Source organism: Mercurialis annua, linkage group LG8, assembly GCF_937616625.2.
Source record: "Mercurialis annua linkage group LG8, ddMerAnnu1.2, whole genome shotgun sequence".
Classification (NCBI taxonomy): Eukaryota; Viridiplantae; Streptophyta; class Magnoliopsida; order Malpighiales; family Euphorbiaceae; genus Mercurialis; species Mercurialis annua.
This window is the reverse complement of record NC_065577.1, coordinates 4,392,117-4,536,295: the sequence shown is the minus strand read 5'-3', so window position 1 is coordinate 4,536,295 and position 144,179 is coordinate 4,392,117. Positions and strand designations below refer to the sequence as shown.

Sequence of the window (144,179 nt, the reverse complement as noted above, 5' to 3'; positions counted from 1 at the left end):
ATAATTATTTATAATAAAATTAAATATTTTTATTTAATATCATTATCAATAATTCTTATATTATTTAAAATTAAACTATGAACTTTTAATTTTTTAATTTTAATATTTAAAAACTCTCTTAAATAGTATTTGAATCGCAAGATTCAAGTTAATAAGCGATAATTAAAATATTTCTTGCTCTATTTAAAAAAGACAATATTTGTTTGTTTAACGATATAAAAATTATCAAAAGACATTTTTGTCTTTTAATTAAAATTATAGTATTATAATAAAATCAATTTCGTACTTACTGGGAAGTAAAACTCAAAATAAGTAACATTTATCAAACTTACTGAGAACTTAACTTCCCATAAGCTATACTTTCCTGGAATTGCTATTAAACGAACCAAGCGATAATAACAACAAAATATATAAGACTAAATTAGGATATTCATAATTAAATTAGGATATATTATATTACCAAAAAAAGCAATTTAATTAATTTTTTGATATTAATTTTTCCACATTATCATTATTTTAAATTTTTAAATAGGAAATACATTTTATTTAAAAATTATTATGTACTGTTACATCCTCAAACTCTGATCAAGAGTATTCGTGTCTCTAAACTCTAACACTATAAAAAATTATCAATTTGTGACAATTAAATCAGTCACAAATACGGCGAAACTTACACTTTAAAAATATTAAATTGGTGCAAATAACTCATCATGTATATATTCCGGCTAGGAAAATGATTGATTTTTAAATTTAAGGGTCAAGCTGCAACAAATTAGGGTTTAAGGATATAAGTATTCTTTGTTTAGAAGTTGAAGGATATATTTGTATCTTTACTTGAAGTATAATATCATCTCAGAAATTTTGAGCAATTGAAAATTATATTAAGTTACATATATAAAGGTCTTTTTATAGATTATAACTATAGAGTTAACTGGACTAATATGCAAAAGAAATGAAAACCGATTTTTAATTCTCCAATATTTTTTCACTAATAACTCTGGATTTTTTCATTTCCATGTGAAAAACATCTCCTTCACATCTACATTCGCACTCCAAATGTTATTTTAGTACTAATCTGTGAAAGCAAATTGTTTTAATATAATTGCTCTAAATCTATTGCATTACTACCTAACCTTAAACTCTAGGGGAAAACAATGTACAGAAAACAAAAGAAAGATTTGTCCATATTAATTTATATAATTAGTCAATAACCAAACAAAGTCTTCACCCTGATAGGAGTAAACCTGTGATCTAATTGGATCATCAATTTAAGATAATTAAATTAATAATTACATTATTTTAAATGAATGTATTTAATTCAATCATTGTTTCTTCAGCAAGTGTAATTTTTAATATAAATAAAAAATGTATGAACTGATCACAATTATCTACTTGGTTGTTGGCATGTTTAAGCTTAATTAGAAATTTGATATGGTCAAAAGAAAATTTGAAATTTATTTCTTTTTCCATAGTCAATTATGCCTGCCTCACATCTTCTAATTAAAAATATTTTGCTGAAATGCAAATTGTGAAATTTAGTGCTAGACTTGTTAGTTTAGTAGGTGCATGTTTTAATATAATAATTAAATACCATTGGGTAATTTTTTTTGCTTCTTGAGTTCTTGGTTAAGTAAAGTTTATTTTAAAAGAATTCATTTGGTATGTTGGCATTTAAATGTCATCCTATAAGTCATTGAAGATTGAATTAATGTCTTACTCTCTTGGAAGGGACTAGGAGTTTTCTCACCAGCTCATATTAACAAGTTGATTGGAGTTTAATTAGTGGCCTAATATATATTTAATTTTACTTACTTTACACTAATTTTTTCTCTTTTGACTATATTTATATGACTATATACAGAGATTTTATTTGTTTCTTGGGAGTGAAGAAAGGAGATGATAGTTAGGTATGAATGCAGCCTTAATTCCAGAGATATTGTAATTAATAAATTCTTTATATCTTGAGTACTTCCATAATTCCATATCATTCAGTTATAGTACTAAAGCAATAAATTTGCATTTTGCATAAATCTCTATATTATTGAATTAAAAATATAGTTTTTTTTTTTTTATAATTGGAAAGGGGAGTGTTTGTGGAAAGATTTGAATCCACAACCTAGCAGTTTGTTGTCCAGCGCTTATACCATTTGAATTATATCTCATTGGTTAAAAATTATAATTTTTAACAAAGGGAATACTAAAAATAACCCTAAGTAAAATTTATTTATTGTTATTATTTAGTTTACTCAAAGTAGTATATTTAGTCATTTTTTACAATTTTATCGATTAACTTTATTTTTATTCTCATAAACAATGTAAACTTTTTTTTTTTGATAATTGAAGAAGAGGAACATTTGTGGAAATCGAACTCACGATCTAGCAAATTTTGTTAAAAATGTATACACCATTTGAGCTAGGTTAAACAATGCATATAAAATATTAACTTACATTATTGAGTACAGGTTTTTTTTAAAAAATAAAAAGTCAAAAAGTAAGATGTTCAATAAGTTTAAAAATATAAAAAAAATTACTAATTAATTTTTTAATTTTGATAAATTTAGTTTAATTTTAAAGATGACCAATAATTTTAAAAATTATTTAGTTAGCATGCAGCGTGATATATTAAAATAATTTGTAAAATAATATTATATAAATTACAAACATACGGTGAAGCTTCAAAACATGTCCATATAAATCTCTTAACTTAATATTAATTAAAGCATATATGTCAAATTGAATAATGAGTAATTTGTTTAAAATTATTGATAAATTTTGAAGGATTACATATAAAATAGACATAGTTTAATATTAGAAATATATTTTTAAAATTTAGGATCCAATTTAGTTTTGTTATAAAAATAATTTGTTTTTAAGTCATCCAGTACAAAAAAGTAGATAACATAGATTAAAACTAGAAATTACTTAGTTAAAATAAATAAAAGATACTAATAATAAAATAAAAACAATATGATGACGGTTCTTACGTGGCGTACGTGCTGGTCCAATACTTAGGTTGACTTCTGCTTTCCAAGCAAGCTGACGATAAAATGCGTGTTTGTACAAATGAATCAGATTGGACCATTTTTCAAACGTAGGATGCAAACTTCAAACTTATAGGGCATGTTTGCCTGTTGTATTTTCTATTTATTCTAAAATTTAACCTGAACGTCCAAACGTGTCCTACTCTATTTTAAATTTTAGATAAATAATAATCTAAATAATTTGATAAAATTAAATCTGATATGAATTGTTAAAAAATAAAATAAAAAGATGATTTTTCTTTTTAATACATAAAATTTCTTGAATGCAGCCACTCGCAGACGGGCTCGTGAGGGCATTTTATCGAAATTGATTAGGGACGCATCTTTTAAAATAAACTTTCCGATTCTGAACTCAAGCCTGGTAGGTATAAAGAAATTGTCAACTTGATCGTGCACCCGCCTTGATCGAAATTGATTAGAAGCGTTATGCAGCAAACTGCTAGGTCTTAAATTTAAATTTTGCCACAAGCGATTCCTCCTTCTTAATCTTCAGGAAAAAAAAATTTGAGTATGAGCTTCTTTTCAATTGATATGAAGAAAGCGTCGATTAAAATTAATTCTCTTATATATCGCTTTCTATATCAATATTTTCTGATTATTACCACTTTATGAATGTCTTCCAACTATAAAACAATAATTCTTGTTTGAGTCTCAAAATCTAAAAAAATTGAATATATTACTTTACCAACAAACTATATGGTCAAATAGCTCATATTTTCCAGTAAAATAAATTAATCAAACACTCACAAAATTCTAAATATCATATGCTTGTTATTAAAAATATGATAACATATGCATGCCTGTTCAATTTTTAGATTTTACGTTGGAGTATCCATGTGACGTCTAGTTGCTGTTTTACATTCGATACCTGCCAATGGCATCTACAATATATTTTATTTACAATTATAGTGCTTTAAAGATATGTTTATATATTTTATGTCTGACTTGCAACAGTTTAAACCTATAAATAAATCTCTAAAAGAATATGTTTCTAATAACTAAATACTTAAATTAATTACTAATAAGCTATTATTCTAATTTAATCAAATCATCAAAAAACAATACTAATTAATCAGAAGTCTAAGAGTTTGAATGTCAAATATACGGCAGTAATATGTGGTAGGCAGAGTTTGAATGTTGAATGTACAGTTGCTGTAAAATATACAGCTGGAGTATGACATTTTACAGCTGCTGTAAAATTTAATTGTAATTATAAAGGTTCAAAAATATTAATTATCAAGTAAATAAATTAATGTGTGATAATTTGTTTACATGATTATACTTTATAAATAAAATTTTGATAAATGTAAATATTCTCATGAATTTATTTATATATCTCTTTCCGTTTTTATTTTTTATATTTAAAAAATCGGTATCTACTTTTATTTCAGTGTGGATAATTTTTTTATATCTTTTTATATAATAGTAATTAATTATGTTATTATTGAGTTTTGTTTAGAATAATTCTTGAACTTGTAAACAGATGAAGACATGATGGCAGCTATTTATCAATAAGGCACCAACTTGGAATAATATTGTTAGGTTAGTGTACATTGGAATCAGAAATTCAAACAAATGTAGTTGGTGAGGCCAATTATGACATTATTAAATTATCATAATATCAACTATGAATAGTATAATCACATGCTGGATATTAAACTTCCTGGGTTACTCAAGCCTCAGGAAATCTCAAAAAGGTCACTAAAGTCAATTTTCTTACAAAATGGTCACTTAACTATATCTTTCATTACAAAAGGATTCACCCATATAAAACAACGTAAAAATCTAGCATTTTTGCTTACGTGACAAGCCAAAATTACAAAAAGGAAAATAGTTCAGTGATCTTTTTGTAATAAAAGAAATAATTCAATTATTTTTTTATAGTTCACAAAAAGTTTAGTATTCTTTTCGTAATAATAGAAATATTTTTGTAATAAAAGGTATAATTCAGTGACCACTTTATAAGAAAATTGACTTTAGTGACCTTTTTGAAATTTCCAGAGACTTGAGTGACCCAGGGAGTTTAATATCCTCACATGCTTCTTTTGTCTAATTCAACTTTTTTATTCACTATAAATACCACCTTACACCTCTCCATTCTCTTCAACCCTAAACACATTTTATATATATTCCTTAATTAACTCTCTCAATCTCTAATTATCATTAATAATGGCTCCAACTCTTGCTGTAGAATCAACCGTTGATTCTTCATTTGATCTTAATGATTTTGTGATTAACAAAGGAAATGGAGTTAAGGGTCTGTCTGATTTAGGGCTAAAAAGCCTTCCTAGACAATACATTCAACCTCAAGAAGCTCTCATTAACATCATTCCCCAGGATTCTATTCCTGTTATTGATATGACTCATTTTCTTGACGACCCGAAAGTTGCGGAGTCAATCTGTGATGCTGCTGAGCAATTTGGATTCTTCCAGCTCGTTAATCACGGCGTTCCGGTGGAGGTTCTTGACGGAGTTAAGGATGCAACTCATCGGTTTTTTGAGCTGCCCGCTGAGGAGAAGAGGCAGTTTTCGAAGGAGGTTTCGTGTAGTCATAATGTTCGGTTCGGTACGAGTTTCAGTCCGGACGCTGAGAAAGCGCTTGAATGGAAGGATTATTTGAGTCTTTTTTATGTTTCTGAGGATGAAGCCTCTGCATTATGGCCTTCTGCTTGCAGGTAATAATGTCACTCCAACTTTTAAACTAAAATTTATCTTATATAATTATGTTTTTGGTATAATATATGTCTATCAAGAACTATTTTATATATAAACGGTTTGTCATATATATTTTGAAATGTTATTTTTATCAGCATGGTCCAATATTTATGTGAACCACGTCGAATATATGCACATGTCATTCAAAAGATCTAACTAAAAAATAAAATCTAGCTTAAATATTTTTTATCTAAAGTATTGCTATTTTATTTCATTTTCAACAAAAAAAATAAAAAATTTAATTGAAATAAAAATCACTAAAATCTTTGTAAGTTAATATTGTCAATTATATATAAAGTATTAATTATATTTTTATTTAATAAAATTATTAAATAAAATGAATTTAAACTATTGATAGATTTAGGTAAACTTTCAATATGTTAAAATAAAAATGTTATATTTTAAATTTACAATTTTGTAAGTTTTTTAATCATTTTAATAAAGTTTAATAATAGTTCTCCATTTCCCTGTAATAAATGTTTAAATAAGATAAGTATTGGGAAAAAAATCACATAGATTGTAATTTATTTTTATCAAGTAAATTCTTTGACTGGCGTGTGAATATAATATATTCAGCATGATTTGCATGACTACAAAAACTTTAGTGGAAAATACACAAATATCACTATGGTTTTGTCTAGAAAAATATATTTTACCGAGTTTTTTTTTGCGTTATCTAATTATATGTTTTTCTTACAGGGACGAATGCTTGGAATACATGAAAAAATCTGAAATTCTTTGCAAGAAGCTAATGGGTGCATTAATGGAGAGATTGAATGTGAAAGAAATAGATGAAGCAAAAGAATCTTTGTTAATGGGATCAAAGAGGATCAACCTTAACTACTACCCCAAATGCCCAAACCCTAATCTTACCGTCGGAGTCGGCCGCCACTCCGATGTCTCATCGCTAACGTTCCTTCTCCAAGACGGAATCGGAGGACTTTACGTGCGAATCAACGAAGGAAAAGGCGAAGAAGACGGATGGGTTCATGTGCCTCCAATCGAAGGATCACTCGTGATAAACGTAGGAGATGCATTGCAAATAGTGAGTAATGGAAGGTATAGAAGTGTTGAGCATTGTGTGATTGCAAGTGGAAGAAACAACAGAATCTCAATTCCTATTTTCGTTAATCCGAAGCCAAGTGACGTGATCGGTCCGTTGCCTGAGATTCTTGCCACCGGAGAGAAACCGAAGTACAAGAACTTTGTTTATTCTGATTATGTGAAACATTTCTTCAGGAAGGCTCATGATGGCAAGAAGACAGTTGCATTTGCTGAGATATAATGAATTTCTATAATATATATTAATGTTTTATTTTGATAATGCTATGCAAATGATGTATAATAAAAATCTTTATTTAACTGTATGAAAAATATTCCTAAGATTAATTATCTATTCGATCAAAATCTTTATTGGTGAAATTACTTTTTAGCAAAAAATGTATAATTAGGTTAGTAAAATAAGTTGGAAGACCTAATTGATATAAATGAGATATTCGATCTTTAGTAGTTCAACTTATTTTTAATCCAATTTTAGTCCAAATAAAAATGAAATACCCAAAAATGCATGAATAAATTATAATTTATTTAGAGTCAATAAATTTTTATTAACTGAACTATTAAACATATTATATCAGTTTTTTAAATTTTTATTTGTTTTGTACTAATTTAGACTAAAAATAAATTAAACTATTAGATTGTAGTCTATTTTTTTTAATTAAGTTATCAACTGATTTTATTAACACTTCTATATCTCTATGGATTTGATTTTTTAAGAACTCGCAAATGATTATTTTTTAATTTTATGGATTTTTTTGAAGGAAAAGCAAGTTATAGATCAAATTAGGTATTATTTTTATCATACTTTTTGATTAAATTAATTATTAGAATTAATTTATAAAAGCGGGTAGTAGTTAATTTAATCAACCGTCGGAAATAATTATGGGAGAACTTATAATTAGGTTCTAATGTTTGGGACATTCTCCCTACTTAACCAGCAAATAGATACTATACTTTTGAGTTTGGTGATAATTTAGAAGTGTCAAATCCATACATTATGTCAACCCTTGCAGCCGACCTGACATGATCATGCCGGCTTTTTAATTAAGGATTTAAATTAAGGATCCACTATGATTAGAAACTATCCAACTCATAAGCCTAAACTATACTCAATTCACAAGGTTTTTCAGTTAGCCACCGGATTGTCAATTTTTAGTTTTAAATAATTTGTTCGAATATCATTTTTGAAGAAAAGTACAGGTAAAGTTAAAATTATAAGAAAACAAAAAAAAAACTCAAATTAATCTTTGTTTAATTTTCGGAATGACTTATAGAAAATAGTTTGAGGGAAAAAAAAAAGAGGTATGGTTTTTTCAAAAAAAATAAATAAATATTTTTGTGATTTTCATTTTTTTCGATGGTTTCAATATTTCTTAACAATGAGTTTTTAAAATATTGTATATATTTGTTTTATAAATGTTTTTGAAAATAATTTTGAACTATTTTTACACAAACCATTATCTGTAACTGTTAGAACTGTGTTTTCAAATCGTTGAAAACTATTTTTTGAAAGCAATTTTTTACAAAATGTTGCAATATATTTTTAATGATCATTGAAAAATATTTTTAGAAAGCATTTGGAACCATTTAAAATCGTATTTTAAAAAACTGTTTGAAATTTTATTAGAAACTATTTTTAGAAACAAATACAAAATGTATTTTTTAGAAACTATTTGAAACTATTTAACACCAGTTGCAAACTGCATTTTTAAAAACCATTTGAAATTCTTATAGAAATTATTTTTGAAAAACGGTTGCAAAATATATTTTTAGAATTAGTTTAAAACTATTTTATAAAGGTCAAGTGTTGTAAAAAAGACAAACCTTTCATAAAAGTTTCACAAAAATTATGACCTTTTAATTTTATTAATTTTGGGCAAAAACAAATTATTTGATTTCAATTGTGGCCAACTCTCAATTTGATTTTAATTTTGCCTATGTGGCGCCTACGTGGCATGCACATATATTGAAAGGTCAGGATTTTTGTGAAACCAAATAATCCATTTTTTGCCAAAATCGATAAAATTGAAAGGTCGGGACTTTTATGAAACCAAATATTTGGCCAAAATCGATAAAATTGAAAGGTCATGACTTTTGTGAAACTTTTGTGAAAGGTTTTGCCTTTTTACGACATTTGGCCTTTTATAAAAAAACACACTGGACAATATATAGAGTTTATGAAACAAAAATGCATAAATCAAAATATAAATCTAACACACGTGTTATGAACATCGCTAAAAAAACCTCTTAAGTTTAGATTTTTACAACAATTTAATTAATTTCAGCTCTTAAGTGAAATAAAAAATACTTATGAATAAAAATAAAATATGGTAAATTCCAATCTCAATATTTTCAATTATTCCTTTCTTTAATTCAAGTTCTCATGAAAATTTCAAATCAGTACGAATGATACCACTGTATACTAAAAATCAATCTAGTCTGATTCTTGTTTAAAAACAAAAAATTTATTCAATCACATTGAACCCAAAAAAATAGGATCATTTTAAATTTTTTTTCTATCAAAATTCACTTTGAAAAAAAATCACCATAAAAAACGGAGAATGTGTCTCACTCTCTTAGATGATAGTGGGGAGAGATTTTTATTACTAATTTTGCCAAATTCAGGATAAAAGTGATATTTTTTCTATTTTAAATTCTTTTTAATAATTTGTGCCAAGTTGAGGGGGTAAAATGGTCCTTTATTCATGATTATTTAGTTACTTCCCCTATTTCAAAAACCAAATGCGGTATTATTTTATTTTTATTTTTTTTTGTAAGCCCATCCGGTTTCTAAGGCTTTGCCTTGACTAATCCGGATCCGACCTGCGTCGCGCACCTGGCATGGTAGGTGAGTCTGCCAGTGGAATTTTTTTGCATTCACAAGGACTCGAACCCGAGACCTTGTTTAAGCGATATCAAGCCGTTTACCACTTGGACCAACCCCCATTTGTGGTATTATTTTATTTTTAAATGTCTTTAAAATATATATAATTTTTTTGTCAAAGGCTAAAACTTTCATCGATGATAATAAAAAGGCTTAATTGCTTAAAAACTCCCACCTTTTAACATTATTTCGTTTATACCCCCAATTTAGGACAAAAATTATTTGTACCATTTTTTTGATTTTTTATTTTCGTCTCTACCCTAAAGCATTAAATTGAACTTTTTTCATTTAGAATAAAATTTAAAATAGTCCTTCATTTTTTAACTTATATTCTAATTATCCTATGATATTTTTAATAGTACAAAAATACCTTCTTCTTTACAAAATTAAACATATAATAATTATTTAATTTATATTAATTATCAATAATTTTTAAATATAAAATCGTAAATATAAATAATTTATAATAAAAATTCCGATCTCCGTCCGAAGGAGGAGCAGTTGTTCTTCCTTTCATGAAGGAGGAGCTCGGAAAAAAAATTTAAAAAAATTGTTTTTTATAGAAAATGTTTATCGGATTTTGATAGCGGATTTGTAAATCGATGGAGTTATAGTTTGTCGGAATTTTTTGAATAAAAAATTTAAAACGATTAATTTTTAGGATTTATTTGAATAGTTTTAAAGTTAAAGGATTTGTTTGTATTTTTACAAATAGAAAAAGGTTTAATATAACCCTTCTATTTAATTGTTTTTAATATTTGCATCCTTTAATTAATTAAATTGTCAAAAAAATAAACGAAATAATGTTACAAGGTGAGAGTTTTTTAAGTAATTAGGTCTAATCAAAATTACAGAGATGAATGGTTCTTCAACGAATTGAAAGAAATATTCTAAGATAATGATGGGAGTTGTTAATATAGTTAACAAGTAGGACTTGTTCAACTATTAAAAGATTACCCAAATAAACACAAGGTTAAAATATTGAAAATACGATTTGAAACGCTTGATTCTTGAAGTTTCAAATTTTTCAAGTTTTATCTTCAATATAAATCCAAAAATTATCTAATAAGATAAGAACAACTACTATACAAATATCCTAAAAAAAATCCAAAACTAATAAATTTAAAATCTTTTTTTTTAAGTTTAAGATCTTAATTCAATTAATAATTTTTAAAATTTTCTTTACCGATTGAAGATCTTTCAAACTAAAATAATAAAAAAGAAATAAAAATTCTCTTCATATATCTTAAGACAAATCGCTAGAAAAAATAGATATGGTTTTTCGATGCCTAAAACCACTACCTCTATTAATCACTAAAATAATAGGATTTTTCCTGTTTAGAATTTGAGTAGTGCTATATAACCCTCCTTTTTAACCCACCTTCTTTAATCCACCTGACGTGGCAGCAAATTAGTAGATGCATTAAAAGTTGTTTTTTGAGATATACACTTTTAGAGGGTAATTGGACGAATTAAATGTTGCCATATAAGGAGGGACAATGAAGGAAGTACAAAATGGTGGGTTAAATAACATTTTCCTTAGAATTTTATAGAAAAAAAAAAAAGATGAAGATTGAGAGGATTGAAGGAGACGATTTTTCGGCCAAATGTCCAAAACAACCTCCTCTTCAAAACTATGTGTTTAGTTTTTGTTGTTAAAGAGAATGAGCAAGAAAAGAGAGAGTCCGCCACCACTGATCAACACCAACATACACTTTGATTAAAATATAGTTCACGTCTATAAATTTATAAGTTTTGATTTTTATTTATTTTTATTTTTTTATCAAGTTTTTTTTTAATGAATATTCTCTCCGTTCTAATAGAATTTTTCACTTCGAGGAATTTTTTTGTCCTAAAACTTTTGTCCGCTTTTCAAAAGTTACAATTTTTACACTCATTTTTTTTATATTCCCTATTTAAAATTTATAAATAAGTAAATTAAAAGTAAATTGTAAGTGAACCTTATATTAAATAAAGGTATGATAAAAAAAGTAAGAAAAAAATTATCCCCTGCATTCCAATAGAGTTGTCCACTTTGAGAAATTTTTTTGTCCCAAAACACTTGTCCACTTTCAAAAAGTAACCAACTTTTACACTTAATTTTTTTATATTATCCCTATATAAAATTCACTAATGAGTAAATTGAAAGTAAATTATAAATAGATCTTATATTAAATAGGGGTATGATAAAAAAAGTAAGAAAATTTTACAATATCTATAAACAATAATTGTTTTCTTTAAACTGTGTGACAAATGTAAAGTGGACAATTCTATTAGAACGGAGGGAGTATAAAATTCATAAATAATAATTGGTTTTTTTATATTGTATGATAAAAATAAAGTGGATAATTTTATTGAGACGTAGAAAGTATAATGTAAAGTTAAAAGTGGTATTTTTCCAAATTAATTATAAATGTTGTCAGTACCTGCTTCCACTCATGTTTAGAATGATCATTAGATAGAAGGACCATTGAAATAGTCAATGTATAATAATGTTACTTTTTGAATTAAAGTGTTTTTTCGTCCTTTATTTTGACTATTTCTTCTTCAACATTTTATACATGAAAAACGATGAAATAATCAATGTTAGGTAAGTTTTTCAAAAAGAAGAAAATATACAATTTCAATGTTAGATATTGTTTTATGAAAAATAATTTCCTGCAAACCAAGGTTGCAGGAGGTCCTCCTACTCTGTAACGTGTCGGCCACTAATAGGCTGCTTAAAATGCATCAGCTGTATCACATTTAAGTAAAATTATAATTTTAGTCCCATAGTTTATTGTAAATTATTTTTTAGTTATTTAGACTATTACTGTATTAAATTTTTCTTAAAATATATCATATTACTATTTCTGTGTTAAACTTAAATTCTATCAAGTTAATATATCAAATTTGAATAAAAAATTATTTTTAATCTTTTTTTATGCTATAAATTACGTTTTATTTTCATTTTTCTATATATTAAATAAATTATTATTTGCTCAAAAGGAAATTTATATATATTTATATTATCATTTCCTACTAGGATAGAAATGTTTTGTATAATAAAAAAATTATTTTTGTTATTTATTTAAGACCTTGCATATTTTTTTTCCTAATTGATAAATTCATTTAGCTATCTTTTGCCTAACTAATTAAATTAAAGAAATTTAATTCATAAATGTTGAAGATGTCAGTCAAATGAAATATAATTAAAACAATTAATTAATTTTAAAAATAATTTTTATTTTATTCATAAAAATTTCATAAAAATACTTTATTTCAAATAAATTTATATTTCATGTATTTTTTATTTTATATAATGATGATTTGAGTATTTATAATCATGAGTTCTTTTGTGTAATTATGAGAACAATAACTTTTAAATTATTAAAGTATAATGCATCTAAATCGTGTTATTTATATCTATATTAATTGTTGAAATAATGATTTTTTATAATAATTTTTAAATTATTTAGAATAATAACTTTTAAATGATGATTTAAGTTAAGTTACTAATTTAATTTTTTATTTATGATAAAGTGTTACTTTAAAAATATACCATTTAAAAACTATAAAATTAAAAAGTAGTTAAATGTTTTAAATAAAATCTATAAAATGTAAGGACTAAAGTTGTATCTTTCTATGAAATTGTGTGTTGAAATGGTTCAGTCTATGAATGGTTGACACGATAAGAGTACTAGTAGGACCTCCTACAGCCTTGGTTTGGAGGAAAAATTTATTCTTGTTTTATTAGAAATTTATTTGAAATTATGGTTCCTTCCACTAACAAAATTTCATCAAGGACATTGAAAGACCCCATAATGTAGAAATATAGGAAAATATTTGGATAAGTACTTCAATTTTAGTCAATTTTAAACAAAAATATTTAGTTTTATTCGATTATTATTTTCAAATTTCAAATTTTAACCTTTTTTAATATATTTCAGTTATAATCATTTCAAATAATTTTTTCATATTTCTTTTTAACAAATTATATCTAATTAGTATAGAAAATATTCAAAAACATACATGCGATATTTATTTTTATAAAAAAATTATAAATTGGTTTTTGTGATCGGAGCCAATGATATTTAGACGTCTAAATATCTTAGGCTTCGATCATAAAAGACAATCTGTATCTTTTTAAAAAAAAAATACTCCTGCTGTGAATTACGTCTCACTTAAGCACCTAGAGTCATAAAATGGTATAATTAGAACCTTATTGTTAACTCCGTTAAAAAATTTGTTTGTTAAAGTAAAAATTACATATAAGCCTTTATAGTTAAAGATTAGAAAATTTAACCCCTTATAGTATAAAATAAGAATAATTTTATTTTTAAAAATGAAATAATTAATTTTAATTATTGTAAAATTACCCTAAATAATACTTATTATATTTTCAGTTTAATTAATTAATAGTTGATTTTTAGAGATTTTTAATTTTTATGTCTTATTTAATAATCAAAAAAATTGATCATTTTCATAAATTTTATGTTTATTTTATTATTTAAATTATTTTGTTTATTTTGTTTATAAAGAATTATATAGGGTTACTTAGTATAATATTTTCTGTACACAAAGAAAAAAATTATTACAATTAATTAGCATACTTTTTTATTCAATTAAGCTAAATAAACAATTAATTATAATTACTTATTAAAATTTACTATTTAGTTATACTAAGAAAAAAATAATTTGGATTGGGAAGGCCTGCATCCTCATTATTCTGTTAATCATTTGGAGTTTTTAGGAACAGATAAGCCCATTGTTATGAGCATTAAGAAGGAGCTAGGTTATGAAAGACAAAAAGAAAAGAGTGTCCACATTCCATTTTGAGGAAAATTGGACTGTCAAAGAGGAGTTTATATAGAGATTGTAAGAAAAGCTTGGGATGGTAAAGCTTGGGATGGAAAAGCTTGAGTTTATATAGAGTTTAATTTTATATTCAGTATTACAGAATGACTTCTTTAATTGTTTCTTTAAGTCTTTTTATTATTACTAGTGTCGCTTTACGTGTTTCACACGTGACTCGTAGTGTGACTCGTCAAATTATCAAATAAAATTTAAAATAATAGTTAATTTAGAATAGTTTATATTATTAAATACTTTAAATGACTGTTTTAATTGTTTAAAAAAATTTAACTGGTACTCAAATTTTATAATTATAGAAAATTTTAATAGAAAATAAAAAATTAAAATTAAAATAGCAGTCCAATGAAATAGTTAATCTTATTTAAAATACTACACGATTAATTTATGTGCTACACACGTGGCTCGTAAATTATAATACGTCAATGACTGTTTGAGAGAGGTAGCTCTTTATATGTGAACTTATTTTATCTTAGAATCAGATTTTCAAATTTAAAATTTTCCTATTTTCTTCAAATTACATATGGGCGAATAGTGCATAAAAAATGATATACTAAGTATTCAGTTCCCTTTTTTTTCCCTCATAGCCATATAAGTTTGATTTTGTGATGAAAGTTTGGATGAGAACGTGTTTATAATATAGTGCTATTCCTAATTCAATTGTGAGTTCGGCAAGTATTGATATTCCTATTTCAATTAGTTTAATAATACAAACTAAATAAATAATCATTAAATAGTTAAAGTAATTTATTTTAATTAGTATTTTAGACAATTATTTAAACATAGTAATTTATTTTAATTTGTACTCTAATTTTAATAAATATCTTAATAATAATTAAATTTTATAAGTGAAAATGATATTAACGTAAATGTGTCTGTCACTCCCCATCCGTACTTTTATAAATAGTATAGATAGATAGAATAGATGGTTTTATAATAATATAATTTAATTTTATAAATAATATCTTTAAAAATAATAAGATAGAAATTTAAATAATATTATATTGACCAAATACAGTATTTTAATTTTATAGTTCAATCAAACTAAAACATAGGTATTCCTACTAATTTGGAAACAATTTAGTTATTTTTTACATACTAAAAATTAAATTGGAGATAATTTAGCTACTTATTCTAATTAGGACTTTAATTACAGTAGTGATTAATTAAATAACTAATTAGTTAATGACTATAAAATCTTTATTTAGTAGTAAACTGAAAAGGATTATTCAGTAAATTTGCCTGTCCACCCCCATCCGTGCTTTTATATATAGTATAGATGTATAGCTAAATCCTTCATTGGGGATTATCAATCAAAATTATGTATGTTTAATTTATGGGTTTTTGTTATTGATGGGTTTTAATTATTGTGCTTAACGCTTAACCTGAACTGATCACTTAGTCTATGCCTTATGTTTTAGTTTTAGCTCGAGAGAGTAAAATTGGAATAGAATAATATAATTAAGAACGCAGGAGTCGATTGTGCGAGAGTGAATTAACGAGTGCGGGTTCTTTGAATTTGCTTAACAATCATTAAATCGATTTATACATAGGTTAATCATTGTGCGAGAGTGAATAATTAACCTAGTATTAGTTAGTTTAATGCTTTTGCCTGTAATTGCTCGAGAGAGAATTGTAGGTGCTTTAGATTAGTTCGAACTCCATCAGAACAATACAATCCATAACCCGAATCAAGTTGTAATACCCCGTGTTTTCAAACTTAATTTGTCAGTTTGGTTATCGTTACAAATTGGTTGTTTTCTTGCATTCGTTATTATTTTGCATTTCAACATTTTTCTTGTTATGTTTCGAACTTGATTTTGAATGGTTATATGTTAGAAGTAACACTTGTGATACTTTGGTAATGTCTTTTTGAGTGTCTTATATGTATCCCATGATCTCGTATATGTTTGATGTTGATTCAATTTATTTTCGGGTATTTATCAAAACAGTATTCACATGTTTTCCAGAACTGCCCTGTTTTAGTAAAACGTTGATATCTCCCAATTGAAATGTCGGATCAGGCCCATTTTTGGATATGTTGTTCATAAGAGTATTTTCTAGCATGAGTACAATTTTCACGTCGTTTGGATGCTTCTAACTCTCAAAATAATAATTAAATCGTGGTTTTTATCAAAGCTCATGTAAAGCCCGCATAAGTCTATAAGTAGACCCATATTTTCATGTGAGCAGCCCCCCTTTTCTTTTCCACAAACCCTAAAACGAATATCTTCATAGAAAATACACATTTCTAACAAGTCCGGATGCGATTCATTACGTTAAGAACTTGATTTTTCATCATACTCGCAAGATCTACGCGATTTCTACGTTGTGTTCTTCGTTGGTGGCTTGTAGATCCAATTGATTTCGGTCCAGCCCTTTAAACCTTGGGTTAATACATCAATTATAATCTTGTTCATCATTCTTAGGTAATGTTTTTACTCCTAATTGATTTATGGATTCGTTGTTGCGTAATTTTGCCTATAAATGCATAATACAGGATTTTGATGGATTGAATTGTTGTTATTGATATGCTATGTTTAAGCTACTGATCTTATATGATTAAATGATGAGTTATACATATATGATCTGATGTTATAAGTTTTGGAAAGAGTTTGGCATGATTCAATAATGAATTGGTGTAATTAAACAATGATTAGGCGATTTCTAGACTTGTGCGAATTGGATTAGTTTAATGAATTATTTAAATGATTGAATCCAAATTGATTGATTATTAGGTGTTCTTATATCAATAGATACTGATATAAAAAGTTTTTATTTGTAATGAGAATCGAAATTGGTTTGGTTTGTAAAAATTCTACGATTTGCGAAAATGGCGATTTTAAGGAAATTGAACGTTACGAATACAATATGGTTTTCAAATTCTATACCTAATGATATAATATATTCTAAGTCATGTTTTAAAGGTTTTAAATCAGTAGTAACATACTTTGTTTCATCGATTGTTGGTTTTGAATCGTTTGGCTAGTTTAGGCAATTTTCGGCAAAATTATCATACTTGATTATTTGAGTGCTTTGACTTAATTTTGATTTAAACCAAGCTATTAAAGGCTGGAAAATATGTTTTGAAAATGATTTGAACTTATAAAAGATGTTAGTTTACCTTGGATTGTCTTGATAATCTGATTGTCTTGGCATTTGAGTTGTGGATATTCTTACAGAATTTTAAGGCTATTTTAAATATATACTTCAGATCTGAGTTTAGTTAATTTAAAATGATTGAAATTATGTTTAGTTACACTTAAGGTGTTTTATTTGAGATGTATGAACTCCGGGTGAAAGTGTCCAAGTGTTGGCAATATTATTGTATTTTGTTGTTATGGTTTTGACTTGTGTTGGGTTAAGCTTATAGTGAGTTCTTTGTTTTCAAATACATTGGTTTGGTTTTAAAGGATTCAAATTTGAATTTTACTCTGGCTGGGTCGGGTTAGACTTGTGTCGCCCGACATGTTGTGTTAAGCATATAGTTGATATATGGCTAACACGTTACTCTGGGATTTCTTGGATATCGAAAGGTGTTGTTTGAATTATATTACTCTCTGGATTGTTTTTAAAACGAGAACTCACCTAAACTTAACTAGTTATTGTATTGGTTGGATATGTAATGTACTTTGGCTTTGGGCTTACTGTGTTTTGAATGTTGTTCTTTGGTTGTGTTAAGATACTAGTCCTATGTGGTGTCTAGTTATCTTAGAGTTAGGGGTTGTTCGGATTTTAACTTATATATTGTTTTAGACCCGTCGACTGCTCGTGCTTCGGAGTCTACGGAGGGTTAGCTGTTTGCCAAGATTCACGTGGATAGCAAGCAGTGAGTTTGTAGTGCTATTTACCGCTTTATTATGTACCACAATTTATTTTAATATTATAAATACTTTTGAACTGTTTTAAGCGATTATGGATCTGGATTGAAACGAGCTACTCGATAGGCTTGTATCGAGATTGTGTGCACCGGTAAGTACTCTGGGATCGGCAGACAAATGTCTTGCTTACGCTGTTATATGACGAGGATATGTTCCCGTCCACTCTGGGTTTATCAGTATGCTATGTCATACTTACGATGGGATCATTTCAATACTGCTTTCCATAATCATACTATATTGGTATAAAATGTTTTGATTTAAGGGGTTTAAACTTAATAAATGTAAATAATATTGCGAACTCATCTCAGTATATCTGACCCCGTTGTTTTCCCAAATTTTCCATGTTTATGATTTGAAAGCTGGTCCACTCCGATTTTTTTGATTCCTTGGAGGTTTTATGTTATTTAAACTAGTTACTGTTTTCGAACTCTTAGACCGCAGTAGAACTAGTTTATATATTACTTTGGTTATTGCACATAGGGATTGTCGGTTTGTCCAATTGTTTATTATTGGCATGTTTACTCTGGATATATTTAAGGCATGTTGTTGAGCATTTCAGATATTAAGTTATTTATATTAGAATTGTTGTATAAACTTCTAGACTTAGGTTGGAGTCTCGGTTGCCCCCGAGCAGTGGTTTTCTGTAGGTTTATTTGTATTTAAGGTTATCCACGAGGCTTGCTACGGGTTTTGGTACAACCATACCCATACCCTAGCGCCGGTCGCGATCCATGAAATTGGGTCGTGACACAAGTAAACAGCATAACAAAAATTGATAATCCCCGCTTTTTCCAATATTGTGAAAACACCATTTGATTTACAGCTTTAGTTTATTTTAAGTTACAATCGTTAATTTATGTATTTTAATTACACAACAAACAAAAATTGTCTTTTCGGCTATCCAAATCGAGTCTTTTAACTGGTTGTCTTTAGAGCTTTCCTTGTGGGTACGATATCCGGACTTCACAGTCTGTATTACTTGTCGATTACGTACGCTTGCGTATTTTTACCAACAAAGGTATGGACCTATCCCATTCGCAAAACTGGCTCCCCTTAACTCGACCACAATATATGCCTAGTAACGGAGAAAAATATTCGGCTGCCTTCTGGCGTTGTTCTTCTTCAGTGCGATATTTAGTATATGCGCTGAAACGCTAATTATATATTCCGCGAGGAATAAGCGTTACAACACATATACAATACATCCACCCGGAGAACAAACGCTAGAAAATAACCGAATATTTTTCTACCGCTACTAGACATATATGGTTTTCGTGATCGAATTACGGGAGGACCAGTTTTGCAAACTGTACAAACTGTACAATCCCGTGACGTTCAATCTCTTAAACACACGGGACGGAAACTCTAAGGTTAGGTTTCAGTGGGAATAAAATCGTCAATTTAGGTTGCAATGGCTAATAAATTAAGTAATTTTAAAAGAAAACAAAAATTGAAATAATATCGGTACTTACTTGTTGCAGAGCAGAACCGCAACAGATAAAAATAATCGATGTGGAATATCAAACCGATGCAACCAACAAAAGCTAGCAAACCTATCACGCAATCAGTTTCACTATTTTGTTATTATATATAATTAATAAAAACATTCATTTTCTAAAAAAAATGGGCAGCACTTCTCTTAAAAATGAGCATTATCCATTTTCAGGGAAGTCCTGGAAGCCAATAACAATTCACAAACCACCGAATACAATACATAAACCAACATACTACTAAAATTCAATTTAATAATATAATTCAGTTAAACTAATAACCTAATTATTAATATAACAATTTTTAATTTATGCAATTTTTATTTTAAACTAATAACCTAAAAATAAACCTAAGAATTAAATTAAACATTCATTTAACGTTTTAAACTAACAATAAAACAAAATTTAAATAATTAAAGCAGTTATTACAAATCTAACAATTTAATAACAAACAAATATAAAATAACAAAATAATTAACCTATATATACATTTTATTCTAATAAATCTAATTAGCCCTAACATTTAATTAACAAAATAATCTACAATTAAACTACTATAAGTTAAATTTTAATTTAAAATAACCTAACATTTAACAAAATTGAATTAATAATTTAAATAGATTAAATTAACTAATTATACTCAATTAAACAAATTTATACCTATAATTTCACTAAATAAAAAACTAATTTATCAAATTAAAATTTATTAACCTAATTTAAAAATAAATAACAAAACATAAAATTAATTTTAAATTCCTAATAATTTAACCCTTACCCTAAAATAATCTAATTTAACTAATTCAATCCAACTAATTAAATTAATAAAGTAAGTTAAAATTAAATTAATTTAACTAATAACATAAACTAACCTCAATTTCAACAAATAGGGGCACGGGATGTCGAAGGAGGACGACGGCAGAGGTAGCGGCGGCGGAGGTAGCAGCGGCGGCGAGGGGAGGGGAAACTGTAAAAAAGGAAAAATAAAAAATGAAATCATAAAACTAAAAAGAAAACCCTAATAATTAAATATGAACTAACCAAATGACGGAAATGATGATTTGCGGGGGTAATCGGCGGTGGAGGAAGGATTCACCGGTGGAGAAAATCAGTCGGCGGCGGAATTTTGTTTTTGAGAAAATTAAAAAAAAATATAGTAGTCTTTAACATATGGGAGAAGAGTACATTTGGGAATATATAGAAGAATATTGGCAAACATAAGGTAGTGGTGAAGTCTCTACTAGAGGCTAATGCTAACACTATGAAGAGCTGAGATAGAATTAATGCTACAAAGCAAAGTGGCTAGCCAAGAGTGATAATTAACAACACAAGATTCTTTCAGTAAAGAGTCATAAAGAGGAAAGCTAGGAACATAATTAAAGGTCTTAAAGACTTTGGGAATAACTAGAAAAAAGACCGTGCTGATATTGAAAGAGTTATGCTGTAGTTTTTCTCAAATCTCTTTTAGACAAATGCACCAAGACTTAAGGACATTGTTGGAGTCACTCAAAATGTAGATATGGTGGTGACAGACAGAATGAACAGATCCATGCAGTCTGACTTTTAGGTAAAAGAAGTTTACCAGGCCCTGAGAGGTATGACACCTACTAAAGCCCTTTATAAGGATGGTTTTCCTACTTTTTATCGACTTTACTAAAACATGGTAGGAACAAATATTACTTAGGTTTGTCTTGAAGTTTTAAATGGTAGTAGTGATTTAAAGTGCATTTATGTGACTATAATTGCTATAATACCTAAGGTGAAAAAGTCTAATTGTATGATTGGTTTTAAACCAATTAGTTTATGTAACGTGATATATAAGTTAGTAGCTAAATCTTTGACCAACAGATTGAGGAGAATGCTTGGAATAGTAATTGATGATGCCCAAAGTACTTTTATACTTGGTAGAAGTATTATAGAAAATGCTTTGATAGGATTTGAATGCGTGCATGTGATCAAGAAATTTAAGAGGAAGATTAATATGCCTGTGGCATTGAAACTTGGTATGTTTAAAGCCTGTGATAAAGTTGAGTGTTGTTTTATGGAACCCATGATGATCAAATTGGGTTTTAGAGAGTATGGGTTGATAAAATCTTGAGATGTATTAGTTTTCTTAATTCCTCTCTTCTTATTAATGGAAGTGTGATGGGGAGAATTATTCCTATGAGAGTTTTGAGACAGGGGGACCTTTTATCCCCCTATCTGTTTATCATTTGTGTTCAGGGACTATCTAGTTTGATTTGTAAGGCAATGTTAAAAGGTGAGATCAAAAGGATGAGTTTTGGAGATAATTTCTAGATTTTTCATCTATTTTTTGCAGATATTCTCTTGTTTACTATGAATAATGTCCAGGAATGTATGAAGATTAAAGAACTGTTTTTTTTTTGTATGGTAAGACTTCATGACAGGTCATTAACTTTGAAAAGTATGTTGTCTATTTTAACAAAAGAATAGGATATAAGATAAAATAAAGATTCACCAGATTTTTTAAATCAAAACTATTCAATGCATGAGAAGTACCCAGGGTTGTCATGTATTGTGGGTAGAAAGATAAAAGATAGTTTTATGAAAATCAAAAAGAAAATTTGAAAAAAGTTGCAATCATAAAAAGATAGCCTTTTCTCATATAGAGGTAAAAAATCCTTATTAAGGCTAATCAATCTCTAACTACTATATACACTGTTTTAAACTTCTAAAAGTCTTATTATGGAGATTGAAAATTTATGTAACAAGTCTTTGTGGACAGTAAAGAGGTATATAGGAAGATTCATTAGACAAAATGAGATGTGTTATGCAAAAATAAAATAAATGGGGTCTTAGTTTCAAAAACTTAAATGCTTCAATAGAAACCCGCTAGCCAAGTAGGGTTGGAAGATTACTGATAAATCTTTATTTACGTCAATTTCATGCCATTTGCATAATGTATTTTAGTATCTTGTTGTGTAAAATAGAGATGTTTATAATAATCATTTTTATAGTTTTGTAGTTTTTAATCTAAAGTGTATATATTAAGCATTTTTGGAGTTTAATTAAAGTGAAATCTCAGCCAGATTGATTATATCAAGTCCAAGAAGAAGAAGAATGGACAATCAACCTAAGTGTAAGCAAAGTATCCGCTAAATCAGTCTATAAAAGTTTAAATCGAAAAGTTAAAAATTCAGATATAGGTTTGTATTCGGATCATATCTGGAGCTAGGGGTGTACATGGTTTGATTTGACTTGTTTATCATTGATATTTTAGTCCAAACCAATTATACTGGTTTGGCAAATTTCAAACCAAAATCAAACCTCACACATTATAAATCAACAAAATTGGTTTGATAATTTTTTCTTTGAAACTAGTTTAAGCCATCATAAAAAATTATTTATTTATCATCTAAGATAAAAAAAAATCTAAAAATTTAAAAAAAATTGTTCATCATAAAATTAAATGTTATATTTATATAACAAACTATAATAATGACTAACAAATAAAAAAAATTATAAATTTTTTATATTATAAATTTATAATTTTTTTAATATGATATCTTAATATTATAGAAATATAATATTTATTGATCGATAATAAATATACAAATAGTTATTTTATATTTAAATATATTATTTTGTCAAGTACAGTTTTAAAAAATAGTTAGAAATTTTATTTTTAAGTTATAATATTTCTAATTTTAATAAAAATATGTATGCATGTGTATATATTGATTTGGTGTGATTTATGTGGGTTTATAATTTTTGAAACCGCAAACCAGACCAATAATTACTTTTTTTCTATTTTTCAAACCAACAATTTTTTAAACCGTAATATTTAATTTGGTTTGATTGAATTGATTTGATTTGGTTGGTTTGAATTTTTCTGACAGCACTATCTGGAGCTAGAAATATCCAAATCAAGTTATTAAGCCGTCTCACAACTTGGTAAAATTGAATCAAATCCACCCCTCGGCCACTCTTTCTCACTTTCAACCCTCGTTTGAAACACACTCCATGATAAAAAGTTTAAAATAATCTTTATTTTTTTCAATTCTTCAAATTAATACTTGAAGATTTCTAAATTTTTATTTTTAAATTATTAAAATATAAATAATTAACCACCCACCGAATACCACCAACCTATCGCTACCAATTGACCACCGCCGCAAAAAATTTATGGCGGGACTTTCTTTGTTCTTCTTCATTGAAGAACAGTATGAATTTGTTCTTTGTTTTGAAGAGCAGATCCCAGACGTGGATCTATTCTTCGTTTTGAAGAGCGGATCCCAAAGATGGGATTTGTTCTTCGTTTTGAAGAGAAGACCCTAGAATTGGAATTTGTTTTTCGTTGAATAGATCACACATCGGATCTGTTTAACAAAGAAAGAAAATTATAAATAGGATCTATTTTTCGTTGGGTGGTGGCTGCAGTAAATAATATTTTCGGCGGTGGGTCAGTTGTATCAGGTGGGGAAAAATATGGTGTTGGTGCCATAGTCGACGACGTTTTCCAGTGTGTGCGATGTTTTCGGTGGAAATGAGAGGATAAATTGATCTCGTTTTGCGAAGTTTAGGGGTTTGGGTGGGGGTGGTTGTTGGTATTCCCACTCTCTTAGGAATGTGTTTGATACGATTTGCCAAGTTATGGATCCATTTGATCCACTTTTGCAAATTTGGGTGTATTTAATATTTTATGCCAAGTTCAGGGGTGCAATGATCCTTTCTCCCGAAATCTTATAAACCCGAAAACGATACCAAATTGCCAAACCGACTCTGATACAATACAATTCGGGTTCCTTCATTACCCATTAAACACTCGCACTAAACACAGGAAAACCCCATAATTCTCAATTTTTGTTTGAATCCTCAAAATTTCTGTTTGAGTTATCTCTTCCTTTATCACATCAGGTTAGTTCAATTTTTCAATTCTCAACATTTTCTATTTAACTTTCGATTATTAATTTGCTTTTCCCCTTTACAAAACCCTAATTTTTAATTTTATTCATTTCGTTTTCTTTCTCTAGGGTTTCTTAGCAAAATAACAATGGATCCAGAAATAGCTAAAACTCAAGAAGAACGTAGGAAAATGGAACAAGAATTAGCATCATTAACATCATTAACGTTTGATAAAGATCTTTACGGAGGAACTGAACGTGATGCTTATGTTACATCCATTCCTGTTAATGATGATGAAGAGTATTTAGATGGTGCTGATAATGAAGTTGCCCGTAAGCTCGCTTCGTACACGGCCCCAAAATCTCTTCTTAAAGAGATGCCTCGAGGCGGGGATGATGAGTTTGATAGCGGGTTTAAGAAGCCTTCTCGGATTCTTGATAGGGAAGATAGTTATAGGAGGAGGAGATTGGATAGAGTGCTGTCGCCAGAGAGGCATGATGCTTTTGCTGCTGGGGAGAAAACTCCGGACCCTTCGGTTAGGTCGTATGCGGAGGTTATGAAAGAGGAGGCGTTGAAGAGGGATAAAGAGGAGACTTTGCGGCTTATTTCTAAGAAGAAGAAGGAGGAAGAGGAGGCTGCGAAAGAGGAGAAGGAAGCGAAGGAGACGAATGGTGCTGCGGCGATGAAGAGGAGGAATAGGTGGGATCAGTCTCAAGATGGTGAGGATGATAGTGGAGTTGCTGTGAAAAAGAGTAAGAGTAGCTCTTCGGATTGGGATTTACCTGATGCTACTCCTGGGAGAGTGTCGGATGCAACTCCAAATGTTGGCAGGAGGAATAGATGGGATGAGACACCCACTCCTGGGAGGGTAGCGGATGCTGATGCTACGCCTGCTGGTGGTGTTACACCTGGTGCTACTCCTGCTGGGTATACTTGGGAAGCTACTCCTAAAGGGTTGGTTACTCCAACTCCTAAGAGACAGAGGTCACGTTGGGATGAGACTCCTGCAACTATGGGAAGTGCTACACCTATGGCTGGAGCTACGCCAGCTGCTGCTTATACTCCTGGTGTGACTCCTGTTGGTGGGCTTGATATGGCTACTCCAACCCCGAATTCTATTAATATGCGCGGTGCAATGACCCCTGAGCAATATAATCTGTTAAGATGGGAGAAGGATATTGAGGAAAGGAATAGACCTTTAACTGATGAGGAACTCGATACTATGTTTCCACAGGAAGGGTATAAGGTTTTGGACCCACCAGCTTCTTATGTTCCCATCAGAACACCTGCTAGGAAGTTACTTGCAACCCCAACACCGATGGGTACTCCACTTTATTCCATTCCGGAAGATAATAGAGGACAGCAGTTCGATGTTCCAAAGGAGGCCCCTGGCGGTTTGCCACTTTTGAAGCCTGAGGATTATCAGTACTTTGGAGCTTTGATGAATGAGGACGAAGAGGAAGAACTGTCAGCTGAGGAGCAGAAAGAGAGGAAAATAATGAAGCTGCTGCTGAAGGTTAAGAATGGGACACCTCCTCAGAGGAAGACTGCTTTGAGACAGTTGACTGATAAGGCAAGAGAGTTTGGTGCTGGCCCATTGTTTAACCGAATTCTGCCGTTGCTCATGCAGCCCACTTTGGAAGATCAAGAGAGGCATCTTTTGGTGAAGGTAATTGATAGGGTTTTGTACAAGTTAGATGAGTTGGTCAGGCCATTTGTTCACAAGATTCTTGTTGTGATTGAGCCTTTGTTGATTGATGAGGACTATTATGCTCGTGTCGAAGGGAGGGAGATTATTTCCAATTTGAGTAAAGCAGCTGGGTTGGCTACTATGATTGCGGCTATGCGTCCTGATATTGATAACATTGATGAGTATGTTAGGAACACAACTGCTAGAGCTTTTAGTGTTGTTGCATCTGCTTTGGGAATTCCAGCTCTATTACCTTTCTTAAAAGCTGTCTGTCAGAGTAAGAAGTCATGGCAAGCTCGCCACACAGGAATAAAAATTGTCCAACAGATTGCTATTCTTATCGGTTGTGCTGTTCTGCCTCATTTGAGGTCTCTGGTGGAAATCATTGAACATGGTCTCAATGACGAGAATCAGAAAGTGAGAACAATTACTGCTTTGTCCCTGGCTGCTCTTGCTGAGGCTGCTGCTCCATATGGTATTGAGAGTTTTGACTCTGTTTTGAAGCCGCTGTGGAAGGGTATTAGGTCACACCGTGGAAAGGTTTTAGCTGCTTTCTTGAAGGCAATTGGTTTCATCATTCCTCTCATGGATGCAATATATGCCAGTTACTATACCAAGGAAGTTATGTTTATCTTGATTCGTGAATTTCAATCTCCTGATGAAGAAATGAAGAAAATTGTACTTAAAGTGGTCAAGCAGTGTGTGAGTACTGAGGGTGTGGAATCTGATTATATTCGGAGTGATATTCTTCCTGAGTTCTTTAGGAACTTCTGGGTTAGAAGAATGGCATTGGATAGGAGAAATTATAGGCAACTTGTGGAAACAACTGTTGAAATTGCTAACAAGGTTGGTGTTAAAGATATAGTAGGGAGAATTGTCGAGGATCTTAAAGATGAGAGTGAGCCATACAGGCGTATGGTTATGGAAACCATTGAGAAAGTTGTTGCGAATCTGGGTGCATCTGATATTGATGCCAGGCTGGAAGAGCTTTTGATTGATGGCATTCTTTATGCTTTCCAGGAGCAGACTAGTGATGATGCCAATGTGATGCTTAATGGGTTCGGTGCAGTTGTTAATGCTCTAGGACAGAGGGTGAAACCTTACCTTCCTCAGATTTGTGGTACCATAAAGTGGCGATTGAACAACAAAAGTGCCAAGGTGAGACAGCAAGCAGCAGATCTTATTTCTAGAATTGCTGTTGTCATGAAACAATGTCAAGAGGAACAGCTGATGGGTCATCTCGGTGTTGTTTTATACGAGTATTTGGGAGAAGAATATCCTGAAGTTCTTGGATCAATTTTAGGAGCTCTCAAGGCTATTGTCAATGTTATTGGTATGACAAAAATGACACCTCCTATCAAAGATTTGCTTCCTAGGCTGACACCGATATTGAAGAATAGGCATGAAAAGGTCCAAGAGAATTGTATTGATCTTGTTGGCCGTATCGCTGATCGTGGAGCTGAGTTTGTTCCGGCTAGGGAGTGGATGAGAATTTGTTTTGAGCTCCTTGAGATGCTCAAGGCCCACAAGAAGGGTATCCGACGAGCTACAGTTAACACTTTTGGTTATATTGCTAAAGCTATTGGGCCTCAGGATGTCTTGGCAACCTTGCTAAACAACCTGAAGGTCCAGGAGCGCCAGAATCGTGTTTGCACAACTGTTGCAATCGCTATTGTTGCAGAAACTTGTTCACCCTTTACTGTTTTGCCAGCCCTTATGAATGAGTATCGTGTCCCAGAACTCAATGTGCAGAACGGTGTCTTGAAATCCCTCTCTTTCCTGTTTGAGTACATTGGTGAAATGGGTAAAGATTATATCTATGCTGTGACACCATTGCTAGAGGATGCACTAATGGACAGAGATCTGGTGCACAGGCAGACTGCGGCTTCTGCAGTCAAGCACATGGCTTTAGGGGTTGCGGGATTAGGTTGTGAGGATGCTCTAGTTCATTTGCTTAACTACGTGTGGCCGAATATATTTGAGACGTCCCCTCACGTGATCAATGCTGTCATGGAAGCCATTGAAGGAATGAGGGTGGCCTTGGGTGCTGCTGTTGTGTTGAATTACTGTCTCCAGGGGCTGTTTCATCCTGCTCGAAAGGTCAGGGAAGTTTACTGGAAGATCTACAATTCGCTGTACATTGGAGCTCAAGATGCACTTGTCGCATCCTATCCTGTGCTTGAGGATGAGCAGAATAATGAGCAAGCCAACATATATAGTCGGCCTGAGTTAATGATGTTTGTCTGAAAAAGTATTTTCTTGGCTTATTGGAGAGATGGTAGGCGAACTTTCTTTCCTCGTTGCTGTTAACTGTTTAAACTGAAAGAAACTCGGTGGTTTGGGCAAATATTACTGTTTTTAGGTCATTGTTGTTGCTCTTTTATCTATATTAACAGTAGGCGTGTGAATTGAACTTATTAGCTAGCTTTCTTTGCTGTGCTGTTCATGTGCATATCTATACTTGGTTTATAAGTAGTTTCTCTATGTTTTTGCTAGTTTTTGGAGCGGGCGTGTAATTATGCCGCAGCTATACCTGCAATACCACCAGCAAATCCATCAACCTGACGCTTTTGGTTGGCGATGAATTCATTAAATGGCTCTACTAATATTCACAATCTAGGCCGTTACCCTTTTTTTTTCTCTTTTTGCATGTGTAATTTGATATTATGAGTAGTTCATATTTGTTTTATAATAAGCTGTGATTCTGTTGCACTTTTGGCTTTTTCAGGGGGTGTTCTCTAAACGGATTTATGAAGGATAAGGCGCATGATCAAGTAATGGGAAACTTTTGGGAATAATTCCCAACATCCATCGATTAGCTACCTTTTGTTAATGAAAGTTCTGTTATGATTTCTGTCAAATATATATTATAGCAGGATTATCATTCCGATAACTTGGCAATATGCCGGGTAGAGTTCTCCTAGAAGTCTTCTTTTTTGCCAGATTGACACGAGACTAAGACGGTTATTAACCCTGGGACACATGACAGGAGTCATTAAGCTTGTGCTCTGTTTTTTGTATTTGAAACTGTCTTGTGAATGCGGTTTTTCTGATTGTTCATATTCTGCTATTCAAAATTAACCTATTTAGATCCTAATCCTAACTGTTTACTCAGCTGGCTGCCATTTCTTTTAGTTCTCTGAGCTCTATAATTGCTGCATTTTATCTCTATGAAGTGTATTAGAGATGGTTGAAATAGTGTTTTAAGTTCGAAACTCGACTCTGTTCTGCTCTCTGGAATGGAAACTATCCGGGTCACTCTGCGGATGAATGTGGTTTTCCAGACAGTTCAAATTTTGCTGTGCAAAATCAACATATTTAAGTGTTGCTGCTCGGACACTTAGCTGGATGCCATTCTTTTAGTTCAAATTTTACTTTACTTTACAAATCAAAGGTTGAAACTTGATCGACACTTGGATCAATTTTTATTATCAGTATTATGTTCACTAATATGGAAAAAAGGGTTTTCCCCTTTCTATTAAAAGACTACATTAATTTAAAAATCATTCATTTTTTTGTCTTCTAAGTTTTACTTATTAACTTAACAATTAGTTTTATTTATCATAATTCCATAATTAGGATGGTTATCATCTCGTATTTATTTCTGAATTGTTTTTTGCAATTTAGAGTAGTGGGGAATTAATTTAAAAACCCAAATTATTAATTAAAAATTGCGGTCACCTGTCATTCCAAATAGAGTTATTTAAAATATATCATATCATCATAAAACACTTATACTTAGAAGTAAACTATTATTTATTAGTATAGTAAAATTTAATTGATTTTATTTAAGGATGGTACAAACAAAAATGGAAAAATATTTTAAATTTTTCTTCTTTAAGATAGTACATTACAATGCAGTTTTGAATAAAATAGATTAACATATGCACATTTAGATATTATATTTCGGTTTAATTGCTTTTAAAATCATAAATTTTAGCGCCAATTTTGTAATTTTTGCAATTTTATATTTTTAAAATCAAAAATTGAATAACTTTTCGTTAAAAATTTACCGACTTGAATGTCCAAATAATGTATACTTGGATATTCACATCAGTATTTTTGTAACTTATTTTAAATTATAAAATATAACAGTTCATAATTCATCTATTAAATTGTCAAAATTTAAAATTCTTGTTAAAATTTGCAAAAAAACCTAAAGTTTGTAATATTTAAAGTATTTAACCCTTATATTTATCGTGTAACACTTAATTCCCGCCCAAAACTGTCGTCTTCCTCCTCACACAAACCCGAGAGGCCAGCGATCATCCATGGACGCCGATTGTGATTCCGAAGTACAACTAAAACTCTTCGCAGAATTTCTAATACGTCACTACTCCGATAAGCTCCGTTCTATTGTTCTCTCCGCTGACCCTAAGCTTCACTACCCTCTCTATATCGAGTAATTTAATTTCTTGATTTTCCCCTTTAATTCACTCATATTTTCTTTAACGCTTCTACTTATCATCATCTAATTAGATTAATTATTTTATTACAGTTTTGCAGAGCTGCTGAACGATGATCCCCAGCTTGCGCATCTCGTGTTCTCTCAACCAGCTGGGTATTTGAGGCATTTTGATAAAGCTGCTCTATGGGCTCATGTATGTCATCTTCATTCTTTTGTTTACAAATAAATGTTTTCAATCAAGGTTTGTGTAGCACTGGTTTGTGATAAGGGCTGTGCAAAAACTGAACAAGACCGGACAAACCGAACCGAACTGCACCAGAGTTTGTTGTTTGGTGAATACGGTTTGGTTCGGTTGGTAATGTAGAGAAGTTTGGTGTTCGGTTAACGGTCTGATTTGGGGTATATAAAACCTAAATAACCGAAAAACCGAATGATCCAACTTTTAAAAAATTAGAAGGATTTTTTTGACTTTGTATCTAAATTTCGAGAATTATTTTTGTTATTTTGCCTAAATTTTTAAGGTTTTTATTTGATTTTGGATATAAGTCTAAACCAAATTGAAAAACCGAAACTGAATTGAACCGATTGAAAAGTTCGGTCAATTTTTTTTTGGTGTTTGCTTAAAAAAAATTTGGTTCATTGATCATTTAGTAATTTTCGGCACCGTTGGTTTAATTGATTCGGAACCGAACCGACCGATGCACAACCCTATTTGTGAAAGGAGCTGCTAAAAAGTTCTCATTTGTTAATTGCTACATGGTTGTTATATATGAAATTCACCGGATAATCTGTCTTTATTAAATCTAGCAATTTTAATTTTAATTTTATATTCATTCTTGTTAGCTTTTCATCATTCTATAGATATTGCTCGAGTTTGTTCATTTTTTGTTTTTTTTTTGTTCTGTTTGGTATTTATGTATGCTCACCTTTATTTGGTTACAGAATGCGTTTTTGAATGAAATGCATGTGTCCTTTCCTGTGTGTTGCAATTGTTGCTTAGTAAATGCTGATGTGACCTGGGATTATGGATTGAGTTTAGAGCTGTGTGGATGTGTTGGTAAATGTAGAAAATTGTGCTGAAGAATTTGAAGTGCGGGGAGAAAGGGAGTGAGAAGAAGTTCATTCATGTTCGTATTGATGTTAGTGGATCTCCACTTGAATGCACTGGTTTGCTTTTCTCTCTTTCTCTTTCTCTTCATACTCACGTATCCGTTTCTCTGATATCTTTTATTTGACTTGTGGTTTCGTGTACATATGTTTTGGATGTTCTAGAGACATTTCCAAGCATTGGACGTGTGAGGGTGAAGCATCGTGGAATTCTTCTGACTCTGAAAGGAACTGTAATCAGGTCTGGAGCAATAAAGATGTATGAAGGGGAGAGGATATATCGGTGTAGGAAATGCAAGAACGAGTGGGTCTTATTTCCAATCTTCTACATTTAGCCATGCAAACATGATCATGTAGTCATGCATCCAACAGATTTCTGTTAGTTTAGTTTGCTTGTACAGTGCTAATTTTTTTTGGATTTGAAGTAATGGATGAAACTTTATTGCGAGATTGTACATTTTGGGCTTTTAAGAGGAATAAGACTACGTGTAATTAGTCAACAATGTTCATTTGCAGGTTCCCAGTGTTTCCTGAGCTCGAGACTAGAAACTCCATAATCCTTCCATCATTTTGTCCCTCTTTGGTTTGTTTCTTGCTATACTTACTGTTTTCCATGGATTTTCTTATGTGTTTTCCTCACTCCTTTACAAAGTTTGTTTTTTACAATCTACTTTATCTTTTGTTCTTTCTGTTTGCTGGGTGCCTGGGTCAAATATAAGATTTGTTCATATAGTTTGTTCAAATCTGTATCTTCTGCTTCGAAGTATCTTGCAGTTTGATCACTAATTTCTTGCTTCCAATGACAGAGGTCTAAACCTTGTGAAGGTACAAGATTTGATTGTGTAGATGAAACTATAATTCGTCACGACTATCAGGAAATCAAAATACAAGAGAGCACACAGGTGTTGGGTGTTGGGGTTATTCCTCGTTCAATTCATGTCATCCTAACAGATGATCTTGTCGACATTGTTAAAGCTGGAGGTATCACTTGCTTAAAAAGTTTACTTTTAGTTAATCCCTAGCTGCAGCGTTTAAGTTTGTCAATATTTATCTTTGATGTTTATTCAGCCAATAGATTACATAGCCAGTCATTGATTTATTCATTCAGATTAAATATAAGGTGACATCTTCTTCAATTCTATGTGGCTTTCTAGAGGGATGGTAAAAGATTCAAAATAACTTGATGAAGATTTTGAAAGATCACACTTTTTCTTTTATAGTGTCTAATTCCCCTTCCTATACCATGCCTTTTATATCTGCAGTTAATTTTCGAAAGAGTTTGCGAAGCACTTGTTTTACATTTATATAAAATGCATTGCCACCACTGAATTGCATCTGCTTTGAATGCCGGTGATGTTTGTAAATATGCATTTCGTGTCACAAAGTATAAATTTCAAGATGTGTACTTAGTTCTTAGACATTCTAAGAATAATCATTTTTGGAGCATTGATCTTGCATTTTTTTTTTAAATATTTTACTTAACCTTGTAGTGAAGAAATTTATATAATCATTTGATCTTTTATTATCCTAGCTTATCATGTTCTCAATCTGCAAACTTTTCACAAACTGGTAATTAACGTTCCATAGGTCACATTATTCTAGTCATGATATGTATGCTAATGCTATGCTTAAAATGCAAAGGTCTCTTTTATGGCTGAGACAATGAGGGATCAGGAATCACTTGTCGTGCAGATGATGTCATCATTACGGGAATGTTGACTGCAAAATGGTCTCCTGATGTAAAAGATGTACGATGCAATCTTGATCCTGTTTTAGTTGCTAACCATGTGAGGTAAATGTCTCTAATCACTGCAATTTTCATTTAAAACGTCTTCTGCTGAAGCAGGAACTGGGTCCCCCGATACATGCTAGATGTGGCTTCTAAAGCCGCACTTTGATCATAGAGCTATAGCCAGCACTAACACCAACACTCTTCAGGTTCTGAAACAACCATGTCAAACATGGAGGAATTTTAATTTTGTTTGGCCAGCTCTTGCTACAGTGTTGCTGCTGCTAAAGGTCTAATGTCACGACCTAAATCAAGCACGTGACCGCTGACATTAAATTCTTCCTCATGTCTTTAGCCTGTTTCATCCTTTGTTGACTTGGCATCTTGTTGACACTTCTATCTTGGATGTGATAATTTGTACTACATGCACGTTTGCCGGTGTGTTGGAAATGACATCATACCATGAAACCATCTTGATTGTGTTCATTTCAACTTGCTAAAACTCTTTTATTCCTAGGACACATTGAGTTCTTGGTTCTTTCATGAATTACTAAAATGAAGCACTTCAAAGTGAACAAGCACCAAGTCTTGGATATTTTTCTTTTCTCCCTTTAGCATCTTATAAAATTGTCTTTTTATATGTTAATTTTTGAACTACCCTGAAACTTAGAATCTTGAAATCTGTTCCGGATCAAGCTTGCATGGAGCTAGACTGATTTTTGATTCTGAATGACCTTCTAGTTTATGTTTCTCTTCATACTTATCCTTTCTGTTTTAGGAGAACGAATGAACTCAAATCAGATATTAACATCCCAAATGATGTAATCATGAAATTCAAGCAATTTTGGTTAGACTTCAAAGATACTCCCTTGAAAGGTAAAACTACATGCAGATCCTTTCATTTAATCATTTAATATCACTTCCTATGGTATCCTGTACATAAATTTTGTGTAACATCATGTATCAAGTTTGCTGTTTCTTTCCAACTTTAAAGTTCCTTATTAATCTAGGGAGAAACACTATTCTACGAGGTATTTGCCCTCAGATTTTTGGACTTTTCACCGTGAAACTAGCTGGTACGTTGTCATTATATATTATTCAATTTTACTCTATATCCAGAACATTAATAGTTCTGACTTACTCAGTATGGTGTTAATTTTTCTTCCTGGGACTTAGTTGCATTAACTCTCATTGGAGGTGTGCAACATGTAGATGGTTCTGGTACAAAGATTCGAGGAGAGTCTCACTTGCTTCTGGTTGGTGATCCAGGTGATTGTTATTCCCATCCCTATACTGTCTTGAGTTCTTAACTGTTCAGCTGTAACTAGGTGGATTATATTTATGATAGTATGTCACTGATGCATGATTTTGGTAAAAAAAAACTGATGCATGATAACATACTATGTCAAAACATGAACTTTACAGGTACTGGCAAATCTCAGTTCTTAAAATTTTCTGCAAAATTGAGCAACCGATCTGTCATCACTACTGGATTGGGGAGCACTAGTGCAGGATTAACTGTCACTGCTGTCAAAGATGGAGGTAATTCGTATCTTTAGCTAAATCATATGTTATTTTAGTAGCAGGTTGGTCCATTGCTTTGCTCATTCACTGCTGATACATTGTCCTTATGTACATTTAGCTTAGCTTATAGTACAGGGGTTTATTTTATACGAGAAGTGCTAACCGGAAAATAGTACAACTTGTCACAGTTCTTTTTTTCTTTGGTCAATCAACCAAAGAGCAAATTTTTATTGAAAGCTTATATTGGTATCCAAAAGTTCCTAACCTGTCTCTTCTACTGAAAAGCTCTTCTACTCATAAGAATGTGGGTCACAGGAATAGGAAGATAAAAGGATGGGCATGTAAAATATAAAGCAAAAAACCACTTCCATGTCCAGCTTTACTCATTTTAAATTTTTATGTGTCAATCAGAATGCTAATTTTATTTGTATTGTGGATAGGGGAATGGATGTTAGAAGCAGGCGCCCTTGTTCTTGCAGATGGAGGCCTTTGTTGCATTGATGAATTTGATAGGTACATTCCAGTCTCCTCAAATGACTCTGTGATGTCACTCATCAGCTGTTTCTGATATGGAACTTTGGCGTCGTATTTGAGTATTCTCTTATATATAAATCAGTTTCGTCATTGCTACCTCCTACAGTTAGAGAAAATAAAATTTGAGGATTCCACTTTACATTGGTGGCTAACCAACAAAAAAGAAAACCTTTCCTCCATGATGGACAGCTCCCTTCCTCACAGAAAAGAATCCCTTCAAATTGAAAAGATTGTTTTCAGGTGGGAAATTTTTCCTTTTGATAGAGTACTTTCTTTCCAGGTGCAGAAGTTGTGCTGAAATTCTCCTATGAACGAAAAAGTTTCCTGTTGAATGGAAAACCTTCCGATCTTGACGAAAACTATTATCCCTGACTAGGAAGCTTAGGGCTGAAAACTCCTGATAGAAAAGTTCCCATACGGATTAGAGAATCTCACTTTGCATAAAAAACTCTCCCTCTGATGGAAAAGACTATTCCATCGGGGTGAAAATTTCCATTTCAAGCAGAAAGCTTCTCAGCTATGCTAAAGCTTCTCAGCTATGCTAATTCTCAACATCTTATTCACCTCTTTTCTCATTGATGTTAATAATTAAGGTATGCCGTGAAATAATATTAATAGTGAATGTTAATGAAATATTTATGGCAGTATGAGAGAACATGACAGGGCGACAATACATGAGGCAATGGAGCAGCAGACCATTAGTATAGCCAAGGTGTATTGCCTATTTATGAGTTTTTTTCTCTTAAATTTAATAAGATTTTTTTTCCTGCACGTTGTATCTCAAGCTTGAATTGCGATAATCCTTTTGATGCCTGAAGATCGAAATGAGGGAGCTTCCAGTGCCTTGTACATCACATCATAAATACTCTCTAGGAGTTGCAAAAATGACGTACTTGATGAAGAAAAATAGTAAATTGATAAGATATTGTCTGATCATATTGCCTCGTATCGGTTCTGCTTCTGCCATTTTTATTCATTTCATTGGTCTTGTATCATGTCTTATGAAAGTACATGCACTGTTGGGACTAAAGTAATTTTCATCCAGTAATTTCACATTGACAAACATGTTCACACAGCATGCAATACTTTTACTTTCTTGCATGCGTTCTGGATGATTTCATTTAGTCATTCATTGTGGCGTATTGCCTTTTAAATCTATTTCATACTTCAATTCTTGTTAATTGCAGAATCTTCTATCGCATGCTCTGTTGAAGGAAGATTACTGAAAGTATTTGCTTTTTCCATTTTCGTCCAGGCTGGTCTTGTAACAACACTTAGTACTAGGACAACTGTCTTTGGTGCGACAAATCCGAAAGGACAATATGATCCTGATCAAAGTATCCCTGTCATTGAGTAATATATTTTTAATTTTTAAAATCCATGTTATATCTGTCAATTATACAATTTACTGTTTATGTGTAAATGTTTGACTATAATCTTCTTATGGCTTGCTCTTTCCGGCATAGGAGGTCGATATAAAACATAACATCACCACTACATTATTATTTTCTGAGGACCACAATTCATTTTCTTCACATGCATGGAAATGTCCATGACATGCACAGAATTCTATTGTTTTTTCTTAATCAAATCTAGCTCTCTCTGTCAATACGGCTCTCTCGGGTCCCTTACTAAGTAGATTCGACATAGTTCTTGTTCTCTTAGATACAAAGAACCCTGAATGGGATGTGGTTGTATCTTCTCACATTCTTGCAGAGGTAATGTACTGCCCAACTTATTTGTTTAAAAGATATGCCGTTGTGCTATAAAGCAGATGCACAACCGGAATCCTGATTTGGGCGGATAAATTTTCAGGAAGAATCGGGGAAGGGCAAAGACGATGATTTAGCTAACATTTGGACATTGGCCACGCTTCGCAGGTAAATTTCTGTTGGCCTAATTGATTGCTTAATGGCTGATGTCTTAAAGAGGGCATTGAAAGGTTGCTGCAAAAAATAATTTGGACCAAGCTGAGTGGCCTTCTTTCAGTATTATTTTCTTATCATATCAGACCTCTTGTTTCTGCATTTTTTTAGCTGTTTAATTTTCTGTGCTTTATTATATTTTTGACTTTTTGTTAGAATCCTCAAACCACAATATTTCAGAACCAGCATCTCTTTTTTAAGAACTGTGCAAGTATTCAGTAGCTGTGGATTATTGTGCAGGTATATTCAGTTTGTTAAAGGACGCTTCAGGCCAGTACTCACTGCAGAAGCTGAAAAGGTCATCTCAAGTTATTATCAACTTCAAAGAAGATCTGCAACTGATAATGCAGGTTTTTCTACAGTGTCTTGCTCTAGATCACTGTTATTATTTCTGTTAAAACAATATTGGATCAGGATCCTTTCAAGTTGATTGAGCATGACTTATCATGTTCTATCAATCGACATTCTTCATTATAAAATGAATGGTGTAGATTAACTTTATGTAATTTACACTTTTCTAATCTGAATTGTTCATTTTGTTATAAAGAGTGAGATTGATTGAACATGATTGGTCATCTTCAATCAACTTGAGAGGATCCTAATCCAAAAATATCACTGCTATTAATTAAACATTTCAAATTGCAGCAAGGACAACTGTGCGGATGTTGGAAAGTCTGATACGCTTGGCACAAGGTATGTCATAGTCGCTTCACTTTGTTTTTTTTTATTAATTAGTTTATAGGAATTTGACATCATTGGTGTCACAGCACATGCAAGACTTATGTTCAGAAATGAGGTTACTAGACTAGATGCCATTATGGCGATTCTATGCATCGAGTCATCCATGACTACTTCAGCCATCGTTGACAGCATTGGAAATGCTCTGCATTCAAATTTCAGTGAAAACCCAGATGAGGAATGTATCCTTTACTTGTTAAATGCTTGCACAAACAAGGGGCAATTGTCAAAAAAAAAAAAACTTGAACTTGAGCATTTAATACACACTTTGAAATTTGGCAATTTAAAACACGGACTAAACATTTTTTGCAATTTAAAATGCGAATATCTTTCCTTCAAAAAAATACTGATGTAGACGCCGAAACAATGTATATTGCGGTGTTCATATCAAAATTTGTTATTAAAAAATTCCTCGGTATTCCGAATGGAAAAAGAATGATAGTTTGAGTGTAAAATTGTCAAAGTTGAAAGTTTGTACTGAAACTATAAAACACGCTAAAATTCATGATCTATTTTGCAATTAACTCTTTTAGCAACTACATATACTTTTTTAGTGCAGGAAAGAACAGAATATGTCTGATTCAGGTTGGTATACCCTGAATGATTATGCACGATTTAATTTTGTGATTTTCAATAAATTAGCAATTGCCCCTCTGGTTAGTTAATTCCATCTCTTTGTCGAGGTCATTTCATAACTGCAACAGATTTATTAAAGTTCCTCAAAGTAGTATTGCTCATCATGCAGTAGTTTTATTGTTGAAAATTTATTTGGAAAGACAATTTTCTGTCTTGCTAGTCGGATTTCCAGCTTAGCATATTTAATTATGTCATCTTATACTGTATGACTGAACTTAACTAGATGAAACTCCTTAGATACCAAGCAAGAGAGACTCATCCTAGAAAAGTTGAGATCAATTGATGAGTGTTCCGACATAAACACTGCAGGAAGAACTTTTGATTGATGAGGATGACTGAATAACCGCGATATTAGGTTTCTCTCTGCAGGCAGAAGCTGGTAACTACCATTTTGTCACATGGAGCCTTTCAAACCATTCTCCTCGAAGCTCGAACATGAAAGGTAGGCAGTGAATTGACTGTCGGGATATCGACGTAAATTTGATTGTCTGCTACCCTTAATTTGGATAGAAAGCCGAGATTTACTAATGAACTGGGTGTTTGTGCTGGTAACTTATTTTCAGGCAAGTTATTATTATCATTTTATCATCGTTTTAAGTTCAAGGTCACACATCATTTGAAGTGATTAACCAGTGAGAAAAGAATCAAAGTATTTCTCATGATTGCCATTTAAAAACTTTTTCAAAGAAAATAAAAACTTTACATTGTGGTCATGCTTTTATTAAGTTATTAATGTAAAAGATATTAATGTAAATAAAAGTCTATAATCATCATAAATTTTACATTGTTAGTCATTCTATGGTCATGTTAATCAATTATATAATTAATAATCAGATTAATAGATAATTTCTTATGCAATAAACAAATATGCAAGTGTTGAGAGAACATATATTTATCATATATAAATAAGAGAAATATTTGAGATATTGGAGAAAAATTAAAGTTTCTTCTTTCTTTTTCCTAAATTTTATAATTAGCTTAATGCTTTAAAAATACATTTTCAATTTATTTTGTTTATATGTTTAATTTTAAAAATTGTCCATTTTACTTCGTTTATACTTTTCTGTTTCAATATATTTATAAACAGTGTTTTAAGATCTGAATTGGATCGGCCGGTTTGACCGGTTCGACATGGAACCGGAGGCCTGTATGGTCCGATTCTACCTTAATGCCTGGATTTCCAGCTCAATCTTTTTGAACAGGCAAAACCCACTCATAACAAGAAAATTGTAAGAACCGGCTGAACCTTCAAAACTAACCAGTTCCTGCAAGAATCACGGTGAAAAAAGCTGAAAAGGAAAATTTTCTTAAATGGAGAGTCTAAAAGTTATGTCGGCCGTGGTTTCGTATTAGGGTTATCATTTGATTTCCTAATGAAGAATAGAATTGGACTAACTTTTGTTGGGCTCCCTAACTAATTAGTATAGCAACTTATTTGGGTTTCTTACATAGATACTCTATTTACCCACTTGTTTGCACATATACTCTCATAAAGTTTGCTTTTTATTTATACTCCTTTTAAGAATCTAAATTGGCATTTGTACGTTTATCACATCTGAGACATTTCACCTTTCTTTTTCTTTAATTTTTTTTAAGTTAAACTATCAGTATTGTTACTATTACAATAGTTACATTTAATTTTTAAATTAAAAATTTAATAAATTTACTTATATTATCAAGATATTTATCTATTTTTAAAATATTTATTTTTTATATATAAACACTTGACTTATGTATTCCAATTGTCATTTTAAAATTTTAACTTTTTTATTTAATATTTTATCATTATTTTATCAAGTCACTTTGTATTAACACTTTTCATCTAATTTTACACTTGTCAATAATATAATCATTTTTATCTTTTATTCTTTATAAATATCAGCTATTTTTGATAAAATAAGCAATATACATAATATTTTTTAACTTTGTACTATTCAATTACACTTTACACATGTGTAATGAGAATATAAAAATAAAATTACATTATCTTAGATTTTTAAAGAAGATAACTCTTTCTGACATGATTTTTTTTTTGATTTGTTTTTCTTTGATAGCTTTTTCGCTGCTTATGCCATTTTTTCATAAATTATTATAGTCACATGGAAAATTAATGTGTTGAAGACCTAAAAAGATAAAAATAAGAAAATATAAAAATTTATAAAATTAGAAGAGATGCAATAGATGAAGAGTGTTCAAATATAATAGAAAAAATATAGGAATATTTCTAAATAAAGATGATCGTGACGATCATTCTAATCATATCATTACTATTTAATTCTATATTGGTGTTTAAATATATATGTAATCAATTAGTGAATTTATAATAACTAAATATGTTTAAATCTTTTAATTTATATTAATTATGTCATGCATTAATTGCATATATAAATGTAAATTTTACTTTCAACATGTTCAATAGTTTTTAAGTAGTTTGTCAGTAGCTCGTTGGTAACTTTCCAGTAGCTCGTTAATATATTTTAATACTTTTACTTTTTTCTGTTTAATATAATAATATTGAAGTAAATTTCAGATAATCGTTAGTAGATTAATATATCTAGACAACATGTATTTTTTAAAGTAAAGAGTAATTAGAAAGAAACAAGCGAGCAACTGCAAAGAAAACAGCGCGCGCAGCTGTAAAGCAATGAGTAAGCAACAAAATAATTAAAGAGAATTAAATCTAATTGACAAACAATTATCCATCTTTATAAATAAAGATAATACAATTTAATTATATAAATATAATTGTAAAGAATTTTTAAAATTATATAAAAATATTCCTAATTAAAAATATTCATACTTATAATCTCTTTTTGTTTAAGATAGTGATATAGGAGTAAATTTCGAAAAAAAATTGATAGATTATATATCTAAACAACATGTATTATTAAAAAGTATTGTAAAAAACTTAAATGGAAAAATTTCATAAACACTAAAATATAAAAAATAAAGAACCGTAACTAATTATCAACTAAAAAATTTAAAAATTATAAGTTTGTTTTCCTTGTTTGAACATTTGATATAAAAATGATAGCAAATAAATCAACTAAATTCAAATTAAATTGTTGGTTGATATAATAATAAAAAAAGTGGTCCATGCACATATGATGGTAGAATCAACAGCTTGGATTGATAGAAATAAAATTAGTATCAAAATTAATCAAATATTTCTCGATTTCATTTCAAATCAATTAATTAAAGTATATATTTTTTTGCATGTGTCAAAATTTATTAGAAAATGTAATTGGCCAAAGTAGGGTATTTGCCATTGCAATATTGACTAAGTATCACCTAGATCCGCATCAATATTGTTATTGTTTTTTCACTAAAGAAAATATTTTGAAGGTGTACGATGCTGTTATTTATCCCATGTCCAACCAAAATGATTGGAATGTCCCTATTGAAGTTAAAAGGATTGAAGTTCAACCTTCTATTGGGAAAATACAAGCTGGATGCCCCAAAAAGCAAAGAATACAAGCATTTTGGGAGGGAAAAGAAAAAAAATAAATGCAACCGATGTGGACAGCGGGAACATAACAAAAAGACTTGTCTTGGTCTACCGCAATAGTAATAGATTTGTTTTAATTCATTCTTTCATCTGTTTTGTAATATACATTTGGTCAATACTTGGTATACAAATAGACAATTGTTGTAAAATTGGAACTGTTGTTATTTGGCAACTATCTCTCACGATAAATGGTAAATAAAAAAGAATTTTATAACTGATTTTATTTTCTCTTTATAATATCAAGTTTTTTTAAAAAAACTTTTAAAAAAAGTATACCAAAAGTTATGTTAAATTAGTCATCCAGAAGTTAAGCAAATTATGAAGTAAGTATGTTAAAAATATGCATAAGTGTATGCCGATAGTAAAATTAAAAACTACATAATGCTTAGGAGTTAACCAGATATTAACCAATAGTATATTATTAATATTTAAAATTGTGAATTTATCAAATATTAAGCAATAGTATACCAATAATTTGAGAAAAATTCAGACAAACAAAGAACTAAAATTGCAACCATTATTCAGGAATTAAGATATATTCGAAAACACAAAACACCTCAAAGAAGAATTACAACTGAAACCAATATTTTAGAACTAAGATTCTAAAACACAGAACACCTTAACTTATTAGAATTCAATACAAAAACTGAAATATAATTTGATTGTCCCTAAATTTCTTCAAATTTGATTTTATGGTCTCTCTTCGACCTCTTCATCGCTATCAATGTACTCTTGAAGCTTCACATTGCCGTATCGATAACAAAAAATTCTGCTACGCTCCCGATGGTTCTCAATATTAAATTCTTTTGGAATTGTTCTATATCAAATGCTCCGTAAAAGCCAAAATAAAAGCTCCACAGTCACTGTATAAAAAACACAATTAAATAAAGTTACACAAACAAAATATGCACACTTACTTGTCACGCTGACAGAAAAATGATCAACATACTTTATATATACATTTGAAACATAAAAAATCCCCAACCCAAATTAATCTTCACTGGTTAACTTTTGGTATATCTGTAATATCCCGTATTGTTTTAAACTATTTTAAAAAAAAAATTAACTTTAATTTTAATTTTTGCATTCCGACAAGCTGTAAGTAATTTATTATTATTATTATTATTATTATTACTTAATTTTATTTGAGTCGTTCGTTGATTCGTTCGTGGTTCGTTTCGGGCTCGATTTGTATTATTAAATTTTAGCATATGCTTATTAATTAAAAAAGAAAAAAAGAAAAGAAAAGCAAATTTTTAAGCTCATGCATGCACTACCTTATTCTCCCACGTAAACTATGGACATGGAAAGCCCGTGCCTTTAGTAAATTAGAAAGCCCATATTTTGTTACTTAATCTTTTATGCAGAATAATCTTCTTCCTAGTTCCTATATAATCGTCTTTTTCATCTGTTTCCAAACCTATTTTTCTTTCTTTCGCTTATTAAACAAAACTCTAGCCGTCACACACTCCAAACCCTTCTGAGATATCGCTTTCATCTTTCCATTCAATCGTATCAATCCGGTAAGCTTCTCATCACTTTTCTCGCTATTCGTTCGATATCGTATTGTCGGTTCATAACTCATATTCTTTATTATACTAGCTTAAATCTCAGTTTCTTTCGACGGTTCATCATTATTCTTCGATCTCTTTAACCCTAACGCTTCGAAATCGAAATTGGTACATATAAACTCTCCGTCCTTTTGCCGTTCCATTTCGCCGTATACATACTTTGTTTGCTGCCGTTCTATTTGTCACGACCCAAAATCGAGGGCCGCGACCGGCGCTAGGGAATGGGAATTGTGCTTCCGAAACCCGTAGCAAGCCTGAAATTCACTAATTTTTTTTTTCGCAATTATCATATAAGACTTGGCCTTACAAACAGAAGCATTTAAACAAAGACACATTTATATACACTGGTAAAGTTATACAACTTGCTCGGGCTTATCGTTTCCGTATCATATAAGTACTAGCCCGGCATAAACTACTAGTGTCAAAGTTACATCACGGGAATCTACCTCCGTGGTACAAAGCATAACTATCGTAGCCAAACCAAAATATACACAACAGAAAGCAACTATAAACAATGTAAAATTTTACTCTTCTACTAAGCCATGACACTGGTCAGACATTATACTACTGCAGCAGATATGGAAGTCGGGACTGTTCATTGGCACATTTACTTCCGGTCAAAAGGTGGACGTCTAGTCAAGTCCGGATCGAGGTACCTGAAAACACACTATTGGGGGGTCAGCTATTAGGCAGAGTGAGTTAAACTTTACTTACCATATTATCAAAATAAGCATCGCATTTTAAAAATATTTTTAAAATATATATATACAATCATGTTTATAAGCAATTCCAACATATACAAACACAACAACTGCAAACAATTCATTTAATACAAGTATTTGATCCGATCGAAACCTTAATCTTAAACTCCTTAACCTTTCCCAATCCGTATCGTATTCGAATCAAATCGTTTTAATCCAAGTGGTACGGTTCCGAGATAATTCGACCGAGTTACCGCTACCACGTAGCGTAGTCCCGAGATAGTTCAACTGAGTTCCTCATGCCACTGCTTAATCCCAAGTTGTGGGTCCCGAGACAGTTCGACCGAGTTACCCAGCAGATACGGGCCCCGAGATAGTTCCACCGAGTTAAACTCGTAACTGCCAAACATAATCCTCCTTTCCATACCATAATCACAAACATGATCAACATTTAATGAGCTCATATCAAACGTATCTATGTACGAATATCTAGACTTTTATAAACACAGGTGATCACACGGCCTATTGACGCCCAATAGGTAGCTCGTTTCTTCGGATCGTATACAAATTCACATTGGTAAATAATTAACAAGTCATAAACAAAGTAATACAATCCATATATCAACAAATCAATCCATAAACAACAATTCAAATATTATCCAATTCAATAAGAACAACTCAATCAAATAAAATTATATAATTTATGCGATGCATTTAATAATAATAATAATAATATATATAGTATATATAAAATAGTTTTTAATACGATAATAAGAGTGAGTAAAATATACTCACTCCTTGCTATCCATAACCTTCGATAATAACTAAGCGATGTCGTGTTCTGTAAGTTCCGGGTTCCATTGGTAGTCGCCTCGTCAAGTCTACACAAATTCGATAATAACTCGAATTAATTACAATCTAACTATAATTAATTAATCAAAATTAGGTTTCTAGCCAACTTTGGCTATTGAAATCGTTTACTTAAAACAGTCTGACCCCTAAACAAAATTGACATTCTTAAAGTTCAGAACGTCGCCTACAACTTTTGTTTAAATCTCGGACTGAGATTAGTACATGAAGGTGTCAGAATTTGGCTCTGAAGTTAAGACCTTGGGTTGTTCTAAAACTATAAAATTGCTTTGCGCGACTTAATGTTTCTGATTCGACAAAAACTTAAACTTAGACATTCGTAGATAACGTCATTAAGTTTCCGTACCAATAAACGAAACTTAATTTGGACGTATACAACTCGAGATATGACCCGCACACTAATGCTATTTTGCACAACAAATTCTTGCAAAATGTCCAATTATCGTTTATACATTCGGATTGAAACTATTACGTGACGGAAGTAAACATATCGATAGCATATTTTTATATCCATTAAATTCAGTCCTTAAACATGCTATATCAATTCATTTTATTCAATGAAAACCTTAACTCATTATTTATTTTCAAACTATCTTTACGTCCAAATCGAATTAGCTCATAACGCTTAGCGTTTTCGTCAATTATGAGCGTAATTGGACCTCGGGGAAGGGGTGGCTTCGGCCCCTTCCTATTCTCGCTGCCCTCCCCTGTTTTGACAAGGGGAGGGGCTGCTTCAGCTATGGTGCAGCGCACCATAGCCGCTGCAACACAGCTCCACCGTCCTACGGCACGGTAGTAATAACGGGTCCGAAGGCTACATCTTTCTCCGACCACCACCTAACGCATCAAACATATTCACCATCACATAAACACAGCCAACTTTCATCTTATCACCAATCAATCATTAATTTAAGCTCTAATTATCAATTAAATCTAAACATAAACACCATAATCATCAATTCTATCATTAACAATCATCATCGCCATCATAATTAAAAATCACGAAATAATAACAGCTCAAACCCTAACTGAAAATTGTGATCCTGACCTTGATTTTCTAGGCTTGAATGATAGAGGACCTCGTGCTAGTTCTGTGGCCGCAAGAATCGATCAATTCCGAATTAAAACGAGGGAGTTATGGCTATTTAAAATTTATATATGTTTAGGTTTCTAAGGTTGAAGAAGATGAAGGTTGAGAGCTGAATTTCATATCTGAATATCCTAATTTTAAAAGTCAAATAATGGCCTTTTATATTAATAACAAAAGTTCCACGTTTATTTTTTGAATTTGCCACCTTCTCACGATTTGATTCGTAGCTTTTCTTTCGTCCAATTTATTCCGTCGATCGCTTAATCGTTCGAACTCGATAAATATCATATTATTTATATCCAAATAAATTATACTCTTCTTCTATCTTATTATTTTATGTTCTGATAGTTTATTTCACTAAATTTCGGTTACAACGCTCAATTTTTTAAAATTTGAGCGAAAATGACTATTTTCGTCATTTTTCCGTCCTTATTTTGATTTGACAAATATCTATATCCAAGTAATCGATATTATTATCTTAAATATCAATTCTCATCAATAATTTATTTAGATTATATTTTTCGTGTAATAAAATTCTATTTTCCAATTTCTTAGGGACTTTAACTTATTTTAAATTCCATCTTTTCTTACGATTTTCATTAATCCCGTCAAACTATTATAGGCATTATAAATATTGAAAGTTTTTATTTAAATTTCAATATCAACCTATTCTCATCCTTCTTTAAATATTTTCTTATTAAATCCTTCAAATAACTTCTTTTCTAGCCGCATCATTATTTTAAATCAGGCACGTGGCCTACTTTGCCAACGCCAGACGTACGGGGTATCACAAGATGGTTATAAACACATAGTTTGAGGATCTAATTTTTGAATTTATGTTGAAGATGAGACTTGAAAAATTTAAAATTTTAAAAATAGAACGGTTTCAAAATCGTATTTTCAATATTTGAATTATAAATATATTAGGTGACCCATTTGTTAGTTTGAAAAATTTTAACCGATAACTGTATTTATAGTTGTATTTACAGCTCTCATTATTATTTTAGAATAATTCTTTCAATTTAAAGAACCATTCATTTATGTAATTTTTATTGTTAATAATAAAAATTAGTCTTTGACAAAAAAACAGTGTGTGCAACTTAATTACAATGTTTAGGTCAATATGTTGATCTTGTAATGTTGCAATTATTATAAGCAGACGATTTGTACAACTCTATATTTAATATCCTTTTTGCGGTTTAAGAAATTACAATACAGGTAGTGAAATACATAAAATATAAAATAATCTAGGCTGATAAAATTAGCCATTCAATTGATATTTTATTAAATTAAAAAAATATGATTCTATATGTATTAAAATAAATTAAAAAGTTTTAGAAGTAGTATTGAAATGTAATTATTCAACCTCAAGGTGCATGTAAAATGGTAAGATGCTATGTTCTTTTAAATGAAGTTGTAGATTTAAATTGTATTCATATAAGAGTAATGCTATATAACACTCCTTTTTAACCCACTTTTTTTAATCCAACCTGACGTGGCAACAAATTAGTGGATGCATTAAAAGTTGTTTTTTGAGATATACACTTTTGAAGGGCAATTGGACGAATTAAATGCTGCCACGTAAGGAGGGACAATGAAAGAGGTAAAAAATGGTGGGTTAAATAACGGATATTATACACTGTAAGTCACCGAACTTACTTGTTATTACAGAAAGGGTATTAAACTTCATTTTGTTACAAAAAAAGTCACTAAACTATACATTTTGTTACAACGAGATGTCACTCATATAAAACGCACCGTTTTGACACTAAAACGCACCATTTTTGCTTATGTGGCAAGCCGGAATTACAAATAGTAATATAACTCAGTGACCTTTTTGTAATTCACGTTAAGTTTAGTGACCTTTTTGTAATAAAATTTGACCGAATCCGCCGTAGTGACCTCCCATTGTAATAAAAAGTATAACTCAGTGACCTTTTTGTAACAAAATGAAGTTTAGGACCCTTTCTGTAATAACAGATAAGTTCAGTGATATAGGGTGTTTAATATCCGTTAAATAACATTTTTCTTCATATAATATGCAGCCTTTTAAAATTTGAATTTAGAATTTGCTTTCCGCAATTTGAGGTTAATTTGAATGTAAAAGATTTAAAAGTACCATTCTAAAAAATCTTATAGACTGAAAATGATTAATTCCTTTATTGTCTTGAACAGAGATTTCGGAATTGTAAAGGTGAAACTTGACACGTCATCGGTTCGAACACCATGGCACTATTTTCCTATTACTTGGTTGTCGTCTAGAAATAGCTGATTTTGTTGGAAATACGAGATTTAAAACTACATGTACATGAACTGCTGTTTGATGTCAACTGAAGTTTCAACTAGAGAAAAACAACAATATTTCTTTATTGTACTTTAAAGAACATGTTAATTATTTGGTCATAGTTGAACCTAAAAAAAACTAAAATTTCATATTTATTAAAGATTGATTACATATTAAATTAATATATTTATATTCTTTTTCAATTTAATTACATTCTTTAAAAATTGTCATAAATCACCATCTTTTAAGTTTTTCAAATCCATAACCAGTTTAGAATCAAACGAATTTCAGTTGACTCGCTAAACGTAAAGTGACATGGCATAACATATTGGTAAAGATTAACTCTATATTTTTTTTCCACTAATTTTATACTTTTTTCAATTTTATCACGACTTTTTAATTTTTTGTATTTATAACGACTCTTGATATAGAGTCTGATGTGCTCTACAACATCATTTTATGTTCGCCCATTCAGCTCAAAATCGCCAAACGTCGATATATTTGATTTTTGGCTAATCCTCTTAAAAAACCATCACCTTTTAACCCCAATTCAATTACACCCTCACGTTGAAAAAACCACCAATTTTATCCAAATTTCGACCTTTGACTTTCAAATGCACCCTTAAGCATCAAATCGGCCTCTTTTCATTGGAAAAATATTTAAATTAATACTTTACATTTTAACATGTATTCTAAATAATGTTTAATGTTATATTTAGAATAAAAAACACTTCTTTCAAAAATAATAAAATTTAATACGAATTTTTTATTTTAAATAAATAACATTATGCTAACAAATTATTAGTATTTTTTTTATTAATTATAAATCTCAATCTATTAAATCGGTTTTATCCCAAAATAAATAATTTCAAAATTTTCATTTCCACAATCGCCTATTCGTACTCCAACCGTCAACCCGGCGAAAAACTCGGTCACTCGTCTTCTCCGAGACGAACTCAGATCTGAGTTCGTCTCAGAGAAGACAAACTTCTCCATTGGAGAAGATGAACAGTTCATCTTCTCCAATGGAGAAGAATTTAGTCTTCTCCATCTGGAGAAGACCTTTGCCTTCTCCAGATCTGGAGAAGACGACATTCTCCTGGTCGTCTTCTCCAGGTCTTCTTCTCCAGATGGTGAAGACGAACCAGTGTTCGTCTTCTCCATTGGAGAAGACGAGAGAAGCCGAATCCGGTTTTTTTTTTGCGTTGTGGATATTAAATTTAATTTAAATTAGTTTTACGGGAAAAAACGCTGAAGTTTATCGAAGGCGGATTTTTTTTCAACATAATATTAGTACATATTAAATAAACTATTATTAATTTAATTTTTTTTAGGAAAGATGGCATTTTTGTTTTAATAATAACATTAAGGACTATTTATAATATTTGCTAAACTTTGAAGTATCCGGAAAAAAGTTAATTTGATGCTTGAGGGTGTAATTGAAACCAAAAGCTGTGAATTTTTAAATTTGAGGGTGCAATTGAAAGCGAAAAGTCGTAATTTGGGTAAAATTGGTGGTTTTGCAACGTGAGAGTGCAATTGAATTGGGGTTAAAAGGTGGGGATTTTTAAGGGGATTAGCCTTGATTGGGGGTTTTTAAGGGGATTAGCCTTGATATTTTTTTTTCAAAGGTAGTGCTTTTATATGACAACCTTAGAAGAAGTGATTAAATTACAAAATAATATAATTAAAAGTGATGATTTAATATGTAATTATTCCTTTTTTAATCTATTTTCTGATGCTTATCTATTTCAAGTTTCAGACATTTTTTTATTTTGCTTCAAGTTGAAGACATGTAACATCACAAGGAGCAGCAAAGTAGATTGTATTGTTTTAAATTAGTTAAAATGGCTAAGTATGAATTAATTGATTTTGACGGATAAGGTTTTGCTCGATAAAAATAAGAACACGTGAAACAAAAAAAAAATCAAAATTTTAGAATTGAGTAAGCTCAGCTGTTTCCTGAATCAGGCATCATACAATAGGAAATTTAAGAAACTACTTACATGAGAAGTTAAAACTAGTAGAGCCCCAAAAATTTCCACCAGAAAGTTCCAACTACTCCCCAGATTGAAACGTTAATTAGTGCCATTATGAATCCCATCTTGAACACATCAGGAAGGTCTATGTATCCAGCTGTTGCAGAAGAGCAATTTATTTATGATCAGTCCATCACATGTCATAACAGGAAACTTTAAAGTTTTTATTATTTATTGAAACGGCCTGAAATGTTTCGTATGAGTTTCCAAAAGTTTTTTATTTCCAAAACGTTAAAAGGCAGTTTAGTCAAAGTTTTCGTGCTATAGTTATTTATTAGTATTTATAAAAGTAAACTTTTGGGGTAGATATTCATTTGCCCTACGAACAATCGACATGAAGAAACAATCAAATCAACAGATTAAACATATAGCACTTTGTCGGAAATGGGACGTACCTCCATAGTACACAGCAGCCTGTCCACTGCTATAATGTGTAATAGCACCGAAAAGATTTGTATTGTAAGCTAGAGCCAAAGCTGCCAGCACACCTGGTACCCCAGCCGCCAAGTGCATGGCTAAAAATGCGGAGTATAGTGCTCCCACATGACCGGTTTGACTGGCGAATAGGTAGTGAATAAGGAAGTATGACACTTGAAGAACACCGAAGGCAGCTGGCCAACTTAATGAGAGAGATTGAAGGGACTTGGCCACACAACTAGACATCCAGGTTACGATACCAAGATTTGTCAGCTGACCTGCCATGCCTACTAGAACAGCAAACCAGGCCAATGTATCCCAAGCTGATTTTTCGCTTAAGCAGTCATCCCAATCGAGAACTCCCAATAAAAGTAGTATTGATAAGCCAACCATTGCAGTGACAACACTGGGTATGCCAAGAGCATCCCTGCACAAAAAGCAAGCAAAATTACTTATCAGAGTCCACGCAGTCAGAAAATAACCATTGACAAATATACAATCTCTTTCTGTCTCTACACATGCAAATCTCCCTCTAAATATACACATAATAAATTGACGAAGCTGATTATCTTGTTGACTTTAAGAAGCAGCATAAAGGTACAATTCACATCACTAGTCTTTTGATAATTGACATCACTTGTTCTACACAAGTGCTGTTATAAGTTGCACATGTTGCCTTACTACATTTATGTATTAGCAAAACATTATAGAAATACTTTTTTGCACCGCTTGAAATAGCAGATTGAAATTAAGCACAAACAAAAAGTCCTCAAATCCTACAAAGCCTCTTTAACTGTTGTTAAGTGAAGAAAAGTAAAAGGCTAAGTAGCTAAAGTGAGAACACGCTGCTATAATGGTGTGATATAGCAAAGAAAGTTCATGGCTTGCAACACAAGGCACCAAGACGAATTAGCTGGAGAGACAGAAGCTTAGTGCAAAATGATGAGCTGACTAAAACACCACATAGAGATTATTTAATTTCGTCAACTGCATACTTTCTACATCACAATCTAAGCCCGATGTGTCAATCTTCATAATTCACCTCATCTTTTGTAATTTTTCAACAGCCAAAAAATAACCAAACCAATAGGCAGAATTATAAGCAACCAGAAACATAACCAAATCCTCTAAATACAAGACAGTATATATGAATTATTTGGTCAGCACCTGTTAATAATAAATATGTTGATGGCAATGGAATTTAACAATCAGAAAATGATTAAACTATGAACTGAACAAAGTATTTTCCTCTAAATCACATCCCACAATTAGCTTGTTTAACATAGAGTACAACATATAAGTGGAAGTAATAATTCTACTTTCAAATTACTAGACCTGAATGGCTGCCAAAATCGATTACAGAAAATTGTCTCTCTCATAAGAAAATTTGATTCTAGATCAAAAAAAAAATATGCACAGGGTTTAATGAGCCAAATAAAAACATATAGCATAAAATTAGCTCTATAATTTTCAAGGGGGAAGACTACGTGAATGGTTCCTTGAACAACTAATTGTTTAAATGTTCTAAGGTCCAAATTAACATCTAAAAAATTCACATGTTTAAGATAATCGTATCAAAGAAATAATTCTCCGAAGTTCTCCATTAAAATTTCCTTCAGAATAACTTATAATCAGATAGTGGCCAAAACTCTTGAGTGAAGTAATAGATACGAAAGTGACTAAATTCTAGTGACTACAGTATGAAATTCAAATGACTTACCCAAACACCCACAAAGATACTGCAAGAATCATCGTACCGACCATGACCCATTCATTTTTCGTGACAGGACCCATATTTTCCAGTTTCTTCGCAGCCAGTGCAGGGGCTTCTGGAGTATCCTTAGTTTCAGGAGGATAAAGTTTGTATAATACAAGCGGTGTAACTAGAAGACAGACAAATGCTGGCAAACTGGCGGCCTTGAACCAAGAAATCCAAGGACTTGAAATCACCACCCCAAGCTCCTCAGCTAATTTGAGACACAGCAAGTTTTGAGCTGCAGCAGTGAGAAACAATGCACTAGAATTTCCAGCAGACTGTCAAGCGTCATAAAAGGGGAATGCACAAGTCACAGAAGTTATTAAGTACATGAAAATCTAGAAGAATATAAGTAAAACATACAGTGCTGACCAAAAAACTTTTCATGCAAATAGGAGAGATAAATACAACAATGATAATATTAAAAAAAACGAGTCTTCCATGCCAAATTAAACATTAAAATGTACTAGGTGCCTAAATTCCTCGATATAAAATTAACAGAACCTAACAGTGAAAGCAATTGAACATCAACTTATCTACTAGGCACTAGGCACGCGGTAGCAAATAAAGATCATGATGCTAGGATTAAATAATTGGCCTATAACACCCACAAACAAGTGATCATGCTTGGGTCCAGTATACCATCAATATTGTCAATGCCACCTCCTACAACCTATGTAACATGGACATGACACAAAGAAACGGGACACTTAGACATGGCGAAAATGTGTCATTTTAAGGTTTCCTATGTTAAAATTGAAATTTCTATCCGTAATGCCAACTTTCCAACACGTTTTCAAAACGGAAAACGTTGATCGAATGAAGTGTCCGTGCTCCCTAGCTTACAACTAAATAAACAACCAATTAAACATAATGTGATCACACAAACTTCCAAATCATTTCAATTGTGACATTACTAATAGGAACTCAATTCAATACTCAATATCGAAAAAACACAAACCTGAAACTGTGACAGAATGAGATAAGACCCAAGCTTCCGCGAAGAACCATCCCCCGGCTTACTCCCCGCGGACAACGCCAACGACTTAATAATCGGCAAGAAAACCCCACCAGCTCTAGCAGTAGTACTAGGCATAGCAGGAGCAATAATGGCCTCACTAATAGTCAACCCATAAGACAATCCCAAAGTACTCTTCCCCAACCACTTAACAAAATAAGTGGCAACTCTATCCCCCAAACCAGTCTTAACAAACCCTCTAGCAAAAAAGAAAGAAATCACAATCAACCAAATAACCTCACTAGTAAAGGCACTAAAAGCAGTTGAAAAACTCAATGTCCTAGTCACTACAGAGGTGGTTAAACCAAGAAAAGCCCATGCACCAACAGGCAATGGATTCAACACAAGACCAGCAATTGTTGACATAAAAATGGCCAGTAATTGCCAAGCTTGTGGTGTTACTTCCACAGGTTTGGGAATAAAAAACCTGAGGATTACACCAATGGCTATAGAGATTATTAAAGGTGCTATCTTTGCTCCTTTTTGAGGTGATTTAGTGGTGATTTTTTGATCATTTTGTGGGGAAGATAGACAAATTGGGAACTGGGTTTTGGTGGGTTTGTAAATTGGAGTGAAAATCAGCGGTTTTTTTGGGGAATTCAATGAGTTTGAGTTGAAAGATTGGATCTTTGAGATGGGTTTTGCTGATAAAAATGATGGGTGGTGGAACAATGAAGTACGGGCGTTGGAGATTGAAAACGACGTCGTTGTAGTAGTGGAGATTGAGTGAAGTGCTAAGCTCTCCATTTTTGTGAATTGGATTCTCTCTGAACCAAAATTGAATCAGAAATGGAAAAAATGATGAGAAAGTTTTGGTTTTTGTTTGAGCGGAGGGAATTACAGGCGGAAGTTACAAAGAACCGGTTTTGTTTGTGGGGTCGGAGTTGGAAAAGGACCGGTTTGAGCTACGTGTTAAAATGTGAGGATGTGAATTGTTTAAAATATTTTTTTAGGGGATGGAAATTTTCAATAACATGCTTATAAGATTTTTTAGTTACAAGTATTGACATTTTTTTGGTTTTTTAGATCGTCTATGTCCAACTCGAAGGGCCACATTTATGTATGGTTTGAAGGTGTTCAAATGTGAGACTCAAAGGACATTTATAAGATACATTTTGGTGAATATCGACTTAGGATACTAGTATATATTAAAGTGAATGATTTATATTTATAGTCTGAAAATATTCAAAATTAGACATATATATAAAAAAAAAGTTCACTTACACAATGAAAACGGGATTCGAATCTCTGACATTAGATGCACATTGAAAGTCTTTTTCGCTACGTTATCCTCTTATGTATTTCAATTTATAATTTTGAGCTGAGTAATTAATTATTTGTATTACATATATAAATAATAAATTTTAATTTAGTAGTTTAAACTTTAGGTAATTATAAAGTAATTATAATTTTTAAAATGTTTTATAATTTTAATATAAATTTTTGATAACTTAAAATATAAATTACCATTTTTTTTTGCTATTTGAAGTATCAAATAATTTTGACAAAACATATATTGATATAGAGATCATAACTGTGGCCTGGTAGTTTATGGTGTAATCTCAAAGTTCCATATCTGTGAAATAATCATTTTAATAAAACTTTATTTTTCTATTAGACCTATGTATATATTATTTTTATTTTTTACTCTTATTAATTTAAACATTGGAATGAACTAGGTCCATTGTATAAGATTATATATTATTACATTATGAATCATTTATTTAAAATTTAACATGTGAAGTAATTATTTTTAACTATTAATTAATAATATATATATTAATTAATGATTTATTTATTTATTTCATCCAAATATATGAAGCTTTTTTTTGTCAAACTAAAAATCATGGAGCCCAGAAGCCCACATTAATGACTACATGAAGCCAATCCAATTAAAACAGCCACAAAATCACAGCCTACTAACTTTTTTTTTTATTTTTTGGGCCTTGAGAAACTGTGCAGAAAGCCGGCAACAAGGAATACCTCGCACACATTTTACTTTGAAAAAATTACACAATAATTAACTCCACACTTATTTTTTCTAAAATACCAACCTAGTTTAATCTTTTCTCTATTATTAATTGTATTTTGAACAAAGGATCACTTCACCTCCTCAATTTGCGTCAAAATATCAAAAAAGTCCAAAATAGCGAAACTGAATCACTTATACCTTGATCTTGTATAAACTGGAGGCATAACCGCAACGTTCATCACAAGCATGAACAGTATTTCGAACTCTTTTATATTTAGGATCTACCATTCCTTCAACAATAGTGTTGATTACTCCTGCTATGTTTGACTTTTTTGACGGTGGGTCGTTTTCTCTTCTATTACTTGGTTCTAGACTGCTACCCCCGCCGAGTTGAAGGATTTGCCTTGCGCGATAAAACCTTTCAGTCGGCCAACCTACACTAGCCGGTCAATTTTTCTTTTCAAAATTCCACATTCGTGTATTACATGATTATATCCATCGTGGAACTAGCAGTATTTTTTTCTATCCCCTTTGTATTTTATCTTTTCGGGATACTAGACGGACTTGTTGTTATTTTGAATCCACATTAAGATGTGTGATCCGGGTGTGTTAAGGGAAATGTATACTCTTCCGGCCTTAGTGTCTACGGGGTTTTTGTTCTCGATGCCATTTGGGGTCGTTGCTCTCGAAATTTGTACTTATCGATTTGTTGTTTGGAGAAAAGGGTGTCTGAGCTTCGAACACTTGTCCCCCCCCCCCTTCCGAGCTAGCTGCCTTCCTCATCCTATAATCATCCAAGTTTATGTAATTCCACGTTTGGTTCATCAATTGCGGATAGCTCTCCACTAGGTTTGTGATCAAATTATCTCGGAAACTGTTCATTGTGGTGCTGTCTTTCATAGCATCAATGACCGTGTCATTGTTCAGGTCTTCTACAAAGATGGCTTCCTTATTAAAACGGGTAACAAAACTCTTCAAACTTTCCTCAGATTTTTTATAGCAAAGTTCAATCACTAGACTTCTTTTTTCTTTAATGCTCTACGTGAAGTGAGTTCTGAAGGCCTCTGCTAATTTGTCAAAATTGTATATTGACCCTTCTCTCAAGCTTAAGTACAAAGGGGATAGAAAAAAATACAAAGGCCTCTGCTAATTTAAATATTTTTCCAATGAAAAGAGGCCGATTTGATGCTTAAGGGTGCATTTGAAAGTCAAAGGTCGAAATTTGGATAAAATAAAATACAAAGGGGATAGAAAAAAATACAAAGGCCTCTGCTAATTTGTCAAAATTGTATTTTATCTTTGTGATGGGCCTTTCAGGGCAGTTGGAAATTTTTTGCACACTGCCGACTCAGATAAACTTTGTACCATCATAACGACTTGGAAACAGCTTAGATGCGTCATGGGGTCCTCTTTACCGTCGTATGGATCAAGAGTGGCCATTTTGTAGTTGAGGGAAAATTGATCTTCCCGGATGGCTGCCGAGAGTGGTGAACCGATTATAAGATAGCTCTTCCTTTTCACCTATTCTCTTGACTCTGTCCATTTTCTTTCTTACTCTCTGTTAATTTTTGTTCCAAATCTCGTGTCTGACCTGCGTCTGCTCCTAAGCTGTGCACATTTTTTTCTGCTTCTACTCTCTTGGGTGTTTTCTTCTCTCCCTCTTTGAATCTGTCCTTGGCAAGAGGTGGGTTCTTGTTTCTCTTGCTCGGGTGTCCAGTTTGATTTTTTTCCGACCATAGGGTAATTCATTGGAGTTGTGAAGGCGTGTTTGGCCCCTCGGTAGAATTCGAGAGGGTGGGGTGGTGATGTGGGGATGTAGGATGATGGCAGAATGTTTGCACGAAAGATGGTTGGGGCCACATGTTGTGTTAGAGTTTGTTGCATTTGCTAGAAAGTAGCTAATTGTCGAGCATGATATTTTATGTATTCTCGTATTTATGCGACAGTGGGACCGATTTGCTATGTTGGTGCTCCAGTGGTGGTGATTGTTATGCTTGTGGGGAAAACAAGGTTGGTGGGGCCCAATTGAGGACCGAGCAAAAATCTTTGTGTACCTAGGGTGTGGGAGTGAGGAACAAGGATGTGTTCTGCGAGGTTAGGAGCAATGACCCCGAGTAGGGCATCCCCCATGGACAGAGATTCGTGATCCCACTTGTGGAAGTTAGGTGCGTTCCCACCCCGGTGAAAGAGAGAGGGAAAAACATGTTGTGCCAGAGCTTCTCTTGAGGGGTGTTGTTAATACGTCATCGGTTGTCCCCAATGTGTTTCTTGATGAGTTATTGAGTTCTAGTACGGTGAGGTCTTCTCCTTCCATTCCTTGTTGATTTCAAGAACTTAGGTTAGAAAGGGGGGGAACTTTCTTGCTTATCCTTTTCACAGATCGCGCCAAATGATAACTTGTGAATTGCTAGAGCGAGCCTGAGGCCGAATTTGGTCCTGAAAACTCACTTGAGATACAAACAGACAATCGTTAAAAAAAGTGTCGGAAAAAGATCACGGGAGACCTCTTTGATGTCAAGTAAGTATGAGTGATAGAAATATATGAAAAAATAAAGAATATGAGCGTAAAATGCAAAAAAAAAAGTATCAACTTCATCTTATCTTTTTTGGAGTTATCTTGTGTGATGACATGGCCGTAGAAGTGTACTTATATGATTAGATGGCTGAGGTTGGTGGGAGATCGGGTATGCGTGGATATCAGATTTTGTTCTTTCTCTATACAACTAGGATACGACAATGTAGGGTTAGAGAATTTCTTGTTAGAAGTACTCACTGTCTGAAAATGTCGCTTGTCGGGGTGATAGTACATGCTCTTAACTTCTAGATGACTTATATTTAATTTATCGTATTTCGGTGATAACTATTGTTGGTGGTACTACAACTCGGATGATGGTTATACTCGGTTAGTGTCTATTTCAACAATATAGTTTTCTTGGTAAATGTCTGTCTTTGCTAATGGTTATTATTTTCTATTGGGCTTTTGGCCCTGGTTATTCAGTATTGCATTTTCGTCCTAGAGGAGTTTGAGTTTTAGTCATGAGTTTTTACCGTTGTTCTGTCTATTTCTGTAATATCCCGTAAAATTTTGTTAAATTTCTTGATGAGTTCCGGTAAAATTTAGAGGATCGTTTTAAGATTTGGGTAGTTTTCGTTTTGGTTAGTGTTGTTTTGCTTGGTTAGGCCTTGGATCTTCTTTTTTTTCGGTCAAGTCTTTGGTTGGCCAAACCAGCCTTCGAAGTGTTGAGGCTCAGGTCTCGTACGAGACCTGAGAAATTCGTGTGGTCTCGTACGAGACACAAGGGTCTCGTACGAGACCCTTTGAAATTTCAGGGTTTTCTCGTACGAGACACAAGGGTCTCGTACGAGACCCTTTACAATTTTGCTGAGACACGTTTGTGCCTCAGTCTTCCGCAGCCATTCCTCCCTTATTGAACGTAATCTGTTACGTTACTTGTTCCCTTAACCTAATATTTTCCTCATCTATAACAAAGCTCAGCCGCCATTTTTTTCTCAATCTCAGAAATCACAATCTTCATCATCCAAACTCATTTGAATTCAAGTTACAGTAAGTACCTTTCAATTGTTCTTGATTTCAGTTTTAGTATTAAACGACACTTCCGTAAATTGGATCGTTCTTGTTCGTTTGTAGATAGAAATCAATTTCGTTTCGTCGATAAGATTGTAGACACACGCCTCTTCAATCCTCACCTTTGTTTCCTCCAAAACGGTACGTAATTCTATGCGATATAGTCGCCGCCGTTTCATCGTAGTTATACGTGTTTAATTCTGTTTTGTTCATAAGTTACTGCCGTTTATTTTTAATTTTGATTCAATTGCCTTTATCGATTTCTTGTAACCTATGATAAGTAGATTGATCATTCAATTAATAAGTGTGATTGTTCGTCGAGTTCCTACCGTTTCGATTCTCCGTTTATCAAATGCTTGATTTCCTCCGTGAATGGTTTTTGTGATAGATCCTTGTTCTTGAGTATGCTTTGGCCGAATATACAAATCTTGGTAGCTTGGTTGATTCCTCTTTGATTAGGAACAAGTAGTTTGGTTTGTAATAAGCTTTGAATTATGGGTTGAAAGTGTTCTTTTTTTGTTAATGAGTTCATGAGATTTTGGGCGGGAACGAATGATTCAGAAGCTTGAATCATTATGAAAGGAAGGAGATGGCTTATGGCCACTTTAATCATTAAAGTATTTTGTTAAAATCAAATAGATACCCCAAGTTAGTTTTGTGTTAATTAGCTTGATAAATAACTTTTAAATGGTTTCGATTTAAATTGGTAATGAGGAGACGTTATTGATCTTGTAATTAATTTAATTACTTGGGTAATTCAATTTTATTTAATTGAAATGTTAAATTGGCTAAATTACAAATTAGCCCTAAAAGTTTCTAAAGCTATTCTTTTAGCAAAGTAATAATTCTTGGACTTCTAATTTGATTTTCTAATTAATAAATTAAGAGTGGGAAATTAATTTAATTTTATAATTGACTAAAGTACCATTTAGTCCTTAGTTGGCTAAAGTACAGTTTAGTCCCTATTTGGCTAAAGTGCAGTTTAGTCCCTAAACTTTTATAGACTTAAAATATTTAAGTTTTGGTTGTAACTTGGGTTACTTGAATTTATAAGATATTAAATTCTATTTTATATAGATAATGCTTTATCAAGTATTTTAATTTATAAACTCGGGTTTATAATTTAATAAAGTTTTGGTTTGGGTTAGACTGTGGTCGCCCAATAAGTGGGAAGAAGCTTGGTAGTTTTAATAACTCGGCTGACTCACTAATATGAATTTTAACTCGAATTTATTTAATTATTTTATGTACCATTATAAATGTGTTTATATGATCTGTATTTTATAACTTGGGTTATATTTTGGAATGCATTTAATATAAGTGTTTATTAAATGTGACTTGGTTTTGCGTTGTGCTAGTCCTATGTGGTGTCTAGTACTCTTTAGAGTTAGGGTCTGATTTTAATTATGATTTTAATATTTTATTTAGACCCGTCGACTGTTCGTACTTCAGAGGCGAACCAGAGTTAGATTGCTTGTCAGGATCACGTGGATTTAGCAAGCAGTGAGTTTATATCTCTATTTACCTCTTTATTAAGCAAATGTATTATTTTGTGTGTATATATATATATATATATATGTATAAGCAGCTTTTGAACTGTTTTCGGCATTGTGGATTTGATTTGGAAAATGCTACTCGATGGGCATCATCGGGACTGCGTGCGCACCGGTAATGATTATGGTATTGAGGTAGGTTTGAGATACGTCTCACCTTAGTGAGGGCACCGGTGGAAGATACGTCTCCTGGGCTCACTATTTATTAAGTGATAGTCGGGGATCGGTTATTGAGATACGTCTCACCGACACGACGATGGATTTAGAATTGTGGTTTAGGGTTTCATTGATAATCCATAATGAAAATGTTTATTAAACGTTTTAAAGGTTTTTAACTTAATAAATGTAAATGGTTATATAAACTCTACTCAGTAAATCTGACCCCGTTGTTTTCCCAAATTTTCCAGGTTTATGATTTGAGCTTTGGTCGATCTCCATTTCTTTTCGTAGGTTTTTATTTTATTTTCAGAAATAAAGAGTCGAACTGTTTTAAACTCTTAGACTGCAGTAGTAGTATAGATTAATTATGATTAGTCTTTTATTATATTTTCAGACTATTGATTGTTAGTGATTACTTTATCGTTTTTGGCATGATTACAGTATTTATGGTATTTATATTATATTGCCATACTGTTGGAGTTATAATTTCAGATAAGTATGCTTTGAATATATATTGCTTATTGTACTGCTAGACTAGGCTGAAGTCTCGGTTGCCCCCGAGCATGTGGTTTTATGCAGGTATATTGTTGTGTATGACATTTATCTGTTTTCCGCGAGGCTTGCTACGGGTTTTGGTACGACTATACCCATACCCTAGCGCCGGTCACAATTCATGAAAATGGATCGTGACAATTTCGTTATCAGATATAAAATCCTCCAAATGATGTCTAAATTTATATAAAAGTTTCAAATTCGATTGCAACGGGCTCAAATCTATTTAGATGCTAGATCGGGGACATACAATGAGGTATACGTATGGTGGAAGGAATGGTGCAGAAGTGGAAAATGAATAAAGAATCAAATAATAAAGAGTGGAGAATGTAGTTGCACGTTGTGGTTGGCCACCTTATAATAATTGAGTGGATGGGGATCCAAATCCAAACTCCCATATCCTCTAATTTCATGTGTTCTTTTTTCATAAGAGCCCACCATTAATATTCTAATAATATGATTGAATCACCTGCTGTGGACACTCTTAGATCACAGTTTCATTTTGTTAGTTTCTTAATATTTTAATGAGTAAAAGGTCAACGTGCCCCCTAAACTTGTGTCACGGGATCATCTAATCAAATTTATACATTTTTGAGCAACTAATCCCAAAACTTTTCATTTTGGGGCTAAATAACCCGATAATTGTATTTTTAAGATGCGTAAAATACAAATCGGAGGTGAGGGATGCAAAAAATAATTAGATACTTCACTAATTGTTGCGATATAATTATCCTAAATCTGTTTTTTAAAATAAAAATATAAATTATTGGCTATTTGACCCAAAAATGAAGAGTTTTTGAATTAATTGTTCAAAAAAGTTTAAATTGGGCTAGATAATCATGTCACACATTCAGGGCGCGCGTTGACTCTTTGTTCATATTTTCATTATAAATTATAACGTTTTTTTGGCAAAAGAAAGAAAAACAAAAATAACAGTCATCTTCAAACCAAAAACTTGAATGAATAAGCCTTCGATATTTATATTTTATTTGATTTTTTTTGTCAAAATAATAATAATGTTGTTACATTAACAGATTACATCTTACAGTCGAAGTACATCGTAGATTAAAATACAAAAAAAAATAAAAAACAACTGAAACCCTATATAGATCTAGAAAAAAAACAAAATAAAAATACAAATTTAAAAATACAAATTTAATTGGTGATCAATAACAAGATGAATTTCAGTATAAAGAATTTCCTGACACCAACTATATTCCAAAATTTCTATTTGATTCAGTTGTAATTTGGTAGCTGATAATTAATAATTAATGACTTATTATACTTTATTCGTTCTATAAATATATATGAAAATTTATTTTTTGCTATACTTTGAAATCTTTTTATTTAAACTTTGAGAATGATATTTTTAATTATTTTGTGGATTTTAATAATTATGAACCAATATTAATAATTTAATAAAAAAATTTATTTTAACTAATTAGAATAAGTTTATGGTTATAAAAATATTATAAAAAATATATTTAGCATTAATGATATTTTTTAATTCATGTACAAGCCAAAAAGTGTCAAAAGTTGTATATTTACGAAGCAGAGGAAATAATATATATTTCGTAAAATTTGATTGGTGGTTGTTATTATGTAATTTTTTTGAATTAGAGTTAGAATCTAATTACGTTAGCCGGTAGTGCTTCTTAGTTAGATTTTCAAATTAAACAACTGGCCTTACTAAGACTCAAAACTGAAATCTCAAAAATGCATTGGAGAGCTTCAGCCATTTGGATTAGACTTCACTGGCGTATGTAAAATTAGTATATTTATTTTTTTAATATTTAATACTTCTCACATTACTAATAAAATATATATATATATATATATTAATTTTTTTTATTAGAAAACATCTTAATTTTATAGTTAGTTTATATAAAAACTTATATTAAATTTTTAATTTGTAATACCCCGTAGAATTATTAGTGTTTATTTTCGCTAGTGTCCAATTTTTAATTAATTAGGACCTCGAAAATAGTGAATAAATTCACGTGATGAATTTATAAGGGTGAAAATGTGATTTGGTATGTGTTTTGCCTTAAGTTGATTTTTGGCAATTTTACGTGTTAAAAGTGAATTTTGTGATTTTTCACTAAAAACCGTAAAAATAATTATTTTAAATATTTTTAAAGGCCCAAAAATATTTTAACTCAGCCCATATGATATGATTTAATGTTTTTAAGTGTTTGAGAAAGTTAAATTATTTTGCCCCTAGAGTTCGAATTATTTACAAGAATGCCATAATGGCAAACTTGTAAATAATTGAAACTTCAAATAATATCTAGATATTTTCTTAAGCTAAACTTGGTGCCCAAGTTAATCCATCATCTTCTTCATTTTGTGGGTGCCGAATACACCATAGCTCCCAATACAAAACTTTACTCTTACATTTTCTCTCAAAACTTTCTTCACGAAAATTGTCGGGAATATTGCGTAGATCGTGTAGGTGTATTTGCATGTTGAATCAAGGTATAAATTCAAGCTCAAAACCTTACTTTTAGTTGCTGATGTTGGTTAAGTGTTAGAAACATGCATAGGATGGTTTAAATGTGATGTTTGATGGTTGATTAACTAATTTTAGTAATTGTTTATATGGGTTACGGTTTTAAAATATTTTTTCCGTGAAAATTAAATTATTTATTTAAATTTTCTGGGCTGATCTAAATGATGATATTTATATATGCTTTAAAGTGAAATTTTTGTGGATTAAAAATGTTAATTAATTCGGGTGTTAATTTAATTAGTTGGGTTTCGATTTTTAATTGTTTTAAAGCTTAAAAATAGCTTAAAAATGGTAAATAAAGGGATTTTTAATTTCTGGAAATAATTTTATTTATGGATGAGTTATATTTGTGGTTGATGTTAATTAAATGGTTAATGGTTAATTTTTAGCGGTTTAATAATCGGGTTTAATTTTTAATAACTCTATTCGGCTAAAATTTGATGAAAAAGGGTAAAACTGTCATTTTAAATTCTGGGCAGAAAATATTTATGAAAAAAATTTATGAAATGTGTTTGATAATTATTTGTGGAGTTTAAATGATTTTTGTGTAGTGTTTTGAAGGATTAATAATCGGTTTTGATTATTAATTGATATTTCGGTTTTAATGGTTAAAATAATGGAAAATAAATATTTTAAAAATATTGGGCTGCTGTTTTTACAAGATGAAAATTAAAAATGTATATGAAATTATTTTTGGTGAATTTCGGTATAAAAATGGCTTAAAATGGATTTTTAAGCGTTTTTAGCGTTTTTGAGTTTTCCGGCCAAAACCACCGGAATACGGTGACCGGAGTTTGAGTGAAGGGGATAGAGCATGTTGGCTCAGTCCTAAACTCAGTTGGCAGCAGTTAGTGCCGAAATGTTTTTGGCAGAAAATAAGAGGGGGGCGAGCCCCGGGTCAAAAATATTTTACGGAAAAATATTTTTGGATATTTTTGAATTGTGATATGATTGTTGAGATTTTCTAAAAGTGTATTTTTAGAAAATGATATGAATTGAATGTGTGTTAGAATTATATGGAATTATAATTCTATGTTTATTTATTGAAATAAATAAACTATGTGGTGTATCGTATTGAAATACGATGACGCGGAAATAGATAGTCGGAATCAAATTTGGTTTGTGATTATGTGGTTATATGGTTGAGTCGGTATAGAGTATATCCTAGAATTTAGAGTTATTACATTTATTAATGTTTAATCTCTAAATTAGATCCAGCGAGTTTTGTTGCGGAAACCGGCGAGCAAAGGTTTTGATATTTCAACGGGTGGTATTTTTATATTTGGAATAAGCGAGTACTGTGAGTGTGTTTACAACTTATACTGCTAAATATTAGTATTAAAAATATTGCGAACTGCTTTACATGATTTGCAAATGCTTTATTTTATTTTGAATTTAAATCGCATGAACTATTCATAGTGTTGAAACCGATTTAGATTCATTGAAACATGCTTACTATTGGGCGGCAATAGTGCTGTGTGATCACCGGTATTTCATTTAGAATGGGTTGCATGTGAATATACTGTGTGAATCCTGGCGACGGCCTGGAAAGTCAGGCGACGGCCTAGACTCTGTGTGAACAGATCTTCAGAGGCAACGGAATATAGACGACCAAAGGCAGTCAGCAAACTGCCGAGATCTGAGAGGTTGAACCTTTTATTAAAAAAAGTGAAATTGGCGACAGTATTTATGTACTGCCGAAATCCGTTGTATTGTAAGAAGAGTCTGGGACTTTCAAATACGTAAAATAAAAATAATCGGATTTGACTGGCTAAAAGTACAAAAAGAGAAAATAAATACGGCCAAAGAAAAATAAAAGGTTAACCCGAATGGAATGGAAAAAAAATGGAATATTTATGTTTCCTGTGTTGAAAGCATATAGGAACATGAATCATGGTTTAGGGTTTCATATGAATCGGTAATCTGGAATGCATTGCTTCATATTAATGTTTATTAGTACATGTTGTACGCATTCACCAGTTTTTATAACTGACCCCGTTGAATTTATAATTTTTACAGGCGAGTAGTTTGACGTGTGGATTTCCAATTTCTTGTTCCGGAAATCCCTGGCTTGTATAAAGTGAGAATGACTTTCCTTTATGTGTCTAGAGTTGCAGTAGCTAGAATAATGAACGATTATACCCTAGTAGTCGTTGGACTTATTTATGCTTTATATTTTATTATAACGCTTAAACTCTGATAATATGTAATATGGGAATGCTGTGCGTAAGTCCGAGCGACTGCACTTGAATAAAATGCGATGAACACATCTGCATAGTGAAATGCAGTTAAGTCCATAGAGAAATGGCCTGCATAGTGAAATGCAGTAATTACCGTAATAAGATGGTATGCATAATGAGATGCATGATAAACCATAATGAAATGGTTTTGAAAACTAAAATGCAATAATTAAAGAGAAAATTATGTGCATGTTTTTAAATGGTAATTTTCATCAGAACGTTTTAAACTGCAATTTTAAAATGTTCGAAAATGATTTGAATTCCGCGAAATTTTTTAAGTGATTTTTAATGTATTTTAAGGCTTGCTACGGGTTTCGGAGCAACCACTCCCATTCCCTAGCGCCGGTCTCGATGCCGAGAATCGGGTCGTGACATAATTATTAAGTATCGCTACTAATTTAATGACCTAAATTTTATAATTAATAAATAAATGCATCATTTAAAATATTTTAAAATGAAAAAACTTAATTAAATAATCAATAAAGTTAAAACGGTTATTGTGTAAAAAAAAGCTTCAAAATAAAAAAAAAATCACATTATAAGATGTTTGGGTTTTAAAAAAATAAAATTAAATATTATTGACACTTTTTCGAATAGATATATGGAGCTTTCTGTAAAATAATAGCTACCATATATATGCATAGAAAAATTGACTGAACACCCATTAGTACTGTTTTTTCAAAGACCCGTTGTTAATGTATCAATTAGCCGCGAGTCCACATAAAATTGAGAGAAAAGTATTTTTTTTTCCTATTAAAATTAAAAATTACTATTTTTCTTTAGAAATCGCAACCTTACTATTTCACAAATTTTACTTATATTTAATAGAAATTCATTAAATTGATATATGAAAGAAAATTGTATATTATATCTGATTTAAATAATTGTAGTAATTTTCTATAAAATCTAAAATCTAATATAACAACTATTTAAAATATATCAGTTTATGATGATTACTTGTAGAAATTTATTTCTTCAACAAAAAGTATCAAATTGAAGTTGCCATAATTTGTAGGAACGTATATTTACTTTTAGAGAAATTTTTAAGTAGATTCGGTCTACCACGTCATCCGTAGACCAAACCTATCATATTATGACACATCATTAAAATGATGGCAATTTTGTAATATTACTATTCAAAGGTGTAAATAATTAAAAAACGAATTTACAAGATTGCCATCATTTTAATAACGTGTCATAATGTGATAGGTTAGTTTACGGATGACGTGGTAGACCGAATCTACATAAGAATTTCTCTTACTTTTAATTTGAACGGTTTAACACTAATGTACCCACCCAAACAATAATTCAAATTTCTTACCTACTATTTTCTATAAAACACGTTGAGAAAAAGTTGATGAAACATTTTGTATAAACAAATATAAATAAATAGTAATAATATTTTAGCGACAAGAAAACAAGAAAATGTGACGAAGTCATTGTAGCGACAAAAAGACAAGAAAACGTGACAGAGACTTCCACAAATTCTTATTTAATTGAGTGCACAAGCAATAGTAACAGATCAAAAGATCATCACTACGGATTTAAGTATTTATAATAATAAAAAAAAAATTATATAGGAAATTGGTTTGTTTACTCTAAACGAGAATTGAAATAAACAAACCTCAAATTCCCACAGTTTTGTAAATTTTCTATAGCAATATAATTAAACAGAATATAAAAATTTATGATTTGAACACTACTTTAATTTACTTTATAAGTATAAATATATAAAGCAAATCTCAAATTCAACTTTTATTTTAGTACTATTTGAAATGCTTTACATATTTTAAATATGGTTGACTGCAAATTAATACACGAACTTTACCTTAATTTGCAATTACAACACAAACTTTGAAACTTGGCAATTTAATACACCAACTTTTATTTTTCTGGCAAATTAGTACACCGACCAATCATACAATAACACGTGGCTGTATATGACAATATCCACGTTAGTATTTTTCCAGTTCGGTGTATCAATTCGCCAAAAAATGAAAATCGGTGTACCAACTTGCCAAATTTTAAAGTTCGTGTTGTAATTGCAAATTGGGTAAAGTTTGTGTATTAATTTGCAATTAACCCTTTTAAATATAGCTTGTATCATGACTCGTCATTTTATATTTTTATTAACTTTTTGTTTATCATAATAGTAAAGAATAATTTAAAAATAAATAGCTATTTTCTTTTATTTAAACAATTTATGCATTATATACGGGGTAGATGCATGTTTCGTGTTGTCTATCCATTCAGCTAGAAGCTTTGAATCTCAACCTTCTAGATATGAATGAAAAAATAAAAGTATAACATTTTCAAAATAAAAATAAAAATATAAGAGTGAACTTTTAAGCAATTAAATTTGTAAAACAAAAAATATATAATCACAAAAATCCCTAAATTAACGGAATTAACAAAAATTATAATATGATTATTTTTTTTAAAGATTATTTTTATTTTAAATTAGACCAAATATTTTGTCGTTTAACTAAAAAAAGTAAAAGTAATATTTAAACAACATACTGTATTACCTAGAAATAAAGCGGACGCCAAATTATTTAGTCAAAAAGAAAAAAACCGACCCTCTCAATTTTTGGCTCCACCAGTGCACCTATTTTTTTTGTTGCCCATCCGGTTTCAGAGTTTCGCCCTGACTAATCCGGACCAGACTTGCGTTGCGCATCTGGATGGTGGGTGAGTCTGCCAGTGAGAATTTTCTACATTCACAAAACTCAAATCCGAGACCTTACTTAAGCGATATTAAGCCGTTTAGCACTTGAACCAACCTCTGTTGGTAAATGATGAATTTAATTAATTTTATTTGTGTTTTCCAACTAAACATCTACATGTAATTTTCTTGCCAATTTATAATTTTATAGACGTTGTCACTCAATTCATTGTTTTAAATATAATACCACTTATTATGAGACTTGACTATATACTTTTTGATAATTTAAGAAGGAGGGAGCGTTTGTGAGAGGAATCGAACCCACGATTTAAGCAGTTTTCTGTTTAGCATTTGTATAATTGAGTTTTTGACATTTTTGTGCCTCCCTACAAAAGAAATTCCAGATTTGTGCCTCTTGCAAAGAAATTTCTCGTTTTGTGTCTGGACCCACGCAGCCTACTATATGAAATAGTGGGCTGAATCACCCAGATTAAAGACCAGCATTCTATCTCATATAGCGGGTTGGTCCCTCCTCCCCAATCATTGGGGATCTGCCCTAATGATTGGAGAGAGAGTGATTTACTCTCTCCCTAATTATTGGGGCAGATAATGATTGGATAATAATTATCAAAACCGGTTTTTTATTGCCCAATCATCAAACCAAGAATACAATTGCGGAATATTAACACGTTTCTTGAATACTATACTAACATTGTCGTTGCAATACTAACACATTTCATTTTCTTTTTCTTTTTTATGTTATTTTTTTAGCCAATGTGCGAGGAATTTATAATCTGAATCTTGAAAATCAATCCCAAAAAATCAGAGGCGGATGCAGGTTAATGAGAGTGGGGTCCATGGACCCCATCTTTTTCTTGGGAAATAAAAATTACCCATATATATGTTAATATATTTATTAAAACCTATTAATATATCATGTTTATATAATTTAATCAAAACCATTTACATAATAGTTTATCAAGTTAGATCATAATGATAAAATATTAACTTTTTTATTATGTAAACCATTTATCTTTTGAATAATATAATATATTTTTTCGTTAATTAAAACAAATAAAATTAAAAATTAAATAAAATTATTTTAAAATCTTATGTTGCCACATATGTCAAATTAAAATTATAAATCGCTCTTTAAATTGATATACACATTACAAATAATTGAAAACCAACTACAATTCTTAAAAATTAAGTATAAAATTTATTAAATTACATCTAAATTATTTATTAGGTCATTTTTATATCTTAATTTTTATATAATATAAAGTATAAACATATTGTACAATTATATATATTTGTTCTATTTATTTATTAATTACTATTAAATATTCAAAGTGTAGATTTTTTTTAATTTATGTAGTTAATTATGTTAGGATATTGTATAAACAAAGTTTATATACAATTGAATAGAATAATTTTAATATTTTAATTATCATACTTCACACGGAAATTAATTCCTATCTGAAATAAAAATGATTAATGCTTCACTAAAGTATAAATTTAATAGTTTGAGTAACCGTATAATTATTGAGCATTTTAATGAAATAAAAATTAATTGAAAATAATTATTGAAAAATAAAATTTATTATTTTCAATTTTGTTAATTCAACATTTATAATTTTTAATATATATATATATATATATATATATATATATATATATATATATATATATATATATATATATATATATATATATATATATATATATATATATATATATATATATATATGTGTGTGTGTGTGTGTGTGTGTGTGTGTGTGTGGGTGTGGACCCCACCATCTTAAGTTTCTGGATCCGCCACTGCAAAAAATGAAACAAATCTAATTATCTATTTTCTTCTTATCACAGAAAATTAATTGCACGACTATACCGCCGTACAATAGTATGCGTTTAAGAGACTGTTTGGTTCATGAAAAAAAAGGGTTAGAAATAAAAATAAATGATTCCCTTTTTTTATATAAATAAATGATTATTAAAAAAATATTTCAAATTTTTATCTTACAATAAAAAGTATATTTTTAGAAAATAATTTTTTTTTAAAAATAAAAAATAAAAAATTCTTTTTAGAAAAAAAACTTGTTATATGTTTATTCATGAAAGCGTATTTTAATCCAAACCGAACTGAATAAAAAAAATCATATTTTTAAAATCGAGCCAAAATTTTAAGAATTTCAAATTTTCAAATTGGTCAAAGTTTTGATTCATTTTGATGGTCGATGATGAAACTTTAATAAAAAAATGCGTCCAAACCTAAACTAAACTGAAAAATTAATTTTTTTAATAATTCAAATTAAACCAAAATTAATATGTTTAATTTTTTTAAATCGAGCCAAACCAAAATTTTGGAGGATGTAAATTTTTTAAATTAAACTAACCCGTCAATTTTGGTTGGATTATCGGTTGATCGATTATTTTAGTTCAATTTATTTTACAGTTTTAAAAAAATAAAGTCCAAAACCAAACTAACTCAAAATTCATTTTTTTTTAAAAATATCAAGCCGAACCAAATTTGGTTTGGTTTTTAGGTTGGTTGATATTATAATTTAACCAAGAAAAAATCATGTCTAAAATAAAAAAACCGGTTTTGATAATTATTGCCCAATCATTATCTGTCATAATAATTGGGGAAAAAATAAAACACTCTCTCTCCAATTATTGGGGCAGATCCCCAATGATTGGGGAGGAGGGACCAGCCCGCTATATGAGATAGCGGGCTGGTCCTTAATCTGGGTAATTAATCACCCAAATTAAGGACCAGCCCGCTATTTTATATAGCGGGCTGTGTGGGGCCAGGCGCAAAACGGGAATTTTTTTTTACAAGAGGCATAAATTCAGATTTTTTTTTTGTAGAGAGGCAAAAAAATGTCAAAAACCCTATATAATTTGAGTCAGAAGGTTATTGGTTAAAAATACCTGAACATGAGTGCTTTGTCATGCAATATTATTTGCAAGATAATTTTTTTATAATCTATATGATAAATAAAATAATTATTCATATGATGGTTTGTTAAGATTAAAAAGAAAAAAATCTAACTCAAATAAATACAATTTATTTTGTTATCTATGTAATTTAATTTCAGTTTGAAAAATTATTTTATTGATGTTTTCCAATATTTTTGATGTTTATACTTACTAATGACACTGTATATAATATTTTATTATGCATAAATAATTATTTGATTTTCTTTAAACATGGCTAAATTTGGTAGCATTTAGGTTCTCCAACAAAATCTCATTTTTAAAAAAAAATCTCGTTTCCAATTAAGTAAAAAAAAAAGTTCATCTAAATAGTCACCAATAATAAATCAACAATTTAATGAAAAGAAATAAAAAAAGTCTTACGCCAATATTATTGGCCGGTGACAGAAAACCGACATCACCCGCAGGAATAAGTAATACAGAAAATTCTTTACAATGAAAATTCGTCGTTGTTTCTGTTAATTTCATCTTCTTCAATTTTGCCTCTTCTTCTTTGTTATTTCCCTCTCAAAAATATAAAGCTCTATAAGTAACAATCAAGCAAAACCCATTTGGTTTCAAGATCCTAAACCATTAAATTTTGGAGCTTTTTTATATTTTAGAGAAGGGTTTTAATCAAACAAAGAAGAAGAACAATGGCTTCCATTAACCCTTCAACAACAATTAGAACAGCTCTACCGTGTTCCTTGTAAGTTATTTCTCCTGTACCCATCTCAAATTTTCTGTCTTTTTTTTAAGGATTTGATATTTTTAGTGGTGAATTGGTCTTTGTTTTGTTGTAATTTGGTCTTGAAATTTGGTATTTTTATGTTGTTTGACCAATTTTTGTCTTTTTTCTTTTCATAATATAGATCAAACAATTTAACAACTTCATAGTGTGTTAAAGCAATGATACTTCTTGTTTCTGATTGTAATTAGCTTAAAAGGTATCCAATTTGTGTTCATCACTTGTATTTTAATTGAATCCATTAAGTTGATTAGCTTCTGTTTATGTAAAATTACGAGAATTTTAGCTATTGACTAGGTAGCACGGACACGGACATGGCGAAATAGTGTTATTTTAAAGTCTTCTATGAAAAAAAAAAGTTTTGTGTCCGAAACGTGAAGTGTCCGAAATATTTCGAAACAAGACACGTTGATTGAATGAAGTGTCCGTGTTACCTAGGCTATTTGTGTCTAGATCAATACTACTCATGAGCAATTTACGAAGAACTTTAGCTGTACTGATATGTTTGTTGATTCCTTTAACTTTATATACAGTGGAAGGAGGAACTTTAAATTATTCAATGGGTTACATGGAGTTACTTGGCTTTCAGCAAATGGGAGCACGTCGGGTTCCAAATCTTCTTTAAGTATTAAGAGTGTCCCCAATACTCAAGCTGCTTTAGTATCGGAAGAAGGTGATCTACTGTCGTATTCCGGTAGAAATAATGGTGCAGCAAATGGGGCTTTGATTGATAATGATTCAGTTGGAATTAAGTTGCAGCCTGATGCGGTAGCATTTGCAACTTTGGCAGCGGATACTGCTCCTATGCCCAATGGTTTTCCTGTTGATGATGAAGAGTATGATTTGGATCGTCCTACACAAGGTTTTTCCTCCATTCCTCAGGCCATTGAAGATATTCGTCAAGGAAAGGTAGTTGTTTTACTCTATCTTGGTAGCATTTTTATGAACTATGTACTTTCGGTTGTTGTTATCCCATTTTTTCGTGTGCTGATTGCATTTTTGATTGCAGATGGTAGTGGTGGTAGATGATGAAGATAGAGAAAATGAAGGGGATCTTATTATGCCAGCACAATTAGCGACACCTGAAGCTATGGCTTTCATTGTCAAGCATGGTACCGGAATAGTATGTGTCAGCATGGCAGGGGAATATCTTGACAGGTTACAACTCCCTTTGATGGTAACCCAAAACGAAAATGATGAAAAACTTCGTACTGCATTCACGGTGACAGTGGTATGTAATCTTTTACTGAAGATTTTATGCTTTTGATTGACTTAAATATATTCAAAATATCAAAATATGAACACATCTCATTCACTTGAAGCAGTTATAAATTTTTGAGCATTGTTTTGGTCGTGTTTCACTTGAAAATGTGGTTCTTGTTTTTATATTAAGTTTATAATATGCGAGATCTATAGTTCAGAGGATATCAATTTCTGTGGAAGCAAATAATCTAATGTTTTCAATTACGAAAAAAGTGAAGTCCTTGTAAATTTAAAGCTAGGATATTATGTAATTGCTTCTTTTTCTCTTATATTCCCTTGTGCTTCAATTCTTATTATCATCATCTAGAAGTAGCTGAATTCATTGCTCTGATTAGCTGTTTTAGTAGTTTTATGTTCTGTCTTAGAGGAAATAGTAAACTCATTTATTGGAAGAAACATACAATTAGTTCATTTTAGTTTCTTTATTTATTTTCCCGGAAAGGACAAAAATACGAAAAAAGCAGAACTGAATGTCTCTCTTTGAAAAGATAAATACTTTGTGCTTAGTGATTGATTATTCCCTCATATCTTGTTGAAGCAGAGGTTTAGAGTTCTATGCCCTTAGTTTTCTAGACAAAATTCAATCAACGTTACTGCAATAATCTAAAACTAAGTGTTTCCTGTGAATATCTTCTTGTAGGACGCTAAACATGGTACAACCACAGGAGTTTCAGCTCAGGACAGGGCAACAACGGTTTTAGCTCTTGCATCTAAAGATTCAAAACCTGAGGACTTCAACCGACCTGGCCACATTTTCCCGCTGAGGTACAGAGAGGGTGGTGTTCTGAAAAGAGCTGGACATACAGAAGCTGCTGTTGATCTTTCTGTTCTAGCTGGATTTGAGCCTGTTGGAGTTCTGTGTGAGATTGTGGATGATGATGGCTCCATGGCTAGGTTGCCAAAGCTTCGTCAATTTGCAGAACAGCAGAATTTGAAAATTATATCTATTGCTGATTTAATCAGGTAAACAGTGTCACGTTCGTTGTGGATTGTCAGTGTATGCACAAGGATTATTCTTTAAGCATCTTCTCTGACCTCTTATTTCCTTATTTCATGATTTGCCAACGAGTTTTGTGAAGCAAACACATTCATACTTTTCAATTATATTACACCTTGACGTTGCTGTACACCATGTCTCTGACAGCTGTTTTGCGTTGTCATTGAATATATTGCTAATTTGAACTTCCCATTTAGCGTGGAAAGACATCGATGCCATTACTTTTTATCTCTAGAACCAATCAGCATTTTATGCAATGGACCATAATTGTGTTCATTATAATTATTAGCTATATAAAAATAAAATAAAGCAAGATAAGTAGATAATAGTGGCGTTGATTATTGTTCTGTCACATACGTATGAAACCCTCAAGCATGTTAGTTATGCATTTTAAAAGGTGCATGTGCTTTGCCACACACTCTGGCTAACAATTTGTCATTTTTAAAAGGGAACTGCAAGCAAAATGCACGTCATGCTGTGATGATGAAAACATGAATTAATGAAGTGTTCTGTAATTGACAGGTATAAGAGGAAGAGAGAAAAGTTAGTAGATTGTTCTTCTGCTGCTAGGATTCCGACAATGTGGGGCCCGTTTACAGCCTACTGTTATAGATCCATCTTGGATGGCATTGAACATATTGCTATGGTTAAGGTGAGCACTAATTATAGACTCATTACTCTTTGTGCTTTAAAACTCTAAAGTCAGTTATTTTTATCAAAATATAATTATAGTTCCCGCTTGATTCTGTTGGGATTTCATTCAGAAGCCAACTAGATTGTTTAAAGAGTTGAATGTGATGGAGATGATAGTTCTGTATGCAATTTTTTTGTTTGTAGTCTTTTGATTTTGCCTTTTCTTTTTCTCATCAAATCAAGAGCATATTAAAAGGGTTGTACTGTGTTGTGCCAAATCATCAGTAACTGTTAATTTGGACAAGTTGATGGTTATGACAAGTCGAAATTAGGATGTGACAGTAGTTTTTATGAGCTTGTCCTTGTATTGATAAATTTCAAGCTCGGAATGCAACTTACCTTAAACATAAACCAGAGAGTTCAATTTTCTCTTTTCAGTATCTTCAAGAGCTAAAATTATGTCAAAATTCAATTTTAATGCTGCCGAAAGATGCACACATGCTTCATTTATTCTGTTCTAAATTGGAGATCTTACTTGCGTTCAACTTTGTTCTCCAAACAGGGTGAGATTGGAGATGGGCAGGATATTCTCGTGAGGGTACATTCGGAATGCCTTACGGGGGATATATTTGGGTCTGCTAGATGTGACTGTGGGAACCAGCTGGCTCTTGCAATGCAGCAGATTGAGGCTGCTGGCCGAGGTGTATTAGTCTATCTTCGTGGGCATGAAGGAAGAGGCATTGGCTTAGGCCACAAGCTTAATGCTTACAACCTACAGGATGCTGGGCGTGATACAGTTGAAGCAAATGAAGATCTCGGTTTGCCTGTTGATTCACGAGAATATGGCATTGGTGCTCAGGTATTTTTTTCCTACTGTTTAAACACTCAGTATCTGATTGCCATATTAGGTGCCGATTAATTCGGTTTCAAGCATGCAGTTTCACATAGGCAGCATAACTCGTCCTACTAAAATTTTAATGCAGCTTATACCCAGAACTCAAAATGCTATTTAAGCTAAAGTAACCACATGCTAATTGATCTAGAATAACCCACCACTGGTTATAAGGTTTCCATCCTCTAGTAATCTAATAATGAACTTGATGTGTTAACATTGCAGATATTACAGTTACTGGGTGTCCGAACAATGAAATTGATGACAAACAACCCCGCCAAGTACATTGGTCTCAAGGGTTACGGTTTGTCGGTTGTAGGTAGGGTTCCACTATTAACAACTATCACAAAGGAAAACAAGAAGTATTTAGAAACTAAACGTGCGAAAATGGGCCATATCTACGGAGTCGAATTCAACGGCCGCTTAAGCAATCTCATCACTAATTCCCTGGTTGATACTACTGCTTCAGATGCTTCTTCTAATAGATAAGAATGTCAATGCGGTGCTCACAAATCAACCGTCAGATCTCGAAGAACTTTAACATGACGATGGTAAAACTTTATCTATTGAATTGACTTACGTTTACGAGTTCAAATTCTTTCATTTCATGATTGAGTAAGCAAAAAAGATCATAATAATGCTTACATGATTGGCTAAAGCTCTGCTGGAAGTTGTCTGTAAGTTGGAGAAAATCCTGTGTAATAGAATCTCTTATTGTGTTTTCTGATTTCTGTCACTGTAAGAGAAGCTTCTATCCACTGTAATTCTTTTTGACAATCTATAAGCATTGGCTTAGATTATATATAGTAATAATTTTGTGCAAATTATCCTCGGCCTTTCTGTTCTGTTAATTGTAGAACAAGTTAATTATTATAAGAATTAGATATGGTAACTTTTTTGATGGCTCTTCATGAAGAAGTATACAATTTTGTGGTTTTTGGAGAGGCTTAATACATAGTTTGACCCCTGAACTTGTACCCTTTTACCCATCTAACCCCCAAACTTAACGTCTCACCTATCGAACCCTTGAACTTGTTAAATAACCCGATTTGACCCCCGAACTTAATAAATACGTAAACATTGAACCCCTCCGTACACAATTTCTTCTAGAATGTTTCAAGTGACAGGTGGACACGAAGGGTTTAATATTTACATATTTATCAAGTTCAGGGGTCAAATCGGATTATTTAACAAGTTCAGAGGTCCGATAGGTGAGACGTTAAGTTTAGAGGTTAGATGGGTAAAAGGGTACAAGTTCAAGGGTCAAACTATGTATTAAGCCTTTTTGGAGATACTTTTAATTATCTGGATATATTTAGCTTCAATAGGCCATCCGTGATTTTATTCCATTAGGAAAATTTAACTACAACTGAAACGAAATTACTTCAAATAATAAAATTAAAAGAAATAATTAAATGGATAAAAGCGGCAAACACCTTTTTTTGGGACATTATGTCTAAATTATACAGATAATGAATATTGTTTATCCGCAATGTTCTATTTAATATTTTGTATTATTTTCTCTATTTTATGATATTTGTTGCATTTGAAAATAAAATGTAATCCATAATGTTTGTCATTTTAGAAAATAAAGCGAGTCTTTATTGTATTTTTCCAAATTTTCCTCATCAATAATAATTTAATAAGATTAAGGCAAAAAGGCTCAAAAACTACTCACCTTTCATTTTTTTTTCGGCTTAATTACTTAAAAACCACCCACCTTGAACTTTTTTTTCGTTTATACCATGACCTAGGAAAAAATTCATTTATACCCTGACGTATGTATTTATGTTTCACCTCTACCCCGAGGCACTAAATTAATCTCTTTTCATTAAGAAAAAAGTTTAAAATAGTTCTTCATTTTTTACCTAAGCTAATTAAAGTTTAATTAAAAATGAATTTTTCTCTAAATGAAGGATCATTTTAAACTTTTTTTTAAATGAAAAGAGGTTAATTTTTATTTTTGTCTTAGTAGTTGCCCACTCATCATAACATCACAATACATTATTGTTTTTATTGCTCTCCCATTATGTGAAACAAATGATAAGCTTATTATTATGTAATATGAGCAAAAGATCATTTGGGTCCTTAAATTTATAAAACAGAGTTATATAATTAAACTTAGTATATTTTAATAATTTAGTCCATAACTCATTAAATAAGTAAAATTATATCCATTTTATATTTTCAGAGTTCGTGAAAAGCAACTGTGAATATATTAAATACAAATATTTTGGATTTTACATAAAATAATAAATAAATAAAAACATGTAGAAATTTGCATAAAATATTAAATAAAAGAAAAACTGATTGCATATACCTATTATTTTGACCATTTTAACATATATATTTAAAAACATTCGTGATGATCCGTTAATTTTATAAATTTTGAAAATAATATCCAAGCGTGTTATATCTCATGAATTTCTTACATGAGCTTATTTGATTAGTCCACTTTTAAAAGATAAACTTCATAATTTTGATTAAATTGGGATTTGGACATTTTTGACTCAACTCCTTAAATTGATGAAGCAAACTGTCTAATTTTTTTTTGCGATATATTTGTCAAAAGAGTCAAAGTTATAAATATATAAAATAATTTTATCGAAATGAAAACATATTTACAATTGCTTTTCATGCATTTTGAAAATATAATAGCGGATAGAATTGGTCTTAATATTTAGAAATGGAATAAATTTGACTTATAAGAGCTTGGTTCATAAATTTAAGGACTCAAATGATCCTTTATTTTATCTAATATTCTAATATTTCTACACCTTATTGTCTACGAAACCTTATTAATTTAAATCCCAACATATGCCCTATAAATACCTTCTTACTCAAGCTACACAAAGACAGCCATCTCTTCATTTCCCAACATTCTTTTTTCCCATTGTGTCTTTAACCTAAATTATTAAGAAGAGAATGGCCCACCTCAACGTCGCCGTTTCGATCGTTCTTGTTGCATTACTCTTCACTTCCACCTTCGCTCAATCTCCTGCACCCTCACCGGCTTCTTCTCCTAAGGTTTCTCCATCTCCGTCTGCATCATCACCGCCACCATCCTCCACCACCGCTCCTATGTCTGCTCCACCACCGGCAGAAACAACCACTCCACCCGCTCAAGCTCCAAAGACCAGTACTACTACTCCAGCACCGACTCCGGCTAAGGTTCAGTCTCCTCCTTCTCCGCCACCTTCAGAGGCTTCTCCTCCTGCTTCCGTTATCTCATCCCCGCCGGCTGACGCTCCAGGTCCTGGAGTAAACGGTGCCGTGTTGAATAGAATTTATGGTGCTGGAACTGTTGCTTTTGGTCTCTTCGCTGCCGTTTTGGTCATGTAGATTGGTCTGAAAAATGTTTGCGTTGTACTTTTTTCTTTTTCTTTTTGTAACTGTTGAAGGTTGACTAAGGTCAGTGAGTATGTTGGTGGTGGTTATTCTGTTATTACGGTTATTGTTATGGATTATGGTAATTTAATTATTTACAATTTCTTTGATCCTATTACTAATTACTAGTAACTTACAATTTTGAATTAATTATTGACTTGATTTTTTTTATTATTTATTATAAGACATATGCACCTTATGATAAAAATGAACAAAATCCAATTCTAGATCATATATGTAATGTCAAAATACTTCATATTTGAGTAAGAATGGATTTAAAACTTTGCAAGAATAATAAGTGTTCCGATGCTCTCCTTTCTTACTTCTGGAAAAATTATTTTTCATGGTAATGTGGACTGTCATATTTGTGGTGATATCAGACTCAAGATCATATTTTCATGTATAAAGAAAATTTGTTATGATATTTTTCAGTTGTCGGGTATAGTTCGAGTGATGCCTTCTTTTTTTGAGGATTTTTGTTCTCAATAAATAGCTATTGTGCCAAATGGTCGATGCACAAACCATTAGACTACTATTTGAATTATTTTTATTTGAAAAATTTGAAAATGTCGTAATAGAAGAAATTTTTCAGCATAAGAATTTCTCTCCAATTGATGTTATTTTTCGGTGCTTCATTGGTGCGGCTTTGTTTTACAAGTGTAAATAACATCCTTCTTTTGTTTATTCGGGTTTAGATTTATTTAGAAATTTGAATAGTACATTTCTCTCTTAACTTGTTTTTTTTTTTCTGGCATAAACTCTTTGAGCAGTGGAGTTTTACTATTTTTTGTGTTTTTTAATAAAGCTTTTATTCATAAAAATAAAATTGCATGCATAGTAACTAAATACTATTTAATTTAATAGTTATCGGGGGCAGTTTCAGTTTTTGATATTTAATATAATTAATTTTTCATAAACCATCAAGAAAATCTTTTAGTTTAATATATAGTTGATTAAAAAAAGATTAATGATTGAAACATGGAATGGAATTATAATCACTTGCTTGATTGAATGTTCGAAAATTTATTATTAAAATAATAGAAATAATTAAAATTTTCGAGTGAATTGTTAGGAATACAAATAAATTGATTTTTTTTGAATTATTAGAGTGAAATCTCATTAGTTTAAACTAATTTTTCTTATCAATTGACTTGAAAATTTGTTACCTTAACTCATTTAACATGACACATTACTTTTGAAGTAACAAAATGATGTTATCTTGTCCTATGTTGGAAAATAATGTACAAACATGTTAATTTATTCGAATTTGTCTACACAAAATGCCACAAGTGTGAACCAATCTTGAAGTATGTCCATTTGTGCCCTTAATTGATTTCTTTTGACAGCTTACCTATTGGCTATGGCTAAAGCAAACCAAGTGTTTATTGGTATAGTGACTAAATATTTCTAGTCGTTTGACGAGGTCTTGAATTTGACTCACTTTCGTTGAGAGTAAAATTCAACAACGTTCATTTTACTCCTAATGGTAAAAAAGAAATCAATTAAACTCAAATTTATGAGTTTAAAAAAATACCATAAATTTAATATCATAACTCGTTTTACTCATTCAATTTAAAATAATTCATCTATTTTATAAAAAAAAACCTAGCCGTCTTCTTTTCTCTTTTCTCTCCAACAAACCCTAGCCGTCTAAAACTTTTTTCTTATTTTTTCTTCGGCAGCCGTCAATGACTTAACTTTTCTATTAACAGTAACCACCCCTTTTATTTATGTTATTTTAATTTCATAGTGTTGAAACAATTGCTGTAAAACTGAATATGATGAGGCTGAGTCGCGGACTAGGTCGCTCTCTTTTAGACGTTTCGCGGCACAGCTCGGTGGTGCAAAGCTGACTATCAACCGCGGCGTCCCTAGGATAAAACAGCCGGAAATACTGATCACACTGCACTGTGAAATCAGCTCTAAAACACTTTCTTTGTATTGCTCTGTCTTTCTGTGTGTTCTCAAATGAAAAGTGAAGCCAGTATTTATAGGCTAAGAAAATATAGCTGCTGTGTAAATAATTAATACAGAAAATGATTTCTGATTAATGAAGAAAAACAGCAACAGTCAAAAAACGTGGAGAGGTAATCAGAGAGTCATAACAGTTACAAAAGAATTGAATAAAAATTATTAATACTTTTGTATGCAAAAAATAAAGTGCTAGCCGAACCGAACCACCCACCCACCCCAAACCAGGCCAGGCCGGCCGGCCGACCGACCGGACGGACGGCGCGCGTGTGTGGTAAATCGGGTAGGATGTAACTCCTAGCCCGTTCACAAAACTGGGTACCCCTTGGGGCTCAAACCCATATGAGAAAGACCAAGTTTATAAACCCAATGTATTGAGTTTTCCTAAGCAATGTGGGAAAACCACAAAACTCTCTATCTTCTCATTTCAAGTTACAAGGCACTTTTTCCTTTTTAATTTTTAAATTCAATAACTTTCCAACAATCCCCCATTTTGAATTTTTAAAAATAGTTTCTCGAGCAATTTCTGTTAAGATTGTGCATAGACAAAGGTATCTTTCAATTTGAACCTTTGCGTAGTGAGTAAGATTCTGATTCAACAAGAGTGACTCGGAGTCTTGAACTCTATCTCGGACATCAAACCACGCACGTTCTTTTCATAAGTGTTTTTCTAAAGCCCGTGCATTTATGGCCCTGCACGTCTATCCCAGTTTAGTGAACGCTCTAGAAATTTTGCCTCAAATTTTATAGGAAGCGGCCCCACTTCCACATTCACAAAGGTGAAGCTATCAAGAGTACTCCTATAGCTAGGTACTCCACTCCATATGGAGTATAGACTTCATTAAGAGATTCTATTAACTCATCCTCTTCTCGCTTTAGGAATCATGCATTAATTTTGCATGTTCTGGCTCATATCATTCATAACTTGTTATTACCCATTGAACCTATTTCTTGGGATCTCCAGTCAGTTAGGTCGGGTTACCATTATGGATGATTCATTCAATAGGCAATAGTCCCATTCCTTTTGAGGTTTTATGGACTTTCTCTCTAGCTAATCCTTTCGTCAAAGGATCTGCTAAGTTATCATCAGTGCGTACATGATCTACTCTAACAGCCCCTGTTGAGATAAACTCTCTAACAGTGCTGTGTTTACGACGTATCTGTCGTTTCTTACCATTATAATAACGGTTCTCAATTTTTGCAATAGTCGCGGTACTATCGCAATGGATCAACACAGCTGGTATCGGTCTTTCCCATAAAGGAATCTCAGCTAGCAGGCTTCTTAGCCATCCTGCTTCTTCACTAGCAGCAGCTAGTGCTATCATTTCTGACTCCATCGTAGATTGAGCCAGAATCGTATGTTTCTTTGATTTCCAAGAAACAGCTCCACCAGTTATACTGAAAATATAGCCGCTCGTGGCTTTGGAATCATCTGACAATGTATTCCAATCTGCATCACTATACCCTTCAAGTACAGCAGGTTGCTTCAGATAATGTAATCCAAGATTCATTGTTCTTTTAAGGTATCTCATAACCCTTTCAATAGCATGCCAATGCTCAATACTAGGTCTACTAGTAAACCTGCACAGTAATCCAACGACATATGCAATGTCGGGTCTAGTACAATCAGTGGCATACCGAAGGCTGCCAATGATGCTCGCATATTCAGACTGTCGTACACTATCACCAGTGTTCTTAAAAAGTTTTACACTTGGATCATAAGGTGTACATGCAGGTTTACAGTCGAAGTAGTTATATTTCTTTAGAATTTTCTCAACATAGTGAGATTGATCTAAAGAAATTCCTTTTTCAGATCTAGTTATCTTTATGCCAAGAATGACATTCGCTTCACCTAGATCTTTCATATCAAAGTTGGCACTCAACATTGATTTCACAGCATTCACAACATGAATATTTGATCCAAAAATCAGCAAGTCATCTACATAAAGACATATGAAAGTGCAAAGTTCCTTTTCAGATTTGTAGTAAATACATTTGTCACTTTCATTCACTTTAAAGCCATTTGAGATGACAAGATTATCAAATTTCTCATGCCATTGCTTAGGTGCTTGTTTTAGACCATACAAAGATTTGTCTAACTTGCACACCTTCTGTTCCTGACCATGTATTACAAAACCTTCAGGTTGATCCATGTAAATTTCTTCCTCCAGTTCACCATTTAAAAAAGCAGTTTTAACATCCATTTGGTGTACGACCAAATCATATAGCGCAGCGATCGAAATCAGCACTCTAATGGATGTTATTCTAGTAACAGGTGAATAGGTATCAAAGAAATCAACGTTTTCACGTTGTCTGTAACCCTTGGCTACAAGTCGAGCTTTGTATTTGTCTACAGTACCATCAGGTTTCAATTTCTTTTTTAAGATCCATTTACAACCTATGGTTTTGCAACCGGGAGGCAGATCAGTCAAATGCCATGTATGATTGGACTCTAATGAATCCATCTCATCATTTATGGCTTCTTGCCACAAATCAGAATCTAATGAAGTTAAAGCTTCCTGGAGGTTCGTAGGATCCTCCTCTAAAAAATAGACATGGAAATCAGTCCAAAGTCTTTCGAAATTCTAGCTCTTTTACTTCTTCTGATTTCTGGTTCTTTATCATTAGTAATCTCATTATTCCTGACCACAGGAACATTACTAGATGATTCGCCCCCACTATTTCCTAATTTAAAAGGAAATTTTTGTTCATAAAAATCAGCATCTACTGATTCAATAATAACTCGTGCAGTCAAGTCATAAAATCTATAAGCCTTGCTATTGACTGCATACCCAATGAAAACACATTTATAGGCTCTGCTTGCTAATTTTATTCGTTTCGGATCAGGAATCCGAACATAGGCTAAACAGCCCCAAGTTCTCAAATAAGATAAATTTGGTTGTCTTTTCTTTAGGATCTCATAAGGTGAAATCTTCCTGTTTGATTTCGGGACTCTGTTGAGTACATAACAAACAGTCAACAGAATTTCACCCCACCAATAAGAAGCAGCTCCAGAATTCAATAAAATAGACACTACTGCTTCTGTAAGTGTTCTATTTTTTCTTTCGGCTTTACCGTTCATTTCAGGAGAATAAGGTGCTGTTCTTTCATGCACAATACCATGTGAGTTATAGAATTCTATAAACAAGCTAGATTCATATTCAGTACCTCTATCACTGCGAAATCTCTTGATTTTCTTATTGAATTGATTTTCAATTTCTGTTACAAATAACTTGAACATGTCAAGTGCATCACTTTTATTTTTCATCAAATACACATGTGTAAAATCAGAACAATCATCAATAAAAGTGATAAAATATCTTTTACCATTTCTGGTCAAGGTACCGTCAAGTTCACATATATCAGAATGTATTAAATCTAAAGGTTCAGATTCTCTAATTACTGATTTATGTGAGTTTTTAGTTATCTTAGCTTGACTACAGAATTCACATTTTTCAAACTCAGTTTGGTTCATTTTAGGAATTAATCCTAGGGTGCTCATGTTGTTAATTATTCTTTTATTTACATGACAGAGTCTTGCATGCCAAGTATTAAAATCACAAACCATGTAAACAGAAGCAACATCTTTATTGATAATTTCAACATTCAACTTAAACATACCCTCACAAGCATAACCCTTTCCCACAAAAATACCATTTCTAGTAATGGTGTACATATCTCCACCAATAGTCTGAAAGAATCCAGCCTTGTTGAGAAGATAGCCAGACACCAAGTTCTTCCTCATCATAGGAGTGTGCATCACATCCTTCAAGATTAGTGTTTTTCCTGAAGTAAATTTCAGTTCAACACTTCCAATTCCAGCGACAGTAGTGGTGTGAGTATCACCCAGTAATACTTTCTTATCGTCCACGGCAGTGTATGTTTTGAACATAGCACGATCGTGGCAAACATGGCGATTAGCGCCTGTGTCTACCCACCAACCACTTGATCCACCAACAAGGTTGATCTCAGCCATCATTTCTGTTATCATAGCCGTAAAAGGCTCTTCCGTCAAGTTAGCCTGTGGAGCAGTACTTGGCTTGTTCCGACACTTGCGTGCCATATGACCCGGTTTTCCACAGTTAAAGCATAGAAATGGTGGCAGGTCATTCTTAACAGGTGGTGCCTGTTTCACAATATGGTTCCTTGAAGGATTACCATTCTGGTTCGCTTTGTTGCGATTCACATTTTGGTTTTGGTTCGAGTTGCGATTCTGATTCTTAAAATTCTTGCCATTAGGCTTCAGACTCATCGAACTAAACTTCCTTGTGTTGTTAGAAACAACCAGCACTTCATCTTTTAGATCTTGTTTTCTCGCCTCTTCCTCAATCCGAAGACGAGTGATTAAGCTTTCCAGCGAGAACTCTTTTGTTTTGTGCCTGAGAGAATTCTTAAAGTCCCTCCACGAAGGAGGTAATTTGTCAATTAAAACAGCAACTTGAAATTGTTCATCAAGAACCATACCTTCGGATATGATCTCATGAGCTATTTTCTGCAATTCATGGGATTGCGCCTCGACAGATTTTTCATCACTCATTTGATATTTAAGGTAGCGGCTGACTGCATACTTTTTAGTCCCCGCCTCCTCGGTATCATATTTCTTTTGCAGCGCCTCCCAAGTTTCCTTTGCAGTCTTTCCATCATTGTAGTAATCATAGAGATCATCACTTAGTGCATTGAGAATAAAATTCTTGCACAAGTAATCATTAGTCATCCACTGTTGAAGTTCACCGTTCTGTTTTTCCTTTTCTTCTTCCTCGGCAGTTTCATCAACGACAGGTATTGCCATTGTCAAAACAGAAACCACATTTTTGATGGTTAGGAAAAATTCAGTCTTCTGTTTCCACCTTTTGAAATGCAAGCCTTCAAACCGGAATGGTTTGTTGGCATCAACAGTAGAAGAACCGTAGGCAGCAACCTCATCGGTATTCATGGCAGCAATTGTAAAGGGACTCGTCTAAAAATTGTTGAAACAATTGCTGTAAAACTGAATATGATGAGGCTGAGTCGCGGACTAGGTCGCTCTCTTTTAGACGTTTCGCGGCACAGCTCGGTGGTGCAAAGCTGACTATCAACCGCGGCGTCCCTAGGATAAAACAGCCGGAAATACTGATCACACTGCACTGTGAAATCAGCTCTAAAACACTTTCTTTGTATTGCTCTGTCTTTCTGTGTGTTCTCAAATGAAAAGTGAAGCCAGTATTTATAGGCTAAGAAAATATAGCTGCTGTGTAAATAATTAATACAGAAAATGATTTCTGATTAATGAAGGAAAACAGCAACAGTCCAAAAACGTGGAGAGGTAATCAGAGAGTCATAACAGTTACAAAAGAATTGAATAAAAATTATTAATACTTTTGTATGCAAAAAATAAAGTGCTAGCCGAACCACCCAACCCGGACCCGGCCGGCCGACCGGACGGACGGCGCGCGCGTGTGTGGTAAATCGAGTAGGATGTAACTCCTAGCCCGTTCACAAAACTGGGTACCCCTTGGGGCCCAAACCCATATGAGAAAGACCAAGTTTATAAACCCAATGTATTGAGTTTTTCTAAGCAATGTGAGAAAACCACAAAACTCTCTATCTTCTCATTTCAAGTTACAAGACACTTTTTCCTTTTTAATTTTTAAATTCAATAACTTTCCAACACATAGAACATACCAATTCTTTTTTATTTTTCTGGCGGATTAAAATTTATCACGAAGCACAATTCAATTATCAAGAAGCGACGATAGATTGAAGATCTTTCAGTAATAAAATGGATTCGTCTATGAGCTATACTAGTTTTATTTATTTTTTATTGTTTGTCTTTTTTATGAATGTTTTACTTTGTCATTTCTTTATGAAAGGTTTGTTATCCTTTCTCTGTGAAAGGTTTGTTGTCTCATTTCTAAAAGGAGTTGTTGTCTCTTTTTTTAGAAGGAGTTATATCAAGTGTTACTTGAATCGGATACTGTGAATTTGCGGGTGTTTGGAGAAGTTTGAACGAAGAGTGATTGAAGACTGCACTTAATTCGCGAAACAGTTAGTAATTTATTTTTATTTTTGTAAGCAAGGTCTGCGAATCAGGCAGCATGTTGTCTGTTTCATGTCAGGTCATCGAATTTAGTTTTTAAGTATTCCGAGTTTTTTACAAATGTAATTGTTTCATATTCAATTTAATGAGATTTGATAAATTAAAAAAAATGTCCAATTTGTAAATGATGCTCTAGTCATATTTTGATATCTCATCAAAAAAAGTAAAGAGCCAATATATCAATTGTTTCCTTTTTCAAAATCATGAACCTATCCTTAATTGACTTTTGTGTCAAGTTCAGAGGCAAAATGAACTTTTTTTTGAATGAATTTTTATAGCTAAATTCTATTTTTGTTAAAAGAAGATTATACAGTTGGATGTCAGCCTACCCGCCATAAATTTTGGACCAAAGTTGAGATGCTATTGTAGGGGTAAATGGGTCAACAATCATTAAGAACAATTCTTACACTTCTTTTACGTGTTAATCAAAAGACAAAAATACATTAAAGAGAGGCTACAAAAAAATATTATATAAAGCATAGTTTTTTTTCATATTATATAAGCTTAACCTTGAATCCGATCTCAAGTGCGCTTAAATTTTCAAATTTGATTTAAATTCAAATGATATTTAAGTTATTCAAAAATCAAGCTTGACTCAGACTTTAAAAATAAAAATAGTCATTTAAATTAATCATATTTATATATTCAAATTTTACAATACAAATTATGAAATAAACTAATTAATATAATATATACAACTAAATTTAAAACTAATTAATATATAGCAAAAGAAATTATTTAAAAAGCTAATTTAGACTCGTAAGTCTCCCTAATTAACATTCTAGCTTGACTTAAATTTTTCTAATCTACCATCAATATTTTTCAAGTCAATCTTGATTAGCCGACGATTAGGCTAACTTGTTTACAACTCTACATACCACAATTGACAATACCTATGATAAGAACAACGAGCAAAGCATTTTCCAAGAACAAGAAAATATTTTTCTAATTATTGTTATTTATTTAAATTGCTTTATTGGTTTAATATTCGTTTATTCTTCTATGTTTTTTATTTATTTTTTCCAAAGCTAAAGATCATTTGCCGTGAAAGTTGGGAGCACGTTTAAAGAGAAGGGTTAGGAGATTTATATATACAGATTGAGGTCTCCCTCTTTGTGCTTTGTGTTCCATCTTTGACAAAAATCTTTATCTAACATTCTGTATTGCATCACCTAAACAATAAGAATATTTGTTTTCCACCAAGAACCTTAGTATAAATAACAATAATAAAAAAATTATGTATCTAAAACTGTAATTTCATTTTTTTGAAAATCTCTAAAAGATAATTTTAATAATTTGATATGTTAATTTTATGAATTGCAATAATTTTATCTAACAAATATATAAAATATAAAGAATCTAATTAATAAAAATAATACAATCATAATTTTATACTATTTTTATGATATCTTAGTTCATAAATTTGTATATAATAAACTTTTTTGACAAAAATTTATATAATGATAAAATTATTTTAATAATGACAAATTTTATAAATTAAAATAGATAATTTATTAAAATTTTAAATTTATATTATTTTTACCAATTGTATTTTTATTTTGTTTTATTTACTACTAGGATATAATTATCAGGATTTACTACTAGGCTCACTTAGGCCCTCACCCTTAAAATGGTCAGGGACATATATGGTCATTTTCTGAAAAACGTTAGTGGCCTAAATGAGCCAATTTAGAAATGAGAGATTCTTAGGTAGACCCAGTTTACCACGTCATCCATAGACTAACCTATCATATTTTGACACGTCATTAAAATAATGGCACTATCGTAATTTTGTTCATTACTTGTTTACATCTTTGGATAGTAATATTATGATAGTGCCATTATTTTAATAACGTGTCAAAATGTGATAGGTTAGTCTACGGATGACGTGGTAGACTGATTCTACCTAAGAATTTATCGATAGAAATGTATATGGTCATTTATGTTATGGAGAAGACCATAAATGTTGTTTATGACAAATTCTTAGGTAAACTTAGTCCATCGCGTCATCCATGGACTAAACCAATCATATCATAACACCTCATTAAAATGAGAGTATTCTTGTAATATCATTATTTAAAAGTGTATGCAAATAACAAACGAAATTACAAGAATACCCTCATTTTAATAAGGTGTTATGATATGATTGGTTTAGTCCACGGATAACGTGATAGACTGGGTCTACATAAGAATTTCTCGTTGTTTATAGACCATATTCTAAAAATAACTCTTCTAGTGGCTATCCATATATGACCGAAGAATATAAAAGGTATTAAGAAACGGTACATCTATTTTAAAATTGTTCTAATTTATAAATTAATGGAAATTAAAAATGGAATTCGTAAAAGCCATTTAAAAAAATTAAAGAGTGATTTATTGAATTTGAATAGCAGAATATATGTTATGGAGTTGATATTAATGGAAAATAATATAAGAATTGGAATTGAGAATCGCGAATTTGAACGACCTCTTATTTTAAATCCTAATTTTGCTCGCAGTCGTGAAGACAAAAAAAAGTAATCCATATAGAAGAGGGTATAAACATAATACTTCTAATCGGAACAATAAGTGTGCAAAAAATGATTTTTAAGGGGCTGGACATTGCAAAGTAATGTTGCAACAAAGAACAAAAATGAGATAATTTTATTTTAATTTTGTTATACTTTTATTCAATTTAATTTTTATTAGTATTAATTTAATAATAAACAATAAAATATTGTATATATTTATATATTGATCGAAAGAATAAAAAATGCAGATGTGCATGTTAGTTTAGCATTTAGTTGTAGCTTTTTCAAATTTTAAAATTGGAATTTATTTTCATATTTTAAAATAAAAAAATGGAATTTTTTCTAATTAAAGATACGACTTTTTCAAAATTAGAGTTATATTTAATGACATTTTCTTTAAAATATTTTAAGTCTTTAATTTAAAAATCGAACAAAAACCATCATATCTAAAATTAAACGAGAATGATAATTCTTATGGATATAGAAAATCTCATGGGAATAAGGATAGATATGGAAATGGGTCCATCACATCAAGTAAACGGATACTGAGATTGAGATTTTTAATAAAATCGGGGATGAGGATGGAGGTGGCTTTTCCACCCATCTCGTTGTCATTTCTAATTTTTTTTTCTTGAAAGGACTAAAATGAGCATGTCTATTTTGATAATTTTTTCTTTTTTATTAGGAATAATCCAATTCCATGTCCTTAAACTACACTTTATTCATCTGGTTCTTCAACTTAGTAAACAATTATTTTTGAGTCCTTAATTGACAAAAACGATGCCGTTTAAGGTAACAAAAGTGCATTTTCAAATATAACAAAACAACGTCATTATTATTCCTTTTTATTATATGCAATGTATTTGAAATGGAGTCAAATTGGATGTGTCAATATTTATTTAGATTTAACTGGTAATTTTAAGCTCGATTAGTTTGCGTTTGAATATAATTTACTCGTTTTTAGTTTAATTCCATAGGTTGGAATTTGATTCAAATTTGACTCATAAACAATTTGATAACAAAAAAAGATAATTTAAACTCGAGCTCAGTTGAAAATAAACTAAAATTTAATCAAATATAAACCTAAAATATTACATATGATAAAATATTATAAGCAATATTAACTCAAATTAATTGAAACCCTAAACAAATTAAAGAATATTTTGAAGTGATATAAAAAAAATGTTTATTTACATGAAAATACAACTTTTTTATAAGTAATACTACATAATTGTTTACACAGTTTACAACAAACTCTTAAAATTAATTCATTAATTATTAGATAACTTAAATGAAATGAATCCATCAAAAAAAAACTTAAATGAAATGAACTATAAATTCTGAAATTTGACTGAAAATGTAAATTCAGAGCTGAGTATCATTAGTTTTGGACGCTTATATATAAAATTAATTCCGACATTATTATTTGACTATAAATTTTGATTTCTTGTATTTAATTGAAGGGAAAAGGGTCATTTATGCCCCTAACGTTTGACTCGAAGATCAAGTAAGCCCTCAACGTTCGGAAAGGTTCAAATATGCCCCTAACGTCTTAAAAATTGAACAACCAGGCCCCTAATTTTGACAACCATGCCCCCAACGTCTCACTTATAAGTCACAATTAGGGCCTTGTTGTTCACTTTTTAAAATGTTGGGGCATATTTGAACCTTTCCGGACGTTAAGGGCTCATTTGATCTTATAGACAAACCTTAGGGGCATAGATGACCCTTTTCCCTTAATTGAATAAGTTTATATTCAAATGAATTTGGAATAGTTTGGTGCATCTGCAGCCAATCGCCCATACTTATTTTTTTTATAAAAAAACAAAAAAGTGATGATAATCTGGCAGTGGAATTGGCATAATTGCAGCTGTGAAATGATTCAATTATACACCACAGACCAATCATACTTTTGTTTTCCCTTCTACTAAGCATAGCCATGTATAGCTGGCTATTTTGCTTTAAAAAGAAGACAGAAGAAGTAAAAAGAAGCATTAAAAAAAAAAACTAAATCCTCATAAACATAATATATAGTTGAAAAAATAATAATCCACAATCTCAATAATTTTAAAAATAAACTATTTACAATTTACAATATATTTTTCTAACAAAATGCTAATGTAAAACCATAACATATATCATATAGTTGTTATTGTGTGCCCATATCCATTTTTTATCAAAAAATTATTCGATTTTCAGTGTTTTGTATTCTAAAAATTGATTGTTCGTACTTTAATTGTCAAGATTAAAAGTCCGTTTAAATATATAAAATATATTAAAACATTTTATTTTATTTATGAATTATCCTACAAATAATGGTTCTTTTTAATATAAAGGTGTTTTTAAAGGGACATTTTATATTTCTGTCGTATACAATTATACTTTTTTTGTTCAAAAATAATAATTTTTGTCATGTTTACACCGTTTAAGAAAAACATAATCAATATTTTTAGATTTTAACAACATTATGATTTTTTTTTATTACATTCTTATTAAATACTACAATTAATAGACTTTTTTGGATGATGAAAAGAGACAATGCACAATTTTTTTAGGATGGAGAGTGTATATTTTATTGTTAATGTTATACTTAAATTTTTAAAGAGTAATTGGTAAAAATATAATAAAATGTGATAAAATATAACAACAAAATCAATTAGGACTAAGTTAAAAACAATTATCAATTTATCATTGTAAAACTTTTAAACATGTAAAATTTGATAGTGTGTTCAATAAGTTCAATAAGAATATACTTAATTTATAGAAATATAAGATTTTGAATTTAAACTTTTATATCTTTTTCCTTTCTAAGACTAGCTAAAAGATTTATTTCTATTTTCTTTCTTAAAAAAACTTATAAGAATATACTTATTTATAGAAATATTAGATTTTGAATTAAAGTAGATTTTTTTTTCTTTTTGAGAATAGCCAAAATATTTACTTCTTTTTACTTTCTTAAGGAAACTTATTATACTGTCCCAAAAAAAAATTCTTATTAAATGGCGAATTATAATTATACGATCAAATAGGAAAATCTCATTGAAACCAAAGTATGAACAACATCAAAATTAAATAATTAAATAAACAAATAAATGTAAATATAATAAATCCATCACTCTATCAAATTACATTAGTAAAAATAAACAAAAAATAACTCTTAAAAGGCTAAAACGGCACTCAATAATCCAACGACAACAAATCCAGACACAGAGAATCTGTTCAAAACGGCGCCGTTCTGTGCCGGTCCGGGAGCTTCAGAAGGAGGAATGGAGATAGTAGAAGGAGGAACAAACGGAGATGGAGAAGCAGCAGAAGGCGTCGGTGGTGACTCAACGGTGGACGGAGTAGGTGCAGTCACCGGGGAAGTCACCGGTGCAGATGACGGTGGTTTAACAGCCGGAGTTGGTGTAGGAGCAGCTGCTTTACGTGGAGGAGAAGCTACCGGAGATTTTGATGGAGATGGCGACGGAGATTGTCCCACGGCGGATCCGATAAGAAACGCGACAGTTAGCACCAAGAAAAGAGTGTTGGAGTAAGCCATAGTTTTTAGAGAGAGAAAATTGAGAGAGTTTTTGGAGAGAGAAAGTGTTTAAGTATTTTCAGACAGTGAGGAAATAGAGTTGAAGTGAAGCATATTTATAGTGATGGAGGAGAGTATTTGGACCGTTGGATTAGTATGATGAAAAATTTAGTGGAACAACTAAGAATTTGGCTGGCAATGGAAATAAAGGTTCTATAGCTGTAAGGAAATCATGGACGTACACGTGGTTTGATACTTTGATTTTGTGTGAATATAATATAGGAAAGTAATCATAGCCGTTGGGGAATTTTATTATTTTATTACTACTTTTATAACGGTCGAATATATGAGAAAGGTATAAATTAGTGATTTTATTCCTCAAACGGATACATTTCTAGGGTAAATTAAGATTTTTTTGACTGATATGAATTTGCCTTTTTTATACTTTGTATCAGATTATTTTTTGACAAATAAGTAATAGATTGTTTTGTTTTAAACTTTCGATTTTAAATCATTTCTGCGAACAAAAAAATTATTAAAAATTTTAAACTTTATAGTCTTTGTTTTATATAATTTTTTTTTTTGGCAAAGTAGCAATTGTATTAATTTCGGTAAATAGAAGTACATAATATTTGAGAGAACTAAATAACAAATATTACAATAATAACTCCTAAAAGGAGGCTTTAAGGACCTTTTAGCCACTTCATGGGCCATCCAAGTACACATTCGCTTAACATATGCAAAGTAAGCGAACGGTATAAAATTATGACTTCTATTATTGATGAAATATCATTCTCGACTTATTCCAGTGTCTTCGCAACTTCGGGTGACATAATCCCTGAAAGACAATGAGGACTACAATAAGTGATAAAATTCAAAATTTTCATACAAATCATACTAACGACTGATACTATATTATAGCTGAATCAGAACTTATCTTGAACATTGCAGACGGTAGAGGCCTTCATCAACGTACTTTAACCTCACAAGGAGTACAATATCCTCACAAGGAGTATGAAATCTCACAAGGAGTACTTTAACCTCACAAGGAGTACTTTAACCTCACAAGGAGTACTTTAACTTCACGAATTGAAATGACAAATTTTACCTACTATATATTATTTTAAATATTTATTATATGTTATTTAACATAGATATTAAAATAATTTATTTTGCAAACAAATGTTTGTTTCATGTCAAATTTTCACATCACATTAAAAGACAATTGGAATATGAACACAAAAAATAGAGAGTAAATTTAAACCCAAAATCAAGTGTCTGTGATAACAATTAATTAATAATAATTTCATCCTAAGAACTATGATGACACATTCAAAAACTCATAGAACGCTATGCATACAAAACGATAAAGCAGACAATTAACATAAAAAATAATCAAAGAAAAGAACGTTATAACACGTGACGACGAGGATTTTTCACGAAGACGAAAACGATCCAAACGACCGGCTATTTTCCAAAAAGTTGATTAAAAGAGTTTGGCAGACAAACAAAAGAATGAAGAAAGGAAAGAGTGAAACGGCTTAAAGTTGGAAATTACCACTTTCAACTTCAAAACCAAACTGATGGATAAAGGACCAGAACAAGGGACAAGACTCACTACAACGGCCCTGAATATGGACCCAGAGACTGATCTATTCAGGTCCTTGACCCAGTACGCAGCTATAACAGCTGAAGATATCAAGATAACACCGAAATCCCTTAAGATCAGGGATAGAGGCGAATCTCAAAGAGATAACTGAGACAAATAGAGAAACAATCCTAGTATGATACAAAGACTATGTAATATATATATAAACGAAGCCTAAGCCAGGTAACTCCCATATTCACTTCTCATCATTACTTTCACTGATACCTCACCAGAGACTGACTTAGGCATCGGAGGGTGTTCGAGCCAACACCGGCTCGAATCCTTCTAACCTGTTGATCTTAGCAGGTGGGAGCTCAGCGACAATAGTGACAAAGACGATCATCAAAACCATCATTTGGCGCCGTCTGTGGGAACGACATTCGTTTCTAATATAAGTTTTAATCTTGGTTTTGAAGACGGAATGGAGGGAAGAGAAGAACCACCACCGCCGGGAGTGGTCGTGACAACAACAGGCTTACCAGCAAGCAGTGGTCCGATCATCCCACCCCTGATACCCGAAGGAGGAATCAGAATTAACGTTCCGATCTCCAGTGGGACCATACCAGCAACCACGGGAGTCGCGTACGACATCACACCACCACCCATGATGAGAAACGTTCAGGGCATACACCCACCGAGGAACACAACCTCGCCGTGGGGATATTATACTCCACAATACCAGCCACCTATGACCTATCAGCAACAGGCAGGAGGATGGTATCCAGGTTACTATCCGTGGAGTCAACCTAACCAACCAGGGTATCCGCGACCCGTCCAGCCTATTCCTTTCCCGTCCCTGGACACAGAAGGGACAGTGACATCAACGGCGCAGATACCCCCATACGTACCCCAGGGGGTACCTATGCCACCCCTTTATCATGAGGCAGTAATGAAGAGCATCAATGACTTCCAGGACCACCTGATAGGACTAGCAAGAGATCAGGAGAAATTCGCAGAAAAGCAAAACCAGGGAGTTGACGTAGGAACCAGACGTGGAAAGGACCCCCCAGTCACCAAGGAAAAAGAAAGAGGAAACGCACCGAGAAGAGGACAATCGGAGCCCATACTACAAAAGGAGAAGGAGCAACTAGACAAGGGACCAGGAGCAGTCCCGCTCCTGGGAGATAAGACGGCCCAGGAGAAGGTCGTAGAAGCAGCGGTGCGGAATAGCGGTCGAATTCATGTAATCGAAGACGACAAATCAAAAGGAACCAAGATGCCAGGGAAGCACAACAAAGACGCAGAAAGCCATTCATCCAACAAGAGGAGGGGAGCGGACGAAAGGAGCAACATTGACGAGAAAATTAAGAACGCCATGAAGAAATATCAGAAAGAAGGCAAGGGAGCAGAGGAAGAGCGAGAGGACGAAGATTCCCCACTCAACTCAGAGATACAGTCGGTAAGGTTCCCTTCGAGGTTTAAACTACCAACTTTTGAGCCTTTTGATGGAACAGGAGATCCGAAAAGCCACATCTCAAAGTTCAAGACGATCATGATGCTACAAGATGTGACTGATCCCATGCTCTGTAGAGTGTTCCCTGCGACGTTAAAAGCATCGGCGCAAAAATGGTACTCATGTCTTAAGGCAGGGTCAATAAGTTCCTTCTCCGACTTAGCATCGGCATTCAAAGCAAGGTTCCGAACAAATATTCCCATGCAGAAGAGTTCCAGCGACTTGAGGAAGTGCAAGCAAGGAGAGCAGGAGACCCTCAAAAATTTCGTAGAAAGATTCAACAAGGAAGCAGTGCAAATCGAAAACTTGAACCATGACACAGCCATCGAAGCAATGAAGATGGGAACAAAGTTTGAAGAACTCCGTGACAAGATCCTGATGAAAAAGCCAACCACCTTTCAAGACTTAATGCTGATCGCTCACAAATATGTGGAACTAGACGAAGCCAGAAGAACCCTCACGAAACAACATGAGCACACCAAGCAGGATAGTTCCAGATATCGAGGGAAGAAGGAGGAAGAACGGCCACGGACTCAGCGATATGGCGCAGGGCACAGACCCTACGACTTCACCCCGTTGAATAAAGCCCCAGTATACATACTCAGCTGGATGAAACAGAATCGAGTGATGTTCAACACACCTCGGAAGATGGACCCGGACATCCAGAGAGACAAGAGCAAATACTGTCGCTTCCATGAGGGCTATGGCCACGACACGGACAGATGTTGGGACCTCAAAAGAGAAATAGAGCAGCTAATCCAGTCTGGACTCTTGAAGAAGTTTGTCAACGACAGACCAGGAGACAAAAGAAAAGGGGAGTTAACAGAAAAGGAGGAACAAAACAAGAAGCAGAAAGAGGTCGCAGGCGTAGTAAACGTGATAGAAGGAGGAGAGCCCTACAGCAATAATCAAAAAAAGAAAAGAAACAGAAGAGGGTCGGCCACGGTATTCGCAATTGAAAGAGAAGTAATCCCAGAGATATCGTTCGGACCAGACGATGGACATCACGTGAAGGGACCACACAATGACGCGTTGGTGATAGAAGCCATAATCAGGAATCACCTAGTAAAACGGATACTGGTAGACGAAGGCAGTTCCGTGAACTTATTAACCTTGGAGGCATTCAAAGAGATGAAAGGCTCAACAACAGACCTGCGGAAGTCCTCAATCCCACTAGTAGGCCTGGGAGGAGCACCAATACGTCCAGAAGGGACAGTAAGTTTATATGTAGAATTGGGAAATAGAAGTGAAGGGCCAGTCAAAAAGATGCATGCTCAGTTTAATGTAGTAGACCTTCCACTGGCCTACAACAGCATACTGGGCAGACCATTCTTGTACCAGACAGGAGCAGTAACTAGCATCAGGCTGCTAACCCTGAAAATGCCAACACCATCTGGGATAGTAGTGGTCAGAGGAGACCAGGAGATGGCCAAGGAATGCTGCTTGGTAACAACAAAGGAAGATGAGAGTTTGACTATTGAGGCGTTCCCAGGAGACGCAGTAGAAGAGGAGGAGTCACAAGGAGCAGAACCAGTAGGCGTCATGAAAGAGCTTCACCTAACTGAGACAAAGATGGTCAAAGTAGGCACAGAAGTACCAGAAAAGGTAGCACATGAAATAACAGAGATACTGAAAAAGAACGTGGAATCTTTCGCCACTGAACCAACGGAGATCGTGGGAATCAATCCCAAAGTGGCGTCGCACAAACTGAACGTGATCCCAGGCAGTGTACCCAAAGTCCAAAAGAAGAGGAGGTTCACTGAGGAGAGGCAGAAGATAATCGCAGATGAAGTAAACATTTTGGAGGCAGCAGATTTTATCCGCGAAGTTTTCTACCCTGAATGGGTGGCAAACGTCGTCCTAGTAAAGAAGGCAAACGGGAAGTACAGGATGTGTGTCGATTTCACAGACTTGAACAAGGCCTGCCCAAAGGACAGCTATCCGCTCCCCAATATAGACCAGTTAGTGGACTCAACAGCTTGTTATCTCCTATATAGCTTCGTAGACACAGCGCAGGGGTATCATCAAATACCGATGGAGGAGAAGGATCAAGAGAAAACATCATTCGTCACAGACCGAGGGACATACTGTTACAAAGTCATGCCGTTTGGATTAAAGAACGCAGGAGCCACCTATCAACGTCTGGTCAACTTCATGTTCCAAGACCAGCTGGGGAGGAATGTAGAAGCCTACGTGGATGACATAATTGTGAAGAGCCTAACAGCAGAGGAACACGCCCAAGACTTAGAAGAAACCTTCAAAATCCTGAACAAGTTCGGAATGAAACTCAACCCGGCAAAATGCGCTTTCGGTGTTAAAGCAGGAAAACTCCTAGGCTATCTGATCAGCCAACGAGGAATAGAGGCAAACCCAGAAAAGATCCAAGCAGTGATAGATATGAAGGCCCCCCAGAGTGTGAGGGACGTACAGAAGTTGAATGGCAGAGTCACGGCACTGGGACGTTTCATTTCTTCCTCAGCCAAAAAATGCCTGCCGTTTTTCAAACAACTCCGGAACATGAAAAAATTCAAGTGGGATGAGGACTGTCAAGTCGCATTCGAAGAATTAAAGGCATTCTTGACCAACCCGCCCCTACTGAGTAGGCCCGTAGCCGGGGAGAACCTGTACCTGTACTTATCGGTAGGGAGAGAGACCATCGCCTCAGTACTAGTACGGGAGGAAGAGGAGGAGCAGTGGCCGATATACTATATAAGCAGAACGCTAAAAGGGGCAGAGCTCAATTACCCAACCATAGACAAACTTGCACTTGCCGTCGTCATAACCACCAAAAAGCTCAAACCGTACTTCCAAGGACACACAGTCATAGTGCGCACAAACCAGCCTTTGAGGAAAGCATTGTACCGACCTGAGACTTCAGGACGATTGGTCAGTTGGTCGGTACAACTGGGAGAGCACGACATCAGGTACGAGCCAAGGACAACTTTGAAAGCCCAGGCACTCGCGGACTTCGTGGCAGAGATGACAGAGAAACCGTGTGACTCAGCAACCGAGGAGTTGACATGGAACCTATTCGTAGACGGAGCCTCCAGTGACCAAGGAGCAGGAGCAGGTGTAGTCCTATTAGGACCTCACAAAATCGCAATTGAGTATGCAGTACACCTAAGCTTCAAGGCTACCAACAATGTGGCAGGTACAAATATGTTTTATTCATTTTTCAGGCAAATATTTCTGCCATATGCTAACAATGTAGCAGAATATGAGGCCCTCTTAACAGGACTCGAAATCGCGATTGAAGTAAAGGCGGAAAAGCTAAAAATCCATAGTGATTCCCAACTAGTCACTAGCCAGGTGCTGGGACAATTCCAAACCAAGGACCAGAACATGGCGAAATACATGGCAAGAGCAAAGGAACAACTCAAGAAGATCGAAAAAAACGGAGGACAGTGGGAAATCATACCCATCCCCAGAGAAGAGAACACTAGAGCAGATGCAATAGCCAAGGCAGCCGCAGTGAAAAGCCAGCTATATGTATCACTCCAAATGAAGGAGGAGCGGTTAACACCAACGGTAGAGGAGCAGCAGGTGTTACCAGTCGCAGTCCTAGATCCATGGATGCAACCCATAGTGGCATATTTAGCGGACGGAGTCCTACCTGAAGGACGTACCGAAGCGGCTAAGCTAGTTCGAATTTCCTCCGTCTATTCACTAATAGAAGGAGCACTGTACCGGACCTCAGTCACACACCCATGGTCTAAATGCATATCACTAGAAGAAGGAAGCTACGTCCTGCGGGAAATCCATGAAGGAGAATGCGGAGCTCACGAGGGCGCAGTAACCTTATACAGAAAAGCAATGTTACAGGGATTTTATTGGCCCACGATGAAAAAAGACGCTGAAGAAATGGTCAAGAAGTGCGATAAATGCCAGAAATTTGGGTCGCTCATCAGAACCCCAGCCGCTCACCAGTCAACTATTGGAAGCCCTTGGCCCTTCATGATCTGGGGAGTAGACATACTGGGACCCTTTGTCCCAGCGAGAGGACAAGTAAAGTTTATAGTAGTCGCAGTCGACCATTTCACCAAGTGGATAGAGGTACAACCCATGAGCACCATAACAAGTAAGAAAATCCAGAAGTGGTTATCAAACGAAGTCATGAGCAAGTATTTGGTATTTTTCATTTTTTCCTTTAAAAGCAAAACAAAACCACACATTAACATGTCACAGGTTCGGCACTCCACATGCCCTAGTCACCGACAACGGGAAGCAATTCGACTGCGCCAGCTTCAGAGATTTTTGCGCTGAGCTAGGAATTCTCTTAAAATTCTCCTCAGTGGCACACCCGCAAACCAACGGACTAACAGAGGTCACCAACCGCACCATCCTTTCTGGAATAAAGAAGAGGCTAGGAGACTTAAAAGGGAGATGGGTTGATGAGCTTTATCACGTGGTCTGGGCCTATCGAACTACCCCCAGAAAAGCAACAGGGGAAACCCCATTTCGCCTCACATACGGCACAGAAGCCGTTCTCCCAGTAGAATTGGGAATGCCAACCTTACGGGTCCAGGTCTTAGACGAAGATCGCAACGAGGAGTCCCTAAGGCTTTGCCTGGACCTCCTCGAAGAGAGAAGACAACAGGTAGCAATCCGAGCTGAGGCATATCGCAGACAGATGACCAAGTATCACAACGCCCGAGTCAAAGAAAGAAAATTCGAAGAAGGAGACTTAGTCCTGAAAAAGGCAGAAATTGGAAGAGGAGCCGCCGGAGTTGGAAAGTTAGAGGCCAACTAGGACGGTCCATATCGCGTAGTAGCAGTAGTCGGCAAGGGCGCATACAAAATAGCTCACCTAGATGGGACTCCATTACCTCGCACTTGGAATGTTGAAAATCTGAAGCTATACCTTCAGTAAAAGATGTAACCACCATTCATTAATAAAGTTACTTCTTTTCTTCTCACTTTATTTAAATTTATTCATTTATGTCAGCCATATGAGTATAACCAGTAGTATGACGAAGACACAGGACGCAGCCACACATGTATATATAAAAAAAGAAGAAAAGAAAAAGAGAGGAACGCAATCGAAGTATATGACACAACAAGACGACTCTGCAACCAGTCGCCAACACTTGAAATACGAAAATACAAATTGTTCAGTTAACCAAAAGAAGGGAGTCTACTATAAAGACTCCCCAACTACGTACAAAAGCTACCTAACAAGTAGCAAGAAAAACGAAACGGCCAAACACACGGCCTATACATCTTCCTCTGGCAGGGTCGCTCCCTCCTTTGGACCAACCGCATCTCCTACGGGAAGCAAAATGTCAATTGGGTCCACGTCACCCAGCCCTTGGTCTGAGGCACTAACTTCAGCTTCAAGGGTCAACTCAGTAGATGGCACAATCACCTCAGTCCCAGCAAGCCTTTCAGAAGAAGGCGTCACTTCCTTCTTCTCAGCACCCGTGACATTCTCCTCGGGTCCAATCGCATCAATAGCCCCATCATTAACTGCATCCGACGGAAGAATAGGAGAAACACTACGCCCGGTTTTCTTCGCAGCCACCTTGGCCGCAACACGCTGACCCAGCGCGCGAAGATCAATGGACAGAAACTTACTTATATCATACTCCGGGTAATCTGCACGCACAATTTTAATGACGGTAGAGCAGAAATCAGTCAAACACCCACTTACATACACATTAGCATCCTGTTTGCTACTTCTCTGCTCCTGCAACAACTTGTCATAGGAGAGCCTCAATTCCATCAGAGCATTCTCACGATCAGAGACCTTTTTCTCCATAATTTTCAGGCGATCAGCAGCCGTCTGACTCAGCTTGGATAACCTGACTTTCTCCGCAGCCGCAGTAGCCCGAAGGGAAGCCATTTCCTTTTCATGCTTGTGACTCAAGGAAACCATCTCATCTCGGTGACGACGCATCAAAGCATTCCCTTGCAAAAGCTGACAGAACACGATACAAATAAACAACTAAACAAAAACAGAAGGAAAGAAGAAAGAAAAGACAATGAGGAGAGCATTATTTCAAACCTGAAGTAAAGCGATGTCAACCCGGTCGCAGGCATCACTCTCCGAGAGATCGGTCCAGGACTCCATATCCTGAGGGAATTGAACAAACTGCGAAAAAAGAGACGCAATACCAGGAGAGGTCACAGTCACATTGTCCACGTTTCGCTCCAACCACTCCCTGGGACTGGGGCAAGCATCTAGGTTCATTTTCAGTCGCTTGGCAGAGCCCTGTTTGGCTTTGTCACGACCATCACGGTTCTTTTTCGCAGAAGGGGCAGCCAAGGTAGCATCCATGGATTTCTCCAACTTCACCACAGGCTTAGGAGGGAGAGAAGTAGACGCTGGAACAACACCAGTAATCACAGGGACATCTTCATCAAAGGACAATTTCAACGAATCCAGATAGTTCTCACCCATATCTGCAGTTGCCAAAAAAAAAAAAAACAAACAAATCAAAAGATGAATAAACATCAAGTAGAAGGAAACAAGATAAATTGAAGCATACCATGAGAGGCAGTCAGATCTACATAAGATCCAGTAGGAGAATTATGGCAAGATTGAGATAGGGTACCCTCACTCTCTAAAGGGCCCTCAGTCACAGCACGAAGGGGCAACTCAAGATGAGGAAACTCTCGCAGAAGGTATTTATCTACTAGATCACAACAATCGTACATACAACTTTTGGCATCATCAATAAGAGAATCTACTACCTCCAACTCAGTAGCAGAAAGGGGAGAGAAAGCCAATGAGGCTGCATCATCAACCCACTCGGTAGGAAAATCAACAAAAGCTTCATCGTGACTGACAACAAAAAAGGACCGTTGCCAGCGTTTAGTGATCTTAGGGAGACCTTCAACTACCCTCTTACCCCTATGAGCAACTAAACGAACGTCAAACTCATTGTTGCGCCGAGACACGAAGAACAGTTGGCTAAGGAGACCCAGAGAAGGGACTAAGCCTCGTTCGTGAGACAACTCAACAAAGCAACAAAGAGTCCTAATGGCGTTAGGGTGGATTTGAACTAGAGGAACTTGATAGTCTACAATAAAGGCTTTGATCAGAGGATCCAAAGGAAAACGCAAGCCGCAACGCAACTGTTCTTTATAAACGATAACCTTGCCATCACCGACGAAGGTGTTAGCAGCAACTCGAGAACCGCAGACAGAAAGAGAATAGCTAAGAGGAATACCATACTCTTCACGGAATTCAGCCAAAATCTCTTTATCGACATTGGAGGTAAAAGTATCAAGAGAATTCCTATAATCTACAGCTGTACCAGATGAGGGAAGAGAGACAGAAGACCTAGTCCGAGGCATTGAATCAATTACACTACTAATAAAGCAGATGAAAGAGATTTACCTGATAAAAGGAGGAAGAAAACACCCAAAGATTGAAGGGAATGAAGCCGAAGCAAGAGCAGATCAGAGGAGGAAGAAGGAGCAGTTAAAAGGAAAAAAGGAAATTTGAAAAAAGCATTTAAAGAAGCAACTAGAGAACCGTTAAGCGGTTACCTGCGTGAAACGTGGCGACAGGCGGAAGTCCAGGGGGTTTCAAATGATTACAAATTTTGAAATTTTAAAAATTAAACCAGCTCCATAAGCGCCCTAGTAAAAACAACGGGCTGGGCCTAGGTAATTTTTTCTAAAGCAAGCACGCTGAAAACCAAGCCCGACAAAGTAACGGCCCCAACCAGCAGTCGCACAAACAAGCATAAATACTTGGTCAAACTGTTTTTCGGGAGGGGCTAATGATGGATAAAGGACCAGAACAAGGGACAAGACTCACTACAACGGCCCTGAATATGGACCCAGAGACTGATCTATTCAGGTCCTTGACCCAGTACGCAGCTATAACAGCTGAAGATATCAAGATAACACCGAAATCCCTTAAGATCAGGGATAGAGGCGAATCTCAAAGAGATAACTGAGACAAATAGAGAAACAATCCTAGTATGATACAAAGACTATGTAATATATATATATAAACGAAGCCTAAGCCAGGTAACTCCCATATTCACTTCTCATCATTACTTTCACTGATACCTCACCAGAGACTGACTTAGGCATCGGAGGGTGTTCGAGCCAACACCGGCTCGAATCCTTCTAACCTGTTGATCTTAGCAGGTGGGAGCTCAGCAACAATAGTGACAAAGACGATCATCAAAACCATCACAAACTTTGGTCAAAAAAATTTAGAGGAACTTCTAAAGTAATTGATTGCAGAATGTTGCTACGACAAAAATGTTGATTTTTTATTTTAATTTTACACAATTGGAACTATAATGGAAATGGTTAAAGGCATCAAGCAAAAGAATAGACAACGGTTGATATAAAGGAGAATACACAGAACCAGATTGTCCAAAATAGCGGTTATTGAATTTTTTCCAAAGCAGTTATTTATTTGTTATTGATCATAAAAACTGTTTAGTTTTCCTTAGAAAAATCATCACCGTAATAATTGAAATTGTTAAAGAATGTACATAATATTAATGAATAGAAACCTAACCCTAATGATAAGTGTTAGAAATCAAACCTGAAAAGGAAGAAAATAAGGCAATAATCGTCATCACCATCGCCACCGCTGAAATTTCAAATCACACACTTCTCTTCTCCGATTTCCCCTTTTGATTTTAACTAGCCGACGAGACAACAATCACGGAAAAAGAGTTCCAAAAATAGGGAAAGCGCTTTTTTACCACCAAACTACAATTCTCCATTTCATTCACTTACTGCTGTTAATCGAAGGCATCATGGAGGGAAGAGCAGTGGTGAAACGGAAAAGGAGAGTCAATTTTTTGAGGAGAGTTGGGTCGTGGAGTTCGGGTGGTCCGAGAAGTAATATTTGTTTGGCTCTTTATATTTGAAGAGTTAAATTTTATTTTTTTTATCTTGTATTAACTTAATAATATATTTTTTTAATATAAATTCAATTTATTTGTTGAAACAATATATTTTTCATTTAACACAAAAAATTAAGTTATAAAAAAAAGATGGAAATTATATAATTTAAAACTTATTAAAAAATCAAAATATAAAAAAGGGTAAATTACTTAAACCATGCTATGTTTTAATGAAATACACTAACTCACTCCTTAATTTTTGTAATTCCACTGTGACACACCCCTTATGTTTAGATATATTATATGATTACACCAATTTATTAATTTTTTCATTAGTCAACTTGATTAGGGGGTTATATTTGACTCTTAAACCTTTTTTTTCTCCACTATCATCCAAAATTGTCAATTTATTTTTTAAAATATGAATTAATTGTTTAATTTTTTAAAATAATAATAAAATTAATAAAAAATACCAAAGATATTATGTAAAATTTCAATACACAGATATTTATGACACCGTTTGAATTGAGGGTTTTTAAAATCTATGAATTTTAACAAAATTAATAGATTTTAAATCAATGGAAGTTAAATCCATAGATTGTAAAATTCCATCGTTTGGATTGAAAACAAAATCAATGGATTTTTAACATAATTTTCCTTCCACTCTTGTTTGATTCAATAACTGCAATCCATAAATTTAACATATTTTTTCCATTTCTACCCTCAGTTAGATATTTAAACACCAATTATTTTATAGCAAAAGACAATTTTTCTATAATATAAGATCAAGATCAAGACTAATATTAAACATTAAAATAATATTTTATGCTTTTTTTTGCATATAACATAGCTATTATTAAATCTAAAACATGGATAATTTGCATAAAATATAACTATTGATTAAATACAATACATATGCAAAGAAACTTACAAAATAATAATTTTTCAAACGCTTGGCAACATAACAATATTTTTTTAAGAGATGTTCCTACATATAAAAAGGTAAAAAAGCGGTAAAAGAAAAAATGATTTAATTATGGTTAAAGACAACTTAGGAATACTAATTTTTTATTAGGAATAATTATGGAAAAAATAAATAGTATAACAATCCGTCATTTATAAAAAAAATAGTGGATTTAGACTTCCCACCTAGGAGGTGGGAAATCAAAACCTACAAAAATGATAGATTGTAGTAAATGAGGGAATTTATAATTTATAGATTCTATTAATTTTTTTCTAGCCAAACGATGGATTTTGTCCAAATCCATGGTTTGAAATTTATCGTTTAAAGTCCATCAATCTAAAGGGTGCCTATATGTTTTATAAAGATATTTTAAAAATATTTGCAAGATTTCAACAAATAAATTATTAGCTAATCACTTTAATGTTAAATATATTAATATTTTTTGTGAGAATCATTTTATTCATCATATAAATATATAAAAATTACTAAAATGTGAGAATTTATAAACCTAAAATTTATCTAATATATCCCCGGTCAATGGAATTTATTGACAAACACAATTTAATGATTTAGTCTTTAGAATGATCTCTAATTTTTTAGGATTTTTTTGATAAAATTTATAAATATATATTTTATTAAAATGTTACATAATATTTTAATTAAATTTATTGTTATTTTATAAAAATAAATAATCAATTAATTTTGATAATTTTCGGATGAGACTGGATAAAAAATAAGTTAAAGAGTCAAAATTAATCTTTTGACCAGGTTGACTAATGAATTTTTTTACAAATGGGTGTAATCATATAATATATTTAAATATGAGTGGTGTTATAGTGGATTTACAAAAATCAAGGAGTGGGTTAGTGTATTTCATTAAAATATAAGGGGGTTAAGTACTTTACCCAATTTAAAAACTAAAGAATTTTTCCAATTTATATAAAAAAAAGTAATTATTTTAATTGATTACTTTAGAAATGTTTTATGTTGGTATAATTAAGCCCTAATTACTTAAAAACCACCCATCTTGTAATTTTTTTTCATTTATACCATGACCTAGGAAAATTTTCAATTGTACCCTATTTTTGATTTTTATGTTTTATCTCTACCCTAATGAGTTAAATTGACCTATTTTTTTCAAAGAAGTTTAAATTAGTCCTTTATTTTTAACCTATATTCTAATAAAACGTTAATATTAATCATTTATGTATCTTATTTTTAATATTTTCATTCTTAAATTAATTAAATTATCAAATTTTTAAAGTTTGGGGTACAAATGAAACATAAAAATCGAAAATATGGTATAATTGAAAATTTTCCTAAGTCATGGTATAAATGAAAAAAAGATACAAAGTGGGTGGTTTTTAAGTTATTAGGCCTATAATTAATGGTGTACATTACGTATTTCGGTTCAGTTGTAAAAAAAATCACAACCGAGTGAATTTTGAAGAAAAAAACATAACCAAATGGAAAAAGGATCATTCATGTTCTTATGGTTTTGGGTCTAGATCAAATAAGCCCTCAACGTTCCGGAAGGTTCATCTATGCCCCCAACGTTTGTAAAAATGAACAATCAGACCCCTTGGTTTAATGCCGTTTCATTGCTCCTAAGACTCCGTTAGTGTGATCCTACGTGACAAAGATAAAAAGATCATTTATGTCCCTAAGATTTGGGTCCGGATCAAATGATCCCTCAACGTTTGAAAAAGGTTCACTTATGCTCCTAACGTTTGAAAAGTTTCACTTATGCCCCCAACGTTTGAAAAAATAAACAGTTAGGCCCCAATTTAACACTATATCATGGCTTTCAAAACTCCATTAGTGTGATCCTACGTGGCTAATTTTTAGTGTTTTCCATTAATCGAACTATAGGCGACCGGCGTTGAACAATTAATCAGTAAGCTATCATTAAAGACAATTAAACATACTTAATAATGAAACATAACTTTAAAAAAAAAACAGTTTGTTCATCTTTTTCATGTGTTTTGATTCGACAGTTACATTCCTCCAAAAATTAGCATCTAACAATTATATAAACAATTAACTGAAAAGAATAAATATTGTATTATATTCCTTTTCATTTGACATTCCATCTCATGCACTACCACCTTCTACCTCATTAAAATATTTTTTTCTCCATCTCTAGCATGGCAAGTTTCATCAAAAAAGATATCGGTTAATGAAGAAATTTTTTCATTCTATTGTTGGAAAAAGACAGTCTATCGGTTTAGCTCGATCTTGTAATAAAATGACTTTACAACGACAGACTATTATTAACGAGAGAAAGATCGTTATCGTGGAGTAAAATTTGACGGTAAAAATTAGCCACATAGGATCACTCTAACGGAGTCTGGGGAGCAATGAGGCGGTGTTAAACTGGGGGCCTAACTGTTCATTTTTCAAACGTTAGGGGCATAAGTGAACCTTTTCAAACGTTAGGTGCATAAGTGAACCTTTTTCAAACGTTAAGGGCTCATTTGATCTCAGACCCAAACCTTAGGGGCATAAATGATCCTTTTATCTCTATCACGTAAGATCACACTAACGGAGTTTTAGGAGCAATGAAACGGCGTTAAACCGAGGGGTCTGATTGTTCATTTTTTACAAACGTTGGGGGCATGTGTGAACCTTTCCAAACGTTGATGGCTTACTTGATCCAGACCCCAAATCTTAGGGGCAAGATGGTATCGTGCCCCTAAGATTTGGGGTCTGGATCAACCGAGGGGTCTGATTGTTCATTTTTATTTTACTGTGCTATCTTATCTCTTTATAAAAATATTTTTCATATTTCCATAAATATTATTTTATCTTTTTTATTAATAAAAATACCATTTTTCTCTTTTTCTTCATTTTCTTCATCCACATTCTAATTTTATTTTATGTCTTCCTCTATTAATATCCACCAACACCATCAATCTTCACCTTAAAATTCACACCACCAACATTAGCCCACTGCCGTCAGCAACCGCCGTCGCCCGCCCGCCGCTGCCGCCGTCGCAAACCTGTCGCTGCCGCTGTCTTAAACCCACCACCTTCACCATCATTAACCTTCACCCGCGTTGCCTTTGTCTTAGGTTCGCTGCTCTGCCGCTTTTTAGATCCTCCGCGCTGCCTCTGCTGCCGATCTTCCACGGGACTTCCGCGGCTTGCCATTTATTCATGTCGCTGCCGCTTGTTAGCCTCCACAGCATCGCCGTTTGCCATATCTGAAATATTAATATGAAATTTCAGATCTGATATTTTCATATCTGAATTTGTTTTTTTTTGAATTGTTTACAATCTTTATTATATACGGATTATATAAAAATTAAAAAAATTATATGCGGATAATATACAGATTATATGCGTATTATATATCAAGCAAATACAAAAACTGGAAAATTTATAATTTTATATAAAAATCATATTTTTGTAAATAGTTTTAAAAAAATTCTATTTTTGTAATTATTTTTTATATTTCTGTTAAAAAAATGCATGTAGTACCTTTGTAAATATTTTCATTTTTTCCGATATTTGTATAAAAACCTCTAATATAAAAAGCATCTTAAAAATTGAAAGTTATATTTTTAATTTCACTCCAATGCAGTCTTTATAATTAGGGTTAATGTTATAAAAATTCACCAACTTTACACGTTTTCTCATTTTAATCACGTAGTTTAAATTTTTTCATTTTCATGCACGAACTATCACTTTTTCTCAAATTCATACACGGTGCTGAGGTGTCACGACTGTATTGGTGTAATTCGCTGAGGTGGAGGTCATTTTACACCAATGAATGAGTGTCACCTCAGCATTGTGCATGAATTTTAAAAAAGTGGTAATTCGTGCATGAAAATGAGAAAAATTAAACTGTGTGATTAAAATGAAAAAACGTGTAAAGTTCGTGATTTTTTTGACATTAACCATTAAAATTAATTTTTTTATTTTTTTAATAATTATTAATATAAATAGTATTAGTATTAATTTAATAGATTTTCTAACATTACTTTTTAAATTTATTTTACTTTTATAAATAATAATATAAATAACTTTTTTATTTTTAACTTATTTATTTATTCAATTTTTGTATTAAAAACAACAATATTATATTTTAAAAAGAGTTAATTCATAAAAAATCACGACTTTTACAAAAAAATTTATTTTAATCACGACCTTTAAAAGTTGGCATTTTAAAAGACAATCAAATTATAAATTATGACAAACGTGGAAGGTTTTAGAATAATTTGCTGAAAAGATATTACAACTTGGCTAACTTAATTTATCTTGTCTTATTAAGTCGATAACAAAAAATGATTTGCTTGGAATTGGAGGTTTCAGAAGAAAAAAAAACAAAGAAATAATTAGTTGGGGTAACATTTTTTTTCCGCTTCGGCTGTCATCAAAGGTTTATTTTTACCGATGGCGGTAGCTATTTTTTATTGCTTTATAATAAAATAAATAAATCCTTTTCATCTTTTTTGTTTTTGTTGTTAAATCTATCAACGAGACGCATCAATTTCACTATATATATATATATATATATATATATATATATAAATCCAGAATCGGAGATAGATCAAGACCTTTTAAAATTGAAGATGAAATCGTTTAATGGTTATATTAGTTTTTTTTGATATTTTTATAATAATGATTGTCTTTCTTTACGTAAGTTTTATTATCCTTTCTATATGAAAGATTTGTTTTTTTTATGAAGGATTGATGAGTTTTTTTATAAAAATTGGATCTTATTGTCATAGAGCAATTATGTAATCTTATTTTTATTTTATAAGACGATATGTGAATAAAGGTTTTACATTTTGTTTCATGTCAGATAATTAGAAACGGTTATACGCTTTCTAAATTTTTACACTTATAATTGTTTGATATTAATGGAAGATCATTTAAATTTTAAAAAAATTAGCTGGGGTAACAATTTTTTTTTAAATAAAAGCTCATAGAGTAACAATTTTGATAAATATCATGGGTCATTTGTTTTTGATTTGATCATATATGGCAGCATATTGCATTTATTTTAGACCTTTAGTTGCAATTTTCTTTCTATATTCATTTTGAAAAATTATCATTAATATACATCTTGTTTTAGAAGGTGACCAACCTATTTATATTTATGAGAGATTTTTAGATACACTCAGTTTACCACGTCATCTGTGAACGAATCTATCATATTATGATTAATGACAATATTGTAAATTTGTTTATTATTTTTTACATTTTTAAATAGTAATATAATGTGATGGGTTTAGTTTATAAATAATGTGATGGACTAAGTCTAACTAAGAATTTTTTCATATATAGCAACATATTATAATCGTTTGATTTTAGCTAAAATTTCGTAATTTCATACCCATTTTGAAAATGGTTATTGCTTTAATTTACATTTATTTGGAAACTAATACCCATTCGAAAATGGTTATTGCTTTAATTTACACTTATTTGTGAAAGGTGATTAAATTATAGCAAGCCCATCATGATAATTTAGAGAGTAAAAATTAGTCAACATAGTAAATATAGAAAGAAAGTGGCATAAATATGGAGCATTCCTCTGAAAAATAAATGGAACCGACCGGTTCAATCGGCTCACTCCATTTTTTGAGCTGTTGGTTTTAACGGTTCAGACTGGTCCAATTAAGACCAGATTTTCGGTTCTTAGAGGTTATTTAAACCGAACAGATGGTCGTTTCTTGATTAAACCGGCCAGAATGGTCTGATTTTTAAATCACTGTTGTAGTTCTCAAAAATCTCATTACAAAATATTATTTAAATAATTTATTAAATGGAGTCTAATTTTACTTATATCCCGATATTACATTAAATGCTTCGCACTTCATCAAAAATCTCATCTTAAACCTAATAATAAAAGACGATAAGAAAAAGAAAAAAAATAGTTAAACATAAGCAAGAATTCTCAATTAGAATAAAACATCTAAAAAATATATTCTCCATTAGAATGAAATATATGAAAAGATTTTAAATAGTAAACATAAGATCTGAACCAATCTCAAATTAGACTATATTAAAAGGAATAAAGTCTAGTTGAAACAGTTTCGACGTAACCCGAGCACGGCGCATGAACATGTCTAGAATGTTCATGAACTGAACTTTTTATGTTTTTTTAAGCCTAAAGCTGGTCTAAACCCGGTTTGAGTTTCATATTTCCTACCAAAACTCTACCCTTATCCCTCATATATGCGAAATCGAGCCATATTTTTTCGGAGTACATAAAAAATTGTATAAAAATAAAATTTCCGACCTGTCTAAAAAATAATAGCTTTTTTTTGATTTCGTACTCGGACCAGATTAGTGGTGAAAAATCAACGCCCAAGCGAGACCTTAGAAAACGAGCCTTGTTCTGATATCGAAAGTCCATGAACAATGACTGAGCCGAGGGTCAAATTGCAATATGTAATATATAAAAGTAGACAATTTTAAAAATTAAAGGGACTTAAATTGAAAAAATAAAAAAAATTGATACTAATTTTAATAATTTTAAAATTTTAAAGTGGTCATGATATTTTTATGCCTCCCTCTATCTCCGCCGTTGTCCATGAACTTGGTATTGAAGTGAACTATTTGCTTTTCTAGCCGAGCGGAGCCGAGTCGAATAAGCTTTCCAACAGCTTGACTATTGGAGCCCCAAAATCCAGTGTCTTGTCCTTATTGGTCACTTTACTTCAACAAATCAAAACACAAAACCATGCACAATTCATTGCTCATCTGCCAGAAAGACAAGGACTCTTCTCATTACTCATTACTCACTACTATTTCTTGCGTGTGAAGCTACACCAAACCCTACTCAAAATCCCCCACCATGATCCCTGATTCCACCCGCCACCGCCCCCACTACCCTCCACTCTCCCGCCACCGCATCCCCCACCGCCCCACAAACCGTAAATTCATAGTAAAACTCATCTCAACTCACCACACTCGGTCTCACAGTAACCATCCAGTCGACTCAATTGTTTCCCAATGTACCCCTAAACCGTTCCAAACCAGCACCAGACCGCCGTCCACCGGTTCACTAGCGGCCAAGCTTTCATACGGACACCAAATTGACGCCGTTAAAGCTTTTATTTTTCTGTGGGAAAAGAGGTTGTTAGGTGATCATTTGTTTAACCCTATTGCTGAGTTTGCTATTAATGATGAAACCAATGATAAAATTAGGGTTTTGTTTCAATTGTATTGTAGAAGCCTATTAGAAGGTGAAATTTTGGGGAAATTAGAGCGGAGAGTTAATGAATTGTCTGTTGATGTTGAAAAAATTTGTAAGAAACCTAAGGGATTGGGAGTTTTTGATGAGCTTAAAGGTGAGAAGGAGAGATTAGTGGGGGAAGTGGATGGGATTGTTAAGAGAATTGAGGAGTTTAAATTTGGGGTTAAGTGTGTGTTGGATTACTTGGAAAAGAAGGATGCTGAGGGAGGAGATATGGAGTTGAGGGTTTTGTTGGGGTTTAGAAATGGGAAGAGTTATAATTGGAGTAAGTTGCATTGTTTGTTGTTGAGAGAATGTAGAAGGGTTGAAGATGGCTTGCCGATGTACGGCTTTCGGAGGGAGATTTTGCGGCAAATACATTCGCAGCAGGTATATGTTTGGTTTTTGGGGTTATATTGTTGTGCTATTGTTTGTCTAATGATTGTTTATGTATAATTATTAGGGTAGGTGCTATATGTATTCTAGTTGCCTTTATTAATTGTTCCCTGGAGCTTTTTTTAGTTTGATTTTACGACTCTAGGATGGGAATGCTGTATTTACTAGTGGCAATTGAATTTAGTTAATGGACAAAGTGAAGGTTTACCCTTTTTGAAGGGACTAGAGTGCCTTGGCCTTGTTGCATTCAGTTTGCTGGAACTACATTTTAGTTAATCAGTATTCTTTATACCAGCTTTAAGGTTGGTGCTTATTGTCTAATCTATCTAAATGCCTATATTGTATGTTTTCCTAGGCAACCAAGTGTTGCTTCTGTTGATTTTAGTCATTTTTTCCTTTTCTCACAGGTAATAGTCTTGATTGGAGAGACAGGTTCTGGGAAGAGTACACAATTGGTACAGTATCTTGCTGATTCAGGGGTTGCTGCCAGTGGCTCTATTTTGTGCACTCAGCCTCGTAAAATTTCTGCTCTTTCCTTGGCGAAGAGGGTTGGTGAGGATACTAGTGGATGTTATGACGATAATTCAGTTGTCTGTTTTCCAAATTATTCGTCTCGCCAGTTGCTTCATTCTAAGGTAATATACATGACTGATCACTGTCTAATGCGTCATCTCATGAGAGATAAGACTTTGTCTGGAGTTTCATGTATTATTGTGGATGAAGCTCATGATAGAAGCTTGAATACTGATCTCCTTTTGGCCTTGATTAAACATTTGCTTATTGATAGGCATGATCTAAGGCTTGTTATAATGTCTGCAACAGTTGATGCAACCAAAATATCAGAATACTTTTTTGGCTGCGGAACCTTTCATGTGATGGGGAGAAATTTTCCTGTTGATATCAAATATGTTCCTGGTGCTTCTGAAGGGTCTTCTGTTCACTTATTTGGTGTTAATAATATTGCTCCATATGTTTCTGACGCTGTAAAGAGGGCAACAGAGATTCATCAAGAAGACAAAGAAGGGGCTGTTCTTGCCTTTTTGACTTCCCAGCTGGAGGTAGAATGGGCTTGTGAAAAGTTTCACTCTCCCTCTGCAATTGTATTGCCTTTACATGGAAAGCTTTCCCAGGAAGAGCAATCTCGCGTTTTCCAGAATTATCCAGGGAAGAGAAAAGTTATTTTTGCTACAAATTTAGCTGAAACATCTTTGACAATTCCTGGGGTCAAGTTTGTGATTGATTCTGGAATGGTTAAGGAAAGGAAGTTTGAACCTTCTTCTGGCATGACCATTTTCAGAGTTTCGAAGATTAGCCAGAGTTCTGCTAAACAAAGAGCTGGTCGTGCTGGTAGAACGGAACCTGGCAAGTGCTATCGACTTTACTCAAAATCTGATTATCAGTCTATGGCTCTCCATCAGCAACCTGGGATTTATAAAGTCCACCTTGGTATTGCAGTGTTAAGGATCCTTGCTTTGGGTATTAAGAACGTGCTAGACTTTGATTTCATAGATGCTCCTAGTGAAACGGCCGTTGACATGGCCATCAAGAACCTCAAGCAGTTGGGTGCTGTTACCTGCAAAAATAATTTTTTTGAATTGACTTCTGTTGGGCACGACTTAGTTAAGTTGGATATTGAACCCCGACTGGGGAAGATAATTCTTGATAGCTTCCATTGTGGTTTGCGTAAAGAGGGAGTTGTTCTTGCTGCTGTTATGGCTAATGCAAGCAGCATATTTTGCAGAGTTGGTACCGATGATGACAAACTGAAGTCAGATTGCCTTAAAGTGCAATTTTGCCATCAGGATGGAGATCTTTTCACATTGCTTACTGTTTACAGGGAATGGGAAGATATCTCTCTAGAGGATAGAAATAAGTGGTGTTGGAATAATAGCATAAATGCAAAAACTATGCGTAAATGCAACCAGACAGTGCAAGAGTTGGAGAACTGTTTACGTACTGAACTTAATAAATCTATTTCGTCTTACTGGGTTTGGAAGCCTCATGCTGTCACAGGTCATGACAGAAGTTTGAAGAAGATTATACTTTCTTCTCTAATAGATAATGTTGCCATGTATTCTGGATATGATGGTCTCGGTTATCAAGTGGCTTTGAGTGGAGAATATGCTCAACTTCATCCTTCATGTTCATTGCAAGCATATAGTGGAAAGCCAAACTGGGTTGTGTTTTCTGAGCTCTTGTCTGCATCAAGTCAATATTTGGTCTGCGTTACTGCCGTAGACTTCGATAGTTTGTCTGCTTGTAATCCTCCTTCATTTGACATCTCAAAAATGCAAAGTAGAAAATTGCAATTGAGGGTGATCAAAGGATTTAGCAGCACTGCTTTGAAAAGGTTCTGTGGGAAGGCAAATCATAACTTACGTTCTGTTCTATCTCGCATACGGAGACAGTTCACGGATAAGCCGATAGATATTGAAATTAGTTGGGATAAGTATGAGGTTCTATTATATGCATCTTTACAAGACATGGAGAAGGTTTATGGCCTTGTTAATGATGCATTAGAATATGAAATGAAGTGGTTGAATAATGAATGCCTGGAGAAGCGCTTGTGTAACAGCGGACGAGCTGGGGCTGCGCTTTTTGGAGCTGGTGCAGAAATCAGGCATCTTGAATTAGAAAACAGATGCTTGAGTGTAGATGTGTTTCTTTCAGATAGAAGTCCTGCAGATGACAAGGAGATTTTGACATTCTTGGAGAAATCAGTTTCTGGGGTATGCTGGTTTCATAGATTTGCAGGCAGCAAACTGGATACTGGCCATGTGGTGAAGTGGGGCAGGGTGACATTTCTTACCCCTGAAGCTACTAGAAAAGCCTTAGAGTTCAATGGATTTGATTTATCAGGTTCTTTGCTTAAGCTGTCCCCTGCGAGCACTGGAGGAGGTAGTCATAAATTATTATCATTTCTTGATTTAAGAGCCAAAATCACGTGGCCACGGAGGTATAGCAAAGGGTGTGCAATAGTCACATGCGAAAGGAATGAAGCACAGTTTGTTGTTCGAGATTGCTTCGATCTGCCGATTGGAGGCAGGCTTTGTGAGCTTAGCACTAAGGGGATGAATTGCATTGTCATCGAAGGACTGGATAGAGAAACTTCTGAATCTGAAATTCATGACGCTCTTCAAATGTCTACAGGCAGGAGAATTTTGAAAGTTTTTTTGAAACGAGGAGATGCTGTGAATAATAATCCTTCAATCAGTGCTTGCGAGGATGCAATTCTCAAGGAAATTGCCCCCTTCATGCCTAACCAGGCTCCCTTGAGCAATTATTGTCATGTTCAGGTCCATTCCCCTAATCCGAAGGATGTTTTTATGAAGGCTTGGATCACCTTTGATGGAAGACTACATTTAGAGGCTGCAAAAGCTTTGCAACATATCCAAGGAAAGGTCATTGCTGGATGTTTTTCATGGCAGAAAATGCAATGTGAGCAGAAGTTCCACAGCTTTGTATCATGTCCTGCTCCTGTGCGTGCACTCATTGAGAGGCAACTTAACTCTTTGCTGAAAAGGTTCAATCTTCGGCCTGGTAATTTTTTTTTATCAATGAGCCTTTCCTTGTCTGTGTTTTCTTTGTATTTCATTTATTTATATAACATGTTAAGTTGTTCTTTTTCTTTCCACGCAAGTTGCATGCTGATGCAAAACTTATCATTTTCATTTTAGTTCTTTTTCCTTCAGTCTAGTAACAATCGGTTTTTGTATTAGAAGTTAGACAGAAACTAGCTACGGAGATTTAGAGGAAGAATACGAAAATGGAGAAAAAAAATAATGTTATCTGTTCAAATTGCAATTTTTTTTATCTCTGCAGTTTCTGTTATGCTACGTTTCTGTTTTTGTTCGATTTCTTGATTAAACTGTGTCAGCCAGCTGACCTTACACATTGCTGTTTGCTTTTATTTGCCTCTCAATTAATCTGTTTCTGTCGAGTCATCATTAGTCGCTTGGTCATTTTTGCCTGACTAGGTATACTTGCATTTTCTGATTGATTCTTTCATCTAGTTGAAAGATCTTAAACTTTAGAGTTTATTTCTAGAAGCTCTAGGGTTATTTTATCAGTAAGGCGAAGCATGTGAATGGAAAACACTAGTTGTTGTGGAAGTTGAAGAACAACATTTGTTTTTTTTAAAGATTTTAAGCCTTGTTAACATATAGAACATTTTAGTCATATACTCTGGAAGATTGAGAATAGTGAATGTCTTTTGGGATTCAAGCCAAGGACGGCAAACATTTATGAACTCAGCAAATATGTTGATGGCATTGTTATGAGTAAATTAATCCAGACAGCACTACTTTTTTTGTTTCTAATTTTACGATAGATGATGAGTACTTTACGTAGTCCCGGCTTTTGTTTTCTTATATCCATTTTGTGTTAATACAAATTTAGGATGTGGACTTAATCTGAAAACTGCGAATCTTTTTAAAAAATTGTGCTGTTAAACTATTATTATGAAACAGCACTGATAGGATTGACTTAGTAGGTGTGGAGTGCAGTGAAGAATGGAAAAATGGTTCTTACAGGGTGAAAATATCCGCAAATGCAACAAAGATAGTAGCAGAGTTGAGGAAACCACTGGAGCAGCTAATGAACGGAAAGACGGTAGATCATGGTAGCCTCACCCCAGCAGTTGTGCAGCTTCTCTTCTCCGCAGATGGCAGATCTATTATGAGTTCGCTGCAACAGGAAACGAGAACTTACATTCTCTTTGATAGGCACAACCTCAATGTTAGAATCTACGGTCCTGAGAATAAAATTGCTCTTGCCGAGCAAAAGTTGATACGGTCCCTTCTATCACTGCATGATAAGAAGCAAATGCATATTCCTCTTCGAGGTGGAGTTATGCCGCACAATCTTATGAAGAAAGTGGTTGAGAAGTTTGGACCCGACTTACACGTGCTCAAAGAAATGTTTCCCGATTCTGCATTTACTCTCAATACAAGGCGCCATGTCATCTCTCTTACCGGCAAAGAGGATTTGAGGCTGAGAGTGGAGGATATAGTTCACGACTTCGCACGGTCTCTTAGCATCAATGAATCTGAGAAAAAACCCGAGTTTGAAGCTACTAGCTGCCCAATTTGCTTGTGTGAGGTTGAGGAATGTTACCAGCTTGAGGCTTGCGCACATAAATTCTGTCAGTCGTGCTTAGTTGAGCAGTTAGAGTCTGCAATGAGAGGACGTGATGGTTTTCCTATACGTTGTACTTACAAAGGTTGCGGGATGCACATTTTGCTGGCGGATTTGAAGTCCTTATTACCGGGTGACAAGCTAGACGACCTTTTTAGAGCTTCTGTTTGGGCATTTGTAGCATCGAGCGGTGGGAAGTACAGATTCTGCCCTTCTCCCGATTGTCCATCAGTTTACCGAGTGATCGATACTGGGACACTTGGAGGTCTATTTAGATGTGGGGCATGCTATGCTGAGACATGTACGAGGTGTCACTTGGAGTACCACCCGTACGTTTCATGTGAACAATACAAAATGTTCAAGGACGATCCGGATTTGTCGTTGAAGGACTGGCGTAAGGGAAAAGATCATGTTAAGAGCTGTCCGGTATGCAGGTACGTAATCGAGAAGATCGATGGCTGCAACCACATCGAGTGTAAATGCGGCAAACACGTCTGTTGGGTCTGCTTGGAATTCTTTAGCAGTAGCGAAGACTGTTATGGGCATTTGAGAGAGATACATAAAGCAATACAGTAACCTATTGTACATAGTTATTACTATAATATCTACCTATATTACAATTAATAGTCCTAGTATAATATGCGATTTAGGACCTTTTTCATGCTATTCTGTTAGGCTCATGTTTGTTTTCTGCTCGATAATGGCTTGAGTTTTAACCGCATGTAAATGTGGTTCAGTTTTATCTTGGATGTTGATTGATCATGCTAATATCAACTAGATTTTCTCTCTGTTCTGTAGTGGTGTGCATTGGCTGGTTTGACTGAACCGCTCCAGAATTTATAAATGTTTTTAGAACATTTGGATATTGAACTGATCAAAATTATTCTAAAATTGAATTTGGTCGAATCAAGATATGTTAAATTTGTATTATTAGATAATTATATAAATTTAGATTAAGAAAGCACAAGTTACCAATGAATTATAGTTCAAACAATAAGCATTAAACAATAATTTGTTAGATCGTGGGTTCAATTTTTCTAATTATTAAAAAAGTATATATATATATATTGATTATGGATTTATATTTATATTTTTATTATTATTAATTATTGTCATTGGAAATTAAATCAATAATTTATGGTTTAATAATGCAAAAATCCAATATAAAATATCTAAAATTTTGTTTTTTTTTTCTCTTTCTATGTCAACTATTTTACATTTTAAACAAATACAAAAAATTCAAATGGTTGTCACATTAAAAAACGCTCAACTCACTCAAATTTTACAATTAGACTGTAATTAAAATAAAATCCACACTAATGAAATTAAAACTTTGGTTAGAATTAATAAAAGTCAAAAATATTTAATATTTTTTAGATGATTATAACGTTATAAATTAAAGTTGAAGTATTAATTACGTACCTTGTGCATGATATCTTCTGTAAACTGAGCATCATGTGCAGTCACTTTGGAAACGTGTTCTACAAGCAATGCATCTTTTTGAAGTTTGCTATTTTCTGAAGTTTTTGTGCAATCACTGCTGAAATATGTTCGGCCATTGTTGCTGCTTTTTCCTACTACATTTGCTACTGTTTCAACCTCCTGTATCATCATTATATCTGTCTGTTTTAAACTTATCCAATTTTTTCAAGAACTAAAATCAGACAGTTCTTGCAAATTTGATTCATTAATCTTAGAACTTTTTAACCTTTTGTTCTTAAACAAGCTTTTTCTACTTTAATTTTAGGCAACTTTGTTGGACTCAACACAAACAGAGGAAAAATTAAAAGGAAAGTTAGAGGCGTGTATATCACTGTCCTAAAAGATAATTCGCCAAATATAGCGTATTCTCGAGATACAACAAATTCATCTGACCCATTTCGCCAAGTGTCTTCATATAAATCATCCACGTGTACAACTATAATCAAACTTATTTTAACTCTTGTTTACATAATTTAATTAATTGTTTTTAAACACATAATAAAATTATAGTTATAAAATTTAAAAAGTTTAATATAAATTATAAATTTGAAGAGTTTTGCTAAATTATTTACTTTTGTAAATTATGACATAAAATATATTTTTAAAAAAGTAATTTTAATTGTAAATAATTTAAATTTAAATCTATTGAATTTTCTTTATATAATTATGAAATGTAAAGAGTCTAATATATTTCTACTGTTCAGTATATTTTAAAATTTCTAATGTATAATATATTTTATTGATGTTTAAGAAGTTATAAATTTAAAGAATTTTTATATCACATTAATACTATAAATTACAAAATCAATTATAATTTCTAATTAACTATAAATTGGATTAATTAAAAGTTTTTAAAAATCATTTATTATGAAATTTCAATTTTTTTTTATATATCATTAACATTAAGTTATGAAATATAAAAGAATTATTTTATGTCATAATTTTTTAAAGTAAGCATCTAAAATATTAAGCCTCTGCTTAGCTGTTGGAAATACTGCGTAATTTTCAGAAAATTACTCTAAAAAAATTGGAAATCGAAATTTGGTGTTGAAATTTTGACTATTTTTTTCCCATACGTGGAAGCTGGAGTCTGAGTCTTTCTTACTCGCGCACCACTCTACATTTCGCTTGAGTTTGTCTTAGACAAAGATCTGGAGACTGGATTCATCCCTAGATGATACTCAAAGGTCTGAATGGTAGCAACGCTGAGAGGTAAAGATAGGACGTGGTAGGAATCTTTTCTAAACGATGTGACAAGTTGACATGGAAAATTGTAGGATTGTAGCATGACGTGCCGAAAGGAGGAAGGAGTGATTCGGGCATCCGACATCCACGTAAGAGAAAATTGGCCGAAAATATTTGGAAACCGCCGGTTTTCGACTTTTATGTAATACCCATTTTATACCGATTGAACTTGAGTCACCAAAATAAAATTTAGACAAAATTTAGTAATCTCCAGAATCAATTACCCTTTAGCTATAGGCTAACTAGGCCGAGCCGAGCCGAGCCGAGCCGAGCCGAGCCGAGCCGAATAAGCTCCCCGTTGATGATTGGAGGCCCAAAATCGAGTGTGTTGTCTTTATTGGTGACTTTACTTGGGGAAAACACATAATTCATTGCTCATCTTCCATAAGGACAAGGACTCTTCTCATTACTCAAACACTCGCTGCTACTTCTTGCCTATGAAGCTAAACTCAACAAACCAATTCTCAGTTTTCCTCTTCGAAATTCCCCACCATGATCCCTGATTCCACCCGCCACCGTACCCACCACCCTCCCCCCTCCCGCCACCGTCAATTCCGCCCTCCTCAGCCGCTCCACCACCGCCCCCTGCCTCACCACCGTCAGCAAACCCGTTTATTCCTGGTAAAACTCATCTCAACTCACCACACACAGTGCCACAGTAACCGCACACTAGAATCAATTGTTTCACAATGTACACCTAAACCATTCCAAATCAACACCAGACCGCTGCCGTCCACCGGTTCTCTAGCGGCGACGCTTTTATACCGCCACCAAATTGATGCCGTTAATGCTTTTATTTTTCTGTGGGAGAAGCGGTTATTAGGTGATCATTTGTTTACTCCAATTGTTGATTTTGGTATTAATGATGAAACCCATGATAAAATTAGGGTTTTGTTTCAATTGCATTGTAAAAGCCTTTTGGGAGGTGAATTTTTGGAGAAATTAGAGTGGAGAGTGAACGAATTGTCGTTTGATATTGATAGAGTTTCTAACTTGCTTAAGAAACCTAAGGGTTTGAGAGTGTTTAATGATCTGGGAGATGAGAAGGACAGATTAGTGGGGGAATTGGATGGGATTGTTAAGAGAATTGAGGAGTTTAAATTTGGGGTTAGGTGTGTGTTGGATTATTTGGAAAAGAAGGATGTTGAGGGAGAGATGGAGCTGCGGGTTTTGTTGGGGTTTAGAAATGGGAAGAGTCATAATTGGAGTAAGTTGCATTGCCTGTTGTTGAGAGAATGTAGAAGGGTTGAAGATGGTTTGCCGATATACGGCTCTAGGAGGGAGATTTTGCGGCAAATACATTCGCAGCAGGTATATGTTTTGTTTTTGGGATTATAATTGAATAATGGAAGTCGATTGTGGGGATGTTGTTGCTTGTTTTATTTGAATGTTTTTAGTTTAGTTTGTCAATATTGTTGTGCTATTGTTTGTCTAATGATCGTTTGTATATGATTATTAGGGTAGGTGTTATATGTATTCTAGTTGCTCTTATTATTTGTTCCGTCGAGCTTTTTTTAGTTTGGTTTTACGACTCTAGGATGAGAATGCTGTATTTATTAGTGGCGATTGAAATTAGTTAATGGACAAATAGTGAAGGTTTACCCTTTTTGAAGGGATTAGAGCTCCTTGGCCTTGTTGTATTTAGTTTACTGGATTTACAATTTACTTAATCAGTATTCTTTATACTTGCTCAGTTGTTTGATAAGTGGTGCTTATGGTCTAAGCTATCTAAATGACTATTTTCTTTCTCAAATCTATTGGTCTACTTTGGACAAGTTCAGTTTAAATTATATGTTTTCCTAAGCAACCGAGTGTTGCTTCCTTGGATTTTAGTCATTTTTTCCTTTTCTGACAGGTAATAGTCTTGATTGGAGAGACAGGTTCTGGGAAGAGTACACAATTGGTACAGTATCTTGCTGACTCAGGGGTTGCTGCCAGTGGCTCTATTTTGTGTACTCAGCCTCGTAAAATTGCTGCTCTTTCCTTATCAAAGAGGGTTGGTGAGGAAACTAGTGGATGTTATGACGATTATTCAGTTGTCTGTTTTCCAACTTATTCGTCTGACCAGTTGCTTGATTCGAAGGCAATATACATGACTGATCACTGTCTAATGCGTCATCTCATGAGAGATAAGACTTTGTCTGGAGTTTCATGTATTATTGTGGACGAAGCTCATGAAAGAAGCTTGGATACTGATCTCCTTTTGGCCTTGATTAAAGAATTGCTTATTGATAGGCGTGATCTAAGGCTTGTTATAATGTCTGCAACAGTTGATGCAACCAAAATATCGGAATACTTTTTTGGCTGCGGAACCTTTCGTGTGATGGGGAGAAATTTTCCTGTTGATATCGAATATGTTCCAGGTGCCTTTGAAGGGTCTTCTGTTCGCTTACCTGGTGTTAGTAATACAGCTCCATATGTTTTTGACGTTGTAAAGAAGGCAACAGAGATTCATCAAGTAGAGAAAGAAGGGGCTGTTCTTGCCTTTTTGACTTCCCAGCTGGAGGTAGAATGGGCTTGTGAAAAGTTTCACTCTCCCTCTGCAATCGTATTGCCATTACATGGAAGGCTTTCCCATGAAGAACAATCTCGTGTTTTCCAGAATTATCCAGGGAAGAGAAAAGTTATTTTTGCTACAAATTTAGCTGAAACATCTTTGACAATTCCTGGGGTCAAGTTTGTGATTGATTCCGGAATGGCTAAGGAAAGCAAATTTGAACCTTCTTCTGGCATGAACATCCTCAGAGTTTCGAAGATTAGCCAGAGTTCTGCTAATCAACGAGCTGGTCGTGCTGGTCGAACAGAACCTGGCAAGTGCTATCGGCTTTACTCAGAAGTTGATTATCAGTCTATGGCTCTCCATCAGGAACCTGAAATTTGTAAAGTTCACCTTGGTATTGCAGTTTTGAGGATCCTTGCTTTGGGTATTAAGAATGTGCTGGACTTTGATTTTATAGACGCTCCTAGCGAAAAGGCAGTCGACATGGCCATTAAGAACCTCAAGCAGTTGGGTGCTGTGACCTGCAAAAATAATGTTTTTGAATTGACTTCTGTTGGGCACTACTTAGTGAAGTTGGGTATTGAACCCCGACTTGGGAAGATAATTCTTGATAGCTGCCATTATGGTTTGCGTAAAGAGGGAGTTGTTCTTGCTGCTGTTATGTCTAATGCAAGTAGCATATTTTGCAGAGTTGGTACCGATGATGACAAACTGAAGTCAGATTGCCTTAAAGTGCAATTTTGCCATCAGGATGGAGATCTTTTCACATTGCTTACTGTTTACAGAGAATGGGAAGATATCTCTCTAGAGGATAGAAATAAGTGGTGTTGGAATAATAGCATAAATGCAAAAACTATGCGTAAATGCAACCAGACAGTGCAAGAGTTGGAGAACTGTTTACGTACTGAACTTAATATTATTATCCCGTCTTACTGGGTTTGGAAGCCTTATGCTGTCACAGGGCATGACAGAAGTTTAAAGAAGATTATACTTTCTTCTCTAACCGATAATGTTGCCATGTATTCTGGATATGATCGTCTCGGTTATGAAGTGGCTTTGAGTGGAGAATACGTACAACTTCATCCTTCATGTTCATTGCAAGCGTATAGTGGAAAGCCACATTGGGTCGTCTTTGCTGAGCTCTTGTCTGCATCAAGTCAATATCTGGTCTGCGTTACTGCCATAGACTTTGATAGTTTGTCTGTTTGTAGTCCTCCTTCATTTGACATCTCAAAGATGCAGAGTAGAAAATTACAGGCGAGGGTGATCAAAGGATTTAGCAGCACTGCTTTGAAAAGGTTCTGTGGGAAGGCAAATCATAACTTACTTTCTGTTCTATCTCGCATGCAGACACAGTTCATGGATAAGCGGATAGGTATTGAAATTAGTGTGGATAATAATGAGGTTCTATTGTATGCATCTTTACAAGACATGGAGAAGGTTTATGGCCTTATTAGTGATGCGTTAGAATATGAAATGAAATGGTTGAATAATGAATGCCTGGAGAAGTGCTTATATAATGTCGGACGAGCTGGGGCTTCTCCCCCATTTGCGCTTTTTGGAGCTGGTGCAGAAATCAGGCATCTTGAACTAGAAAACAGATGCTTGAGTGTAGATGTGTTTCTTTCAGATGGAAGTTCTGTAAATGACAAGGAGATTCTGACATTCTTAGAGAACTCAGTTTCAGGGGTATGTGGGGTTCATAGATTTGCAGGCAGCAAACTGGATGCTGACAATGTGGAGAAGTGGGGCAAGGTGACGTTTCTTACCCCTGAAGCTGCTAGAAAAGCCCTGGAGTTAAATGGATTTCATTTATCTGGATCTTTTCTTAAGCTGTCCCCTGCTGGCGCTGGAGGTAGTCATAAATTATCATCATTTGCTGCCTTAAGAGCCAAAATTACTTGGCCGCGGAGGTATAGTAAAGGGCGTGCAATTGTCAGATGTGAAAGGAATGAAGCTCAGTTTGTTCTTCAACATTGCTATGATCTGCGGATTGGAAACTGCGTACTTCATTGTGCGCTTAGCACTAAGGAAATGGATTGCATTGTCATCGAAGGACTGGATAGAGATACTTCTGAATCTGAAATTCTTGAATATCTGCAAATGGTTACAGGCAGGAGATTTTTGGATGTTTTTTTGATACGAGGAGAGGCTGTAAATAATGCTCCTTCTCTTAGTGCTTGCGAGGATGCAATTCTCAAGGAAATTGCTCCCTTCATGCCTAACCAGGCTCCCTTGAGCAATTACTGTCATGTTCAGGTCTTTTCTCCTAATCCAATGGATACTTTTATGAAGGCTCGGATCACCTTTGATGGAACACTACATTTAGAGGCTGCAAAAGCTTTGCAACATATCCAAGGAAAGGTCCTTGCTGGATGTTTTTCATGGCAGAAAATGCAATGTGAGCGGAAGTTCCACAGCTCTATATCATGTCCTGCTCCTGTATTTGCATTCATTGAGAGGCAACTGGACTCTTTGCTGGAAAGGTTCACGCTTCGGCCTGGTAATTTGTTTATTAATGAGCTTTTCCTTGTCTGTGTTTTCTGGTCCACCTGGCATGCGAATTTGAGCTGTTTTTCTTTGTATTTCATTTATTTATATAACATGTCAAGTTATTCCTTTTCTTTTCATGCAAGTTACATGCTGATGCGAAACTTGTCATTTTCATTTTAATTCTTTTTTCTTCAGTCTAGTAACATTGGGGTTTTGTGTTAAAAGTGAGACAGCAACTAGCTACAGAGATTTAGAGGAAGAATAAAAAAAATGGAGAAAAAATAATGTTATCTGTTTAAGGTGTAATTTTTTAATCTCTGCATTTTCTGTTATGCTTCGTTTCTGTTTTTGTTCGACTTCTTCATTAAAATGTGTCAACTAGCTGACCTTACACATTGCTGTTTGGTTTTATTTGCCTCTCAATTAATCTGTTTCTGTCAAGTCATCACTTGTAGTAGCTTGGTCATTTTTGCCTGACTAGTAATACCTACATTGGCTGATTGATTCTCTCATCTAGTTGAAAGAACTCAAATTTTATTGTTTATTAGTAGAAGCTACTAGGGTTATTTTATCGGTAAGGCGAAGCATGTGAATGGAAAACACCAGTTGTTGTGGAAGTTGAAGAACATTTATTTTTTAGAGATTTTATGCCTTCTTAACATAGCTTTTGGGGATTCAAGCCAAGGACAGGCAAACATTTATGAACTCAGTAAAAATGTTGATGGCATTGTTATGAGTAAATTAATCCAGACAGCACTATTTTTGTTTCTAATTGTATGATAGAAGATGAGTACTTTACATAGTCACCTGCTTTTGTTTTTTTATATCCATTTTGTCTTAATACTAATTTAGGATGTGGACGTAATCTGAAAACTGTAAAGCTTTTAAAAGAAATTGTGTTGTTATACTATTATTATGAAATAGCACTGACAAGGATTGACTTTGCAGGTGTGCGGTGCAGTGTAGAAACGAATGCAAATGGTTCTTACAGGGTGACAATATCTGCCAATGCAACAAAGATAGTAGCAGAGTTGAGGAGGCCACTGGAGCAGCTAATGAACGGAAAGACGGTTGATCATGGTAGCCTCAGCCCAGCAGTTGTGCAGCTTCTCTTTTCTGGAGATTGCAGATTTATTATGAGGTCGCTGCAACAGGAAACGGGAACTTGCATTTTCTTCGATAGGCACAGCCTCAATGTTCGGATCTATGGTCCCGAGAATAAAACTGCTCTTGCTGAGAAAAAGTTGATACAATCCCTTCTATCACTGCATGATAAGAAGCAAATGTATATTCCTCTTCGAGGTGGAGTTATGCCGCACAATCTTATGAAGAAAGCCGTCGAGAAATTCGGACCCGATTTACATGGGCTCAAAGAAATGTTTCCTGACACGGAATTTACACTCAATACAAGGCGCCATGGCATCTCTCTTACCGGCAAAGAGGATTTAAGGCTGAAGGTGGAGGATATAGTTCACGACTTCGCTCGATCTCTAAGCATCAGTGGATCTGAGAAGAAACCCGAGTTTGAAGCTACTAGCTGCCCAATTTGCTTGTGTGAGGTTGAGGAATGTTACCAGCTTGAGGCTTGCGCGCATAAATTCTGTCGGCCGTGCTTATTCGAGCAGTTAGAGTCGGCCATGAGAGGACGTGATGGTTTTCCTATACGTTGTACTTACGAAGGTTGCGGGAAGCACATTTTGCTTGTGGATTTGAAGTCCTTGTTACCAGGTGACAAGATAGATGACCTTTTTAGAGCTTCTGTTGAGGCATTTGTAGCATCAAGCGGTGGGAAGTACAGATTCTGCCCCTCTCCCGACTGTCCTTCTGTTTACCAGGTGTCAAATAGTGGAATATTTGCAGGTGCATTTGCATGTGGGGCATGCTATGTCGAGACATGTACGAGGTGTCACTTGGAGTACCACCCGTACATTTCGTGCGAACGATACAAAATGTTCAAGGATGATCCGGATATGTCGTTGAAGGACTGGTGTAAGGGAAAAGAACATGTTAAGAGCTGTCCGGTATGCGGGTTCGTAATCGAGAAGATCGATGGCTGCAACCACATCGAGTGCAAATGCGGCAAACATGTCTGTTGGGCCTGCTTGGAATTCTTTAGCAGTAGCGAAGACTGTTATGGGCACTTGAGAGAGATACATCAGGGAATACAGTTCTAATTTATGTACATAGTTATTACTATTATGTCTATATATTACAGTAGGACCTAGGACCTTTTTCATTCTCTTCTGTTAAGCTCTTGTTTGTTTTCTTCTCGATAATGGCTTGAGTTTTAACCCTATGTAAATTTGGTTCAGTTTCATCCTGGATGTTGATTGTTAATATTAATTATCAACTAGAATTTCTGTGTTCCGTACCGGGCGTAGTGGCCGGTTTAATTGAAACGCTTCAAAATTTGTAACCTGTTTTCAAAAAAATTGGTGATTTAACTGAGCAAAATTAAAATTAATTTTGTTTGAATCATGATATTTTAGTTTGGTTTGGTTTGTTTTTTTGTTTTTTATTTTTGAAGTTTGGTTTGGTTGAAAACTAAAATTACCACTTGAACTCTGTGCAATTACATAATGAAAAAAAACTATGATTTTTAGTTAAAGAGAATTGATTTGGTAGAAAATAATATTTTCCATTAAATTTAGATAGTACATAGTATTTTTAACATAAATTCAGTCGGGATAGTAATTAACCCTAAATTCAAACCTGGACACAGAATGATTATTTCGAATTATTAAAAAAATTGATAGAGTGGCATTTTTATTATTGACATCTAAAATTAAATTCTTCTACTTAGAAAAATAAGGACGTAAAATGTACATGAATTTGCTTCTATTTTACTTGTGTTTTATTTTATGTTATTTGAGCTTTTCAATTGCAGATTTGCAGGTTCAATCATTGTCTCCAACTCATCAAAGTCATGCTTCAACTCATCAACCTGAAAGAAAAGAAAAATAGATATGAATTGTCTAATGATCTATATAAATGTAATTTTTTTAATGAGTTTTTTTAATTATTTTTTTTAATTTTTTCAATTTTAGTCTAATTTGTAGAATTTCGTTCCAATAGCATAATTACATAAATTAAGATGAAATGTATATTTTTTGTTTCATATTTATTTTTTTGCTTGTCATTTAAATATAAATAAATTATTTATTTTTCAATGATGTGAAAAAATAGATATAAAATTATGGTTTAACGGTGCGAAAAAGCTTAACCTTTTTGATTTTTTTTTAAATTTATCAAACTTTTTCAAAAGTTGTTTATCTAGTTCAATTTGACCAATTCTTTGAAAATCTATTTAATTTTTTAAATTTAATTTAATTGTGCTTACATGGCAAGTGAATGCGCATATTTTTTTAAAAAGAGAAATAATCGATTGAGATGGCAAGTGGTTTGGCTAAATTATAATTTCATATTTTAAGCCAACTTGACATGCCACATAGATACAATTAATAAATCCGTTTAAAAAGTTGAATAGATTTCCACCGAATTGGTCAAATAGAGATATATTTATAATTTTTTGAAAGTATTGATATATTTCTAAATAGACATTAGACCAAAAATTATAATTATAATTTGATTTTTTTTTACTTTTTTACACTTTAAACATCTATAAAAATTCTAATGGATGTCACATTAAAAATACTCTACTCACTCAAATTTAATTAAGATTGATAAAAGTCGAAAATATTTGACTTTAATTTTCAGATGATTATGCCATTATAAATTTGGGATAATTACTATTACCCCCATAAATTTAGGTCTGAAATACTGTTTTTCCTATGAGTTTTAGAAAACTACTATACCGCCCTCTCACATTTATAATTTATATAACTGAAACGCCCTTATAAACATAGATTCTAGTTAAAGAAAACTAAACGTGAGGGGGGGAAATAGTAATTTTTTAAAACTCACGGAAAAAACAATATTTCGAATCTAAATTCATGAGGGTAATAGTAATTATACCTTATAAATTAACGTTGAAGATTTAGCTACGTACCTTGTGCATGATATCTTCTGTAAGATGAGCATCATGTGCAGCTACTTTGGAAACGTGTTCTACAAGCAATGCAGCTTTTTTAAGTTTACCATTTTCTGGAAGTTTTTGAGCAATCTCTGATGAAATATGTTCTGCCATTGTTGCTGCTTTTTCTATTACATTTACTACTGTTTCCACCTCTTGTATCATCATTTCTGTCTGCCCTAAATTTATCCAAAATTTTCAAGAATTAAAATAATCAGACAGTGTTTGCAAAATTGATGCATTGATCTTAAAGCTTTTTAATCTTTTGTTTTAAGGCAAGCTTTATTATTTTTAGGCAACCTTAGTTCCAAAGTCAAAATAAAAAAAAAAACAATACTCCCTTCATTTTTTTTAGTTGTCACTTTAGGCAAATGTGTATTTCTATCAATAGTTGTCTTTTTAGAAATTCAAGATAACATTAACTAGTATCTTCCAAATTTATCCCTCTCCTAATAAATGACTTTATGACTCAATTTACAAAAACATTTATTAAATAGTAGGGTTATTTGAGTATTTACTCTCATAATTTAAGACATAAACCCCACTTTCTTAATATGTACAATTTTAGCTAAATGGACAACTAAAAAAAATGGAGGGAGTAATATAGTGCTTAATTCGTTTATTTTATCTCAAATAAAGCTGGACTAAGCGGAATTAGAAAATGAAAAAAAGGGCAAGCGAAAAAAAAAGGTTGATGAGTGAAAAATATAAAATGAAAAATATTCGGCGACTAAAAAAAGAACTGTACAACGATTAAAAAACGGAGATTAGAAAATCGATTAAAAATGTTGAAAGGAGTAGCACGGCGATAAGAAATAATCAGTATCGCTAGAAGGCGACGGTCCATCCTACCCCTTTAATTCCGCCCTTATCTATAAGTCATTTTTGCATCTATTTGATTTTTTTAAAGAATTATTTCATTGTATATATATGGTTTCAAAAATTGACATAGAACCCATCCATGTATACCTTCTATCATCTTCAATTTCTCCCATTTTTGCTTCCAAAAGGGCAGTAAGATAGATAAAAAAGAGCCCAACATCCATTTTGCCCTACATAGCATGATAACATTTATTAACTCCACAATGAAATTTACAAAAAATAATAATAAAAGAGGGTACTAAGTGTAATTATGAGTTTCATTTATTGAGTTTTTAATGTAAGAAAAGTTTAATGTTAATGTTAAGATAAAGTCATCACCAAGTAGAGAAGTTAAATCTTGAAGGATCAGGTTCTGGTGCTCTGACCATCTCATCCTTGGTTACCTTCACCCTATATCATGAACATCAATACAAAACATTATTTTTAGTCCAACTATATGACGTTCAACTTTTTTTAAAAATAAATTAAACGACATGTGTGACTTAATTTTTTAATTTTTTTGACCAAACGACATTGTCATTTGGCTCGGTATTTTTTTAAAAAAATTTGATCCTTTTTAAAAATAATTATTCATAGTCATTGGTTTCAGACATTATCGGAACGGGATGGGGAGGCCGTCCCACCTCATCCCACCATGACTCCAAACCTATATATAAACAGTTAATACATGTTAGATCTAATTTTAGTCTAAATCCATATGAACCAAACAAAACCTAAGAAAATTATAAAAATTAATTTACAGAATAGACCATTTATAAAAGTATTTCCTGTTGCCTTTCATCTTATCTCTTACAGAATGGTTTGATTATAAATTTTATTGAATCAAACCGAACCGAACCATGCAGATATTCTAACCAAAACGTATAGAATAGGAAAAAAAAAGTAATTTTACTTGTTGGCTTCAAGGTTGTTCCATGCTCCGCCATTAGTACTATACATCTGCAACCCTGGATGCATTGGATTAAATCCATAACCAATATTGCCAGGAACTTTAGAACCAGAACTGGATCCATGTCCGATCGAAACATTATCGGAGGAACGAAATCTGTATCGATAAACTAGTTGAAGAACACTTCGTACATTGCGAGAACGCCATGATCCCTTAGCAGGCATATTGAAGAAGTATAGAATTGATTTTGTTATTACCTTAGACATAATTTGTTGTATTTATACAATTTCAATTTTTATTTATGCAAAGGTGAAGTAGAATACATGCACGTTAAGGGAAGTCATGTGGTTTTTGCTTATTTGATTGCTTTAAGCTATGGTTTATACATGAAAATAATGAAGCACAATTTTGAGATAAGCATGTTTTTCTGTTTCTTGCAAGTTATAACTTATGTTTTTAATACTTTTATAAAGAAATTTATGTTTCTAGAGTTGTTTGCTTTACTTTTCCCCCCTTGTTTTTCTTTAGTAATTAGGACCAACAAAGGCTCACTTTGCCCCCTAAATTTAGCACAAATGATCAACTTGGCATTTTAACTCATTTTACCCCTTCAAATGAGGTGTCAAAAATGATTGATGCATTTTATACATATTGGAGCTGATGTGGCGGAAATTTATTAGACAACTTGAAATTGAAAAGGTAAAACAAGCCAAAATGTCAAGTTAGGGTGCTTTTTTTCCCAAAGCCACATATTAACCTTAATTGATCTTTTATGCCAAATTCAGGGAGTAAAATGAACCTTTATTGTAAAGATGATATTATCAATGCTTTTATATGAAATCAAAAACATCATTTTTTTACCAGATGTAAAATTCTCCAGTTACCACTTTCTATAATTATTATACATAGATAGAGAAGAATTATTCCGTCCTTAAACTTGTGTGACAAAATCAAATAGATTTAATTTAATCAACCGAAATCAGATAAACCTAATAATTTCTAAAATAATATCAAATAGATCTAAAACGAGATGAAATGATAAATATATATTGATCAATTTAAACTGAAATTATGATTTTTTGAGTCTATTTGACCTTAATCTATGAAATCAGACCTAATTGACCCTGTCACACAAATTTATGGACCGAAATCAAGTGTAAGCTGTAACTACCATGATAATTAATTACTAAGCCAAACGTAAACCAGTTCATATCGTCCAGACATAAAAGCTAAGAATCTGGCAACATAATGAACCTGCCACCGCCAGCCTTGCTGACAGCCGAATTGTTTTAACCGCGAGAAATTTCAGTAAAATTCTTTCGAAATGTGTACTCTGTTTACCTCCGTTGGCTACCAAATAATTTACCAGTAATAACCACCTACACAAACCAATGATTTTCCATTAATTTGTCACTTCATTATCAACTTACAACTGGTAAGTAAGCATGGAGGGATGAGCAAAATGTACCTGGTCAAGTAGAGCTGAAAAACTATGTTGCACAGAAACTTCTCAAATTCTATGTTTCAGCATTTCAACTCCATTTACGGGAAACACCTATCAACGTCGTAAACTATATACTTATAGCTTATTCTTGTAAAAAATGCTGTTTTGTTGTCATCTCTTCGGTGTTTCTCATTTTAACATTTCTCATTTTCTACACAGCTGAAAACAATACGTGGAGAAGGAATGACCGATCATTAGATAATTCCCGTCCCATGTCACTGCTTCATTTTATCACTAACACTAGATAAGAAATTCAAAATTTTTGTTGCGTTTGCTGAGTTTGTCTGAGAACTTCCAGATGTATTACTATCCTTCGTTTCCTTGTGGGCGCTGTTAGTGATAGCAGGAGTACCAGTGGTGGATTGTTTCATTTTCATTTGGGATTCAACCTTTGCTGCAAATGCAAGAGTTGACAGTAGTGCTTTCTGCGATGAATTTGGCGTGTTTTTAGAGCATAACTGTGACAAGTATTCTGCAGATCGACCAGAACCAAGTGGAGAAGCTGATTGTCCCTGTGAGATTGTCTTCATATTCTGATGTTTGAGCGGTGAAATTTCACTTGCTTGATAAGCTCCATCAACAAGTTTAGTTGAACTGGAAGGCACATTATTTTTTGCATTTTCTATAGATCCCCCGAAGGACAATTTGTTTGATTTCAGAGGGGAAGCTGAAAATTCAGTTTTCTGCAGCAGCCCATGTAACCATGGGGTTGAATTCAACATACTCCGGCTTGTTTCTTTGTCAGCTTGGGTGTCATTGCTCTTTATTAAGCTAGATTGTTTTTGCCCATCAAGACTGCTTGATAACGATGACTTGGGACCGTTAGATAATTTCCTAGTACTGGAAACTTCCGATGAAGCTTTGCCAAAAGAGAGGAAATTTATCCCTTTAGGCATTGCAGGCGCTGGAGTTGTTTTCGGAATCTCATTTGAATTATTAGTTGCGCCTGATGCTCTTTGATCCATCTGATTTGCAGTTTTGAACCTCTCACTTGCCGGAATATATGAACTGGATGGCGTAGAATGAGTGGGTTCAGCAACTGAAGATTTTCCAGTAGAGAGAAAACTAATGCCTTTGGGTACCACCGTATGCAGACCCCCACTACTGTTGGGCACATTTTTCTCTGCACTTTTTTGAGACAGAAAACTCCCGGTGTTAGAAGAGGCTTTTGCAGTGTGATGAGAAGTTCCTCCGCTATCATGTTGTTTTTTAGAATTTGATGCATGTGGCAAGGACGGAGGCTTCAAGTCAGGAGTGCAAACAGTTGAGGTAGGTGGAAGATCTTCCTTGAGTGGTAACTGGAATGACAATAAACAATTAGTTGCTACACAAGCAATAAAAATAAATACCAGACAAAGATGACATACACAAGTATCCAGGGTTAATTTTTCTTTAGTAATTACTGAGCTATAAGCCTTTTATAGAACGGTTATTATCGTTTCATTTGTTACAGTAACTGAACTTTCATTTTTACACCATTTTTACACAAATGCAGGTTATTAGGTAAAAAATTATTTATGTAGCAGTGAAAATTTGTGCGGTAATTCAACGTGTGTTACCACGTAAGTAATTTTTGGCCTGAATTGCAATGCATGTACGAGAGTAGAAAATGATTTGAGGAAGAAAATACCGTATGCGAGAATGAGCAATCCTTGCCTCTGCTGCAAGAACCTGTTGATGCATAATTAGTACATGGGTACTTAGAGAGCTGATGATCAAACGGACAATCATCCCCTTTCAAGCATGAGTTTCGTGCAAAATGGCAACATGGCTGCAATAATAGAATGCATGACATCAAAACAGTTAAGCAGCAGTATAAATTGACTCGACAAAATGATTTGAAAAAAAATTTAGGTAACCTAAAAAATCTTATTAGGTTTTCCCGTGACCTAAATAAAGCGGTAACACTATGGAGCAGATTTCATATATTAGTAAACAAACAAATTATTGAAAGATATCAAGAATCGCAGACTGTTTGGTTGATCTTTTCCCGTTGCATTGCACCGCTAAATTATCTACTCTGCAATTTAAATAACATTAAAATGCTATATCACAAGACCTATTGGCCATCTTGCCATTTTTTGGTCATTGACTATTTTCAAGTCAATTTATTTCCAGCGGGAGATAAGAAATGGGCATTTAAGGAGAAAAAGATAAAGAAAGGGAGAACCAACTTCTAGAACTATTAAACAATGAATAATGGTTATACCATGGATTTTGTCAAAGGTATTGTATCATGCGAAAATTTGCAGTTTTCACCCTGTCAAGAAAAAATAATGGAGAATGTTAATAACAGTCCTGGACTAAAAAGCAACTTACAATAATAAATAATCTTTCTGATTGAATTTCCACATTTTTATCAGATAACAGAATCATGTACCAGAACAACAGTCAAACTTTTTTATTCCAAGAGTTTATCAATAATTGAAGAGTCCAATAATTTTTGTAATTTAAATTTAAAATAAAGAGCTGGTTTGACTCTCTAAATATGAAAAGTCTATATCCAATCAATGAAACTTTCATTTTCGAAATGAATTTATTTCTTAATTTTTGAGATTTTTTTCCTTTTCCAACAATGAAAAGGAAGGAAATTAGGTTAAACGAAAAGAGAAGAGGAAAATGAACTATTTGTTTAATATTTATAAAAAAAATCAAATTAAAGAGTCTATTAAATTTAATTTAAATTTTTTTCATTCTTTATGACATACTCTTTATAATTTATTACTTTTATTTTAAAAAGCAGGATTTTAATTTTTTTTCTAATGTAAATTGAGTATAAGGAGAAATCACCTCATGGCATCTGCCTCTCATGTAATGGCGACAGAATACGACAGGTTTCGGTTTCTCCACTGGCCGTAGTTTCAGCCTCTTAACTCCAAGCTCTCGGTTTAATTCAGCTCGTTTCTTTCGTTTTTTATCCTGCAAAAAGAAAAACATGGAATAAAATAGACTAGTTAAACTCATAAAATTCAACAAGCATGAGGACACTGCGAAAGAATTAACTGACTCGGAAAAAGAGAATCTATGTGCCAGTTCAAAACTCCAAAAATCAGTAAAAACAACTAATCCTTCTAATCAAACACTAAAGGTAAGAGGATGGAAACACTAAAATACCTTTTTCTTTTGTTTCGATTTCTCAGAAGCAGGTCCTCGCTTTTTCTTAATGCATAGATCAGTATCTTGCTGCAGCTGAAAAAAAATATAGAAATGAAGACTTTAAGGACATAATTCTTAAGACTTTCAGGACCTTTATCATTGCATGAAGTTTGGACAAACACTTATGAAGAACAAGTAGCAACCATGAACAAATAATAAGTGAAAAACTAAGATTTTGTTTTCAGTTAATTCATCTTCAGAATCAATTATGCGAGATTCTCTAACAAGCCAAAGAAAGATGAGATAGCAAAGAGAGGACGCCTGGATTGAACTGCTTGGGCCGTCCCAAGGCAAAAGGCATGAATAAGATTATTTATAAGGAGCTAAGTAGCACGGGCATTTCATTCAATCAACAACGTCTCCCATGTCGGAAATTTAGCATTTCGGATATGAAAAAACATTTTTAACATAGGAAAAAACAATGTTTCACCATGTCCATGTCCAAGTGTCTCGTTTTTCCATATCGTGTTCGTTCTACATAGACAAGAACAATATTCCTTCATCCTCCCAAAACCAAAAGAACAAAAAGAACAAAATTTAAACAATGAGAGGGAGAGAGAAAAGCTAAAGCATTAGAAATATTCTATCAATTTGAAGCAAGATAATGACTTCAAACTCACAAACATGCCAATAATTTCATGCGGAGTGTGAAATAATATAACAATAGAAACTGTGAGGAGAACCATACCTTTTCTTTACATGTAATTTCTTGCCTATCAGTTGCATCTTGATCTGATTTTTTAGCAGACAAGGGCAAATTATTAGAGCACACCTTTGTTTTATCATCATTATCTTTCTTTTTTCTCTTGTTTCTACTATCTTTTTTTGGTTCCTGATTTTGACCAGTCTTTTGTTTCTTATATTCAACTCGCTCTTGACAAAATATAGCATCTTCGTACACAACAACTTTTCGTTTACAGGACGTCGCAATTCTAACATCTTTGGCTTCCACTTCTTTCACCATATCTGATGTAGTCGAAACAGAACCCGTATCCTTTCTATTTGGTTCTTTCTTGTCGTTATAAGGGTGCTTATTTCTATCAAACGCCTCGTTAGAGAGTTGCATATTCTGCTCCTGAGGAGCTGCAGAATCTTTAAGAGATGTATCAACTAATCTGTCACTGACCTTAAACACACCAGCAATTTCTCCTTCTTCCATCTCACCATCTTTTATCAGATTAGAAGAATCTACTGCTGCATCATTAGCACAAACTGATATCTGCAATTCCATCTCCTTTTGCTGCATTTCATGATTCACTCTCAATTCATTAGTTCTTGGAAGTAAACTTTTCTCTTCACTATTATCAATTGATTTTGGAACTTCACAAGTCATACTTTTATCCAAAGATGACTGAATATTTTCATAATTAATTGGACCAATGTATTCTTTGTCAACTTCTTGCAGATCCACACACCTACCGTCCTCTCTAACGGTTGGTTGAGGGCCAAGATGTTCTGCTCGGTTATTAAAAAATGCAGCCGCATCATCACTGCACTGCTTATCATGACCAACTTTTTCATTTCCTTCTATTGCAGGCTCTAAATCATCCATTAACAACTGTTGCAGCTCGCAAAATCCTTTATCTTCTAAAATGTTATTTTCAACAACACCACCACCATCAACCACCGGATTTTTTTCTTTAAATGCATCCACATCTTCTAGTGTCATGAGATTCTCTATCTCATAGATCGCAGCTTGAGTATCACTAAGCCCTCCATCTCGAGACCCAATGACTTCCACATTCTCATTAATCGACAGACTATTTTTAACCACAGAATCATTATGATCTGCACCGTGAGGAGTAACCAAACTACACTCCGGGACTTCTTTTTCAGATGCTTCCTTTGGTTCATTGCCATCTATTGCTTCATCTGAAAGTAGCAAAGACTAACATAAGTACAGCAATAATTTAAAACATAACAGGAACCAATGATTAGCTGATGATAGAAATAAATTATTTATCCACAAAACTGCAACACCAGCAATCTCACTCTCTTTTATGTTGCTATCCTATGAATAAAAAACTAATAAACTAGATAGCACAAACAATTCATTCGAGTGTCCCCTTTCAGAAACGTTTCAAACACACTTGATGTTTCGGATACTAAACTTCATTTTAGGAAACCTTATAATAACATTGCTCCCCCGTGTCCGTGACCGTGCTACCTAGCTACTAAATCAAAATTTTAGCCCTTAAATTGAATTGAAATCTAGCAAGCACAAAACTTTTCAATCTACCAATCCACATTCTCACCACCCAAATGCTGGACTTTGAACAACACTTTCATAAAAAACAATAAATTTTAGTTAAATAAAACACAGATAAATTCTAAAAAAGCAACAAAATCTGTCAATGAAAATTCCAAATTCTCAGTACCCAAATGAAGAATTGCATTAAATATCAAGAAACCCAGGAAAATGAAGCAAATTAAATTTAAAAAATGGCGGGAAAATGTTAAGGGTTTTAATCAATCACCTGTGATTGTTAATTCCTGAGGAGTAAATTTAGGGGTTTTGCAAAGTTCAGGATGTTTATAGCATTGAGATAGAATGTGAACTAATTTATTGTAAGTTTGGCTTTGAAGATGCCATCTTTTACTGTTGAGTGTTTTTGGGATTTCAATTTGGGGTTTTTCCATTCTTAGGGTTTAACAGAAAAAATTGTAAAAAATAATTTTGATTTATGCACAAATCTCCAACGACGACCTTGTAGGATATTTAGGCAAACGACAAGTAATTTTAATTGTAGAAACGACAACAAAATATGAGTCGGTCGCTTGGGGTTCATGGATAGGGGCTTAAATGGCACTATACCCCTTGAACTTTATCATGAGGTCTAAATCATTAAAAAACAAACTTTCTAACTTATTTACCGCACAACCTTTTTTATTCTTTCTTCTTCATGCTAAGCTAGCAAAATTGGCCAAGCGTTGCTTTGGCTCTTTCCGACCAATTAAATAATTAATACTGAATTAATATATTATATTTTAAGTGAAATATTTTGTATGAACAATCCAATTTTTTTTCATACGTTTTATTGAAAAGAATTATTTACACCGATAAGGATTGTATTAATAAAAATTTATTAAATTGAAATACAAAGAATAATATACATTAAGAATATTTATATATACTACAAAATTAATTTAAGAGTATCATGTTTAATTTTTTTAATTTAATTTACATATTAAAAAATTGAAAATCATGAAAGTATTGAGAAATGTATATTATTATATTCACAAAAAACAATTAACAAAAACTATTAACTTGTAAAATATTAAAAATGTTTTTTTGGAAAATAATATATTTTATTTGTTTATACTTATTTAGTTAATATTTTAATGATGATGTTGAAATTTTAGCAATTATCTTTTGATGTTACTATGTAGAAAATAGTTTCTTTCATTTTAAGTTCATTCAATAATAAAGTTGTTAATATAAAAATATATTTATATTTTTTTAACAAAAGAAAATATATTTATATTTAAGCATTAGTATGTTTATTCTTTACTTGTCTAAATTAATAATTATATATTACAGAATGATATTAAATTAAATCATTTTGAGTATAATTATTTCTTTTCATTGTTCAATACTTAATATATATTTAATTCGAATTGTATTTTAGTTTTTATAATTTTGACAATTAAAAATAGTGATAAAAAAACACTCATGAAAGAGAAAAGCTCTAAAATAACAAAATATTATAAAAAATAAACTGAAAAATAATTATTGTGAAATTTTATTTCATGAGACAAAACATTAGTATATTCTTAATATATAATTTTTTTGAAACTAATCCTAGATATTAGTTAGTAGTATATTATTTTTTGCACTTCCATTCTTATTTTAATTTAGACTTTTACTATTACTTTTAAAATATAAAATGCATGGAAAAATAATTGAAGCCCATCATTTTCCGTTTTTTTTAATTTTATTGTTTATACTTCATATGATAAATGTATTAATAATAATATACATATAAACATATGCATATATAATAAATTATCTTATAAAGTTCAAAATAAAATAAAAATTGTTTTATAATTTTAATTTTTTAAGTCAGTACTGCATTCATTTTCTATAGTAATTATTTATTATGCTATAGTGGTATAATTTTTTTATTTAGTACTATATTAATAAGCTGTCATATTATTAAATTAATTAATTTTTCAAAAATAAAATTATTAATAAATAAAATTTAAGAATTGAAGTGTATGTTTTAATATATAAAAGGAGCAAATATATTATTTTTCCACCTAATTTGACTTATTAGGCGTTAGTATTACCTAGTAGAGACAATTCCACCTTAACTTATTAGGCATTACATATTGGCAATTTTTTCTTTAATGATAATTTCACTCATTCAGCTAATGTCGTCTCCTCTTGATGTCGTTTGACTCTTAGGATTCATGTATAGTATAATAAACACATTTAATCACATCCCAAAAATATTTTCTCATCTCTAATAATTTATTTCATATTTTATTATTTCATATTTTGTTGATTTTGATATCTAAAGTGTTTAGTTTAGCTGTTATTTTAGATACCGATTAAATAAAAAAAATTAAGATATAATTTTTACGAACGGTTGGATTTTACTGACAACTTTAGGAGCAGTTAAACAAAATACTTTGTTAATTTATCTTTGAATTCTATTATTTTCAAATATAAAATAAAGAATTTAGTTGGAAATTAATCAATCTTATTTTTATAAATGGCATTTGCTTCAAATCTACTCTAAAATTCATTTAAAATCAATCATTTATTCTATTAAGCACAAATGTATGAGAATTATTAAGCCTGTCATTTTTTTTATCAATTAGTGGGTTGATGAACATTTTTCGAATTCATAAGGATTAAATAATTTTTATCAAACTTTGAATAGGTCATCTTAAATTTATTTTTGGCAGTTTGATGGACACAAAGTATCATCTAAACTAAGAAATGGGATGCAATTTAGCTTGTATGTTAAATATACTAAATACAACAAAATTAACTATATAGTATACAAAAAAGATACTAGAATCTAATCCATGTAGTGTGTAACATTGATACAAACTCCAATTTAACTATCTTTTTCAAAACATAATTTCCACTGAATTTCGTAGAAAGTCAGTGACAAGTCCCCAGTTTCATTTATATTTTAATCTATATACAAACAACTTTTTCATTTTGTCCACATTTTTCTTTAAATAATTTTGGTAATAATTATCATAATTGTTTATTAAAACTTGTTATGGCTAACTATGTCACATACGTTTTTGATATTATGAGATTCAAATGTCCTTTAAGTAAGTTTAACTTTTTGATTAACATATCTTGATTTAATATATAAAATACGAGTCCACCACAAAAAATTGTATCAAATTCTGCATCCAAAAGTTGTTCATCTTATACGTATAACATTATGTATTTGGTTAAAAGAGAAACAACCTGAATTTCAATTTTAAAAAATCAAACGGAACTTTTGTTATACAAGATTTAATATTTGAAACTAACCGAACCAAATTGAATTGATTAGTTTGATTAATTTTTAGGTTGATTTGATTTTTTTAATATGATTTTTAATAAAAGTGAACTGAATCTTTTTATTTTAAAATTAAATCAAACACAAAAACCATATTTTTATAACTCGAAATCAAACTCATTATATTGATCCGATTGGATTATTCATAGTCGAATCCAATTGGCGCTCTCCTAAACTGTTAAACGATACTCTCTTAAAATCAAAAGAAGCTTTTTTTCAATCTTTAAATTGTTGATGGTTGAGTTTTTGGATGACTAAAAAATAACATTATTCTCTCCATCTTTATATCTCATGTGTTTTGTTTTTAGTGTT

At 32.8% G+C, this 144,179-nt stretch overlaps 11 protein-coding genes and 2 long non-coding RNA genes across 16 annotated transcripts; 8 read left to right on the top strand and 5 right to left on the bottom strand.

Moving 5' to 3' along the window:
- Positions 1–5,170: 5,170 nt before the first annotated feature.
- LOC126661176 (feruloyl CoA ortho-hydroxylase F6H1-3-like) lies at positions 5,171–7,178 on the top strand. Its single transcript, XM_050354990.2, has 2 exons — positions 5,171–5,716; positions 6,456–7,178. Exons 1-2 carry the CDS (start codon positions 5,211–5,213, stop codon positions 7,039–7,041), a joined length of 1,092 nt encoding a protein of 363 aa, XP_050210947.1. The 5' UTR covers positions 5,171–5,210; the 3' UTR covers positions 7,042–7,178.
- A 17,463-nt stretch (positions 7,179–24,641) lies between these two features.
- LOC126662350 (uncharacterized) lies at positions 24,642–29,571 on the top strand. Of its 3 annotated transcripts, XR_007635749.2 has the most exons (4): positions 24,642–24,796; positions 24,913–28,752; positions 28,971–29,047; positions 29,203–29,571. XR_007635749.2 is itself a non-coding variant. In XM_050356309.2 (3 exons), exon 2 carries the CDS (start codon positions 24,933–24,935, stop codon positions 28,719–28,721), a length of 3,789 nt encoding a protein of 1,262 aa, XP_050212266.1. In that variant the 5' UTR covers positions 24,642–24,796; positions 24,913–24,932; the 3' UTR covers positions 28,722–28,752; positions 29,203–29,571. The 3 variants fall into 3 exon arrangements, 2 of the variants coding, with proteins under 2 accessions (XP_050212266.1, XP_050212265.1); XM_050356309.2 differs by lacking the exon at positions 28,971–29,047; XM_050356308.2 differs by having other exon boundaries at positions 28,971–29,571.
- Positions 29,572–30,639: 1,068 nt separating this feature from the next.
- Positions 30,640–39,663, top strand: LOC126662222 (probable DNA helicase MCM9). Of its 2 annotated transcripts, XM_050356128.2 has the most exons (20): positions 30,640–30,876; positions 30,973–31,075; positions 31,950–32,049; positions 32,155–32,293; positions 32,506–32,572; positions 32,796–32,970; positions 33,682–33,781; positions 34,497–34,594; positions 34,729–34,794; positions 34,895–34,987; positions 35,144–35,260; positions 35,683–35,755; positions 36,422–36,488; positions 37,032–37,113; positions 37,373–37,494; positions 37,592–37,656; positions 37,942–38,051; positions 38,347–38,394; positions 38,469–38,621; positions 39,313–39,663. In XM_050356128.2, the coding sequence occupies exons 1-20, from the start codon at positions 30,746–30,748 to the stop codon at positions 39,399–39,401; spliced, it is 1,998 nt and encodes a 665-aa protein (XP_050212085.1). In that variant the 5' UTR covers positions 30,640–30,745; the 3' UTR covers positions 39,402–39,663. The 2 variants fall into 2 exon arrangements, with proteins under 2 accessions (XP_050212085.1, XP_050212087.1); XM_050356130.2 differs by lacking the exons at positions 36,422–36,488; positions 37,032–37,113; positions 37,373–37,494; positions 37,592–37,656 and having other exon boundaries at positions 30,641–30,876.
- Positions 39,664–44,472: 4,809 nt separating this feature from the next.
- On the bottom strand, positions 44,473–46,929 carry LOC126662153 (uncharacterized). The gene is made up of 3 exons (XR_007635697.2): positions 46,774–46,929; positions 45,651–45,736; positions 44,473–44,821 (listed from the first exon to the last, which is right to left on the bottom strand). It is a non-coding gene; the product is annotated as an uncharacterized LOC126662153 (long non-coding RNA).
- Positions 46,930–51,017: 4,088 nt separating this feature from the next.
- On the bottom strand, positions 51,018–55,196 carry LOC126660890 (dicarboxylate transporter 2.1, chloroplastic). The gene is made up of 4 exons (XM_050354595.2): positions 54,273–55,196; positions 53,276–53,589; positions 51,534–51,982; positions 51,018–51,235 (listed from the first exon to the last, which is right to left on the bottom strand). The coding sequence occupies exons 1-4, from the start codon at positions 55,074–55,076 to the stop codon at positions 51,120–51,122; spliced, it is 1,683 nt and encodes a 560-aa protein (XP_050210552.1). The 5' UTR covers positions 55,077–55,196; the 3' UTR covers positions 51,018–51,119.
- Positions 55,197–64,480: 9,284 nt separating this feature from the next.
- Positions 64,481–67,277, top strand: LOC126660966 (uncharacterized). Its single transcript, XR_007635476.2, has 3 exons — positions 64,481–64,629; positions 65,876–65,963; positions 66,683–67,277. It is a non-coding gene; the product is annotated as an uncharacterized LOC126660966 (long non-coding RNA).
- A 5,706-nt stretch (positions 67,278–72,983) lies between these two features.
- Positions 72,984–77,904, top strand: LOC126660683 (bifunctional riboflavin biosynthesis protein RIBA 1, chloroplastic). The gene is made up of 7 exons (XM_050354287.2): positions 72,984–73,256; positions 73,829–74,204; positions 74,305–74,526; positions 75,199–75,521; positions 76,078–76,207; positions 76,751–77,047; positions 77,306–77,904. Exons 1-7 carry the CDS (start codon positions 73,204–73,206, stop codon positions 77,567–77,569), a joined length of 1,665 nt encoding a protein of 554 aa, XP_050210244.1. The 5' UTR covers positions 72,984–73,203; the 3' UTR covers positions 77,570–77,904.
- A 2,101-nt stretch (positions 77,905–80,005) lies between these two features.
- On the top strand, positions 80,006–81,878 carry LOC126661499 (lysine-rich arabinogalactan protein 19-like). The gene is made up of 3 exons (XM_050355352.1): positions 80,006–80,418; positions 80,482–80,549; positions 81,814–81,878. The coding sequence occupies exons 1-3, from the start codon at positions 80,006–80,008 to the stop codon at positions 81,876–81,878; spliced, it is 546 nt and encodes a 181-aa protein (XP_050211309.1).
- A 12,303-nt stretch (positions 81,879–94,181) lies between these two features.
- LOC126661498 (classical arabinogalactan protein 1-like) lies at positions 94,182–94,565 on the bottom strand. Its single transcript, XM_050355350.1, has one exon. The coding sequence runs from the start codon at positions 94,563–94,565 to the stop codon at positions 94,182–94,184; it is 384 nt and encodes a 127-aa protein (XP_050211307.1).
- A 19,563-nt stretch (positions 94,566–114,128) lies between these two features.
- Positions 114,129–121,007, top strand: LOC130014493 (ATP-dependent RNA helicase DEAH11, chloroplastic-like). The gene is made up of 3 exons (XM_050354100.2): positions 114,129–115,010; positions 115,424–118,556; positions 119,509–121,007. Exons 1-3 carry the CDS (start codon positions 114,240–114,242, stop codon positions 120,726–120,728), a joined length of 5,124 nt encoding a protein of 1,707 aa, XP_050210057.1. The 5' UTR covers positions 114,129–114,239; the 3' UTR covers positions 120,729–121,007.
- A 2,237-nt stretch (positions 121,008–123,244) lies between these two features.
- Positions 123,245–130,239, top strand: LOC126660536 (ATP-dependent RNA helicase DEAH12, chloroplastic-like). Its single transcript, XM_050354096.1, has 3 exons — positions 123,245–124,190; positions 124,735–127,882; positions 128,821–130,239. Exons 1-3 carry the CDS (start codon positions 123,372–123,374, stop codon positions 130,044–130,046), a joined length of 5,193 nt encoding a protein of 1,730 aa, XP_050210053.1. The 5' UTR covers positions 123,245–123,371; the 3' UTR covers positions 130,047–130,239.
- Positions 130,240–130,585: 346 nt separating this feature from the next.
- LOC126660538 (uncharacterized) lies at positions 130,586–133,950 on the bottom strand. Its single transcript, XM_050354102.2, has 5 exons — positions 133,680–133,950; positions 133,106–133,177; positions 132,875–132,957; positions 131,882–132,084; positions 130,586–130,816 (listed from the first exon to the last, which is right to left on the bottom strand). The coding sequence occupies exons 1-5, from the start codon at positions 133,940–133,942 to the stop codon at positions 130,727–130,729; spliced, it is 711 nt and encodes a 236-aa protein (XP_050210059.1). The 5' UTR covers positions 133,943–133,950; the 3' UTR covers positions 130,586–130,726.
- Positions 133,951–134,460: 510 nt separating this feature from the next.
- Positions 134,461–141,005, bottom strand: LOC126660537 (uncharacterized). Its single transcript, XM_050354101.2, has 8 exons — positions 140,814–141,005; positions 139,025–140,208; positions 138,295–138,369; positions 137,971–138,099; positions 137,390–137,440; positions 136,811–136,951; positions 135,145–136,478; positions 134,461–135,055 (listed from the first exon to the last, which is right to left on the bottom strand). The coding sequence occupies exons 1-7, from the start codon at positions 140,974–140,976 to the stop codon at positions 135,396–135,398; spliced, it is 2,826 nt and encodes a 941-aa protein (XP_050210058.1). The 5' UTR covers positions 140,977–141,005; the 3' UTR covers positions 134,461–135,055; positions 135,145–135,395.
- Between the last annotated feature and the right edge of the window lie 3,174 nt (positions 141,006–144,179).

Coding starts and splice junctions, on each gene's coding strand:
- LOC126661176 (XM_050354990.2), top strand. CDS start 5,211: ATGGCTCCAACTCTTGCTGTAGAATCAACCGTTGATTCTTCATTTGAT. Junction 5,717..6,455: donor TTATGGCCTTCTGCTTGCAG/GTAATAATGTCA, acceptor TTTTTCTTACAG/GGACGAATGCTTGGAATACA.
- LOC126662350 (XM_050356309.2), top strand. CDS start 24,933: ATGGATCCAGAAATAGCTAAAACTCAAGAAGAACGTAGGAAAATGGAA.
- LOC126662222 (XM_050356128.2), top strand. CDS start 30,746: ATGGACGCCGATTGTGATTCCGAAGTACAACTAAAACTCTTCGCAGAA. Junction 35,261..35,682: donor CACTGCTGTCAAAGATGGAG/GTAATTCGTATC, acceptor TATTGTGGATAG/GGGAATGGATGTTAGAAGCA. Junction 38,622..39,312: donor TGAAAACCCAGATGAGGAAT/GTATCCTTTACT, acceptor GAAACTCCTTAG/ATACCAAGCAAGAGAGACTC.
- LOC126660890 (XM_050354595.2), bottom strand. CDS start 55,076: ATGGAGAGCTTAGCACTTCACTCAATCTCCACTACTACAACGACGTCG. Junction 51,983..53,275: donor GTATCTTTGTGGGTGTTTGG/GTAAGTCATTTG, acceptor CTTTTTGTGCAG/GGATGCTCTTGGCATACCCA. Junction 51,236..51,533: donor GGCTGCTGTGTACTATGGAG/GTACGTCCCATT, acceptor CTTCTGCAACAG/CTGGATACATAGACCTTCCT.
- LOC126660683 (XM_050354287.2), top strand. CDS start 73,204: ATGGCTTCCATTAACCCTTCAACAACAATTAGAACAGCTCTACCGTGT. Junction 73,257..73,828: donor ACAGCTCTACCGTGTTCCTT/GTAAGTTATTTC, acceptor CTTTATATACAG/TGGAAGGAGGAACTTTAAAT. Junction 76,208..76,750: donor AACATATTGCTATGGTTAAG/GTGAGCACTAAT, acceptor TTCTCCAAACAG/GGTGAGATTGGAGATGGGCA.
- LOC126661499 (XM_050355352.1), top strand. CDS start 80,006: ATGGCCCACCTCAACGTCGCCGTTTCGATCGTTCTTGTTGCATTACTC. Junction 80,419..80,481: donor TTCGCTGCCGTTTTGGTCAT/GTAGATTGGTCT, acceptor TAACTGTTGAAG/GTTGACTAAGGTCAGTGAGT. Junction 80,550..81,813: donor GGTTATTGTTATGGATTATG/GTAATTTAATTA, acceptor TTCTTTTGACAG/CTTACCTATTGGCTATGGCT.
- LOC126661498 (XM_050355350.1), bottom strand. CDS start 94,565: ATGGCTTACTCCAACACTCTTTTCTTGGTGCTAACTGTCGCGTTTCTT.
- LOC130014493 (XM_050354100.2), top strand. CDS start 114,240: ATGATCCCTGATTCCACCCGCCACCGCCCCCACTACCCTCCACTCTCC. Junction 115,011..115,423: donor GGCAAATACATTCGCAGCAG/GTATATGTTTGG, acceptor CTTTTCTCACAG/GTAATAGTCTTGATTGGAGA. Junction 118,557..119,508: donor AAGGTTCAATCTTCGGCCTG/GTAATTTTTTTT, acceptor TTGACTTAGTAG/GTGTGGAGTGCAGTGAAGAA.
- LOC126660536 (XM_050354096.1), top strand. CDS start 123,372: ATGATCCCTGATTCCACCCGCCACCGTACCCACCACCCTCCCCCCTCC. Junction 124,191..124,734: donor GGCAAATACATTCGCAGCAG/GTATATGTTTTG, acceptor CTTTTCTGACAG/GTAATAGTCTTGATTGGAGA. Junction 127,883..128,820: donor AAGGTTCACGCTTCGGCCTG/GTAATTTGTTTA, acceptor TTGACTTTGCAG/GTGTGCGGTGCAGTGTAGAA.
- LOC126660538 (XM_050354102.2), bottom strand. CDS start 133,942: ATGTCTAAGGTAATAACAAAATCAATTCTATACTTCTTCAATATGCCT. Junction 133,178..133,679: donor AACAACCTTGAAGCCAACAA/GTAAAATTACTT, acceptor TTCATGATATAG/GGTGAAGGTAACCAAGGATG. Junction 130,817..131,881: donor CAGAAGATATCATGCACAAG/GTACGTAGCTAA, acceptor CTTTTCTTTCAG/GTTGATGAGTTGAAGCATGA.
- LOC126660537 (XM_050354101.2), bottom strand. CDS start 140,976: ATGGAAAAACCCCAAATTGAAATCCCAAAAACACTCAACAGTAAAAGA. Junction 140,209..140,813: donor TCAGGAATTAACAATCACAG/GTGATTGATTAA, acceptor TGCTACTTTCAG/ATGAAGCAATAGATGGCAAT. Junction 138,370..139,024: donor AAATTACATGTAAAGAAAAG/GTATGGTTCTCC, acceptor ATTTTTTTTCAG/CTGCAGCAAGATACTGATCT.